Here is a 144,179-nt window from a genome sequence, read left to right as displayed (position 1 = left end):
TTAAAAGGCTCCCTCGAGCCGCCTGAGCTGACGAGCTTGGGAGCGCCTGCATGCCCTGAGTGGAATTGTGCCTGAAAAAATTAAGCGGCAGCATGTCCAGCAACCTACGATTCTTTTCCCTACTGATGACGGAGAAATCCAGAAACACGTGTCTAGGGATACGCTTTGAAAATTATGGAATTGAGCCAAGTAATTTTTCGAACTTTGTCCTGTGCTAAGAACAATGAACTACATCGACCAAGATGCCTAGAGGTAATGACGCTGTGATGTGAAGTCAGTGTGCTCCCACCCCCTTTCTCATAACTTAAAAGGCTCCCTCGAGCCGCCTGAGCTGACGAGCTTGGGAGCGCCTGCATGCCCTGAGTGGAATTGTGCCTGAAAAAAATAAGCAGCAGCATGTCCAGCAACCTACGATTCTTTTCCCTACTGATGACGGAGAAATCCAGAAACACGTGTCTAGGGATACGCTTTGTTGTTTTTGCATTTGTCACCCCGAGTGGGAAGGGTATGCTCAGACGTGAGTCCCTTGCTCTCCATGCCACTGGAATCAAGCAATCCTGGCTGACGAGGGCTGAAAGCCCGAAACCGGTCCTAGGATGCTTGTTTCCAGTCCAGGGAGGACCTGGCTTGGCAGTTCGGGCTGGACTGTTCCCATGGGGCACAGGGTCAAGACTGATTTGCATATGGCTGGGTTCAAACTGGAATGGCATGGTGAGCAAAAAAACGATGGATTTAGGCCCAGATCTCTGTACTGGGGTGAATGTATGACATTGTTCTGCATTCTGTCCATCAATTGTTGTTTTTGCATTTGTCACCCGAGTGGGAAGGGTATGCTCAGACGTGAGTCCCTTGCTCTCCATGCCACTGGAATCAAGCTATCCTGGCTGACGAGGCTAAAAGCCCGAAACCGGTCCTAGGATGCTTGTTTCCAGTCCAGGGAGGACCTGGCTTGGCAGTTCGGGCTGGACTGTTCCCATGGGGCACAGGGTCAAGACTGATTTGCATATGGCTGGGTTCAAACTGGAATGGCATGGTGAGCAAAAAAACGATGGATTTAGGCCCAGATCTCTGTACTGGGGTGAATGTATGACATTGTTCTGCATTCTGTCCATCAATTGTTGTTTTTGCATTTGTCACCCCGAGTGGGAAGGGTATGCTCAGACGTGAGTCCCTTGCTCTCCATGCCACTGGAATCAAGCTATCCTGGCTGACGAGGGCTGAAAGCCCGAAACCGGTCCTAGGATGCTTGTTTCCAGTCCAGGGAGGACCTGGCTTGGCAGTTCGGGCTGGACTGTTCCCATGGGGCACAGGGTCAAGACTGATTTGCATATGGCTGGGTTCAAACTGGAATGGCATGGTGAGCAAAAAAACGATGGATTTAGGCCCAGATCTCTGTACTGGGGTGAATGTATGACATTGTTCTGCATTCTGTCCATCAATTGTTGTTTTTGCATTTGTCACCCCGAGTGGGAAGGGTATGCTCAGACGTGAGTCCCTTGCTCTCCATGCCACTGGAATCAAGCTATCCTGGCTGACGAGGGCTGAAAGCCCGAAACCGGTCCTAGGATGCTTGTTTCCAGTCCAGGGAGGACCTGGCTTGGCAGTTCGGGCTGGACTGTTCCCATGGGGCACAGGGTCAAGACTGATTTGCATATGACTGGGTTCAAACTGGAATGGCATGGTGAGCAAAAAAACGATGGATTTAGGCCCAGATCTCTGTACTGGGGTGAATGTATGACATTGTTCTGCATTCTGTCCATCAATTGTTGTTTTTGCATTTGTCACCCCGAGTGGGAAGGGTATGCTCAGACGTGAGTCCCTTGCTCTCCATGCCACTGGAATCAAGCTATCCTGGCTGACGAGGGCTGAAAGCCCGAAACTGGTCCTAGGATGCTTGTTTCCAGTCCAGGGAGGACCTGGCTTGGCAGTTCGGGCTGGACTGTTCCCATGGGGCACAGGGTCAAGACTGATTTGCATATGGCTGGGTTCAAACTGGAATGGCATGGTGAGCAAAAAAACGATGGATTTAGGCCCAGATCTCTGTACTGGGGTGAATGTATGACATTGTTCTGCATTCTGTCCATCAATTGTTGTTTTTGCATTTGTCACCCCGAGTGGGAAGGGTATGCTCAGACGTGAGTCCCTTGCTCTCCATGCCACTGGAATCAAGCTATCCTGGCTGACGAGGGCTGAAAGCCCGAAACCGGTCCTAGGATGCTTGTTTCCAGTCCAGGGAGGACCTGGCTTGGCAGTTCGGGCTGGACTGTTCTCATGGGGCACAGGGTCAAGACTGATTTGCATATGGCTGGGTTCAAACTGGAATGGCATGGTGAGCAAAAAAACGATGGATTTAGGCCCAGATCTCTGTACTGGGGTGAATGTATGACATTGTTCTGCATTCTGTCCATCAATTGTTGTTTTTGCATTTGTCACCCCGAGTGGGAAGGGTATGCTCAGACGTGAGTCCCTTGCTCTCCATGCCACTGGAATCAAGCTATCCTGGCTGACGACGGCTGAAAGCCCGAAACCGGTCCTAGGATGCTTGTTTCCAGTCCAGGGAGGACCTGGCTTGGCAGTTCGGGCTGGACTGTTCCCATGGGGCACAGGGTCAAGACTGATTTGCATATGGCTGGGTTCAAACTGGAATGGCATGGTGAGCAAAAAAACGATGGATTTAGGCCCAGTTCTCTGTACTGGGGTGAATGTATGACATTGTTCTGCATTCTGTCCATCAATTGTTGTTTTTGCATTTGTCACCCCGAGTGGGAAGGGTATGCTCAGACGTGAGTCCCTTGCTCTCCATGCCACTGGAATCAAGCTATCCTGGCTGACGAGGGCTGAAAGCCCGAAACCGGTCCTAGGATGCTTGTTTCCAGTCCAGGGAGGACCTGGCTTGGCAGTTCGGGCTGGACTGTTCCCATGGGGCACAGGGTCAAGACTGATTTGCATATGGCTGGGTTCAAACTGGAATGGCATGGTGAGCAAAAAAACGATGGATTTAGGCCCAGATCTCTGTACTGGGGTGAATGTATGACATTGTTCTGCATTCTGTCCATCAATTGTTGTTTTTGCATTTGTCACCCCGAGTGGGAAGGGTATGCTCAGACGTGAGTCCCTTGCTCTCCATGCCACTGGAATCAAGCTATCCTGGCTGACGAGGGCTGAAAGCCCGAAACCGGTCCTAGGATGCTTGTTTCCAGTCCAGGGAGGACCTGGCTTGGCAGTTCGGGCTGGACTGTTCCCATGGGGCACAGGGTCAAGACTGATTTGCATATGGCTGGGTTCAAACTGGAATGGCATGGTGAGCAAAAAAACGATGGATTTAGGCCCAGATCTCTGTACTGGGGTGAATGTATGACATTGTTCTGCATTCTGTCCATCAATTGTTGTTTTTGCATTTGTCACCCCGAGTGGGAAGGGTATGCTCAGACGTGAGTCCCTTGCTCTCCATGCCACTGGAATCAAGCTATCCTGGCTGACGAGGGCTGAAAGCCCGAAACCGGTCCTAGGATGCTTGTTTCCAGTCCAGGGAGGACCTGGCTTGGCAGTTCGGGCTGGACTGTTCCCATGGGGCACAGGGTCAAGACTGATTTGCATATGGCTGGGTTCAAACTGGAATGGCATGGTGAGCAAAAAAACGATGGATTTAGGCCCAGATCTCTGTACTGGGGTGAATGTATGACATTGTTCTGCATTCTGTCCATCAATTGTTGTTTTTGCATTTGTCACCCCGAGTGGGAAGGGTATGCTCAGACGTGAGTCCCTTGCTCTCCATGCCACTGGAATCAAGCTATCCTGGCTGACGAGGGCTGAAAGCCCGAAACCGGTCCTAGGATGCTTGTTTCCAGTCCAGGGAGGACCTGGCTTGGCAGTTCGGGCTGGACTGTTCCCATGGGGCACAGGGTCAAGACTGATTTGCATATGGCTGGGTTCAAACTGGAATGGCATGGTGAGCAAAAAAACGATGGATTTAGGCCCAGATCTCTGTACTGGGGTGAATGTATGACATTGTTCTGCATTCTGTCCATCAATTGTTGTTTTTGCATTTGTCACCCCGAGTGGGAAGGGTATGCTCAGACGTGAGTCCCTTGCTCTCCATGCCACTGGAATCAAGCTATCCTGGCTGACGAGGGCTGAAAGCCCGAAACCGGTCCTAGGATGCTTGTTTCCAGTCCAGGGAGGACCTGGCTTGGCAGTTCGGGCTGGACTGTTCCCATGGGGCACAGGGTCAAGACTGATTTGCATATGGCTGGGTTCAAACTGGAATGGCATGGTGAGCAAAAAAACGATGGATTTAGGCCCAGATCTCTGTACTGGGGTGAATGTATGACATTGTTCTGCATTCTGTCCATCAATTGTTGTTTTTGGAAAAAATTAAGCGGCAGCATGTCCAGCAACCTACGATTCTTTTCCCTACTGATGACGGAGAAATCCAGAAACACGTGTCTAGGGATACGCTTTGAAAATTATGGAATTGAGCCAAGTAATTTTTCGAACTTTGATCTGTGCTAAGAACAATGAACTACATCGACCAAGATGCCTAGAGGTAATGACGCTGTGATGTGAAGTCAGTGTGCTCCCACCCCCTTTCTCATAACTTAAAAGGCTCCCTCGAGCCGCCTGAGCTGACGAGCTTGGGAGCGCCTGCATGCCCTGAGTGGAATTGTGCCTGAAAAAATTAAGCGGCAGCATGTCCAGCAACCTACGATTCTTTTCCCTACTGATGACGGAGAAATCCAGAAACACGTGTCTAGGGATACGCTTTGAAAATTATGGAATTGAGCCAAGTAATTTTTCGAACTTTGTCCTGTGCTAAGAACAATGAACTACATCGACCAAGATGCCTAGAGGTAATGACGCTGTGATGTGAAGTCAGTGTGCTCCCACCCCCTTTCTCATAACTTAAAAGGCTCCCTCGAGCCGCCTGAGCTGACGAGCTTGGGAGCGCCTGCATGCCCTGAGTGGAATTGTGCCTGAAAAAATTAAGCGGCAGCATGTCCAGCAACCTACGATTCTTTTCCCTACTGATGACGGAGAAATCCAGAAACACGTGTCTAGGGATACGCTTTAAAAATTATGGAATTGAGCCAAGTAATTTTTCGAACTTTGTCCTGTGCTAAGAACAATGAACTACATCGACCAAGATGCCCAGAGGTAATGACGCTGTGATGTGAAGTCAGTGTGCTCCCACCCCCTTTCTCATAACTTAAAAGGCTCCCTCGAGCCGCCTGAGCTGACGAGCTTGGGAGCGCCTGCATGCCCTGAGTGGAAATGTGCCTGAAAAAATTAAGCGGCAGCATGTCCAGTAACCTACGATTCTTTTCCCTACTGATGATGGAGAAATCCAGAAACACGTGTCTAGGGATACGCTTTGAAAATTATGGAATTGAGCCAAGTAATTTTTCGAACTTTGTCCTGTGCTAAAAACAATGAACTACATCGACCAAGATGCCTAGAGGTAATGACGCTGTGATGTGAAGTCAGTGTGCTCCCACCCCCTTTCTCATAACTTAAAAGGCTCCCTCGAGCCGCCTGAGCTGACGAGCTTCGGTGTGCCTGCATGCCCTGAGTGGAATTGTGCCTGAAAAAATTCAGCGGCAGCATGTCCAGCAACCTACGAACTCTTTCCCTACTGATGACGGAGAAATCCAGAAACACGTGTCTAGGGATACGCTTTGAAAATTATGGAATTGAGCCAAGTAATTTTTCGAACTTTGTCCTGTGCTAAGAACAATGAACTACATCGACCAAGATGCCTAGAGGTAATGACGCTGTGATGTGAAGTCAGTGTGCTCCCACCCCCTTTCTCATAACTTAAAAGGCTCCCTCGAGCCGCCTGAGCTGACGAGCTTGGGAGCGCCTGCATGCCCTGAGTGGAATTGTGCCTGAAAAAATTAAGCGGCAGCATGTCCAGCAACCTACGATTCTTTTCCCTACTGATGACGGAGAAATCCAGAAACACGTGTCTAGGGATACGCTTTGAAAATTATGGAATTGAGCCAAGTAATTTTTCGAACTTTGTCCTGTGCTAAGAACAATGAACTACATCGACCAAGATGCCTAGAGGTAATGACGCTGTGATGTGAAGTCAGTGTGCTCCCACCCCCTTTCTCATAACTTAAAAGGCTCCCTCGAGCCGCCTGAGCTGACGAGCTTGGGAGCGCCTGCATGCCCTGAGTGGAATTGTGCCTGAAACAATTAAGCGGCAGCATGTCCAGCAACCTACGATTCTTTTCCCTACTGATGACGGAGAAATCCAGAAACACGTGTCTAGGGATACGCTTTGAAAATTATGGAATTGAGCCAAGTAATTTTTCGAACTTTGTCCTGTGCTAAGAACAATGAACTACATCGACCAAGATGCCTAGAGGTAATGACGCTGTGATGTGAAGTCAGTGTGCTCCCACCCCCTTTCTCATAACTTAAAAGGCTCCCTCGAGCCGCCTGAGCTGACGAGCTTGGGAGCGCCTGCATGCCCTGAGTGGAATTGTGCCTGAAAAAATTAAGCGGCAGCATGTCCAGCAACCTACGATTCTTTTCCCTACTGATGACGGAGAAATCCAGAAACACGTGTCTAGGGATACGCTTTGAAAATTATGGAATTGAGCCAAGTAATTTTTCGAACTTTGTCCTGTGCTAAGAACAATGAACTACATCGACCAAGATGTCTAGAGGTAATGACGCTGTGATGTGAAGTCAGTGTGCTCCCACCCCCTTTCTCATAACTTAAAAGGCTCTCTCGAGCCGCCTGAGCTGACGAGCTTGGGAGCGCCTGCATGCCCTGAGTGGAATTGTGCCGGAAAAAATTAAGCGGCAGCATGTCCAGCAACCTACGATTCTTTTCCCTACTGATGACGGAGAAATCCAGAAACACGTGTCTAGGGATACGCTTTGAAAATTATGGAATTGAGCCAAGTAATTTTTCGAACTTTGATCTGTGCTAAGAACAATGAACTACATCGACCAAGATGCCTAGAGGTAATGACGCTGTGATGTGAATTCAGTGTGCTCCCACCCCCTTTCTCATAACTTAGAAGGCTCCCTCGAGCCGCCTGAGCTGACGAGCTTGGGAGCGCCTGCATGCCCTGAGTGGAATTGTGCCTGAAAAAATTAAGCGGCAGCATGTCCAGCAACCTACGATTCTTTTCCCTACTGATGACGGAGAAATCCAGAAACACGTTTCTAGGGATACGCTTTGAAAATTATGGGATTGAGCCAAGTAATTTTTCGAACTTTGTCCTGTGCTAAGAACAATGAACTACATCGACCAAGATGCCTAGAGGTAATGACGCTGTGATGTGAAGTCAGTGTGCTCCCACCCCCTTTCTCATAACTTAAAAGGCTCCCTCGAGCCGCCTGAGCTGACGAGCTTGGGAGCGCCTGCATGCCCTGAGTGGAATTGTGCCTGAAAAAATTAAGCGGCAGCATGTCCAGCAACCTACGATTCTTTTCCCTACTGATGACGGAGAAATCCAGAAACACGTGTCTAGGGATACGCTTTGAAAATTATGGAATTGAGCCAAGTAATTTTTTGAACTTTGTCCTGTGCTAAGAACAATGAACTACATCGACCAAGATGCCTAGAGGTAATGACGCTGTGATGTGAAGTCAGTGTGCTCCCACCCCCTTTCTCATAACTTAAAAGGCTCCCTCGAGCCGCCTGAGCTGACGAGCTTGGGAGCGCCTGCATGCCCTGAGTGGAAATGTGCCTGAAAAAATTAAGCGGCAGCATGTCCAGCAACCTACGATTCTTTTCCCTACTGATGATGGAGAAATCCAGAAACACGTGTCCAGGGATACGCTTTGAAAATTATGGAATTGAGCCAAGTAATTTTTCGAACTTTGTCCTGTGCTAAAAACAATGAACTACATCGACCAAGATGCCTAGAGGTAATGACGCTGTGATGTGAAGTCAGTGTGCTCCCACCCCCTTTCTCATAACTTAAAAGGCTCCCTCGAGCCGCCTGAGCTGACGAGCTTGGGAGCGCCTGCATGCCCTGAGTGGAATTGTGCCTGAAAAAATTAAGCGGCAGCATGTCCAGCAACCTACGATTCTTTTCCCTACTGATGACGGAGAAATCCAGAAACACGTGTCTAGGGATACGCTTTGAAAATTATGGAATTGAGCCAAGTAATTTTTCGAACTTTGTCCTGTGCTAAGAACAATGAACTACATCGACCAAGATGCCTAGAGGTAATGACGCTGTGATGTGAAGTCAGTGTGCTCCCACCCCCTTTCTCATAACTTAAAAGGCTCCCTCGAGCCGCCTGAGCTGACGAGCTTGGGAGCGCCTGCATGCCCTGAGTGGAATTGTGCCTGAAAAAATTAAGCGGCAGCATGTCCAGCAACCTATGATTCTTTTCCCTACTGATGACGGAGAAATCCAGAAACACGTGTCTAGGGATACGCTTTGAAAATTATGGAATTGAGCCAAGTAATTTTTCGAACTTTGTCCTGTGCTAAGAACAATGAACTACATCGACCAAGATGCCTAGAGGTAATGACGCTGTGATGTGAAGTCAGTGTGCTCCCACCCCCTTTCTCATAACTTAAAAGGCTCCCTCGAGCCGCCTGAGCTGACGAGCTTGGGAGCGCCTGCATGCCCTGAGTGGAATTGTGCCTGAAAAAATTAAGCGGCAGCATGTCCAGCAACCTACGATTCTTTTCCCTACTGATGACGGAGAAATCCAGAAACACGTGTCTAGGGATACGCTTTGAAAATTATGGAATTGAGCCAAGTAATTTTTCAAACTTTGTCCTGTGCTAAGAACAATGAACTACATCGACCAAGATGCCTAGAGGCAATGACGCTGTGATGTGAAGTCAGTGTGCTCCCACCCCCTTTCTCATGTCTGTACACAAGGGTTCCTCTGAGGGTGGTGTTGGGGTCGATGTGGATTTGGAAGTGCAGGCATTCGGCGGTGCTGACGGCATCTTCGGTGTTGGTTGAGATTCTGAGGGTGCTTCTGTGGACGATGGCGATTCCTCTTCCCGGTCTGTTTATGCGGTCCCTGCGGGTGATCTTGTAGCCATCCGTGATGGCTATGGCAAAGTTGGGCGCCGATGAGGTGTTCATCCAGGTCTCCGTCTAGAAAGCAACGTCCGGGGAGTATGAGTCGAGCAGGTCCCAGAGTTCGACAGGAGCTGTGGACGGAGCGGGTGTTGAGCAGTATACATCTGAGGTGGCTGCTGTCTGCCTTGGCGGGGGGGCAAGACGTGCTGGTGTACGCTGGTGTACGCTGGCTGGTGAAGCTGCAGTTTTGGCAGGTGAATGATCCGTGGGTGTGCTTCGGGGTGGCCTGGAAGCAGGCGGTAGTTTGGCCGGCGCTGAGTGCGTGGAGGGAGATGAAAGAGACTACGTGGCTCAGCCAAGTCAAAGCTGCTGTTAGAATCATGGTTATTCCCTTGATATTTTTACAGAATTTTAAAAAAAGACATACTGTTTTTACTTACTTGCTTATTTGCACTGTCTTGCACCCGCATCCTTGGTGGTAGCTCTGCCCCAGGCACCCCGGTTCATCACGGCAAGTGCCGGTTGAACGGAGGGTGCAGAGGGGGCTAGAGCGGAACACGCTTCCGGGCTGGGGGCATTTCGGGCGCTGAGCGGTCAAGTCGCTTGCCGTCCCATACTATTAAAGTCCTGGTCAGAGCGGACGCGAGTCAGATGAAAGAGACAACGCGGCTCGGCCAAGTCAAAGCTGCTGTTAGATTCACGGTGACTCCCTTGATATTTTTACTAAATAAAAAAAAAATAACATACTGTTTTTGCTTACTTGCTTATTTGTACAGTCTAGCACCCGCATCCTTGGTGGTAGCTCTGCCCCAGGCACCCCGGTCCGTCACGGCAAGTGCCGGTTGAACGGAGGGTGCAGAGGGGGCTAGAGCGGAACACACTTCCGGGTGGGGGCATTCCCGGCACTGAGGGGTCTAGTCGCTCACCGTCCCATACTTATTTAAATCCAATGCTAGGGTGGACGGTAATTGGAGGTAAGTAAACAATTAAATAAATAAAACGAATTTCGTAGCGCGCCCTGCATCGCAAATTGCGATACAGCGCGCGCTACGAAATTCGTTTTATTTATTTAATTGTTTACTTTCCTCCAATTATCCATATTCTGGTATTTTAACCCGTTCCCTGCTCATGACGGAACCACTCCGTCATGAGCCACGAGCGCCGTGTGCTCATGACGGAGTGGTTCCATCATGCTGCGGCCGCTCCGCCCACGCGGCGCTAATATCCCGCCTGTGTGGGCGAATAGCGCAGTGAGCGGAGTCGTGACGGAACCACTCCGTCATGAGCACAGCTCGCCCGTGACTCATGACGGAGTGGTTCCGTCACGAGCATGGCGGCGCCGCACTGCCCCCAAACCCCCCCAGCGGAATTCGTGCCGCGGCAAAGGGGTTAAGTATCCCCCACCCTGCCCCTCCCCCGCCCCACCTTTCCGCCCCACGGAACTCCCTCCACGGGCTGCGGCTGAAGAGTAGATTATCAAATTTGATCCCCAAGTACTTTGCCACTAAGGCTGGAGGTGGGGAAGCTGGCAGGGATAAAGGCCAGCCCACCTCCCACCAGTTGCCTTGATGAGAGTCAAATAAAAGGATTTCTCTCTTATCCAAATTGCATTTAAGCAGACTACTTTGCACCCAGTCAAAAACAGCATGGACACAACTTTTAAAAGACTTCTCCATAGATGTGGAGGAAATCTCGAAAGAGAGAAGCGTCGTCTTCATAAGAGATGATTTTGCACCCCCAAATTCAAACTGCGGTGCCATAAATACATTAAATAGAATAGGACTCAACAAAGAGCTCTGTGACTCCCCTGATCAAGAGATTTAGACAGCTGATGCAATGGGCATTAGACAGACATCAACACATAATCATCTAAGCACCCGCAAACAGCAATCTAGAGGCTCCACATCAATACAACATATTGTAGTCATGTGGTGTCACCAGATGCAAGGTCCAGTGATTTGAATTTAAGTAAATGTCATGCATTATGGTTAGCATGATGTGTTGCTGCTGACATACTTGTTAAGTAAAACCTTCTCTTGTGCATGTGCTTTTGTGTTTCTTTATCTGGGTAAGCTTACTGCCCATCACCTACTAATCTCTGCCCAGAACTGTATTCTTTGTATCCCTTTACCTCCTGTTCTATCTGTCCCACAGGGAGTGGTGCCAGATGTCAAGGTAGAGACAGGAAGGAATCCATCTCCAGGGCCGAGTGTCCTGTGCTGTCATATGAAATGATGGATGCTTCTGTTTTTTTCACCTTGAAGTCATTCGTTTTTCCACGTTAGAAATATGAATTGTGAGTTTTCACAATCACAGATTGTCAAACCAGGTTGAACATCTGAAAATGGTCTCAGTTATTGTGGCATACATTTTGTGCAATTTAAACAAACTTTCTGATAGCTATTATTGTAATTGTATCTTAGGAGGGACATATCATTTGAAAACTGCAGCTCGAATACAAATGGGATTGTTTGTATCAAAAACAGCAAATAGATGTTTTATTGTGTAATACCTCAACAAATAACCCATGGAACACATTTTTCGTCACATCCAAAAATATTGTTTGCGGAGTCTGTTAAATCACTTATTTGTCCTGATGTTCTTACTGCAGGACGTGAAAACACTGTTTTTTAATTTTTCCCTCTTATATTCAATAATCCTACTATGTACCTATGCACACATATAGCCACCATTACGCAATCCATTCATCCATTTATTTACACACATTCATGAATCCCTCAACAATCCATTCGCAGATGCATGCACCCGCCATACATGCCTTGTGTGTGCATGTATGTCTGAATGCATGCTGTCTGTCAATGTGACAGGTACACTCTCTGAAGGGTAGTTCTGGAACTTTTTGTCACTTATGGTTTGCTTTCATGTGAAGGTTTTTTTGCACACATAAAATGCAGCTGTGTGTATTAAGACATGTATAACTCCACCCCAAAAGTACAATTACACTCAAAATGTCATTTCTTTTTTCTCCGCATAAGAAACATTTTCAATTTCTCTCCCTACCCACCCAACAATATTTGTAAAATATTTTTCCCATCTCCTTTTCATGATAAATAATTACTCCAGTCTTTGCCATGTGTAAATGTCCAACCATATCCAGAATTGGTGTGTATTTTCGAAGGTTTATGAGCCGGGTCTGGAGGGTTATTGGAATAATGCGTTCAGGGTAGGGGCATGTGTTTGACCTCATGATCACAGGTTCAAATACAGGTGGGTCTACTGAGCCTTTCATCCTTCTGAGGTTGATAAAATGCGTACCATTTAGTTGGGTAACAATAAACATCTGTTGTCCAGCGCCAAGATGCCCACGTGTGAATGTGCGCTTTACAAATACACATGCTATGTTATGTTAACACATGCTTTCCATGGCATCCTCTCCCTGAAGCACCCAGTTTCCCACCCTGTTATTATATTCGCTAGCTGGTATTCATAGGCCTTACCGGTATAATAGTCCTTGCGAACAAGTCACTTTGCAAGTATAAATTCACATTTTGTTAAATGAGAATGTGAATTTACACTTGGAAATCAAGTCATTTGCACACCTATGTCAAACAGAGGGTCACTTTGAATTTGTAGCGTAGGCAATAATTGTCTCCACACATCAAACACCATGTATGCCACTAGTTCCGTCCTCCCACCCTTTGCACAGTGAGGCCTGATCCCTGTAAAACATCTAAAAATGTTAGCATATTGCAGTTAAATATATTTCCTTTTCTACATTACTGGTATAACATCTTAAATGTACCTCAGAGATATCACGTTCTTGTTATACCTGGACATGCATTTGTAGCCAGCTTTTGGCAATATGGACAGTGTCAGGGTATGGGAAAAACCATATAAAATATGAAGTACCAATAAAGTTCTTCCTGATTTTCAGAGTATCATGTAACAGCATAAAATAGGCCAAACTGTAGTTCCCAGGTTGAAAATTATATTAACAGGGAATTAGTAATAAAATTGAGTAAATGGGATGAGATATGAAAGAAGTGGCACAGTGCATTTTTCCTGTCTTTCATAATTAGGTCGAGAAAGGACTGGAAAATCTGCTGAAAACCCCTTTCACTAACCGTTTGATGCAACTTAAATTGATAATTACAGAGGAGCAGCTATTTTCTGTCTAAAAAACGATGTCATAGTTATCTGTGTGGAAAAACAAGCCTTGTTTATAGAATTTTCTTTTTTTTATTTCAAAAATGTTGATTGATTTTCAATACAAAACTTTAAAGTAATAAATACCGAGACAAAGGAAAAAATGACCATAGCATGTGGAGATGTCAAACCAAGGGGGAAAAATTAGGTTACAGGTGATAGAGCAGGAAAATGTAGCTTAAAATAAGTGCCATCATTCATACTAGATATTAACAAAAAATGCTTAAAAGAATGAAACATAGGAAAATATGCCTTTAAAAAAAAATGCACAACTAGTGTGTTGCATGATCTTTGTCATAATAAGCACTCATTTTTATTGTAATTACACTACTTGCCTAGTCTTAAATAAATGCTTTTATGAAATTCTGAACTGTGCAATATTATTTGGTAAATGATTCACACTTGACTTGCTTAAACGTGTCATCTCTGTGGAATGTGCTGACTTTCAAATGTATTTCTTCTTTACCTAAGTTACATGTTTTCATTGCATTTAGTTTGTTTCTAGCTGTCACATAGTCACAATGCTGATTGCTGAATAGTGTATTTAAACAGTAATGCTCACATGAAGACGTGAATCTCATGACTTAATATTGTAGGTTACCACTAGAATGTTTCTTCCTTTAGAATAGTTCATTGTTAGCAGTGGAATACTGAATAGCTAATAGTTTAGACTGTAGGGTTCTTGTGGGAACTCAGAGTGAAGCTAACGCGCATATATGTTTAGTAACTAAATTAACACTTGTAGATTGCACCATGCCAACTTCATACATTTTCCTGTGGAATGAAGGAAGAAGCAGCAGACCAACAGATGATTCTTCCTCATTGGCTTAACCAGCATGGATTGTAACATGTGTCATATGTTTATATTATATGTGTTGCAAGTTAATTAGAGTGTGCTGTCCAGACTGGTCCACGCTACACTTCTGCCACCATCCCATTTTCTCTTAGCACTTTTCCCCTTTTCACTGTGACCTACTGCTGATGGTGATTTCTGTTGCCTACTACATTGTGGGTGTCTGTTTTCTTTAATGGCTAGGCTACTGGTGTGACTGATTTATTTCCTTAACTTTAAACAGTTTTTACTGCAACTGTTTGGTTTGCTGATGGTGTTTGAGAGAAAAGACTCAGACGAGTTTCTAGAACTACTCTTCATGAGGAGTTCAACTTCAAATTGATTGCCCGTGTGGACTTCACTCCCCAGCATTCCCGGCGAACAGCGCTCGCTGATGACGACGCCACCCAGCGCCGGAACTCCTTAAATTCAATCAAGCGCTCACGCAGCGCGGGACGCTTTGCAGAACGCTGAGCCCAATTGCCACAGACACCTACCTGCCGTGAGGGGAACGATACGCAGAGGGGTCGCTGGGCTGCATTTGCCAGAACTTTCCATCGCCGTGAGGGGAACGGCCCGTGTGGACTTCACTCCCCAGCACTCCCAGCGAACAGCGCTCGCTGATGACGACGCCACCCAGCGCCGGAACTCCTTAAATTCAATCAAGCGCTCACGCAGCGCGGGACGCGCGCGGGCAGCGCCCGGGCGAAGCCCGGGACAAGGGCGGGACCGTCTGTGGCCGTCCGGGGCCGATCGAGGCCGGGCCGGGCCACATCTCTTGGTCAGTACTCTTTGTACCTAAGTGTCTCTTGTTGGACTATATGATTTACTGCATAGTGTGTGAGTTAGTCACATATTCTATTTAGCACATTGTATTGGCACTCACGATTAGCACTGAGTCTATCTATTTCCCTTGGTGAAATTATTTAGCTTACTCTGTGTTAGTGCTAGCTCTGCCATCAGTTTGTTCTGTATTAATAGCGCACGGTACTTAAGGAAATGATGAAACGGGGTTAGAAAGCTAACACTAAATCTCCTGTCACACGGTCACACACCAGATTACTGACCGTCGAACCCCAGCCTCTACCAACTTTGACTGCCATAGATAAAATGTTACAGCAGACCATTGGGGTTGTGGCTACCGCTATTGAGAACACAGAGAGAAGGCTCTCTATTACCCCATCCTTATGTATCCCAGTACAGGAAATATATACTTCTATCACTATGAATGAAGCGTTGGAAGCTAGTTCATGCATGACATCTTCATACATAGACTTGCCTTGTAGTCAGTTGCCTGCAGAAAATCTTAAAGAACTTCACAGTGGACCTACTTCTACAACCCTTTCCACTGTTGTAGAGAAAAAGTTAGATACACGCAAACCTTGTCCCAGAAACAAGAAAAAATACACCACAAGCAAGCCGAGTAAACTCAACCATGCAAACCACGATTTGGTGACCCCATTTAATAATTCCTCCAATTCTATGCCAGGGATACCTTGCTGGGTTGGTAACATGGTCACGGATTTACAAACATCCCTAGAGAGGATCATAATTACACAACTAAAGCCCCTGGTGTCAAAACTCGACAAACTCATTTCGGTGATGAATACCAGAGGGGGAGGTAAAGCAGAGGTAGCTAACCTCCAAAAAAGTACGGGACCACTCACCGTGGAAGTCGAATTATGTAAAACCTCCTGTAACTCTAATGCTGGAAGTAATAATTGCCCAAGAACAGACACTCAAAGACTAACTCTTGTCTCATCCCAAGCTTTACCAATTTTTGGTTCCCAGAGTAAGAGCACCCACCCCACAACAAATTTGTCAAATATAGCTGATAAAGCTGCGACTAAGATGAAGGAAGTTAGCCAGGGGCCCAAAACTATTGTACCCACGGAAAATGACACGATGCCAAGAACTAGCTCATACCAGTTGCCAACAATAAATTTACCCCCAGAAGCCCAGCCATTTGTTGTAGTACTTGTGGGAGTACCACCCTTAAGCGAGGGAAAAAGAGAAAGGGAGGACGAGCTGAAAAATAAGTGTATCCAATGGCTCACGGTTAACAGGCCCCTACCAGCTAATATCTCAGGCGAAATCCTTCTCGCCAGAAGAGTGGGCTGGATCGAGAGGAATCCAAAGACTATAGCTGGGGATGCGATAACCCTAAATTTCAGGGATGCTAGAGCTGTGCAACATATATGCAGCACTGATACTTACAGACAAAATACCCAAATATCTGCACTACACCTTTCACACTTTTATCCTACTCCTAGTCTGGAACCACACTGGCAAAGAGCTAGGCCTGCAAATAGGGGGTATTACCGTCTACCCTACACCCCGGAAAATGGAGGGTCACATAGGGAAAGTAGGCCCACCCGCCCTTTTCTTTTCCCGATACAACCACACTGGAATAGATTCAGTGTATTGGAGGAGGTGGATTGACTTAGCCCACATGTAAACCCAAACTCCCACACTAATACCGAGACGGGGGAGAAGCTCTAGTAGGGAAAATCTCGCCAGGAGACCCTATAGCCAATTTACCATCTGAACAGAGTTCCAAGGAGAGGGCAAATAATGCTACTATTGGGGCTACCAAGGGTTCTGATGGTTCGAAACAATGCTGCATAAAATTGGTCTCATGGAACATAGCCGGCATTAAAAACAAATTGCCCACCTCAGAGTGGGCTGCATTTATGGCTAAATTTGACATCTGCCTAATGCAGGAGACCTGGGCATTAGAAAATAGTGTTAGTACGACCTTTGTCACTTACGATATCTTGGCGTTATCCACAGGCAAAGGCCGGCCCTCTGGTGGATTATCAATTTGGATAGCCACGCATTTGGGAATTCAGGCCACTCAAATACCAACAAAATCCCTGGATCTCCAGTGCGTTTTACTAAAACCCCCAGGTAATCCCCCAGTAGCAATAATAAATGTATACTCGAGACCCACTAAAAGCGGAAAAGAATCAACTGTATTTGGTGACCTGGCCTCATTTACTTCAGGGCTTGACTCCTCTACTGCCATAGTCATTGGAGGGGATTTCAATTGCCAGTTTGAACCGCTGGGTGAAGCTGAGTTGGGTGACCAGGATGAAGTAGATGAGCTGTGGCATATCCCAACTCCTGACACAGTTCCTGTAAGAGCCTGGACACCTCTGGCACTACAAATAAAATCCTTCTCCCTTGCAATGTCTCTGCGGGCATGTAATGGAAGACTGGATTCCGATCGCCCAGCAACTGGAACATTTAATCGATCTAATAGGGTCTCTATCATTGACTACGTAATGATTGAGGCTAAAAATTGGGACAAGCTGCTGGACTTCAGAATAGAGAAAAGACAGGACAGTGATCACAATGCACTGATCCTAACCCTGAAGCCAGGGTCTTTTGGCCTGAAAAATAGTGAGACCAAACTAACTTTAGTAACTCCCCCCCTCGTCCTAACTAATAATAGAAGGCGGGTGAAATGGCCACACCTGGCAAAGTCACCCCTACAACTTGCAAAAATTTACCAAATAGCGACACCTTTTATAGCCCAGATGGCTGAAGGAAATGAGCACGCACAAATACTGGATATACATAAACAGTTAGTTATGGTACTGGCTGATGTTTTCCATCCCGTAATTCGTGCCAAGAGGCGTGCACCGAAAAGTCACCCCTGGTATAATACCGTCTGCAGGAAATTACGAAAGGAACTTCTAACAGCAATCAAGCTAAAAAACTAAGCCGAATATTAGAGTCCTTAGGAAGGAATATAAGGAGGAACTATATAGGAGTCGGATGGAATGGGAAGAGGACACATGGGAAAAACTGAGGGATGCCCTGATGCTAAAGGACGCCAAACTTTTTTGGGCTCTAGTTAACAGCACCACGAGAGATAGCGAGGAACCTTTTCTGCCAAACATTGCTCCCTCAGTGTGGGAAGCACATTTTGCGACCCTGTATAGTTCTCCCTTGGGGGTAACTTTGGTATACCCAGATGGTGAGAAGGTACCCCAAATGGATGGTTCTTTTTGTACGACACCGGATTTGGATTACCCACGTGAGTCCACAATACGAGGGCCCACGAGACTCGGCGATCACACAGACCACTCAGGTATCAGGGCTTGGCCGGCTTTTGAAAGCACTGTTAGGATATCAATTAAGGAAGTAGAGCACGCCATCGCCAGGCAGCCCCATAATAAAGCACCTGGTTTGGATAAAGTACCCGGTGATCTTTTCCACTTCCAACCTAGAATCTGGGCACCCTATTTAGCTGCACTGTTTAATGCAGTGTTACTGGGAACTAATATCCCAGACACATGGGCCGGGGCCGAAATTGTCCCTATTTTTAAAAAAGGTTCCCCCTTAGCTCCTTCAAACTACAGACCGATAAGCCTTCTGGATACCTCACAGAAATTTATGGGTCGGATTATCCTGGACAGAATACTAGGATGGGCAGAAGAAAACTAAATATTAACCACCTTTCAAGCTGGGTTCAGAGCTGGGATTTCGACCCTAGACCAGCTTTTTAGATTACAGGTTTTGTTCTGGAAGACGGTAACACTGGAGGGTGGTAGCTTATACCTGGTATTCGTAGATCTACGGGCCGCCTTTGATCTTGTGCCCAGGGAAAATCTATGGAGGGTATTGGAAGATCTAAAGCTCCCACCATACCTACTTGAAGTCTTAAAGCGTTTCCATAAAGGGAACTATGCCCAGGTACGCTACGGGAAGAACGGCGATTTATCGGACCCCTTCCCCGTTACCAGAGGAGTACGCCAGGGTTGCGCCCTTGCGCCCACGCTCTTCAGCCTTTATATAAATGGCTTGGTGGGTGACCTGGATGCGGTCAGAAATAACGATGTCCCTCGGCTGTCATCTGGGCGGGTGCCTGCTCTGATGTTTGCGGATGACACTTTGTTGTTATCGCGAACATCAACAGGCACCCAGAGGATCCTGGATGGTTTTGTAACATTCTGCGCTTTGAGGGGACTCGAGATCAACTTAGATAAGACAAAGTACATGATCTTCGGCCCACCAAAAAGCACCCGTCCCTGCCCATCTTTGAATGGCATCCCACTGGAAAGGGTTAGAACTTTTGTTTACCTTGGTGTTACCCTGACCGAAGACTTCGGCTGGGGCCCCCAGGTGGTCAAATCTGCCCTAAGGCTTACCCAGATAGCGGGTGGCATTAATAAGTAGGCCTGGGCGGTAAATTTCGTTCCGTTCGCGGAATTTGGGTAATTTCGCGTTCCGCGGAGAACGCGAAATTGCCCAAAAATCTGCGTTCCGCGACTTCGCGAAGTTTTTTGCTTGTTCGCGTTCTCAATATGCGTGTTCGCGAGATATTTCACCCCGAGCACGCAAACAGCGATCGCGAACAGGCAAAAAGTATCGCGAACAAGCAATTCCGCGTGTTCACGGAATTTCTGCGTGTTCGCGGAGATTTTTTACCGTTTCGCGGAGATTTGCGTAACGCGATTACGCAAATTCCGCCCACCCCTATTAATAAGTTCCACAGGAAAACACAATTTAAACCAGTCTCTCCAGCACTTGAAATGTATAGGGTTCAAGCTAGACCTGCCGCTACATACGGCGCAGAACTTTGGGGCCATACTCGTGTATTATCCCTTTCAAAGGCCGAACATACATTCACTAGAAACCTGCTAGGGCTTCCCCAGAGTACACCTCTCATACCTATGAGACTAGACCTAGACCTGGAACCTATCTCCGAACTTTTATCAAACCGACCCCTTCTGTATTGGAGAAGGCTGTGGACAGTGCCCGAGCTCAATGACTATAGAGCTGAATTTTCAGCAATTTGGGACCAATTGAAGGCTAAAAACATACCCTGGCTATCCCATATCAAAGCCCTAACATATCAGATAGGCCTGCCACAACTCTGGGAGACTCCAGGGGTAAGCTGTGTAGCGGTACAGAAAAAGGAGCTGCTAGCCTTATTTAGACAGCATAAACTAGCTTTGTTATACCGCTCACAGTCTGTGGGCAGGTTGACCACAGACTTTTTGGAAGGTAAGCTGGTACCCAGCAGGGAGGAGTTTTTAGACCTGATTCAGCCCCCTATTGCAAAAAAGTTATATATTCAGTTAAGGTATGGCTGCCTTCCAATTGGGGAACTGACCTGCAAATGGGCAGGGAGAGGTGAGGGAGTTTGCCCTGGTTTCAATGAATCTAAAGAAGATCTAGCCCACATTTTATTTTTTTGTCCCGCTTACAAGGAAATACGTAGATCTTGGCTTGTGCCACTATGCAGAAATTTGGGTTTAAAACATTGTGCGCAAGCATGCAGGATATTACGTTATGATACCTCACCTCCTATTGTGTTCACTGTTTCCCGCTTTTTACATAGTATGTGGCGAAGGAGGTCTGCCCTCATCAATTAATTAGATATAAAATTGCTAGTTTTTAACAATGATGTGTAAATTTCACCTTTGGTAACTGTTGTTTAATAACTTTTTACCTAGTATGTATAATTATTTATGTTTTATCTTGTATGTACATATTTTATCTGTGCTTTTATGGTCATCGACCGAAATAAAGCTATCGAAAGGATTTAATTTCAATGCTCTTTTCTAAAAAGACTCTTTATGGGTTCTGGTAGGTTAGGATCTACCTAGAACAGAATAGGGACTTAAATTCCTTCATTGAACATGTTGTAATTTTCTTGGTTGACTCTAATTATCTCGATATTTCTGTAAACTGATTTATTTGATTTACTAATTTGAATAAAGAGACCAAAACAATATATCAAACTTTTCTCGATAAATAAAGGTTTTCGAACTGATTCAAAACTCTCATCATTGACTAAACTTATTGACTAAATTGATGATGTTTATTAAGATGTTTTTGATTGATGCTCCATTCTAAAATAGTGGCAAAGATCCATTGCAAAGAAAGAAGAATTTGGTGCAGAGCTGGATACCCCTATCATACGTTACGGGTTTAACTGATTAAATTAAAGAAAAGCATTTCCACGCCACCAGTTTTTTGTAGCAGAGATATGGTTCACACCCTGACTAGAGCTATAGAATAATATCCCAAGTCAGAATAAAGTTCCTGAATCCAATGTTCAGAACTTGAAGATCTGGAAAGGCGATACTAGAAGGCGGTTGCGGTTTGAAGGCGTGATTATTAATAGGGCGATGTGTTATTTGTGATAGTTGTGTTTTGGTTTAGACAGTAGTGCTGTGAGTAGGAATGAGTGAGTGAAATGAAATATTAAGAAGCTGTTGAAGAAAATAGATTGAAGAATTCAGACTCACTGGAGACGAAAATCCCTGGATGAATACATAAAATGAATAGAAGACTTGTTTGCAGGATAAGGTATGGTGTGTGAGGCACCATCACCTATACCAGTGACATAGAGAAACTAAGCATTGTTGTGATTAATTAACGTTGATCTGCATTAATGGAACCTAAATGCGCAAACTGGTGCCGCTGCATTGATGTGGGTGATTCCACACTGGTCAAAATTTCACTTGCGGTAGTGGAAAATACTCTTGAGTGATTGAAATACTGTTATTTCTTTAGTACAAGCAAACAAGAAGGAGTTTTAAGATTATTATTGAAGTTGTATGAATGTATGAATAGGAGAGTGAACTACTACAAGGAGTGAGATCATACATCATATTGTTTTGCGCTGAGATTCGTCAGTTTGTGTGGTTTCGCAATTGGATTGGTTGGTGACATCAGGGTGTTGTGCTGGGACTGAATTACAAGAAAGTGAATACATTTTAAATCTGACAATAAACATTGGGAAACTAGTAGTTCTAATTGAATTGCTTTATTGAAATGCGATGTATAAGGAACCAAATAATAACATTTGATTGAAATCTGCCTTGTCTCTTATTGCATTGCAAAAATGAAATGCATTAAGGAATGTAAGAGTTTAGTAAGAGGAGATGTTACTATTCTGATATGGAGAGGCAAAGAGGCACCTCTCAAAGATACCCCTGCACAAAAATGAGCATGGGTCACAAACTTATTCTTGGCTTCGCAAATGGAGCAGAACCACTGTAAAAGAAGGTGCATTGAGCTTTTCTAGACACAGGACATTTAATACCAGTATTCTTGATAATTTGAGAGGATAATTGTAAGAAATGAAGCCACCACCTAGACCTACTCAACATGAATCTCTGAATGTATGGTAAAAGGTTGCAAGGGACAAAGGTAGGGAAAAATACCAGAGAAGGACAAAATGAGTGGTGCAGAACAATGTGGATGCTTCATGGGATGAAGAGCAGCGCAGGTGGAGAAAGGCTAACATAGAGGGAACAAGGTTATATACAGTTTTTACTATGGAAGTAGCTAAGAAAAGATGTGAACACAATCACCAAAAGAAAGATGGTGTGAAACAGATACTGATTCACGGGATGAAATTCTAGAGCAGATGACAGTTTCAAGACCTACGCCATACACAACCCCTTCTGATCACAGAGAATCAAGTGCTGATGTGAGTGTTACAGTGGCAACTGCTCCTGTAGATCCATATTAAGCACAGTTTGAAAAACCCGTACAGATACTCAAAATTATCCCATTAGTTGTGGCTCAACCACAGGTTGCAATTTTGACTGTGACTACTGTGACTGGAGTGCGTACCACAGCCCAATAACACCTGTAAATACCCCGATGTTGCCCAGAGTCATTGTGAATTCTCCTTCAAATGTGAAGTTAAGGCCAAAAGTTAATCAAGCTGCTGGAGGTGTACCTACCAAAGGGTTTGTTACGACCTCATAAAATTCTCAGATTGTTGTGTGGAAACTCCCACTGACAATACAAGCACTAAAAGATGAAGGGACATTATTATTCACAGACCCTATTACCTATGCAAGAGAGGCCAGACACGGAGAGGGAAAAGTCTTCAAATCTTGAATATGTCTCATTACATCGCATGCTTTTACAATGTTGTCGTTATAACGACCGCATTGTTAGTACGAGATGCATTTACATCGCAAGTCATTACAACGACTTACAATAGGGGGCGCGCTGGACTTAGGAATAGTATTAATTACTATTCCTGCTCCAGTTTACGCAACAGTAGGGAAAGTGCTGGAATTCATTTCCAATACCACAGCACCCCTTTGAGCAAGTCGTTGTAATGACTTGTGATGTAAATGCATCGCGTACTAACGACGCTGTCGGTGTAACAACTGCGTTGTAACTGTTGCGCGATGTAATAACAGCATTGTGAACGCTGTTTCCCTCAAATCTTGCTCAATTGAAGGTGGAATTAGCAGAAATAATAAGGGTATGTTTAGAATGTAAACATATTGAGCAATACTAAAAAAAGTAGTTAATTTATTTGTGTAAGGAGATTACATGAAGAGCAACTTACTTGCAGAGAAACTATGGGGTTCAATTAGATGATCCAGCTTTACAGAACATGAGAATTTCAGGAATGTGTATACACATTATGGAACCAATTAAACAGATTTGCATATGGAGTGAAACTGAGAAACTAGAAATTAAACGGGCGAAGAAGCATGAAAAGAAAAAGTGAGAAGTAGCTTTCTCAAGGAAGCAAGATGAGGGAGGCTAGGGAGAAATGACAGCATACCCACTCAGACAAATAGCAGGATGAATGTATGTACATTCTCCTTGGAGTAGAGGTGATTTGGCTGCATTTTGACATTGTGGTACCTGCTGATTTACGGGCTGAATGTATGACTGATGTACAATGGCTGAAAAAGGGCCCTATGATGGAGACTGGGTCATATGCACCATCTCCTCTAGTGATGGAGAAATCTGAGGCAGTGACTACTCTCCTGAAAGGCAGAGTGCCACAGAGAGATTTGTAATGAATTAAAATTACAAGAACTATCCAAGAGCTGAAAGAAACAGTGTATGAATACTATGTACAATTGTTACAGGTGTTTCAGCAGCATAGTGGACGAGAGTATCCTGAGGTAAAGGAAGGATATGAGGTTTTTTGTGTCACAGTTTGTTATAGGACCAAAGCCAGAGATCTGTACGCACATAACACAAAGCGTGTCCTGTTGGCAGCACAAGTCACTAGATGAATTCTTGAGATATGCCAAGTATTGTAGTGATGAGTTAGACATGTAGCAGAAGAACATTAAAGAGAAGTTTGAGTTGGCACAAAGGAAGGTTTTCAGAATCCCTGTTTGCAGGGATCAAATGAATATGCAGGGAGTTGCAGTTCCACAGGTTGATTTTCAGTGAAATGAAGGAGGATTTCACATGTCTTAAGATAGAGGTAGAGGCATTCTTGTGGGTAGAGGTTCTGGAGCAGATGTTGTGCTATGAAAAAGATGACACGCAGTCACACCTGTCATAAAATTGGACATGAAAAAGAGAATGTAGATATAATCCTAATAATTTTGCTGGAAATATACAGATGCTGAAAGGAATGAAAATTAAAATCTGCCTACACAGCAGATGCAACCACCTGTGCAAGGTCAGCGCCTAATGATGCCTGCCACAGAGGTCCAAATGAACTCACAAAATATGCGAAATCCTCGGTTAGATTTAAATCAAATGCCAAAAGTAAATACAAATTCTTTTAAAAATTCCATGCCACAATTTCAGAATCCAAACCCAAATGTTTTACAGCATTATCCCTTTTTCACAATTGATGGTTCAGGTTCTGATAATTCCCAATGAACGTGCCTGTGAGAGGAGGAAGATTGCCTACTTGGCGCAGTGTTAGCGGTAGACCAGAGTGGTCCATATGTGAATGCTGAAGTATACATTACCAACCGTATCATTTTTGATTGATATAGGTGCTACCAGATAGACAGTTAGAACAGAGGAAGTTCCAAATCTGCCTCTCCGAAAACTACACAAGTTGTAGGAGTTTCAAATAAGCACTTCATTAATCCAATTTCAGAAAAGGTCCCAGTAAAAACAGGTTCCTTTAAAGAAAAACATCAGCTTATTGTCTGTGAGTCTAACCCTGTAAATCTGCTAGGGAAAGCTTTGATGTGCAAGTTAAATTGCACCTTTTACTGCATGCCGGAGGGTGTTGCTTTTTAGACCCATGATGAGAATGTAGATTTTAAAATGTTTAAACAGCTAAACGAGATAGGAGTGTTCCCTTTGCTAATGAATGACCAATTCCCTGATGATTTGAAAGAGACAGTGAATGTTGAAGTTTGGAAATTCACAGGGCAAGATATCAGACTTTTAAAAGGTGTAGAACCAGTCTGAATCAGTGTAAAGTCATACACAGTGTTTCCCAGAACACCCCATATCATTTGACACCAGAGGCTATTGCAGGAATAACCCCACTCATAGAAGACATGTTGCAGAAAGGAATTTTGAGGAAATTGATTGGACGTATAAATAAATCTCCAAATATGAGCTTGCAGAAGCCCAATCGATAGTACAAAATAGTGCAGTACCTAAGAAAAAATAATGAGATTGTTGTTCCCTTTTGTCCCATGGTACAGAATCCACCACAATATTGTTTCAGATCCCATGTACTACAGAGTGGCTTACCATCATTGATTTATGTCATGCTTTCTTCTCTTTGCCATTGTATTAAGAAAGTCAATATATTTTTTCCTTCATGTTCCAACAGACTGTAGTAGCATAGGGATGTGTTCCACAAGGGTATGCAGAGAGTCCATCAATTTTCAACCAGATTCTGAACAGAAATTTGAAGACCTTACAAATGCCAAACAAATCGACCCTTGAACAATGTAATGATGACTTGCTTGTGGCATCAGAAACTAGAGAAGCTTGTACACAAGACAACATTACCTTATTGAATCACCTGGCTGAGAATGGACACAAAGTGTCTCCAGTTAAGCAGCAGTACTGTTAGAAAGAAGTTCAATCTCTTGGACAAATAATTGTGAATGGCGCTAGAAAGGTGTCATCAGAGAGAGTGGAAGCAATCTTACAGATGAATCCTCCATGAACTCAAAAGGAATTCAGGATGTTTTTTTGGAATTGTTGATACCTGTAGACAGTGGATACTAAACGTTTCCTTAAAGGCAAACTCTTTACTAACGGTGACATGCAGAGATGTGTCAGATCAGATTCAATGGGATAACAACTGTTCAAAAGCATACCTAGATTTGAAAGACAAATTGTGTCATTCCGTGGCACTAGGAATGCCTGATTATTCAAAAGAATTCACAGTGAGTGAGATTGGTGCACTCTCTCAGTATTGACTCAGATGCACGTAGCTGGCCGAAAACCAGTAGCATATTTCTCTACTATACTTAATCCCATAGTTACAGGTTTTCTTGGTTGCCTAAAAATGGTTGAAGTGGTGAGTACTGGTCTGGCAAAGAGTGAGAACATAGTGATGGGCTACCCCTTGACTGTTATAGTCCCACACTCTATGGAGCTTTTGCTGACAAGAACAAAAACACAGTACATAACCCATAACCGCTTGACTAAATACGAGCAGGCCATTGTATCCTGTGATAATGTAGTTCTCAAAAGGTGTCATGCGGTTAACCCTTCAACTTTGTTGCCTGTAAATAATGCTGATTGTGATTAAATTTAACATGATTGCCTAGATGTCATTGATTTATGCATCAAACCAAGACCAAATATTAAGGATGAACCCCTAATTGAGCCTGATGATGTACTTTTTGTAGACAGATAATGTTTTAGAGGTGACGATGCTTCACTGAGAGCAGCATATGCAGGTTGCACATTAAATGATGTAATGGAGGCTTCCTGGCATGAAAGAGATACCTAAGCACAAGTTCTGGATTGATTACCCTTATGAGAGTCATCATTTTTACAGATAGCCATTATGCGTTTTGTGTTTTCCATGACTTTGGGCAATGGTGGTCACAACAAGGGTTTTTAACTTGTTCAGTTACCCCGATCCGTGATGGAATCCACATCACAAATCTGTTTGTGGCTTTGCAGTTGCCCTAGGAACTTGCAATGGTTAGTTATGCAGCTCATCAAAGTGGTAATGGTTACGTTGCCATGGGTAACAGATGAATGGATTCAGTGGCATGGTTTGTAATTTGTTGGCCTGCACATTTAATGGAAATTTCACATGTGAGGCCAAGGAAGAGAGTTCATTCACAATGTTATTGAAAGTCACTGATACGTGGGATGACTTAAAAAGAGTGCAGGAAAATGCTTTAGAGGCAGAACAGAGCAGTTGGATGAAAGCAGGTTGTGAGAAAAGTGCAAATGACATTTGGATGTATGCTGATGGGAGACAAGTGTTGCCCGATAGCTTGCTGTTTCCAATGACTGGGAATTCATGGATACACATATTTGGGAAGAGATTTCATAGTGAGCAGGACTCGACTGGGAAACAAAACCGGCCCTGCAAAGTGCTCAGCCGCCCCCCCCCCCGGTATTGTGGGTGCAGTCAAGCTGTTTGCCAGGGCCTGTTTTGGTTGATTTTGTTAGAGGGACCGATATTGCAGCCATGCTGCAAATATGTCCCTGTAATACAAACGGCCCCCCAGGGGCCCAAAACCGGCCCCCACCCTGGCGGCTCACTGGAGAAATGCCAGGTGCCCTCTACGGCCAGTCTGGCCCTGATGGTGAGGCGCTTTAGACAAAGCTGGGTCAATCCCAGATTTTGTATGTTGGCTGAAAAGAATTGCCACCAATTTGTCATATGTCAACAAATGAGTGCAGAAGATAACTAGGCCTGGGCAGAGTTCGTAGAGTTCTGCAATGCTGAAAACACTCTACTGCGCTCTGCAGAGTTCCATCTGGTGGCAGAGTGTGATAAGTAGCACTGCTTTCACTGATTTGTAGCACCAGGAGTTTCTCCCACTCTGTAAAATCAGCATGAATGGCACCACATGCAGTGCAATAGGGCACTGCTTCTTTCAGCTACTTGAGTAGATGTTCTACTCAAGTGCCCCTTCCTCAATGTGAGCGACAGCTTTCTTAACATGAGCAGTAGCGACCTGAGTCAGATGGAGGAACTCATTTTAATGATGTGGTCCTGAAAATGATCTGCACAGCATTACAAATTGAGCAAAGATTACACTTCAGTTACAGACCTGAAATTTATGGAATAGTCGAACACAACTTTTAAGTCTTTATTAGCCAAAGTTTGTGCTTCAACTACTCTGAAATTGCCACATGCACCTGCCTTGGTGTTAATGAGCATTTAAAGATCTCCAGACAGGAAGAGGGGTTTGCTGCCACACAAAATTCTCATAGGGAGGGCCATGAGATCACCGGCAGTCCCCACAACTGCCCTCTTGAATATCACTGATGATAATATTTTGAATACTGCAAAGGATTGGCTGATGTAGTCCATTGTATTTCTCATAAGGTTTGGGCAACAACACAAGATCCATGTCAAGAACCGTGCCATGACTTAAGTCCTGGTTATTAGGTCATGAGCAAGCAGCACAAGCACATGATGAAAACTTGTCTAGAGCCTTCCAGGTCACTTTTATGACAAATACCCCGTTAAGTGTGCTGGAATTCCAAACTAGACTCATGCTTCACACACCAAGAAGGTGAGAAATCCAGACGAAGCTGTTGTGGTCTATGATCCTGAACGAAGAGCATTGGTGACTGCGCCAACACCTAAAAGACCATCCAGACCAATAGCACTGTTACCTGTACAACACCACGAGGAAGAGAGGGGTGAAGACCAAGAAGCTGGATGAGAAATTCATGTGCCTGAAGTTATACAGAGTGGAATTGAAGTCTCTCATGAAAAAGAAGCAGAACTAATCCTCAGAACTAATCGTGCTATGAAATTGTGCCTGTACAAACAGAAGATCCAGGTGAAGGAATGATTACTGAATCAAGAAGAGTGAATCAGCAAACTGAATGGCCACAAAGCTATGAACACATATACCTGAGGAGAAGCTTGTCAATAGCATTAATAGCAGAGACTATGCAGAAACAGTGTCTAGTAATGAAAGTTATAGAACCAAATCTACAAACTCTGTGAAGATTTAAAAGAGCTAGGGTGCCTTGCCACAGATACTCAGCACTTGCGTGGTCCTACTATGTATACACAGCATTGAATGTCACTTTGAATGACTTGTGCAAAGTGAACCCTGAACTGCTAGAACCACCTTGAGAGCAATATGGAAATTTGAGGGGTAAAGATTTGAAAGAAAAATAAGAAAAGCTAAAGAACTCATTGATAATCCGAATTGTGCTGTTAGACCTTTGTTACTTTAGTCTTTTATTTTACAGAAGATTAACCTAGGCCCGAGAGCAGTGCATGAGTTGGGATAATTTTTAAGAGGAACAGAGAGTAGGGTTAAGGATTGTCTAATTAGTAATGGAACTTCTAAAAGACTGTCAAAGTAACCAAAAGATAGAAAAGAACTGCTGAACTCAAGAAGCATGGAACTGACTCAAAGAGAAATGTGTTGCATCACAAATAAGTGTAAATATATCATGTGCTCAATTTTCGTAAGAACAGTAATAATAATTTCTATAGTACTAATAGGGTTTTTACTAAACACCAGAGATGGAAACAAAGCAAAGAATTCTCCTAAACCACACACACTTAGCGAAGATCAATTTAAATATTCTTTTGTGAGTTAAAATAAGGATGATTTTTCTACTAATGTTTACTCTAGGTTAGTATGAGAATACACTAATGCCATGGATGCAAAAGACTGTTAGGTCTGCACATACTTACCAACGTCTGCATCAGAAGAAGTATCATACAACCACATGCCTTTATCTTATGCAGTTTCATGCAGCATCCTACTGTCATTAGTTAATAAATGATGACATTTCAAATATTTTTTATCTATAAATGATCTAATACTTTCTAGGGTTCCTTTTGTGTAAAGCATGGATTTACACACACAATCAAAAGGAATGGATACAGCCTGGTATTATTTCTTTCCACACAGATCTATAAGTATTGTTCAAGCTTAAAAGAATAATTTAACATGTTTAATGTGAAAAACGGAGAAAATGTACATAATGACTTTAGAGGAAAGATACATTAACATAACACGAACTAGTGTTAAAAATTGTGATGTTTTGGAAAATGCTTGGAAAAGAAAGAAAATGAAATTAGAAAGAAGATGGTTTACCCTAAATGAGGATTAGCGAGCCGAAACAAAGGAAAAGTGTATGTTTATAGAAGAAGGACGCCCAAATAAAACAGACATGTAGAAATTAGTAGTTGTGAATACACATTCAAACCGACAGGAGGAACTTGGCAAATTTAGCAAGGAGAAGAGAGTAAGATTCCTGAGGTATACCATATCTGCAAACAAAATTCTTATTTCTTGCTACCAGCAGACTGGGAGGGTATTTGTTATTTAGACATACTAATTCCTAAGATGTATCATGTGTACAGCTTTGATGCATTACCAACGACACCATCACATAGACAGAAACATAATGCAGAAACTGAAACAGGCTTAGTAGGTGACATATTTGGAACAATCATTCCACTTGTAGGTACCATTTTAAATGACAAATAGATCAGAAAGTTGACTACTGTTTTTGACAAGATAGCAATGATCACATCTGGAGCTTTGCTTATAATTAACACCGAGTTAATTGATATATGGACTATGGCACTTCAACACCGACTTGCACTAAACAGTTTACTTGCCGAGAAAGGTGGAGTCTGCAAAATGCTTAAATTAACTCACTGCTCCACATATATACCTGACGGAAGTAAGGAAATAGAAGGCTATGCAAAGAACATGTAGAACCTGAATTACATGAATTGGAAACAACATGTGTTTTTGAAATTTTGGGAAAGGAGTTCAAGCACTTGAAAACTGGTTTTCAATCCAAGTAAAGGGTATTTTGAAAGCTAATCTAATGCCAGTAATAATTCTAGGACTAATATTTTGTTATGCGTTGTTTGTGAGCTGTAGATGTCGTTTATGCAAAAGACAGGAACGAATGCAAAGAAAGTTATCTGAAAAGGATTCATGTTTGAGAGGAATAATGAATGATGATTACATGAAGTCACGGAAATTTAGAGGCCAGAAAAGAAAGAGACAAGACTTAACTGAGGATGAATGTGCACTTTGAAATTGACTCACATGGAAATTAATTTGTGTAATGGTTAAAATAGCCATCAGATTGGGGAATTGATAGAGCAGGAAATTTCTGTTTAAAATAAGTTCATAATTTACACTAGACATTGACACAAAAATGCTTAAAAGAATGAAACATAGGCAAATGTGCCTTTTCTTAAATGTGCAAAATTAATGTGTAGCATGATTTATTTTTGCAGTAAGCACTCATGTTTATTGTAATTACACTACTAGGTTAGACTAGGACTCAGTCATCTTTCTATCTTTCAGTAAATGTTCTTTAATAAATACATGCTCTTAGGAAATGCTGAACTGTGCAATAATATTTGATAAATGATTCATATTTGACTTGCTTAAACATGTCATCTCTGTAGAATGCGCTGCCTTTTAAAAGTATTTTTTCTTTTCCTAAACTACATGTTTTCGTCATATTTAGTTACTAGCTGCCACACATTCCTAATGCTGAATGCAGAACAGTGTATAAAAACAATAATGCTTACGTGAAGATGTGAATCTCAGGACTTAATATCGTAGGTTACAGCTAGAATGTTTCTCCCTTTAGAATAGTTTATTGTTATGCAATGGAATACTGAAGAGCTAATAGTTCAGACTGTAGACTACTTGTGGGAACTCTGAGTGAAGCGAACACTCATTAATGTTTAGCAACTAAGCTGACACCTGCAGATAGCACCTTGCCGACTTCGTATGTTTACTGTGGGAATAAAGGAAGAATCAACAGACCATGGGACGATCCTTCCTCATTTGCGTAAGATGATCTAACACCAGCATGATTTGTTACATGTGTGTTTGTGTTTATAATATACATGTTCCTAGTTAAAATTATAGTGTGCTGTCCAGACTGGTCCAGGCTATTCTTCAGGGACCATCCCTATTTCCCTTAACACTTTTGCCCTATTGGCTGTTAGCTACTGCTGACAGTGATTTCTGTCACCTTCTACTTTTTGGGTGTCTGTTTTCTTTAATGGTTATTGCTACTGTTGTGACTGATTACTTAGCTTAACTTTAAACAGTTGTTACTGCAACTGTTTGTTGATGCTGTTCGAGAGAAGAGACTCAGTCGAGTTTCTAGAACTACTTCATGAGGAGTTTGACTTGAAACTGATTCTATTTCAATGCTCCTTTAAACCTTGCTCTTTTCCAAATGACAGTTTTTGGGTTCTGGTAGGTTATGAACCACTTAGAATAGGATAGGGACTTACATTTCTTTGTGGAACATGCTGTAATTTTCTTTATTGATTTGAACCATGATTTGTTTTATATTTCTGTATACTGAACTTTTATCAATAAATAAAGATTTTCAAACTGATTCAAAACTCTCATCATTGACTGAGGTAAATGACTAAATTGATTATGTTTATTGAGATGCTTTTGATTGATGCTCCATTCTAAATCAGTGGAAATGATCCACTTTGGAAAAGAAGATTTCAGTTAAGTGCTGGAGACCCCTATTGTAACTTATGGGCTGAGCTTATTAAATTAAGGACACATGTTTCACCGCCATCACAGGAAGAGTGTCCAATTTAGTCATTTGTGGGTCATTGTACGGGTGGAAGATCCTTATAACAGGCATGTAGATAGGTCAGTTCATACATAGGTGCTGATTCGGATCCTGGAGAAACCGGGTACGAACCGTCGGTCGGAGTGTTTTCTCCGTCCGACTCGTACCCGGGGAAAAACATTACAAACATGCAAGTACGATTCGCACGGAAACACCATTTCCGTACGAACCGTAAAAAACACCGACCGACGAAAATATCCATACAAATGTGATCCGGGAAAGCGCCGACGTGACGTCGGGACGCATTCCGGCTGCGTTTCACGAACCAGGAAGTACGATTCGAACCGACAGCAGTCCGGACGGCAATATTTTTACGGCACCCAAAAAGTGCTGGAAAAGCTAAGTATGCCGCGATGCCAGCGGAATAGGGGGCCCGGTATGCGCCGTACCCCCCCAGCCCTCGTATGTACGCCCCGAACACCACCCCAGCCCCCGCATGTACGTGCCGTACCCCCCCAGCCCCCGCATGTATGCCCCGAACTCCCCCCCAGTCTCCGCATGTATGCCCCGAACCCCCCCCAGCCCCCGCATGTATGCGCCGAACCCCCACCCGTGTATGTACACCAGTGTAGGTACGGACCGTACCCCCACCCGTGTATGTACACCAGTGTAGGTACGCACCGTACCCCCACCCGTGTATGTACACCAGTGTAGGTACGGACCGTACCCCCCCACCCGTGTATGTACGGCGCGAACCCCCAGCGCTACGCGCTGGGTGTTTGCGCAGTACATACACGGGTGGGGGTACGGTGCGTACCTACACTGGTGTACATACACGGGTGGGGGTACGGTGCGTACGTACATGGGTGGGGGTACGGTCCGTACGTACACGGGTGGGGGTACGGTCCATACCTACACTGGTGTACATACACGGGTGGGGGTACGGTGCGTACGTACACGGGTGGGGGTACGGTCCGTACCTACACGGGTGGGGGTACGGTCCGTACCTACACTGGTGTACATACACGGGTGGGGGTACGGTGCGTACGTACATGGGTGGGGGTACGGTCCGTACCTACACGGGTGGGGGTACGGTCCGTACCTACACTGGTGGGGGTACGGTCTGTACCTACACTGGTGTACATACACAGGTGGGGGTATGGTCCGTACCTACACGGGTGGGGGTTCGGCGCATACATACGGGGGCTGGGGGGGTTTGGGGCGTACATGCGGGGGCTGGGGGGGTGTTCGGGGTGTACATGCGGGGGCTGGGGGGGTGGTTGGGTGCATACATACGGGGGCTGGGGGGGTTTGGGGCGTACATGAGGGGGCTGGGGGGGTGTTCGGGGCGTACATGCGGGGGCTGGGGGGGTGGTTGGGCACGTACATACGGGGGCCGGGGGGGGTGTTCGGCGCGTATGCGGGCACATGTCTCCATGGTTGCTATGGGAGTTCGGTGCGGACGGTGTTTTTTCCATACGGTTGTAACATCGGACGCACGGGATGGATCGTACTTGCGCGGTCGGACTTCACTTTTCACATTTGTATGGTAAATCGTCCGGGGACGTGTCGGACACATTTTCCGACCCGAGGACGTGTGGGGAATTATTCCCAATGCGATTCGTATGGACTTTTTCCCATGCGAATCGTACTTGGCAGTTTGTACGGCACTTGTACGATTCGTACGGTAAAAAGACCGGATACGAGTCATACGGGGAAATTTTTTCCAGGATCCTAATCGGCACCATAGTGTCAGAATAAATTAACCATACTGAAAAGGTACTCAGAAAAGAAAGTGAGAAGAGGAGAGATAAATAGATGAGGAATGAAAATGGAAGGTCCAACATCATGCTCCTACTTTTGCGTCTTTACTACAGTCCAGAGAATAGAGATCTACACATACGAGACGCAAAGTAGTAGCCCAGATGTGTGCAAAATTCAGGAAAGTTTAGTGATATTGAGGCAAGCATCTAAAGACTTCTATATATGTCTGTGTTGGGGTTTCCATACCGAATGCTGGAAAGAAATGCAGTCTGCATCCCTGATACGTGACACCCAGGTTAGCCAGGTTGTAAATTATGCTTTATGTGTGCCTTTCCAATTTGAGGTGATTGTTTCAACTGCAGTCGTTAGCAACAGCTCAAGGAATAAACAATCAATGGGGATTCAGATGTCAGGGTCAAGGAAGCTATTTCTAAGATATGAAAATTCCTTCTTTTTTTGTATGTTAAAAAGTTTGGCAATGAGGAGAAGATATTGTCCGAAAACATTCCTACCGATTTATGGTGGAAGAGTTGGTGAGCAAGGTCTCTGGGTTCTTCCTTACAGTTTATAGAATGTGGGGTTATCAAAGATGTTCATTTTGTAAAGATGGGATGGGGTTCAGTTGGCTCTGTGGATTAGCCAGAATTTACTCTGAGAAAATACTGGTGACATTTTATGTGAAGTGAGTGACTTCCATAAGGTGTTCCATTCTGTCCCAGGTGAGGGCAATGATTGTCCCAGTCTACCATTATTTTCCTGTTCATACCCGATTTTTTAGGTTGTAACAATTGATAGAATTTGGAGACATGATGGCTTATTTTGTTGAGATTACTGATGAGTGATGGAAGGGATGGCTCCTTAGCTTTTGATTTGTTGTTGGACGTTTTAAGTTTGAGGAAATTATAACATAGGTAGCGGGAGATTTACTACTTTTTCACACAGCGCAGTGCAGCAGCCGTAAATGCTGTGCTGCGTAAAAAGGAGAGAGGAGGAGAACGCCAAATTTACAAAATTAAGGGACCCTCCTTCCCTCTCCCTAGCACCGGTGTTGAAGTCAGTTGCCTTGCACCACGGAGACACCTTTGTGCCAGTGTGCAAGGGTGTCTCTGTGAGTCTAACATGGGCTGTGTACTGGAAGGGCACCCTTCCAGTACAAAACACTGAACTGAGATTCACTTCAAACCTTTTCCCACTTTGTATGTGTGCTGTACAGTGCAGCACACATGCAAAGTCGGAAAAGGAGGAGAAATGAAAGCATTTCTTCATCCTTGCGCCTACTTTAAAAGGGCGCTGTTTTCTTTTTACAATAAACCCTGTCTTCTTTGTTTAGCAAACTGGTAATGCGCTAAAACTGATACACCTTCCCAGATGAGGCAGAACAAGGAGAAATATGTTTATTTCTCCTTATGTTTTCCTCTTTCTATGTGTGCTACATTCTGCAGCCTACATAGTAAGAAGAAAACGTCTCAGGAAATTGTTTTTGTGTAGGAAGATGCCCCTACCTGCACAAAAAAGTCCTTCTCACGATGTAAGCATCCATGCACCATGGTGCAAGAGTGCCTGCGTTGGAGCTAGGCAGCACATTGTGTCCCAGCGCTAGGAATAGGAAGGAATGCGCAACACAATGTTAGGTACGATGCATTCCTGCCCTTACCCTATCACGCAGCAGAGAGCAGCAAAGAGACTTGCTACGCTCCGTGACAGAATGATACATATGCCTCAAAATATCATATGTTTACAATTCCTTTCTTTGTCCCTTAATTGTGGCAAGCACATATTTTTTGACTGTGGAATCAGATGTAGTACCTGTTGCTCAGAGCTGGATTTTATTAATGTCTATAGTTCCCTAAAGTTAAAACATATTTTTTACAAAATTAGACATGTAAGAAAAATATATGAACACATTTTGCATCAGTTTAATGAACTTCATGGGTAAAGTTGATGCATAGATACTTCTCCCTTCTTTTCTTTTCTTTCTTTCTCCTTTTTTCTTTTTCATGTTGTCTAATGTTGTGGTATTTGTGTGCTTTAGAAATAATGATATTATATTGATTGCTATACCGAAAGCTGGATACATACAAGTTCCTCATTTATGTTTTATTGTTTTACGGTATTTGTATCCCATGATACAGTGGAGTTGCCTTTTTTCTGTACTTCTAATAACTATTGTTATGATAGCACATCCACAGCCCTATTCTAGTAGCCTTGTTGTTGACTGGACATACTTTGACAGGTCGCACTGCTTAAACGAGATAGCTATCTGTATTCAGCAACCTTCCGCCCTTAATGTTGCCTGCCTATGATCTATGAAAGGGGAATCTTACAATTAGGAGTGTCCAAGGGTCGGATTAACAGCCCAAAAAAAACTACCCCAAATGGTTTCTGTATCTTACAGTCTTGTCAAGACATCAGGTGACGTAACCTATATTGTTTTCATTTTATATTTACCTGTGATCTTATGGCATTATATATAATTGTTGACACCTTCAATCGTGCGTAAACCAAGTAGACATGTTATAATAATTTTGATTGATTTTATGATTGTATAAAAATGATTGCCTGTTCTAAAAACTTCTTTGTATGTTTTTACAATATATAATGTTCTGTGACTATATAGCAGACTGAGGTCGACAGCTGAGTTCCTTGGTAAGTTTTTTAAACACTGAGGTGACTTGCAATATAATTTTAAGGTAAGACAGGGTGAATTTTATTTCTCATACATTGTAAGAAATTGGTTTACTGGTTGGTGTGATGAAACCCTACTCAAGCATCCACCACCATCCTTGTCATGGTGAGGCACAATCAAACCCCAAATTATCCTGTGCTCAACCCTCTGGTAGCTTGGCACTCAGTCCCGGGTGATCCATTGAGATTGGGGTGCCACACGCCCTCACCTTTTGGCCCTCAAGAACAGTGTCTGTCAGGCTGACCTAAGGTCGGCCTAACAGACACTCTTCATTTTCAGGTCAGGCAGTCAGGAACTAGACATACGCTAAATATGCGTCACTCATTGCCTTGCACCTGGTTGCTTCACTTTTAAGCCCTGAAGTGCCCTGGTTTGAGTGTCAATCAGAGACACTTTGTCACAGAGTGGGGTGGGTCAGCATTCTCACTGACCCCATCCTACTATGTGACGAAGTTGGGACTGTTGCCTTCATTCACTGGCTGACCTTAGGTCAACCAATGAGATAAGGCAGCAGTCCTAACCCTCCTGGGACCTTCGAGGCTTGGGACTGGTGCCTTCCCTCATTGACTGACCTAAGCTTAACCGAATGAGGGAGGGCAGCAGTCCCAACCCTCCTGGGACTTCCGAGGCAGAGCTGTAGTTAAGTGTGATTTTGTTTTAAATTAGTTTGGTCTGTGTGTGTTCATGGATGTTTGAATATTTGGTAATGAGTGTTGTCAATGGATGTGTGTGTGTGTGTGCATGTGTGAATGCATGGTTGTGGGTGAGTGTGTATGTGTGTGTGTGTGTTTGTCCCATCTGCCCCTCCCCCCCTAAAATTAGCAGCTGCCACTGTTGGCACAGAGCGGTCAGGCTTAACTTAGAGGCAATTTGTAAAGTGCTTATGCAACACTTTAAAACAGTGACAAAGTCAAAACAGAACACAAGAAAAATACCACACCAATTTAGAAAAATAAAGCAAAATGTATTAAATGTGTGAAAAACAAAATGACGAAAAATCCAATCAGTTGAACTGAAGATAGGTGGATATAAAGTTTTAAGTGAAAATAGTGCCAAAAAGCCCAAAGCACCAGTCGCGGCTATCTGGTCTTGTGAGACTTTGGAGCGCAGGTCGGATACAGGGGAAACGTTAGCACAGCTAAAAAGGAGCCTTCTATATCCCTTCATCTCTGAACACGAGGCAAGCAGACTAACCCTTAAAGTCACTCGGGGAGTCCTGGATGCAGGTGCACGTCCAATCCCTCTGACTCAGGGAGGAGGGCAGCTGGGCACCAGGGCAGCAATCCAGCAAGGCAGTAATCCAGCAGGGCACCAGTCCAGCAGACCAGCAGTCATTTCAGCAGCACAGCAGTCCTTCTTCCTGACAGAGTTTCCACAGGTCCATAAGTGTATTGAAAAGCTGTTGTCCTATACCAACGTGTAAAACACATCAGATGCCTGTAATTTGTGAATGCCTTGCTGTAGTAAACTTTTTCAGTCAGAGGGGACACCCATAGAATTTGAGAATGTCGCAAGACTGACCTCTTCTAAAAATGACCTTGTGGAAATATATATTAAGGTTAAAATTGAGATGCATCTTTAAATAGCAGAATCCATGGATCCCTCAAGTGTTAGAGGCAGGGTCAAACAGTTACATAATCAGGGTGACACATCTTAGTGGTAGCATTAAACCCCAGAATCTTTGGTGAAAGAGAAAAAAACACTGCAGGCTTTGCATCAACTTCAATAGGGCAAACACACTGTGGAGCAGCCCACAGAAGTGTGGTGTATACAAAATGTGAGCCATGGTGTCCTAATGTAACAGAGTTTCTACAGAATCTCAAATAAATACAAGTAACTTGTTTTGAAGGGTGATTTGCTATTAATTTGAGATTAGATTCTATGAAAGCAATAACCAATTTATAGGTGTGGCCTCCAGAAAATTTGTATCTTTTGGTGGCAACTGCCAATAAAGCAGTTCTTCTGTGTTGATGGCAGGCCATGGACAGTAGTGCTGTGAAAAGGGCACGCACAATCAAGGGGAAAGTTAAAGAAAAGCAGGGGGCGAGAAAGTTGGGTGAACATAGCAACATGAAGTAGAGGAACAGAAAGCAACATGAGGGAGAGTAATTTGCCCCCCCACCCTGAACAGCAGTGTAAGGCTCTGACATCATCAGAGGAAATATATGCCTGCTCAGCCAGCCAAAACATGGTGAACATATAATGCTCCTCCATGCGAGACAAAGACAAGAATAGGGAGGCAAGCCATTCAATGACAAGTTGGAAGCTGAGAAAAACAAGAAAGCCATTGAATCACAAGCAAGGGACTTAGGCAAACCCCAGTCTCTAAATTGTTTTGCAGACAATAGGATTTCGAGAACAGACATCTAAAGCTGTCTTTTGGCGAGGTCTAAAAAGGTATTTTTTTAAGTAAGGGACTTGTGGGTTTCCAGTATCCTAGGTGAGGATTCAGCACAAGACAAGAGGTAGTTGGACTTTGAGTATTCTAGATTACAGTAAGCAAACAGCTCATTAATTGGGAGACATCATGCATACTGGGTTACTACTGTCCTCTGCATAGAGTGAGCTTCTCACAACGATTTAAGTAGCTTCCTCTCTGTTTTATTAAACATAATGCAAAAGGTATTTCTTACCTAGAATCAGTTTTGAGAGGATGCAACCAATAGGAAGGTTTCATTATTTATTAAATCCATTCCTGTTACTGCAAATACATGTAGAGATATTGCAAATAGAACAGCAACACGTGCAACACCTGTCAACCTCCCTTAACATGCAGGCATGACGACTCACATTTGAGTTCAGGGATCAAAATCTTCTGCATACTCCTATTTCGAAAAATGGAACTTCGGCTACCACAGCACCTCTCACGGGTGTAAATATCACACGATGAAATGTAGACTATTGTGCAGTATTAGCTGCAGACACAGCGGGAATAATGGCACGAAATTAACATTCCACCCCATTGTCAGTGTGCAGAGTTAGACTGTGGCCCACTACATCACAAGCAGCCATTGATTTGTGATTGATTAATAGGCCCCGTGTGAGCCTTGACATACATTGGCTGAATATTATTTTCAGACTGCCTGCGGGGAACTGGAGTTGTACCGTAGGGTGCATAGATTTGCGGCTGAAATCCACTTCCACAGAAAACGAATAAATCTTTTCACTTTAAAACAGTACTGCAAAACATTTAAAAGTTATTGTTCTACTGCTGAGTTGGCACATAAGGGCTGTTCAGGTATTTAGATCTTTCATTCATATGCTTCATGGCATTGTGAAAGGAGAAGAGTGATGGCATTTTGGCATTTTTAAGTTTACAGAATGAAATTTGTTATATAGGAATGGTAAGCTAACTGATATTACACATTCGTCTATTTTATTATGTGTCTGCAATTACTTAAGAAGGAGTTTGAGCATGTTCTATTTGTGAAAATGTGTCATTTTGAAAACAACGCTTAAATGCATTTAAATTTTATGACAATTGTTGCAGCTTTAAAGTAGAAATATTACAGAAGTAAACTTCTGAAATACTTCCTGCCAACGTGTTACAAATTAATAGTAAGCAACTTGTAAAATTAAAAATTATTGGAGTACACACAATTAAATGCAATCTAGCGATCTAGGCGAAAGTTTTAATTTACATCAGGAAATCGGATACATTAAGGTACATAAAGGGATCAATTGTGTCTTCTAGTTTATTTTGAAAGGCAGAAGCCTATGAATAATGAAAATAAAAACAAAGGGGCATATTTACAAGAAAAGTGAAGGAGTATGGAGTTATCCTTCTTGGCTTAACGCAGGGCTCTGCCACTTTTGAAATGCAGGGCTGCACCGTGCAGCTGCCTACTGCCACCGCAGGCACTCTTGCACCATAGTGCAAGGGTGCCAAGGTTGGGGGAAATGATTGTAATCTTAAATGGCGATTTCATAACCTCTATGTGTGCTGCTTTGTGCAGCACACATAGAAACTGCAACTCGTCATTTTGAATATGATTGTGTTTGTGCAGGAAGGGACACCAATAGCTGGAGGGAAGCATCCCAGACACAGAAGTGAGTAAAGAATGCAGGGCTTCTTTTAGAAATTGTATGAGACTTTAGGTTAGTAAGGAGTCACTGACTAGTCTTCCTGAGCGTTGCTGTTTGTTGAGTAGTAGGGCTGAGGGTGTAAGGTATGGGACTGCTAAGTCTGTTGTGAAGGTGAGGAAGTCTCTAGGTGAGGCCTACCCTTTTGTCTTCCCCTGAATAATCCTTCAGTTGAGCAGATGACAGCCAGGTGCAGAAGCGTCACATCATTTGTGCCGCTATTGGGAATGCTTCAGAATTGATACAGACTCAGTGCTACCTGTGGTGGCAAGCCTCACCATAAAAAAGTCTGCATTTGGAGCACAGCCTGGAAAAGACACTTGAAAGAAAATCACCCCAAACTGTTCTACAGTTTGAGACAGTAGATCCACATTCACTGTCTAGACGTTGTGAATTAGGTGGATTTCCTTCTGGAGGAGCTGCATACCTATCCTGAAGCACATAGAAGCCTGTCTGCCTGTTGAGAGAGGGAGGAGCCTGCCTTGCCCTTTGAAGAAGAGATTGCCTTAGTAAGAGCAAAGTCCTACATTCCCTCGTTGACTGTGGACACCCAGGAAGAAACAAACTGCACAACATTGATTTGGAGGCCCTGGTACATATGCACCTCCCTTCACTCACAATCCAGTTTCTATAAAGAATCTGACAATACAAAGGCCTTGGGGGGGCTGTTGTTTACACAGAAAACCCAATCTGGGCTTCATCTAAAATACACAGTATGCCCAGATGGGAGCTGCAACTAATGTTTCCTGTGGGCCTTGTTGAGGCAGTCCCAGATTGGAGCTGTCACTGCCATTTGCTGAATACCCAGTTGTGACTGCATCTGCCATCTACTGAGGGCCCGCTGAAGGTTGCAATTAGAATTGCTGAGGCTCCCCTGGAACACCACACGCCATTGGTCTAGTCTGGACCACAACTCTCCCAGACTGCAGATTGTCTGACCCACGTGCTGCACCTACAATGGCAGTGCAGTACGATTACATCTGCCATAGCCTGATCCTCAATCTCATCCCAACAGGAGCAAGCAACACAAATTTTGGGTGGATGTACTTTTGAAAGTGCCCATGTCTGATGAACACCAACAAGGCCTTTTTTAGTGTACAGGGGAGCTGCCCTGAGTGCATTGTGGAAGCAGAAAGGACTTGTGGGAACTTGCCTATCCCAAGAAATAGATATGGTATAGATGGAGCATAGTTTTGAGCTGGTAACCAAAACTTCACCTGACCCTGATTCCCGCTACTCCTGATTGCCCGTGGAGACAAGCTGAACCCAGAAATTGGGAATAACCCTGGGAGGGGGGGAGAGCAGAGTGGGTATTTCACCTCCCTGAGATAGTCCCTAGAGTTGCTGACGTGTATATGTTCATTGAAGTGTGTTGTATTTAGTACAACTGTGTGAGTAAATTACTTTCTTTCTTGCATAGATGAGCACTGGACTTAACATGAACTATATTGTGTCTGATAATTATTGAGCTCTGAGCTTCAGCACCCCCACTACCTCCCTGAGAAACCTGTGACTGCTCGCTCTTACTACCCTGATGAAAATGTGTAAAATGGGTTGTACTTGGTACAGTTTCAAGAGCCATGGAAGGAGGTGCCTCATGACAACACTGGAAAATGATCTCAATCTTCACAGTTCCACTAGCCATTGCTTGCCCTGTGGTCACCAAAGGTGATATGAATGAATGAATGAATGAAATAAATTTATAGTGCGCAACTAAAACCCGAAGGCATCAAGGCGCCTACCAAACAGATCAAAACCAGAAAACAAAACACCACTACAAGTATGACTTTACAAAAAGATGGGTTTTCAAGGCAGCTCTGAAAAGCTGTAAAGTGGGAAGAGACCTAAGTTCGAGTGGGAGACCATTCCACCACTTAGGTGCCAGAAAGGAAAAGGCTTTGCCTCCCCATCTCACTTTCCGGATACGGGGAACCAGTAGGAGAAGTTTGTTAGAGGAACGCAAGTTCCTGGAGGGGCTATAATGGGACAGAATAGCACCCACACCAGAAGAGCTACCCCTAGCTAGAGCCCTATAGGTCATACACATGGTCTTAAAGAGTATACGATCCTCTATAGGCAGCCAGTGTAACAATGTTCTGGCAGAGGTAGCCGGGGCATACCTAGGCAAATCAAGGACAAACCTAGCTGCTGCGTTCTGGGCTACTTGCAAGCGCTGCAGCAGACTTCTATTAAGTCCCGCATAAAGCGCATTGCAGTAGTCCAGCTGAGAACCGATAAGAGCAACAGCCACTTGTTTCCTTGCCTGTTGTGAGAGATAGTGTCTGATTTTTCTCAATCTGTATATAATGCCCCAGCAGGTAGAGACCTTCTATTAACTTGTTGACACATGATAAGGGTAGGGTCGATCAGAACGCCTAGATTTTTGGCCGACGAGGTGGGGTCAGGGCACATTCCCAATGAATCAGGCCACCAATCATGTGACCAGACCTCTTCCCTTCCGCCAAACACCATCACCTCCATCTTCTCCCCATTCAGCTTCAGTGAGTTGTGAATCATCCATTGTCCTACAGCCTCCATACAAGATCTAAAGTTGGAGGCAGTTGACATAACTGACTGGGAGAGAGAGACGAGGATCTGTGTGTCATCTGCATAGGAGACTACCTCCATCCCAAAAGATCTTATAAGTCTGGCAAGGGGGGTCACATATATGTTAAAAAGGGTCGGACTTAAAGCTGACCCCTGAGGGACCCCACATTGCACAGACAGGGATGGAGATAGAAACTCCCCCAGCTTCACTCTTTGCTCTCTTTGACCAAGAAAAGAGGTCAATAAGCACAAAGCTGCTCCATCAACCCCAATCTCCCTCAGACGAGATGATAGGACTGAGGGAGATAGGGTATCAAAGGCTGCCGTAAGGTCCAGTAGGATAAGGAGGGCGGTCTGACCCCCATCTACCCGAGTGCGGATATTATCCAGCACTATGGTGAGGGCCGACTCGGTGCTGTGTTCCCTCCTAAAACCATGCTGGGAATGATCAAGGCAGCCAGAGCTTTCTACAAAGGCTGCGAGATGTTTATTGAGATGAGTTTCTAACATCTTCGCAGGGGCAGGGAGCAGTGAGATGGGGCGGAAGTTTTTTAAGACCCCAGGATCAAGAGATGGTTTCTTGAGTAGGGGCTTCACTACAGCCCTTTTCCATTGAGGAGGGAAGATACCATCCCTTATGGCCCTATTCATGATGTCAACAAGGGGAGGCAAGAAGGTTTCCCTGCATTGCTTAAGAATCTTAAGGGGACAAATATCCAGAGGTGAACCAGACTTAGTATTAGTAAACATAAACAGTGGTACTAAAATAGACTCTAGATCATCTACAACATTTTCAAAGATGTCACTTTCTACTGCAGGTCTCATCATATTTTCAATTGACTATAAAGATGTAATCCCTGTAGACCTACAGAATGCAACAAAATGTATTAATTTTATTCAGATGAAATTGCCTCCTCATTTATAACACCAAAGTAATTTAAACAATATTCCTTTCTTTTTGCTTTTTTATGAGAGGTTCTCTCTGTGCTAGAAGGAATTACTAGGTAGGAGTCAAAGTAATGGTGCTCACTTGTTGGTAAGTCAAAAGAAACAAAATCCAAAATATGTACAGATGAAAAAAATGTGGCGATGAATTGTCACAATATGATTTCGTCCCAGGTCTACTGAAGATTTCTGTTAGTGAACATTATATGAAAGGATAGCCTTTTTAAGCAATGCAATTCAATAAGTAAAATTTCCAGAAATACCTTTCATAGTATTCTAACAACGATACAGATGAAAGTTATTCATTACAAAGAGCACCACAATAGCTGAAGGTTTCTGGTGCTTGAACACCCCTATCAAGATTGACGCCGGCTTATGGAGTACGTTCAATGCAACTTCTTGCTTGTGACATTATTGGTTGCCATCTACTAATGTGGATACACCTTGTGCTCAATCATGCAGGTACAACAGTGCTCCCAACCTCACTGACTGCACAGCTGTTGCCCTGCTCCTGAATGGCTCTCAGAGAGGGCGTTGGAGCAGTCAGAAGACAAATACTGTTGTTCTGCACTTCCTGGAAGAGTTACTGGACACTTTAAGCTAATCCCATTGGACAGATGGTGAATCATCAAAACCAGGAGCAGCAAATTTTGTGGAGGTGAGTTGCCCCCGGGTCCTTTCCTTAGGGCAAGTAGTCACCAAATGTCTACAGCAGAACAAGAGGCTTGCAGATTTCCTCCCCTGCTGGAGCTGCCATCCAGAAATATTTTATAAGTTTCATTGCAGTACCAAATTGAGATCCTGGCATGTCATCAATATTACACAGGTTTAGTAAATTTTTTATTAATGTATTGCTCAAACTTACAATAAGGTTTTATGTCATAAAAAGAGATTGTGTTTGAACGCCAAAGTAGGTACAATAAGTAATGTATCCCCATAGATCCAGGTGGCTGGACCTATGCATTAGATAAAATATCTATTTAGCATGCATACTTTAAAGCGCACAAATCTGCTCTAGTGTTCATTTTGCCTTCACCATCTGCAGTCCCAGGTTCAGGCCTTGTCAGTGGTACAGCACACTGTTTCCTGTTCAGTACTTTGAAACACATGCCTAAAAGAATTATGAAGATCAAGATCATTTTTTTTTTTAGTCCTCATTTGTCATATCAGTATATAAGTGGAGATAGAAAAAAGATTCAGACAGTCTCGATTCAAAAAAGGGAGAGTCCTGGTTACTCCTCTAAAGGAGGGGATGGATCACATCCCAGGTTCCCGATACTATACCGCCAAACTTTTTACTCCAATTATACTGGTAGTTACCGATTAGGCCCCAAAGAAGGATGCTCATAAAAATTTAGCAATCCCATTTAATCTCGAAAAACCTGTATTTCTGATTGATAATCATTGGACCAAGTATCAAACATAATAAACAAAAAAATGGAAAAGTTACGAAACAAGTTTTGAACCTATAAAGAAAGAAAGTAGAAAAAAAAAGTGAGAGAGTGAAGAAAGGTATTGTGTATTAGGGATAAACTACCTTAACCCAATCATCCCACAAACTCCCCCAAAAAATTATTTTCGTGTTCTGTGTTGCTCAGTCCAGTTTTACTATTCTTTGTACCGAGCTTACCTATTCTCCTTCAAGAGGAGGATTAGGTAGAATCCATTTAATACACAACTCTCTGCGCGCCATGAGAAATAAGATGAAAATAAGTGCTTTATATGCTTTAGAAAGGGTTCTATTACTCTCCTCAACCGGTATTACCCCCAAAATAACCAATGCCAGGCTCACCTTAATTGCTTTACCTGATATTCCTGAAAGCGTCGTGCCCACTTTCTGCCAGAAGATCTGGATGGATGGACCCTGCCAGAACATGTGTACTTCATCTGCGTTTAGTTCTCCACACTTTGGGCAGTTCCTCACAGCTTGGGTCCCCATTTTTGCCCATCTTCGGGGCGTCCAAAAAGCCTTATGGATGGTAAAAAGGTGATTTTTTCTTAGTGGGGCAGATTTCACAAACAACCATAGGAAAGATAAAGATACTTGCTATAATAATTCAAAGTCGTACGCTGGCAGCTCCTTCATCCATGTCTTCTATGGACTGTGTCAACATCCAATACCATTCTGATACCTCTTTCTGCACAGGCGGACACAAGAAGATTTTGGATTGCCAAAACAGATTACCCATTCCACCTTTTCTTGGCATTTTGGCCCAACTCAATAATTGATAATAATTGAATTTCGAGACAGATCCCTCTGAAAGCTCCTGCATTCTTTGCCAAGAGATTAATTCTGCACCTTCTAAGAGCTGACCCATCTGAGAATCCTGCTTTCTTTCATTGGTGCTGCAAGTAAATCTTGCAGGCAAACTGGTGTACCAGGTGATTTCCAGATTGGTGCATAATGGCTGTAATATGGTATATGTAGCAAAACTCTTATTTGATGCCAAATCTTGCATGACCCCGGAAGGATCTTAAGTCTCACTTTTTTAAAGTACTTGAGGTCACCAAATTTGAAAAGGAAAGAGCTAGAGAGATCCGGTGGGCCAAATGTAAGTGCATGAAAGAGTGGTGATAGGTCAGGAGTATCCTTCAACAGTTGCCTGAAATTCTTTACATGAAAAGCCCTTTGATATTGAAGGAGGTCTTGGCTTGCTATACCGCCATTTTCCTTTTTCTCCCTGAGTTTTTTCAGGCAATTCTGGGTCTTTTATTCCCCCAAATAAAGCTGGAAAAGAGCTGTTATCCACTCCTTCTTAAATTCTAAAGGGATAAGAAGGTATACTAAGGGAGGATGGACATTTTTAAAAGGTTTGATCTTCCCCAAAATGATTGGGGTGAGGATTCCCAGACCTGAAGTTGTTTCTTTACTTTAGATGTTACCATATCAAAATTCACTTTTGCTAGTTTCTCCAGATACTGGACAACTTGAATTCCCAAATATCTGATACTTTGTCTTATTAGATCGCACTGGTAGTTTGTATTCCATTGCATAATCTCAGTTTTCAGTTGATTAACAGCATAGCCAGATATTTTACCGAAGCTCTCTAAAGTTTCCCAGATAGCTGGTAGCAACAATTGTAGGTGACCCGTAAAAACTCATCAAATCATCAGCGTAGAGCCTAATCTTTTTTTCCCAACCATTACATGAAAAAGGGAGTATGTTCCTACATGCTCTTAATTTTAAGGCCAAAGGTTTAATGTAAAGATTGAAAAGCAGGGGAGAGAGAGGTCACCCATGTCTGTTACCCCTACTGATATTTAGTGGTTTAGACAGGTTCCCATTGACCAGCATCCTAGCCATCGGGTTTTTATAGAGAGCCTTGATTTCTGAAACAAAAGTTTGCCCCAGATTAAAACGCTGGGTCACCTCATGGAGAAAGAGCCACCTAACCCTATCAAAGGGGTTACCATATTCGGTGGCCAGATCTATAGTGCCAAGTAACTCATGTGTCATGTCTTGTAGTTGCCTCCCCTTCATGAAGCCCTTCTGGTCAGTGTGTATCAAAGAGCCTACAACCTGATCTAGCCGTTTAGTGGGAATCTGCGTATAAACCTTATAATCACTATTAAGAAGTGAAATGGGTCTATACGACTCGCAGACCCTCGGGTTCCTATTAGGTTTAAGAAGAATTATTATGGTGGCAAGATGCCAGGAAGAAGGGAGGTCTTGATTTAGGGTGAAAACTGAGTTAAAATGCTTGAGCAAGACTGGGGTTAATTCTTCTTTCAGTAGAATGTAAATTTCCTTTGGGAGGGCATCTGGCCCTGTGGCCTTCCCTTTCTTTAGGCTGTTTATTGTGTTGTAAACTTCCGCTATAGTTATAGAGGCATTTAAATAACTTTTAATTTCTTCATTAAGGGAAGGAAGCTCTAAATCCCAAAATAACACTTCTATCTGATCCTTACTAGGGCTTATATCGTCTGTGTATAAGTCCTGAAAAAACTGGGCAAATGTATGTTCAATCCCCCCATCCTCAGAGATAATATTCCCTGTAACTTGGCACTTTAACTCTTTGATGAAGTTTCTAGCTTGATTTACTTTAGTCTTCCAAGCCAAGAGTTTGCCGGACCCTTCCCCGTATTCATAGTTAGCAAGTCTGCTGGCTTCCCACTTTCGTTTTACCCTAGCCTCCAGATAATCAGCTAAATTAGCCGTTGCCTTTATCAGCTCACCTTCTATTCGTGTTTTAATTATTGTGTTAGAGGTATACGCTACAGTACCTTGTAATGTTTTGATAGAGACTTCTAAAGTTTTAATTTCCTCCCTAACCTTTTTCTTTTGTGCTGCGCTTAAACTAGATAGAATTCCTCTAAGATAGGCTTTGTATGTGTCCCACACCTTATTTAAGGGAGCTGAATTAAGGTTAAATGTAAAAAACTCATTTGTTATTTTTCTTAAGTTATCGACTAGAGAGGTATCTGAAAGTAGGGTGCGATTCAAAGTCCAACACCGCACTGGGACGTTATCTTTGAACAAAATCTCAAAAGAGACCGCAGAGTGGTTGGATAGATGTTCTGGAATATGAGCGACTTTCTTAGTATTATTACTAATGGCAAGGTCTACCAGAAAAAAGTCAATCCTGGATCGATGTCCATGTTTTTTATTATGAAAAGTTAATTTTCCCGCCTCCGCCCCCTTCTTAGCACCCAGAAATTTCCAAATGTCGATAAGGCATGTATCATGTATTAATTGTTTCAAGGCCTTTCTCATTTTGGGTACAGCGGCAGATGCCCTCTTAGAAGTTGTATCCTGTGCTAAATCTAGAAAGACATTAAAGTCACCCCCCAAAATAATAAGCTCATTTATGTCTACTAAGTGCAAAAATAAAGTGCGTAAAGGCAAGGGGTCGTCTAAGTTTGGGCCGTAGTATCCAACAAATGGAAGCCAAATGCCATAAATATTTGCCTTGGCAAATACCCATCTACCTAAGGGGTCCACCACGCACTCCCCTAATAATACTTGGGAGGATTTTTTTAATAAAATGGCCACACCTTTAACTGTACAGGTTTGAGTAGTACATATAAAATGATCAATCCATTGTTGGCTTTTTAAAATTTTGAGCCATTCTTCTTTAAGAAGATGGGATTCCTGAATAAAAATAACCTCAGAATCACTTAGCTTCAGATATTCTAAGATCTTCCTCCTTCTCGAAGGTACCCTGAGTCCATTGACATTCCAAGATAATGTCTTTAGAAACCCAGGCTTAACCGGGCCAACTATAAAAGGAAATAATGTACCAAGAAAGACCAGAGTAACTCAGCCAATCACAGGGAAAAAAAAGTAACTAATACTGACAAAACAGGACATTTTCCCCCACCTGCTCCCCCACCCCATTTATAAGATTGCATTTTTTACACGTGACCCCCCCACCCACCCTGGGGAACCCTCCCTACTGACTAGAGGTATACTATGAATACCTCATATGAGCTCTCCTTCAGCATGACGGTCGGCTTTAGGTAGATATTATACTGATTGTGCCTTAATCTGGTGTATAAAGTCCTTCACCTCGTTGTACATTTTATTATTTCTCATAACCCTCAAAGATGCCGGAAATCTTATATTTGCAGTGGCGCCCAGTTCTCTTAATTCCTGGATAAATCTGCCGAGTTCCCACTGCCTATCCAAGGTAGTACATGAGATATCGGACCTAATACGAAAAGACCAATCATTTTTTTTGTATGATCCAGCCTTTAAAGCCCCAGAGAGGATTCTTTCTTTCAAAGAATATGATTTAAAGTGCACTAGAATCCTTCTTGCAGTTTTTCTCAGCGGACGACTCACGAAAGGATCACAATGGACTCTCTGTATGTCTTCTTCTAGTGTAGTTTGATCAACATCCATATTAAATTCCTTTAGAAGGTTAATTACGAAGGCCTTTATATCCCCTCCTTCAAGGTCCTCTGGAACATTTAAGATTCTGATATTGTTCCTTCTTCCACTATTTTCAAGACATTCTAGTTTGTCTCTGAGGTCCTTTTCGCTGTTCTTTAGCTTCTGAATCTCTTCCTGGTTAGTGTCAACCTTCATAGAAATATCCTTATATGAAGCTTCCATAGCCCCCACTCTTTCTACCAAACATTTGATTTTCCCCTCCATAACTTCGCAATAACCCTGAATTTTTTGTTGGTTAACTTCTGAAGTTGCAAATTTCTCTCTAACTTCTGTTAATAGTGTGGACATTAGATTTTCTAAACCAGGGGAGTTGGTTTGATCCATGCGTAGAGAGGGGGTGTCTCTATTGTCCTGAGATTGCTTTTCTGCGAGAACAGAATTGGAACTAGGACTGGGAGTGAAGCTAGAATTGATGTTAGATGGTCTCGGATCTAGATTCTCTTCCGCTAAAGGGTCAAACCTATTTTCTGATAAAATATGGCCAGTCCTTGTTTTTTAAGAGCCAGCTGCTGCCATACCTTCTCTCCCTTGGTTATATGGTGTGCCCTTATGGGATTTAGAATAAGTTTGGAAATTAGTTTGAGGGTCCACTGAGACAGAGGCTCCTTGTGCCTGGACTTTAAAATGAGATCGTAGTGAGGGAGTGACTTTTATACTTTCTGGCTTTTTCTTTGCGTGCTTAGTGTTTGTTTTTTGTCCTGTTTTTACCATGGGTGGTTTTTTAGACTTAGAGGAGCGCAAGTTGCATACACTCTGTTCGCTCTGTGTGGGTTGTGAAACTACAGGAGCCCTTAGGGGGATATCCCTAGAAATGAATTAAGTTAGAGCCAAATCATCCTTTCCCCATACTCCTCTGCTTCTTAGGGTGTATCTATGCACGCTTCCCACACTTCCCACAGTGTGACGTAGTCTCCCTCTATCCTCACTTTTTACTGGAGGGACTAATTTCTGCCTAGAGACTTCAGTGCTAGTGCTGTCAAGACTGTCTTCCAGTAAAGCCAGCTCCCTCCTCCTTACCAGGGTCATCAGGGGTTCTCTGGCAACATCTGCTGTCTTCTGCTGATTTACAAAGGAAGTATTAATTTTGATCTTTCCCAAGCCAGTATTTCCTGAAAACAGGCACAACCTATCCCGCTCGCCGGGAAAACGATCCTCCGCCCACACTCCTTCCAGCGTTCTTGAACATCTTTCACCGCATTAGATCATAGTAGAACCTCCAAAATGGGTATAGCAACTTTGGATAAAAAATCACAGCCCCAGCCCCCACACAATCCTCGCCTTGCAAACCTCACACTCCGAAAGGCACTGGTAAGTTCATGAGTTTCGCCGATACCACCTGCCTGGGAGAGCTCGCGACCGAAGCTACCTAGCGGCCGCCATGTTCCCCGATCAAGATCATTTTTGTGGTAATGTTGTCAATCAATTGCATTCTTCTAAGAGGAGTGATTTTTCTGTTTGCTCAGAACAATGGTTTCTACAACACTTTTAACCATTGTGTATCTTTTAAGAAAGAAAGGGTGCCCCATTATAGCTTCTCACCTTGTTCCACAGAGTTATTGTAAGTAATTTTTCTAAGGGCGTGTTACCATGCTATCTGGGGTCGTGTGAATTTGTTGGACCAACATTTTACCACACACACAGGAATATTATCATTATTAGGTAGAGCATGCTTTTAAAATTAACCAATTTATTCTTGCTGTTATTTGCAAAGTTGCTGTCCTTCTAACAAGGTAAATATTCAGTACTCACTGCGCCTTCTTGAATGTTGTAGATTATTTGGGGCTATTTGTAAAATTGCTGATCAATCTCCGTATTGACCGAGATCTGGAGCAGAAACCTATTGATCAACATACAACTGACATGAGAGGTTTTCAGTAAATTATTGTCTTTCCTAATAGTATGCCATGAAAATATTCTGGACAGCTCCAGAAAACTATAATAGTGTTCTATTCACTCAGTCAATGCAAACCAGGCTGGGAAACCTATGCTTGTTTGAAAGCTTCTGAAATATTCACAATTCAACGGCACAAGCTCAGTTCTACAGTTCACTGGTGACCTGCCCTCATAGTACACCCTCACAGGTGTGATGCAGAGAAGGTGTTTGTGGCTAATTCTAAAGACACTTCCAGGTAATAGGATCTATACAATGATAATAATGGAGAAAACCTCTATTATAGTCCTGGTTGTGGTGTAAAATTGACAAAACACAAACAATGAGTGCCAGCCAAAACCAACATTGGAGTTGTGGGGCATCAAAATACCTAGTTGTCTCTTATGTAGCAATGTTTGAAGGTAAATATGGGAGTAAATGTCTCATGGCTTGCCTCAGTGGTGAGAGCCGGGAACAGTCCTTCCTCACCCTCAAGCAGAATGCAAAACCGGCAGTCAATATAGTATTCTTAACACAGAGATGCTTCTGTTAGAATTAGGAGACGAGTGGCCTGGGGTGATCAACAATGGAATTCGAGTAGATGCTTCAAAACAAGCATTTAATGCTATGGGAAGTCACACCAATGCTTTTAAATGGTTCCCTTTAAAATGCGATCACAGTCATTCACCTGAATGGGGGGAACTGGTGCAAATACAGCAGCTACATGTCTACAGTGGTGCAGCCTGTGCTCAAAATAAATGCTAACAATGCATGGGGTTGGGATTTCTTTCTCAGTCTTACTTTGTTGGCAGGTCCATTTGGAAAAAATACATGGGGGCAAACATGTTGTTATATATTTTGTTGATAATTTTGGAAAAAAGAAATAAACAATGCCTTGTAAAGAGAATAAGATTACATTTCATAACGTTTTTGGATGATACACCATTAGGAAATCTGGTTACTGGTCATGTGTCTCATTCTGCCATAATTTGGCAAGATTGCCAACCTTATCTTCACAGATATTCAGTTACCTGACAAAAATCCATACACACGACTTTTGCATGGTTGCTGTACGAAAACATGATTTGATGGATGAATGCCAGCAGACACTATCAGTGATCATAGAGATAAATCTTTAATCAAAACGAGGTCTACGTCTATTAATACAAAATCTGGGCCCTGTTTTTTGGGCTGGAAACAAATCTAATGACAAAAGAAAACCATACCGATTCAACAAGAAAATCAGTTCAAGCCAGATATTACACGTTCTGTGGTGCAAATGTGCAGTGTTTTTTGTGATCTACTACACTTGTAACTGTTGAAATAAGGAAAAAGGTAGCCAGTGATTCTGTCACAAATCACATGGACAGCACAACATAAATGAAATTCCTGCAATCTAATCATTCCATTCTCTTATGACTGTGCAGCAGATTCAGTCATTTTTTACATGTCAGTTACAATCCACTCAGAGATTGAAAAAAGGGTACATTTGACCTATTTTGCAATTTGTGAATTTATTTCAGCCATCCTACATAAGCGCACTCATAATTCCAGTACTTTAGGAGGCACAATCAGAGTTAGTAGTAAACAAATAGTAAGACTTAGGAAAAGCATTATTGTTTATGCAATTACACATGTTGGCTCACTGACTAAGGACGATCACACCCAAGATGCCCTTACCTTGTACTTTGGTTTTCATGATATTTTCAAAAATCTGTCATCTTCAGTCTCCCTTCATTCCCAAGATTCAAAACCTTCTCGTGTGCATCGACTATTTGCAAAAGAAAATATTCAGTAACAGCTTCCAACAGTTAGGATAGAAAGATCTTTCCCTCGTCCACCATTAAACAAGTTGGTACAACATGGTTTTCAAAGCAGAGTCAAGGGAAATCCATGAAGGGGGGCTGTAAGGGGTAAAGGACTTACCTCCCCTGGTCGATTACTTCTCTCTTCGTTGAGTCCTCCAGAGTAGCACAGGATCTGGGGGAGAAGAAAAGGCATAAGGCCAACCTAATTTTATGCCAGCGAGTTTGCTCCTTGGGCAAATTGACTTAGGTGGATGGTCTGGGTCCTCTAGTAGTCCAACATTTTTCTGCCATGACCACAGAGAGAGCACTTTGAGATCAGGATTCACTTCAGCAGAGACCTCCAGCAGGGTTGAGTCTTCTTCTAGTCACAATTGGTCACTCCAGAAAAAACATCTCTTGTAACCACACAAGAGGACAGTTAACTGACCCTTGGAGTCCACTTCTCTATCTTGAGTACAATGGGGGAACAGGTTCAGCCCTTCAGGTCTCCTCACAGATTTGAAACAGCAGGTGCATTCCTTCTACATGTCCAGATCGTGTTCTGTTGGGCTGTGGGTGAGGTGCCAGCTTTGTAGATTTCACTAGCCAATGGGTGTGGGTGACCCTTGGACAGCCCTTATCCATGAGAACAATATTCTCAGAGATAACCCTTCCCACTTTTGCAGCACTTCCTCTTTGTGTTACTGTAAATTATCCCACAGTGTAATTTTCTGAGGCAAATCTAACACATGCGAATCCTTCTCACCCAGAAAGGAGCTTGTGTGCTGGCCAGGAGTGTGTTTAGAGAAATGAATAGTCCTCTCCTCTTCAGCTACACCAAGCTGCTTTTTGGACCGGCATCCACTTCCACTGCCAAGCTGACTACAGAGGGCCTAAGGAACAAATGCTTTACTTCCCCTTGCCTCCCTTTACCCTTAACTATGAATGGGCAGGCCTCACCCTGTTCTCTTTCAAGTTAATGAACTTCTAGCATCCTTCCCAGCTATCCTTCCTGAACTGTCATCATTCATTTACCTCATACCCAGATCTTGTGTTTCTGCTCTAGGATCAGGTTTTAGTCCTCATTAAGGAGAAACACTGACAGGACCAGGTACTAGTATGCTAATGCTAAGTGTAACTTTCAGAAGTCACTTTTCCTAAACATTTATTAAAATCCGACTTACCCTTTGAATAGTATTTTTACCAAACAGTAAAAATAATATTTTAAATATCCCAGTAGCTTATCCCAAAATACAGGTAGCAAAGTTAGGAAATTGTTATGAACTTTAGTTTTTCTCATTGGACAGCTACAACCATTTACAGTGGAAATAACTTTTGGGGCTAGTCACTGTAGGTACATACCATACCAAAGTTCTTGCATGTCTCACTTTCAAATATTCAATAACCAAACTGGTCTACTTATGAGTTACATATCTAATATTTAAAAACAGAGATATTTTCTGTCAAAAAAGTTGATTTTGTTAGGTTCACCTGCAGCTGCAGCAGTTGGGCTACACAGATAGTCCTGAAGCTGTGTTTTCTTTGTCAACTTAATGGATGGCACTGTTGTGAACACTACAATTGTTCCCATCTAAAACCTTTTTTTTTCAAGTTTGCTTTGTTTTCAATCCCATTACTAACTATATTTGAAAGTATGATATTTATTTTCAATGCAATCTGCCAATAAACATGCACACCTCCAGTGTGGGCAGACATTTCTTGTTTCTATTTTTATCTTCTCAATGGATCTCTTCATTGTAGGCTGGCATCTTACTTGATTATGCACATGTTCATGCACATGTCATCATGAAAGCTCTCTATGAATTCTCAAGGCTAACATGGCTCTGTCCTTAAATGTAAATATATGGATTTAAGCTTACTTATATCAGACTGTGATAGCTTAGACTACAGAGATAACAACATATCAAACTATAATTTGTTTTGAAAACATTAGATCGATCCAGTGGGTGAATCCCTATATTAACTCTGTTTTTTTTTACCATTTATTAGGTGAGGTCTTCACAGTAGAGATTATAGTTAGAGCTCATTCTGATTTGTAGATTCCTGATCCAGACTACACTCTCAACCAGAGAAATACATCAGGGGAGCCAGCTGCAGGAGCTGGGAGTGGCCGTGCTGGGACTTCCATCATTGACTGAAGCACAAGCCTGTCCTTCCATGCAGAATAGTGATAACAAACAGCCAGATTTGCTGTTTCAAACACTGTACTGTACGACCCATTCCAAGTGCTCAGTAGGCAGGGATGCTATCTAATGTTTTAGCCTATTAAATATCTGTAGGTTTTTAGAAATAGCATTAGGGACTAGGATACTCTCTAACTTGCAAACATGATTGAAATGTTTTTGTTGTTCTTATTGATAGTAGCAATTTTAACTGTGATCTTATTCTCATTCTGTGACATTACTGTTCATATAATTGGCAAAAAATCTAGACTGTAAAAAAAAACTTTTAAAACTACAAGCCCCAACTTCCTAGAGCAATATTTGATTGTATGGTCTGCAAGATGAACACATTGTTTTGGTTAACACTGTGTCACTGAACTCATTTATTGGGATTGCTGATAAGTAACCTCAAAACAATGCCTGTGCAAAGAATAGCTTGGCTGGCTTGTATTAGGACTGCAATTAATTGGACATCTCTAAGTCAGAGTTTTTAGTGAAATAAGTTCCTGCACCATGGTTTGAGATCCCACCCTTGCGGTTCTTGAGGAAGTCTCCAGAATTTGTATCAGCACAACATGTGCTGCAGTCCACAGAAGACTTTTAACTTTCCATGTCATTAGTATATTTCTTTTACCATATACTATGGCCTAACTATGAGGTCAATTATACAAATTAAGAATTAGCCAATTTTACATTATTTTAGGGGTCAAAGCACATACACTAGGGACTGGAAAGCAGTATCAAGGTGTTTAGAGTTCAAAAACCAACAGCAACAGTCCAATTTGGGGGTGACCATGCAACTGAAGGCCCTTTTTATAGGCACTATATAAACGATGTGTGAATTTAAACTATCTTGTTTTAAAATATACAAACGTGCTTGTACAAAGCCCCTTACAAGAGCAAAAATACTTGTTCACCTTCTGTACCAAGAGACATTTCTTAAACCTTGAATGCCAGGGACAAAGTAACAGTAAGTGGACTGGGTCTTCTCTACCCACCTCACACCCACACTAGCAAGAATACTTTGGTTTGCCATTCATTATGTCTATAAGATCTGGGGGTCTCTAGTTGGCAGAGGTAGGTACGACTGTCCAAATAGGCACCCTTACTTGTAGTCAGGGTAAGGGAGAAACACTCTTTAGATAACCCCTGCTCACCCCCTTGGTAGCTTGGCACGAGCAGACAAGCTTATCAAAGTCAATGTGTAAAGTATTTGTACCAACACTCACAGTAACACAGTGAAAACACCACAAATGAACTCCACACCGGTGTAGATAAATAAAGTACTTTTATATAAACTACACAAGACCACAACGACAAAAATCCAACATACACAGTTCAAGAATATGGTTTCAAAAAGAGTTCTTAGTTTAGCGACAAAATCATTCACCTTAGCGTCAATTTTAGCCAACAGTACTTGGTGATGCGATAAAAGTTCTTAGCGGCGCTCAGGCGTCGGAAAACAAGCAACAGCGTCAGTCCTGAGACCCTGGGGAGGCGAGGCGACAACCCTGCTGCACGCAGCGGGCGTGGACGACGAATCCAGTCTGTATGGGGAGTGAGGCGATACTTGTATGGATTCCAAGGCGTTGCTTTTCCGGTAGAAATTTACTCGCTAAGGCAGGATGCGACAAAATTCGGCCCGCTAACGAGCGGGGCGACAATTTCACCAGCGATGATCTGGGTTGGCCCTGCGACGATATTCGCAGCGATAAAATTTGGCACGCTAACGAGCGGTGCGATGATCTCACCCAGCGGCGGCAGGCTCTGCGACGATGTTCGCAGCGATCAAATTCTGCCCGCTAACGAGCGGAGCGGGGATCTGGGCTGGCTCTGCGACGATGTTTGCAGCGACGAAATTCGGCCGCTAACGGGCGGGGCGACGATTTCTCCAGCGATAATCCGGCTCAGCGGTAGCAGGCTCTGCGACGATGTTCGCTGTGGTAAAATTTTGCCCGCTAACCAGCGGAGCGACGGAAATTTCCTCGCTAAGCCGGCTGTGCGTGAAAAAGTGTAGATCCTTTGCTTCTTTCTTCTTGGCCAGCTTCCCAACAGCAGGCACAACTTCCAGAGGCCCCACAATTGGATCAACTACTCTAGGAAGGGCAGAACTCACTCAGCAGAGTTCAGGGGGAAGCTGGGGGTGAAGTCCTTTTGTTCCTGGGACTTCTTAACAGGAGGCCAGATCTTCTCAGGCCCTTGGAGATCTCTTCAAGCAAGGGGACACAGCAACAGCAAAGTCCTTCCCCTCTCCTTGGCAGCAAAACAACTGCAGGTCAGCCCACAAACACACAGCAGGACAGTCCTTCCTCTTCAGTCTTCCAGCTTTCTCCTTGGCAGAGGTTCCTTCTTGATTCCAGGATGATCTAATTTTCTGTAGTCTGGGTCCCAATACTTATACCCCAAAATCCTTTGTCCTCTGTAGGCAGAGGGGCCTTGGCCTAGTCAGAACCAGTTGTGGCCAGTCCTGGAGCACTCTGTTTACTTGGTTTCTTCTTTCCTTTGAGAGAGAGGGGCAGGGTCGTCAACCGCCCAGCAGGGGGTGGAGCCAGCATTGTGGAAGGCAGGCACAGCCCTATTCAGGCCCAGGTGCTACTCCTCCCACCCATATACAGGGGAATTTCCCTATTCAGCCCTGGGCTGACTCATCCAGCCCCTGGGAGCCACCCCTGTCCCTGTCACTCACAAACCAGACAGTCAATTCACAAACAGGCCAAGGCACACAAAAAGGGCAGAAAAGGAAAACAGCCCCCTTCTAAAAAGTGCTGTTTTCACACACAGGATTTAAAAACCATCCTTCCTAAAATATGTGTTATTAAATTCTGAATTCAGGGATACCAGACTTTAGCTTTCTATCTTGATCCTATTAGAAGATATGCAGGTAAACATTATTCTCAGCATTCCCCTTATAACCTATGGGCAAGATAGCCTTTCAATAGTGAAAAACGAAAATGGCTGTAATTCACTACCAGAGCATGTCACCTACACCAATACATGCTCTACCTTTCACATACACTGCACCCTGCCCAGGGGGATACCTAGGGCCTTCCATAGGGGTGTTCAATGTGTACAGAAAGGGAAGGGTTAGGCCTGGCCAGTGTGGACACTGGTCAGGTCTGCATGGCAGTTAGCAACTGCACCCAGGCACTGCAGTGGCAGGCCTGTGACACCATTTTAGGGCTACTCATGTGGGTGGCACAATCAGTGCTACAGGCCCACTAGTAGCATTTGAATCACCAGCCCTGGCACACTCAGTGCACTTTACTGGGGGCTGACAGGTGAACCAAATATGTCAATCATGGATAACCAATTACTATACCAATTTATACAGAGAGCATATGCACTTTAGCACTGATCAGCAGTGGTATAGTGCCCAGAGTCCTATTGCCAACAACCACAGGTCAGAAAAAATAAAGGAGGAAGAAGCAACAAGTTTGGGGATAACCCTGCAAAAAGGGCCATTTCCAACAATGTCCCTTTGAAACACTAAACACTGACATCTTCTAGTGGAAATCGACTCAATCCCACCCGAAGTAGTTATTGCAATTTTATTGGTTTGGACATAAGCATTTGCCAGATGCATTTCCATACAATTCTGTTATCAGTGGTAAATACCGTATAATGGATCACCATTCCAAATTCAATTGTAATCTTACTCTTGAGAGTTCCTCTTTGAATGTTTTTGATGCCATTAGTATAGAACTATCATGGAATTATTTAAAATCTATTTTACTAAAAAATGGCTCTAGACATTTCTGCCATGGAAATTTATATGAAATACCTTGCCCTCACATTTTCTACATCCATTTTCACAACAATGGGGAAGACTATTTTTCCAATGATTTGAAAGCTTTGGTCTCATTTATAGATGAGATCACCGGTTCTGTATTTAGTACATACTTTGTTGCCCTAACCCGAAGGAACAATCATGTTTGAAGTTCTTTTATGTATTGCTTCCAGGGTTTTGTTTAGCAAATTTTCCCAGATTTGGACCCCTCATTTTAACCTTCATAAGTAATTTTGCTTTTCCTGTTAGCCATATGTTAAGGCTGTTTCTTTGACTCAAATGATATAACAAATCTATCTGGAAACCCACACTGGACAAGTTCCTGAATACTTTTTATACAGTATCTTACAAACTCCCTCTGCATCCAGAGGTAGGCCTGGGCGAAAATTTCGTTCCGTTCGCGGAAATTGCGATAATTTGACATTTTCACGTTCCGCGGAGAGCGCGAAAGTGTCAAAATTTCCGCTTTCCGCAGCTTGGCGATAATTTGTTTCTTGCTCGCGCTATAAAATAACACATTCTCGCGTGCACGCGATCGCCTTACCTGAATCCCTGCGTTTGCCGACAAGTTTTCTTGATCCGGTCGCGTTCTCCATGAGATGTTGGATTGTTTTTAGCCATTTGCGCTGTCTCGCGACAGTTCGCGCCCGCAGTGATGTCATGCGTCGCGCGATCACGTCTTTCTTCTCGCGATCATGCACCGTGAGACAACTCAAAACAAGATGACCGCGCCCGTGAGCAACCAAATGGGTAAGTTGGCGACCCGCAACCATGCAGAAAATCTCGCGAACATGCCGGAAAAATAATTCTGCATCTTCGCGATATTTCCGCTTGTTTACGATAATTTTAAACATTTTCGCGATAATTTGCGAAAGTGGATTTCGCAAATTCCGCCCACCCCTATCCAGAGGTCTATTGAATATTTTGATGTATCTTATGGGGCATTCACTTCTTCGAGGGCTCGAACCATTATACATTCAGTTGACGATTCAGGCAGGTATGCAGATAGAATTTTCCTACAGGCCATGTCTGAGTTTGACCACACGCAGGAGTTCAAAGGTCTTACCCACACAGCAGGGAATTTTGTCAACCACATTTTCTCTTCTCCTAGACTGATTTATATAAAAAACACCCTCCACAACTGCAACTCATTATTGTGAATTATTTACCAAGCATTGGTAGACCTTTAAATCTCTGTCTTGGTCCATATGAACTTTAACAACATTTCAAAGCCTATGTTTTAATTTCCAATTAAAAAGAAGAAGAAAGTGCTTAAAAAGTAAAAAAATATAAACATGGTCCACCTCTAATTTAAAAGAAGTAAGACTGAACATTCAACAATCCGTACAGCTCAGACACTGCTCATTACACGAAGACTCAATATTGTGGTAAACAATATCGTTGACGAAAATATTGTGTGAAAAATATATTTTACCACAATATGGTGATCCCATACTTCTAACGATAAGTACAAAAATATTGTATCGGGAAAAAAATATTCTTGACACTAATATCATCCCCCCCCCCAAAAAAAAAACAAAAAAACAAAATATATATATATATATATATATATATATATATTCACTGAAAAAAACATAGGTTTTAGGAACGTTATAGTTAGGAGTTAGCATTTAAAAAACCTTAAAAATTCACTGAAAAAACCATAGGTTTCAGGGGCGTTATAGTTCGCTGGACTTTTCACTCGTACAAAACCATTGAAAACCATTGAAATTCCCCCGTTATAGTTAGTTCAACTATAACTTGCGCGCCCGCAATGCACTGCTGATTACGTCACATATTGCATCACTCATGACATGGTCAGTGACATCACTCATGACATCACTGATGACATCTCAAATGACATCACTCATGACATCACTGATGACATCATCCAGTGAATGTGTGTTTTTCTGAAAATTACATATGTTTTATATATGTATATCTCAAGGTCGATGGAAGAATAAATGGGTATATAAGTGTCTAAATAGATGATTTGTTTTTGAAAAATTGATTGTATAACTGACTGATTAAGTGTATCTTAGTGAATACATGGCTTAGTGAGTAATGTTTAAATATGAATTTCGAAGGTTTTTTAAATACTAATTCCTAACTATAACGTGCCTAAAACCTATGGTTTTTTCAGTGAATTTCAAAGGTGTTTTAAAGGCTAATTTCTAACTATGCCTACAGAGATAGGACATGTGAAGAAAGAAGAAAAAACGCACAGAAAGAAAAAAAAGAAATGCAGAAAGAAGCAACAGAAGTCCTCAAAGACGAAGAAAAGTGCAGGAAGAAGGATAACGTGCAGAAAGAACAAAAAGAAGAGCAGAAAGAAGCCTTGTTGCAAACTCATCTTGTACCCTCAACTTTTTCAGATGGATACTGGTGGTAACTGAGTCTGACTAACCAGTCCTAGAGCCAGTGCTATATTAAAAGACACTCAGAATACAGTGAAACCACCTACATATACTAGGGAACACTATGCGTTGGGATCACCATGTGATCAGCATGACCTCCTCTGTAAGCCCCTAGTATATAATAGGGCAGGGGATTAAAACTACCTCTTAAAACGCGCCACAGGGCGTATTTGCACACGTCACCTCAGACCCGTCCCCTCACTTCCCCACTGTGTAAACACGCCCTGTGGCTGTTTTAAGTTGGGAGATTAAGTCCCCTTGAATCCTGAGGGTCCCTAGGGTCCAACTAGACCACTAGGTACCTCCAGTAAGCGCCACAGAGCTGCGTTGCAGAGAGATGTAAAAAGGGGCACGGCCTAGACCACCTCTCTGCAACGCAGCGCAGTGGCGCTTACTCGAAGCACCTGGTGGGCTAGTTGGCCCCCAGGGTCCCTCAGGATTGAAAGGGAATTATTTCCCCAACTTAAAATGCGCCACAGGGCGTGTTTACACACGTCACCTCAGGCCCCGTCCCCTCCCTTCGCCACTGTGTAAACGTGCCCTGTGGCCGTTCTAAGTTGAGAGATTAAGTCCCCTTGTATCCTAAGGGTCCCTAGGGTCAAACTAGCCCACTAGGTACCTCCAGTAAGTGCCACAGAGCTGCGTTGCATAGAGGTGTAAAAAGGGGCGTGTCCTCAGAACACCTGTCTGCAACGCAGCTCCCTGGCGCATGCTGGAGATACCTGTTGGGCTAGTTGGCCCTCAGGGACCCTCAGTATTAAAGGCAAATTAATTCTCCAACTTACAAATGGCCAGGGGGCGCGTTTGCAGAGTGCTGCAAGGAGGGGGCGTGGCCTCCGGCGCGATGCCGGTCTTTTATTTATTTTATTTTTTAAGAATGAGGGCTGTGTGGCCCCCCTTCTTTTTCTAATTTACTGGCCCTGGGGACCCCATCCCCCAGGGTCTGCACCCTAATTTTTTTTGTTGAAAAAAATTAATTTGGCCCTCCCAAGGTCTTAATCGGCCCCGGGGACCCCAACCCCCAGGTCATGGCCTTTTAAAAAAAAATTCTTTAGGAGGGGGCTTCGTGGCCCCCCTCCTCAGGCCACTTATGGCCCCGGGGACCCCATCCCCCGGGGCCGGCCTTTGTTTTTTATTATTTAAAAAATATATATATTTATAGAAACACCTAGGACATGCAAGACAAACCGTATGTACCTATCACCATGACGATTTGCGTGATATTCATTAAAAGGCGACTATGCATAGAATGAATCCACGTGGAATGTATTTACACCGCTAGTGAAGCTCTGACGTGTCTGATGACCCACCGTGCCTAATCCCGGCGTCCCCGCGAGTGGGTACTCTTCAAGTAGACACCCTTGTCGTTTATTTATACAAACATGGATAGCTATTGACGGGCACATTTAATATACACGCACACCAAGCCATTCAAAGGGGATTCAACAAAAATTCGACCAAACTATGCAAGAAACCCCCCTCACGGTTAATAAAATACACATCCACCACCGGATGTGTAATACTCTTTATTTTACTCTCTGGAAAGGAGATGAATCTCACTTGAGAGTCACAGCGTGCTCCGGGCTGAGCCCAATGCTGTGTTACACCCACCAGGACCCGCCGAGTGCCTCACACCTCGTATTCCACCAGCTAGTGCGTATGCTATGACACTCTCTAGCCCATGTGCACTGTAACACCACCCCGTGAATATGTCATGCCACACTTGCCTTCGCACGGGTTATATTGCCCCATCTAACGTGCCTTCCTCGATGCCTATGTTATAACGTACAGCGCTATGCCATACATATTACAATCTGGGATCCATATCTTTGTCACAGTGCATATGCAACGTTACACTCCCCAGCACATATTTTATATTACAACTTTAGAGACTAGTTAGGTTACACAACACTGCCCTGTGCATATTACACTCCAAGGCGCATATTGCATAGCACACGCTAGTGCATGTGCTATCTCGCGCTCAACAATGAATCTGTCATTGCGCACAATGTATTGCATATTATATTTCAAGCCCCGGTTCATCTTATATCACACTTTTTGGTGCATAGTTTATACCATATACTATATCTAGTTTTCATTTGCAATCGTGCTCTCAGGACTATGTTCTATATAACACTGCATCCACCTACCTTTTTCACGGGCATAACATTTTGCGATGGGGGGTGGAGGGTCAGGGGGTGTTTCTGCCAAGTGAGCCCGGAGTCACAGTCACAAACGTCTTCTTCTTCCTGAATAAAAGTGAGATTATGCTGCATACTTATCATATTTTAAGTAGTTCACACAGACGCACACATTTTAAAAACAATAAAGTTCCTAATACCCACCTTCTCTGAACAGTTAGCTTGCTGCCCCATCCACCTCCTCCCTATCCTCTGTTGTCTGAATCCATGGACTAGCCTCCTCCCTCCTGCCATGCATGGTCTGATGTGCTGCCACTGCCCTCCATTTAGCATGATGTACCAGTCCACTCCAACTACCCTCCATTGCCCAATTCTATGGCCCATCATTGACCTCCTGCTTAGCCTCTGTGCTTAGCTTGCCGCCCCTATTCTCCTTCCCCCTGCCCTCTGATGTCTTTGTGCATGCCCCTGCTCCATCCTTTTCGCCCACCATGTACCATGGACCTGCCACTCCTATTTACTCTGAGTGTTCTGTTGAGCTGCCACTCCCCTCCCACCTGCCTAGCATTGTCAGATGACTGTAACTTGTCCCTGCCGCCTCAACCATGCCTGTCCACATGCCATGCCTCTATCCCCTTCCTCCTGTCCTCCAAGGTCCATTTTACTGCCACACCCTTCTGCCCTCCCTGCTCTGTTGTGCTGCAACTGCTCCTCCTGCCTGCCCCGCGCGGTCTGTTGAGAAGCCCCTTCCCCTGAACTCTCTTGTCTGTGCCAGGTCCTGACCCTCCCTTCTATCCTCCATGGTCCTTTGTGCATGCCCCTACACCCTCCTTCCTGCCCATCATAGCCATTGTGCTGCCACTAACCCTCCCGCTTGCCATGCATGGTCTTCTGTGCTGCCATTGCCCCTCCTACCTTCCCGGTGTAGTCAGCTAGCTGTCCCTGACCCCCTCCCACCTTCCCTCCATGGTCTGTGTGTATGCCATCATAGTCTCATTGTTGCTCTCCATGGTGTGTCTTGTTTCTAGTGCCCATCCTGCCTGACCTCCATGGTCATCTTGCTGCTCCTGCCCTGCCCCCTTGCCCCCAGCCCTCTGTTTACATGTGCAGACCCCTATTGCTTTCTATGGATTGTTGTGCTGCACTCCTGTCCCGCATGCGCTGTGTGGTGTATTGTGCTGCTGCAAACCCTGATGCTTGCCCTGTAGGGGCAGTTTGGTGCACCTCTCCATGTCCCTCCTGTCCTCTGTTATCCGAGTCCATGTCCCTACCCCAACTCCTTCTGCCTACCATGATCCAATGTACCATACTTGCGAACATTTTGAACTTGGTAAGAGGGATATTTTGAAAAAAAACTGGGGTATTGATTTTCCCCTTTGAGTTACATTGAAAAAGAGGAGATTGTAGACAGGCGACAGATCAAACAAAGCCCATTAGAGCTTAAAAACATTGGACGTTTCCAGGCTGAAACGGGTCTGCTGGCATGTATGGTTGTACTACCACTGCCTCTTCCTTCTGCCAACAATGGTCTATTATATTGACACAGCCTCTCTTGCCAGTCCTGTATTGTTGGTTTGTTGTCCCTGCCCCCCTTTCCACTGCCCTCCATAGTCTGTTGTGCTGCCATTGCCCTTCCTGCCTGCCCAGTGTGGTAAAATTGTTGCCTCTGCACTCTCCTACCTGCCTTCAATTTTCAGAGTCCGTGCCCTTGGCCTCTGCCTCTCAACAGTATCCCAATGAACAACTAGATTGCTAACATTCTATATTTATTACAAAAGTGTGGAACGCCTGACGACATCTTGATGTAATCAAAACTGTAATACCTAGAGTATTTCCTTTAGAAATTACATATATGAGAGGGCCCTAAAAAACTAAAATGAGAACATATTTTCTGAGTTTTAAAATAGAGACAAAGAACTTTTAAATTATTTGTAATCTTTATGTTTTTTTATCCAGTTGACCACTTGATTAAATGTTGCACCTAGGGGAGAGGATGTGGTGTTACTTCCAGAGCTGCAGACTTTGCAACTGGGGAACCAGGTTGGAGTTTCTGCTTCATCTCAACATTCTGTGATTCTGGTCAAATCACTTGATCTCCCCATGTCTACAACCAAAATGAATTTGATCTTGTGTGATGTAACCAATGCTCATGTACAGCACTCCAATACCTGACAAGTCTGCACTAAATAAAACTGCAAATACACAAAAAATAAGTGTTTTGCACACTTCTGTCATTGGGCTACATCTGGGTGATATTTGTGCTGCATTTGGGCTCTTTTGTCTCTGGTGGCCATCTTGGGAGATTTATTTGTTATGAAGTTTTAAGTGTTACCAGTTTATTCCAATCAAGATGGCTTCAGGTGCGCCATACTTTTGTCATAAGTAAGACTGTTAGCACTCTAGTTGTTCGTTAGAACACTCTGGGACATTCTGTCATTGGGCTATACTTAGGCTACATCTGGGTGATATTTGGGCTACATTTGGGCTCTTTTGTCTCTGGTGGCCATCTTGGGAGATTTATTTGTTATGAAGTTTCCTAATTTCCTCATTTACTGCAGTCTCCTCAGTAGGAAATACGTTCAGTTTTTTACTTTGGTTCCATCAAGAAGGCATTCAGATGTGTCACACATTTGCCATAAATTCTGAATGTTAGCACTCTAGTTGCTCATTAGATCACTGCAGTAAAGCTACTGCTCACCAGGGAAGTCTGCTGCTGGTATTCAAAGTGCATGTTTCATTCTGCATGTCAGAATTTTTTTATGAAATAGAAGAGGATTTGAGAAGTCAAAATGTGCCCTAATTTTTCTTTCTGCAGCACTTATCATAATTTCTATAGCAAAATGAACCCCCTCATTTTGTTCCTTTGTAAATTAATTGTTTTAAGTGTTACCACTTTATTCCAATCAAGATGTCTTCAGGTGTTCCATACTTTTGTCATAAGTAAGACTGTTAGCGCTCTAGTTGTTCGTTAGAACACTCTGGGATATTTTGTCATTGGGCTATACTTGGGCTACATCTTGGTGATATTTGGGCTACATTTGGGCTCTTTTGTCTCTGGTGGCCATTTTGGGAGACCTATTTGTTATGATGTTTCCTAATTTCCTCATTTACTACAGTCTCCTCAGTAGGAAATACTTTCAGTTTTTTACTTTGATTCCATCAAGAAGGCATTCAGATGTGTCACACATTTGCCATAAATTCAGAATGTTAGCACACTAGTTGCTTATTAGATCACTGTAGTAAGGCTACTGCTCACCAGGGAAGTCTGCTGCTGGTATTCAAAGTGCATGTTTCAGTCTGCATGTTAGAATTGTTTTATGAAATAGAAGAGGATTTGAGAAGTCACTCAAAATGTGCCCTAATTTTTCTTTCTGCAGCACTAATCGTACTTTTTATGGCAAAATGAACCCCCTCATTTTGTTCCTTTTTAAATTAAATGTTTCAAGAGTTACCACTTTATTCCAACCAAGATGGCTTCAGTTGTGCCATACGTTTGTCATAAGTAGGACTGTTAGCGCTCTAGTTGTTCTTTAGAACACTCTGGGAAGCTGCAGTAGAACACAAAGGATTCAACTGACAGTCTCTGCCCTTGTTGGATGTACATGTTTTATTGAGAATGTCAGACTTCATTCTCACGTGACTGAGAAAGGTAATGTGAATTTACAGAAAATATGCTCTCAGTTTAGCTTATAGATCACCTTCCAAACCTCTGTGGGAAAAGCATGAGAAAATAGTTTTCTCTCAAACATGATTCATGATATCACAGCAGAAGGCTTTTTCACATGGTAAAATCACCTTAGAACACACCACAATACCTAAAATGAGTATGGTACCATCAACAAATGATTTATAATGTAACTAAAGTCTTAAAACCTTCTATTAACTGCAATGCTTTTTAATGAGGTGCTATCATGTATATTGGTCCTAAGATGGCTGCCAACACTTGTTGGATGAAGTGCTGACAGCCAATCAGATCTCACGATGAGATGTGTAGTTAGGCTCCGCCCAGATATATATGTGAATTTACTTTTGATTTTCTCAGGAACTACTGAACAGATTGACACCATATATGCAAAAGGCACATGCCTGACATGAGGACTACCTCTTTGCCAAATGTCAAGTAATTGTGTTCAGCCGTTCGGGCTGTACCTTCGACTAAAGGTCCTATGGAAAAATGCATGGGGAAAACCCGTTTTGAGACCCCCCTTTTTTCTCAGCCCCCGCTTGACGAATCACCCCGAGACTTTCAGGGTAGGAGCTGAGCGGAGCGCCCCATTAGTTTTGAAAAATTCACGAAGATAAGTCAACCGGCGCCAAAGTTATTCAAAATAGAATTTTCAGATTTCCTATGGGAACTCGGTCCTAACTATAACTATCTACTTGCGACGGCCAGTAGATAATATATATCTATATCTATATATATATATATATATATATATATATATATATATATATATATATATATATATCCAAACAATCCGTCTCCAATATCCAAAAACGATGTCCAGGCCACTTTAGTTATCAGCGCGTATTTATTTTCAAAAACGCCCAGTCACTCGACGCGTTTCAGAGGGAAAAATCCTTGTTCGCAAGTAAGAGTGTACGTGTTTACACAAAGTTTATACAATCATGTGACACCTTCAGTGAAAATAACTGAAAACAGACTCTGTGCTCTTGCATCCCATTGTGGGGCTAGAAAACAGACTACAAACTTCTGTGTCGTTTTACTTTTTTGAAGTTTGTCAGTATATATATTACATATATTACTCCTTTTTCTTAAGGCAATGGTTATTTGACATTTAATACCATATACAGAATAACATATTCGCTCCTTAACGCTGTTGCCGAATTTTATGACACATTGTATCAACAATGATTTATACCATACATTTTTATCAGCGAATTCACTTTAAATCTGCTTCATCAGGCCAATGTCAAATAGCACGCAATGTCAATTCAACCCCAGTGGATATTACGTGATCAACTCACTCAATCCTCCATTATATAAACTTCCAGTTTTCTAGTCCTGTCTTAAACTCTCCTTAAAGTATTCAGCACCAGTCTGTAAAAGTGAAGTTAAAAATAAAAGTCAAAACATATATATATCTGTGATTCTTTACATACACTAGTTCAATTAAAAATACAGAGGAGTTGTGAGTACATGTTAGACATAGTATTTAATTCCTAAGCACTGGGATACCTCATCTCACCGAACAAATCATGTACCTATGGTTATGCTGGACTTTGTTAACCCAAATGTACTGCAAGCGCCCCATCACAGTTGTGTCCCTCTGGTTGCATGGTGTGATACTTGATAATAAATCTAGACTCTAATCTTCTTAGTTCTAGAGTTCTATCACCCCCACGTGCTTTTACTGGAACATTGTCTAGAACACAAAATGAGATGAGGCTATTATTGCTCTTATGGTGGGTGGCAAAGTGTGTCGCCACCGGGTACTGTCTATCTAGGTTTTTTATAGCCCTCAAATGTTCTAGTACTCGTTTCTTAGCTGGATGTATTGTGCTTCCTATGTAGTACTTGTCACAGGGACATTTGAGCACATACACTGCATACTCAGTGTTGCAGGAAAAATGTGTAAGAATTTTAAAGGGTTTACAATGCGTCGAGAGTTTAACTTCCTTGACATTGGTACTGTACTTACATGCTTTACATCTTCCGCATGTATAAAATCCTTGTACAGTACTTCTTTTACTCTCTGGTGAAATCAATGTTGTACAGACCATGTCTTTTACAGATTTAGGTTTCCGATATGTTATCTGGGGATAGTCTAGAATTTCTTTTGTTAGGTCTTTATCAACCTTCAATACATCCCAGAATTTACTTAAGGCTTTTCTGACCTCCCATGCTTGTTGGTTAAAGTTGGTTATAAACCGTACATTCCCTGTCATTTTAGGTTCAGTTGTTTCTGGTCTCTTTTTCAACAGGTCACCTCTTTCTCTCTCTTTCGCTTTATCTAAAGCTTTCTCTATACATTTAGTGGAGTACCCTCTATCTTTGAATCTTTCACACATTATTTTGCATTCATTTTCAAAATCATCCACAGTACTACAATTCCGTTTGGCACGGAGAAGCTCACACAAGGGGATACTGTTTATGAGGTTACCGGGGTGACAACTGTGGGCATGCAACAAGCTGTTCCCACCTGTTTCTTTTCTAAATAATACAGTTGTTAATTGATTATCTCTGATATTGATGCGTAAATCCAAGAATTCTATTGTTTTATCATCAATGTGACTGGTGAATGAGAGATTCAATGTGTTCTTATTAAGTGTATTAACAAAATCAATGGCTTCACTTTTACTGCCTTCCCAAATGCAAAAAAAATCGTCAATATATCGTACCCATGTTTTGACCTTTGTTTTGAATTGGTCTAGGGGTCTGACTACTTGCTCCTCCCACCAGCCCAGGTACAGACCTGCAAAGCTGGGGGCGAAGCAAGTACCCATCGCGGTTCCCAGAATTTGACGATAGATTGCAGCATTAAAGAGGAAAAAGTTTTGCGTTAGACAGATTTTAATCATGTCTAAAATCATTTCTGTGTGCATAAAAAATGACACAGATCTCTTCCCTAGAAAATGTCTACACGCTTCAATTCCCATTTCGTGTGGGATGCTTGTATAAAGGCTGTTGACATCCAATGTCATCAATAAACAGCCTAGATGCCAGTCAGTTTTGTCTATCTTACATAAGAAGTCACCTGAGTCCTTAATGTAAGATGGGAGTTCCTGTACAAGTGGTTGGAGAAAAAAGTAAACGTACCTTGACGTATTCTCTAAACAGCTTCCCCTTGAAGATACAATCGGTCTCCCCGGGGGATTCATCAGATTTTTATGTAACTTGGGAAGCAAGTACAGAGCCGGTATTTTGGGATATTTACATTTCAAGAAATTGTATTCCTCTAATTCTAGAAGACCTCTGTCTTTCCAATCATCTAGTCTTTCTTGATAATCCTTATTGCTTACCTCATAAAGCTGTTTACTGCTTCTCTCATATTTGCTTACATCATTCAACTGGAGCAGACCTTCATTGATATACATTTCTCTTGAGAGCACAACAATATTGCCTCCTTTATCAGATTTTTTTATTACTATCTGTTTGTCATTTCTAAGGCTTTCTACTGCTTCAAATTGTTTAGCTGTAAGATTCTTACGTCTAATTTTAACATTTTTAGACAATTTATCAAACTCCTTGATCACTCCTTTCTCGAACACATCTATTGACTCATTCACAATTATGTGTGAATTGAAATAAATCAATCCGACTTTGTGTATATTCAAAATTTGCAGAGGGACAAAAGGTAAGGCCGTAAGAAAGTACCTCAATCTCAGCTTCATTCAGCTTTCTTTTGGAGAGGTTGATGACTGTTTTGTTGTCCTTCATTTTGTTTTTTTCTGGCCCCTTGTTCTTCTTCCCACAGGGCTTAGTATTTCTTCTCTTGCAGAGGTATTGGATCTGCCGTCGCCTCTGCCTCCTCTTCCACGTCCTCTTTGACTTCCTGTACTGGATTTGTTGGCTAATCTTCCTTGTGCCACCAGGGAGAATTCCTTTAAAATTAGATCTTTTGGTGCATTTATATCCGGATATTCCCCATCACCTTCTGACGTTTCTACTCTTTGTTGGTCATTTGGTGTGGTTTCTATCATCAAATTCTGGGAACCGCGATGGGTACTTGCTTCACCTCCAGCTTTGCAGGTCTGTACCTGGGCTGGTGGGAGGAGCAAGTAGTCAGACCCCTAGACCAATTCAAAACAAAGGTCAAAACATGGGTACGATATATTGATGATATTTTTTGCATTTGGGAAGGCAGTAAAAGTGAAGCCATTGATTTTGTCAATACACTTAATAAGAACACATTGAATCTCTCATTCACCAGTCACATTGATGATAAAACAATAGAATTCTTGGATTTACGCATCAATATCAGAGATAATCAATTAACAACTGTATTATTTAGAAAAGAAACAGCTGGGAACAGCTTGTTGCATGCCCACAGTTGTCACCCCGGTAACCTCATAAACAGTATCCCCTTGTGTGAGCTTCTCCGTGCCAAACGGAATTGTAGTACTGTGGATGATTTTGAAAATGAAAGCAAAATAATGTGTGAAAGATTCAAAGATAGAGGGTACTCCACTAAATGTATAGAGAAAGCTTTAGATAAAGCGAAAGAGAGAGAAAGAGGCGACCTGTTGAAAAAGAGACCAGAAACAACTGAACCTAAAATGACAGGGAATGTACGGTTTATAACCAACTTTAACTAACAAGCATGGGAGGTCAGAAAAGCCTTAAGTAAATTCTGGGATGTATTGAAGGTTGATAAAGACCTAACAAAAGAAATTCTAGACTATCCCCAGATAACATATCGGAAACCTAAATCTGTAAAAGACATGGTCTGTACAACATTGATTTCACCAGAGAGTAAAAGAAGTACAGTACAAGGATTTTATACATGCGGAAGATGTAAAGCATGTAAGTACAGTACCAATGTCAAGGAAGTTAAACTCTCAACGCATTGTAAACCCTTTAAAATTCTTAGACATTTTTCCTGCAACACTGAGTATGCAGTGTATGCGCTCAAATGTCCCTGTGACAAGTACTACATAGGAAGCACAATACATCCAGCTAAGAAACGAGTACTAGAACATTTGAGGGCTATAAAAAACCTAGATAGACAGTACCCGGTGGCGAGACACTTTGCCACCCACCATAAGAGCAATAATAGCCTCATCTCATTTTGTGTTCTAGACAATGTTCCAGTAAAAGCACGTGGGGGTGATAGAACTCTAGAACTAAGAAGATTAGAGTCTAGATTTATTATCAAGTATCACACCATGCAACCAGAGGGACACAACTGTGATGAGGCGCTTGCAGTACATTTGGGTTAACAAAGTCCAGCATAACCATAGGTACATGATTTGTTCGGTGAGATGAGGTATCCCAGTACTTAGGAATTAAATACTATGTCTAACATGTACTCACAACTCCTCTGTATTTTTAATTGAACTAGTGTATGTAAAGAATCACAGATATATATATGTTTTGACTTTTATTTTTAACTTCACTTTTACAGACTGGTGCTGAATACTTTAAGGAGAGTTTAAGACAGGACTAGAAAACTGGAAGTTTATATAATGGAGGATTGAGTGAGTTGATCACGTAATACCCACTGGGGTTGAATTGACATTGGCCTGATGAAGCAGATTTAAAGTGAATTCGCTGATAAAAATGTATGGTATAAAACATTGTTGATACAATGTGTCATAAAATTCAGCAACAGCGTTATGGAGCGAATATGTTGTTCTATATATGGTATTAAATGTCAAATAACCATTGCCTTAAGAAAAAGGGGTAATATATGTAATATATATACTGACAAACTCCAAAAAAGTAAAACGACACAGAAGTTTGTAGTCTGTTTTCTAGCCCCACAATGGTATGCAAGAGCACAGAGTCTGTTTTCAGTTATTTTCACTGAAGGTGTCACATGATTGTATAAACTTTGTGCAAACACATACACTCGTACTCGTGAACAAGGAGGTTTCCCTCCGAAACGCGTCGAGTGACTGGGCGTTTTTGAAAATAAATACGCGCTGATAACTAAAGTGGCCTGGACATCGTTTTCTTTATATTGGAGACGGATTGTTTGGATTTTTTGGGAGTCGCGACCCATCTGGGCCCGCCGCTGCGAGCGGCTGGGCTTTCTGCGCGAACTGGTGAATGGTGATATATATATATATATATATATATATATATATATATATATATATATATACATATATATACATATATGCCAAAGGGTGCTCCTTCCGGATTACTGGGACCCTCGAAGGTTGGCGCACACTCCGGCGGAGCGCGCCGGAAAGTCAATATCCAAATCTCAATAACGAAAAACCGTGCGCTCTCAGTAGAAAACGGTAAACACACAGATACTGGTTCGAAGTGTTTATTTCACACAACGCGTTTCGGCAGACAGCCTTGTTCACGTGTGAATGTGTACCCAATAGCAGTCTTTAAATATCATTTACACCATTACCGTGTTCATAGTCTAAATAGACAAAGGGCTTACACAAGCTACTCCAATTCTTTTTCATCTGGTGGCCATCTTGGAGAAGAGAATTACAACCAAAAATTAACACCCAAATACATGACAGTTGAAATAAGTCTTACTCTATACAGTGTCATACTGAAACATAGATATTTATATATGTCTCATCCTGTCTGGCAACAATGATGCGCTAAGACAATTGCCCGTTACATATGAAATATATATTGCATGCGAATGCGGCCGCCATCTTGGAATGGTACGATCACTATAGATGGTACATCTATATTTTTATATCCTCGTGCATGTATCATGTAAAATACGATATGAGCACATACCATGAAAATAATCCCAAGACCAACGATATTAACCCCAAAACAAATGAAAGCATCAATATGGTGCGGTCATTGTATACGGTGTGCTCATCTATATTTTTTGTATCTTCGTGCATGTACCATATAAAATACGATATGTGTACATACCGTGAAAAAGGATTTTAACATATGACCAATTGTATTAACCCAACACAACTGCAAGCATCAAATATGCATCCCATGGGTAAAATAATAAAACAATAAAATTTCCATTGTTTCATTACTATCTCACGGAGGTGATCAGAGCATATAATACTGCCTAAAATAGGCTCCTCGCATAAACAGAATCTGCATGCAGCATGTTAAAACATAATGCATCCTATGTCCATCATTCCACGTAAAATGCAGATACAGCTTTGGCAGACTAGTAGAGCTAGTGCTCCTATTTCAATCAAAATTAGACACGATACTTGAGAATACGCTGATCTAAGTCATAAACAATCTATCTCAAATCTCAAAACATGCAGTCATAGTACACTGTTTACGCCAGTTGTAGTACATCAAAGATATCAAACAAATATATAGCTGGTGTGATATAAAGCAAATTGCTGATAAAAAAGATACATGAAGTGAAGAGATGTGAAGAGGTGCGAAGCAAATCGGAGAAAAAGGGTAGGATGCCCGTGCCGGTGCAAACATGTGAAGTGGCCCCTTCCTTCTCTCCTGTAAAGAATGTGAGACTTAAAAATAACATTAAAACTGTGAAATATTGAATCAAATCTACAGCACATCTTCTGTGGCGGCAGAAAGAATTGCATGAGTTAAAAGCAATGCTTCTCTTTCTCTTAACAAATAATTCACATAATAGTACCTGTATAGAAAATCTAACTACAGCATACTAGGGAAAGATAGAGTAATAGAACAGTAACCTAGTTTTATTGTACAGCTATGATCCCAATCTAAGATATATTGACAGTTCCTCATCCATATTAAGACCTCCCGGGGTCTTGGTTTGGAAGTCTATAATATACTTAGATTCACGTTGTCTCAAAATCAATACCCTGTCACCACCTCTGGTTTTTTTTGGATATGTTGAAGGATCAAGTAACTCATATCAGCCACATTTGAGAAATGACGTTCATTAAAATGTCGAGCAACTGGATATTTGGGGTCATTGTTAGTTATCGCTCTTAGATGTTCTAAGACCCTCTTTTTGGCTGAACAAGTCGTGCTACCAATATACCAAAGTTTGCACGTACATTCAATAGCATAGATGACAAAACTGGTACTGCATGTCAAAAACTGAGTAATTGTTCTGGATATACCTCTATATTCAAGAGTTCCCTTGAATTTACTATATCTGCATGCTTTACAATGACCACAAGGAAAAAATCACTTGAGGCCATGATCAGCAACAGTGGGGTAGTCAGTAATGTCATTTCTCACAACCAAATCTCGTATATTCCTGTCCCTCCTATATGTTATAGAACGTCTCTCTGTGATCAGGGTACCCAGTATGTTATGTGATTTTAGAATATTCCAATATCTGGAAACAATATGTTTAATCTTTTCTGAGTCTGAGTTGTACGTGAGGATCATACGAGTCCCTGCCTTCGCCTCATCGTCTTCGCCTCCAGTTTTATCTCGTAAGGTGTCAACTCTAGCCACCCCTTCTGTACGATCCCTTGCTTTCTTAAGGACCCATGTGGGGTAGCCTCTGGTCAAAAACCTGTCAATGATGTTATCTCTCTCCTTAGAGTAAGTATCCGGACAGTTACAATTCCTTTTAGCCCTCAGTAGCTCCCCATAAGGTATACTCCACTTGGGTGCTTCTGGGTGGCTACTGAGGGCATGTAGGACACTGTTTCCAGCTGTGGCTTTACGAAAGAGAGTGGTACACACCTTTCCGTGTTGCACTTCAAGACCCACATCCAGAAAATAAACTTCCGTAGCACTGATGCTACCAGTCAGAACAATGTTACAGGTGTTAGCATTAAGTTTGTCTATAAAAACCTCTGCATCCACCCTGAGGCCATTCCAGACAATGAATAAGTCATCAATGTAGCGTCGCCACATGATGACTTTCTGAAGATCATCTTTAAGGGTGATACTAGTAAAGATTTTTTGCTCCCAGTAGCCCATAAACAGATTGGCAAAACTGGGAGCAAAGCAAGAACCCATGGCAGTACCGTTCACCTGCCTGTAGAGGGCGCCATTAAAGGAAAAGATGTTATTTTGTAAGCAGAAATTAATCATCTCCATTATCATCCGACTATGATCTCGGTATCTCAAAGGTCTCAGTTTCAGGAAATGCTCACACACTTCTAGTCCTTGAACATGATCAATTATGGTATACAATGACTGCACATCCAGGACAATGAATTGAAAATTGGGCTCCCAAACCAAAATCTTTGGTATCTCTCAAATAACTGGGTAGTTGTAACACAAACTAGTATTATATGCTCTGATCACCTCCGTGAGATAGTAATGATACAATGGAAATGTTATTGTTTTATTATTTTACCCATGGGATGCATATTTGATGCTTGCAGTTGTGTTGGGTTAATACCATTGGTCATATGTTAAAATCCTTTTTCACGGTATGTACACATATCGTATTTTATATGGTACATGCACGAAGATACAAAATATATAGATGGGCATACCGTATACAATGACCGCACCATATTAATGCTTTCATTTGTTTTGGGGTTAATATCGTTGGTCTTGGGATTATTTTCATGGTATGTGCTCATATCGTATTTTACATGATACATGCACGAGGATATAAAAATATAGATGTACCATCTATAGTGATCGTACCATTCCAAGATTGCGGCCGCATTCTTTCAGCAAGTAATATATATTCCATATGTAACAGGCAATTGTCTTAGCGCATAATCGTTGCCAGACAGGATGAGACATATATAAATATCTATGTTTCAGTATTACACTGTATAGAGTAAGGCTTATTTCAACTGTCAAATATTCGGGCGTTAATTTTTGGTTGTAATTCTCTTCTCCAAGATGGCCGCCAGAAGAAAACGAATTGGAGTAGCCTGTATAAGCCCTTTGTCTATTTAGACTATGTACACGGTAATGGTGTAAACGATATTTAAAGACTGCTATTGGGTACACATTCACACGTGAACAAGGCTGTCCGCCGAAACCCGTTGTGCGAAATAAACACTTCGAACCAGTATCTGTGTGTTTACCGATTTCTACTGAGAGCGCACGTTATTTCGTTATTGAGATTTGGATATATATATATATATATATATACATATATATAGAGAGAGATGTTTAATATTAATAGAGTCTAACATATTAAATGTAAATATTTTGATACATTATGTTAATATAATATACATAGAAGCCAGGGGGGCCATTAATGATATCCTATATGTGAAGGCCGCCAGATCCAGATGGGGTACCAACGGACCTATATAAAACCAATCCGGACCTATTGGCCCCTCTGATCTGTAATTGTTTTTCTGTTTTCTTTAAGACTGGCTTACCTCAATCGTGGTTCCCAGTCGTTATTGTCCGAATGCTATTGTCCAGTTTCCTTACTGGACTTGGCTGTCTAGATAATGGGTAGGGCATTTCTGGGCCACCTTCTGGACTTGGTGGAGGAAACTGGCTGCCTGTCGGGGCGCAGTACGGATTCCCCAAGAGATTGGGCCCACTGAAGCAATCTTTAAACCTGCACTTGCTGATAAGCAAGAATACCATTCCTAGGCAGGGCTCCATGTGCTTAGCCTTAATGGATCTGCCCTGCGCCTTCGATAGTGTGGCGATATTAAGGCTCGCGGAGATATTGACTGACTTGGGGGGTTGATGGAGACCTAGTATTGTTTCTGAGAGGCCTCCACTATGACCTCTCTGCGTCAGTTCAGTATGATCCTTCAGGAGAGAGAACAAGGGGACTCAAAATTAGATAGGGAGTGCACCAGGGGTGTGTTATGGCCCCACTTATTTTTTATTATATCTTAATGGCGTGGGCCCAGTTTTATCTGCTAGTTATTCAGATGACCCGAAAATAGCTGGAAAAAAGGTCCCTTTATTCATTATAAGCGGATGACGCTGTTCAGTTGGCCAGAACTCCCAATAGTCTTAAGACACTAGTGGAGGAATTTTTCTCATTTATGGGATCTCTGGGTCTTGCAACAAACCGCTCAAACACCTTTATGATGCTGTGTAACACAGGACGAACAAAGATGAGGGGCATTAAGATACAAGAACATCCACTAGACCTTACTCCTGAATTTTCTTACCTGGGAGTAATTTAAAATTCCAAGGGGAATTGAGGAACTAGCACTTCCACTATAAAGCGTAAATCTATGGACTCTCAACTTTGTTTTCAACTTGGCTCGAAATATTGGGAAAAAGCCTGTGATCCCCCTTTTGGAAATTTATAGGAGAAAGTGTCTCCCTATTTTAACATATGGTGTACAAAATAGTTTATTAAGGAGACTCCTGGTGGTTCTTCCGACCTGTTCCACATACATAGCCCATCTGGGTTCGAGATAGAATATGTAGAGGGTACCATTACCCTAGCCCCTTTGTTGCTATTGTGTTCCTTATGTTCAAACCTCCATGCCACCTTTAAGACAGAAATTGCAAAGTATTGTTTAAGGTATCACACAGCTATGGCCATCCCTTGGCTTCAATATTTTAAGTCCGGGTTGAGTGACCTGGGAGAGTCGCTACTTTTTCATCAGCCTGAACGGATGTTGAAGCAGAATATGGCCTGGGTAAAGTTGCTGTTCAAGCAAGACAGACACCATGTTAGAGAATTATGCAAGCCTTCAAAAATTAAGGTAGAGCGCACAGTGCTCTGCATGTGACCCTGGGAATGGAGAGAATGCTACTCAAATGATACCGCTTAGGTTTCACGAGATGCACTTGTGTTTTTTCTTTAGGGCAGTATGAAGGGGATAGTATTGTGGTATGCCAGTGATGAGGCCTCACCTCAAAGCCAGTTTCACTTTTTATTTTTTTTGTAAATTCTGTCAGGAGTATATGTAGGACGTATTTGCTTCCCATTGTTAGGAGGTAGGGCAGTCAGACTTCTCTGGTAGCTTTAGAATATTTGCAACCATTGGTCTGCCCCTGAAATTTTGTTAACATCTGCTCTTTCTTAAATAGTGCAATCAAAAGGCGGAATTTGATGCTATTTTAGCTGGTTTTAAGTCTGGTTAATTTTTTTAATGTGCCAATGGCAGCATTATGATGGTGGGTATTACTCATTGTGTTTTATTGATGCTTTTAATCAGGAATTTTGGTTACAGGGATTATTATGAAGCATGCAATTGAAAATTAGAAAGATTACTGGTTGCTTCTCACAACTCACAATGTGAGCAAAATAAAGATTTTATATGAGAATATACTGGCACTACCTGGATCTCTGCATTTCCAGCCTTCAGGAAGTGACAATCTATTCCTCAACTCCAGCTCTATCAGTGGAAACCCTTCCATTGTTCACTGCAGAAAAGGTTATAGTTAGGACCTAGTTTCCATAGGAAAAGAGTTTTTTCTTTTCCTAATAACTTTGGCGCCGGTTGACGAATCTTCGTGACATTTTTAAAACTAATGGGGCGTTCCGGTCAGCTCATATCCTGAAAGTTTCGGGGTGATTCGGTAAGCGGGGGCCGAGAAAAAAGGGGGGGTCCCAAAACATGTTTTCTCCATGTTATTTTTCATAGGAAACTTTAGACACGGCTACAGCCCGAACTGCTGAACGGAATTACACCAAATTTGGCAAAAAGGTAGCCCTTGGTTCAGAAAGAGCCCTTTTTGTTAAATGGTGTAAATCTGTTCAGTAGTTCCTGAGAAATAAAAAAAAAGAGGTCAGAAAATCAATTTCCCATAGGAAATTTTAGACACAGCTACAGCTGGAACTGCTGAACGGAATTACACCAAATTTGGCAAAAAGGTAGTGCTTGCGTCAGAAATGGTGTAAATCCGTTCAGTAGTTGCTGAGAAAATCAAAAAATAAATATATAGAGGCACGGTGGATTGCGCACCCTCCCGACCATGAGCTTTATTCTAATTGGCTGTCAACACTCCAAACCAGGAAGTTTTGGCAGCCATCCTGTGACTCGGTAGAACCGAGTCACAAGAAAAGAGAAAAAGAAACGCAAAAAACAAGAAAAGGGGGCAGGGTAGAAACACACTGACCCCCTAGGCCTGCTCAGTGGGTCCCACAAGGATCCTCAGGGCCCAAAAAAGCATAAAAAAAAAAAACAATCAGCCAAATTCGCGTGTGCGAATCCGGCAGAGAAAATTTTAAAAAACGAAGCGCGGGCTCCCGCGTTTTATTGTATTAAAACTACCGGGTGGGCCAGGTCCCTGGGGCAGTGAAGAGAATGTGTGGGGGACCTCAATCCCCCCCACACTGCCCTGGGGACCGCCACCTCCCCGGGGCTTGATTAAAGAGTTGTGGGGTGCACGCAGTCCCCCCGCTGCCCCGGGGACCCCCACCCACCTGGGCTTTAAAAAAAAAAAATACACCTGTGTGGGGGTTGAGCTCCCCCACACGCCCCAAGGACCGCCAACTCCCTGGGGCACTAATATTCAAATGCGGGGGTCCGTTACGGACCCCCAAGCCCCGGGGACCACCACCACCCCGGAGCTGTGCAAACATTGGGAGGGGGGCAGCGCTGTCATAGCAAACTGTGTTTTGGGTTTTGAAAGCGAGAGCAGGAAACCTACTCTCGCTTTCAAAAACAAACCACATTGCTTTTCCACACGGGGAGCTGCATGTCAGCAGCTCCCCATGTGGAAAAGCAATGATGGCTCAAGCAGGAGATGGGGAGCTGGCAGGGACTGTGGGGGCATTGGGGATCCCCGCAGGGTCCCCAACCAAGAGGCCAGGCCCGGAGGATGGGGTCCCCGGGGCCAGAAGTGGCCCAGGAGGGGGCCACCCTCCCCTGTGTATAAAAAATACAAAAATTAAAAGGAGAGGCCAGGCCCCGGGGGATGGGGTTCCCGGGCCATATTTGGCCTGAGGAGGGGACCCACACGGCCCCCTCACAAAAAATATAAAAAAGGTTGGCATTGGGATCCCAGGGCCAGAAGTGGCCCAGGAGGGGTCCATGCAGCCCCTCCTTCCTATAAAAAACAATATGAGTGGCCATGCCCTGGGGGTGGGGTCCCCGGGGCCGGAATTGGCCACGGGAGGGGGGCCTACGCAGCCCCGTCCCATTTACATTTTTAAAAAAAGGGTGCCAGGCCTAGGATGATGGGGTCCCCACGGCACAAAAAAAGGCATGAGAAGGGGGCCCCCCTTCTTACATTTTTTTTTTTAAATCCGGCATCACGGCTAGGCCCCTCACCTCCCTGCAACACTCAGCAAACGCGCCCCCTGGCGGGTTTAAAGTTGGGGAATTAATTCCCCTTGAATACTGAGGGTCCCCGGGGGCCAACTAGCCCACCAGGAACCTCCAGTATGCGCCAGGGAGCTGCATTGCAGAGAGGTGTTCAGAGGCCACCCCCCTTTTTACACCTCTCTGCAACGCAGTTCTGTGGCGCTTACTGGAGGAACTTAGTGGGTCAGTTGGACCCCAGGGACCATCAGGATTCAAGAGGACTTAATCCCCCAAGTTAAAACACGCCACAGGGGGCGTTTGCACAGTGGTGAAGGGAGGGAGGGGGGCCTGAGGTGACATGTGTGCAAACGTGCCCTGTGGCCCATTTAAAGTTGGGGAATTAATTCCTCTTCAATCCTGAGGGTCCCTGGGGACAACTAGCCCACCAGGTACCTCCAGTAAGCGCCACAGGGCTGCGTTGCAGAGAGGTGGTCCAGGCCACGCCCCTTTTTCCACCTCTCCGCAACGCAGCTTTGTGGCACTTACTGGAGGTACCTGGTGGGTTAGTTGGACCCCAGGGGCCCTCACGATTCAAGGGGACTTTATCTCCCAACTTAAAAAGCACCATGGGGTGTGTTTGCACAGTGGTGAAGGGAGGGGGCCGAGCCTTAGGTGGCATGTGTGCAAACACGCCCTGTGGCACTTTTTAAAGTGGGGAATGAATTCCTATTCAATCCTGAGGGTCCCTAGGGGCCAACTAGCCCACCAGGTACCTCCAGTAAGCGCCACTGTGCTGTGTTGCAGAGAGGTGGTCCAGACCATGCCCCTTTTTACACCTCTCTGCAACACAGCTATGTGGCGCTTACTGTAGGTACCTGGTGGGCTAGATGGACCCCAGGGATCCTAAGGATTCAAGGGGACTTAATCCCCCAACTTAAAACAAGCAACGGGCGCGTTTGCACAGTGGTGAAGGGAGGGGGCGGGGCCTGAGGTGACATGTGTGCAAACACGCCCTCTGGCACGTGTTAAGGTGGGGAATTAATTCCTCTTCAATCCTTAGGGTCCTTGAGGGCAAACTAGCAAACCAGGTACCTCCAGTAAGCGCCACTGCGCTGCTTTGCAGAGAGGTGGTCCATGTCACGCCGCTTTTTACACCTCTCTGCAATGCAGCTCTGTGGCACTTACTGGAGGTACCTGGTGGGCTAGTTGGACCCCAGGTACCTTCACGATTCAAGGGGATTTAATCCCCCAACTTACAACACACCAGGGGGCGTGTTTGCAGAGTGGTTGAGAAAGGGGGCTTTGGCTTTGTCTACCTCTCACCAATCCCACTGTGTGGGGCTTACTGGAGGTAAAAGGTAGGCTAGTTGGCCCCTAAAGGACCCCCAGCATTGATGGGGACTTCAATCTCCATCCAAGGGCATGCCAGGGAGCACGTTTGTAGAGTGGTGGGCAAAGTGGGCCTGGCCTGGTACGAGTACTTACCAATGCTGCTGTGTGGGACTGACTGGAGGTAATAGTTTGGGAAGTTGGCCCCCAAGGATGTCCTTGGGGGCCAACTACCCCTCTTGTTACCTCCAGTAAGTCCCACACAGTGGGATTGCTAAGACGTCTTCGGAGGCCATGGCCTCCTTTCTCTATCACTCTGCAAACGTGCCTCGTGGCAGACTACGGGATGGGGGATGAAGTCCAATTTAGTCCTGAGGGAGTTTGGGTGCCAAAAATCCCTCCTGGTACCTCCTGTAAGTCCTACGCAGCGGAATTCCTGTGCGTTGGTTGGACGCCCAGCACCCTTTCTCCACCACTCTGCAAACGCAACTACTAGTTAAAGTAGAATATTTCTGCACCTCTGACTTAGAGGTAAATTTAATCCCCCTGCCCTATTATGTACTAGGGCCTTACAGAGGAGGTCATGCTAATCACAGGGGTACCCCAACGCATAGTGTTCCCTAGTGTATGTAGGTGTTTTCACTGTATTCTAAGTGTCTTTTAGCATAGCACTGGCTCTAGGCCTGGTTAGTCAGAGTCAGTTACCACCGGTACATGTCTGAAAAAGTTGTGGGCACAGGATGATTTTGCAACAAGACCTCTTTCTGCTCCTCTGTTGGTTCTTTCTGCACATGTCTTGCTTCTTCCTGCACTTTTCTTTGTCTTTGTGGAATTCTGTTGCTTCTTTCTGCATTTCTTTTGCTTCTTTCTGTGCATTGTTTACTCTTTCTTCACATGTCCTACCTCTATAGGCATAGTTAGAAACTAGCATTTAAAAAACCTTTGAAATTCACTTAAAAAACCATAGGTTTCAGGCACGCTATAGTTAGAAATTAGCATTTAAAAAACCTTTGAAATTCACTTAAAAAACTAAAGGTTTCAGGCATGTTATAGTTCGAAATTAGCATTTAAAAAACCTTTGAAATTCAGCGAAAAAAACATAGGTTCCAGGGGCATTATAGTTAGTTGGACATTTCACTTGTACAAAACCAGAGAAATTCCCCTGTTATAGTTAGTTCAGCTAACAACTCGCGTCCCCGTAATGCACTGCTGATGACGTCACATATGACATCACTCATGACATGGTCACTGACATCACTGATTACATCACTGATGACATCTCAAATGACATCACTGATGACATCACTGATGACATCATCAATGTGATAATTTGATGCATCTTCTCATACCCTAATATAACCTTTGATACACCCACTCTAAATTACAGACTGCCATTCTCAAAACCATAGACACTCCCACACCAATAACTACATACCCACTCACTGATTCTTCGGTTTAGACACACACCCACTCTCATCCGTACAGTCACTCATACTTATGGTCACTCAGTACAGGACTATCATATGCACTCATACACCTATATAGACACTCACACACCGCCACTCATCCATAGAGGTACTCACACACCTAGTCAGTCATGCAAATAATTAATCACACTACCATTTACTCACCTATACAGTTATACACACACCAGCTCACTTACTCATACAAATACTAGAACATTCTTACGCTCTTATACAATCACTGATACAAGCACACACTCATCCATACAGCCACTCTCACAATCACACACTCTCCCTTATAGCCATTTATATACTCCAACACACATATATACTGCCTTTCACATATGTAGTTACTCACACATGTACCACTGAGATATACATTCACTCACTAACACACCCATTCACACACTCACCCACTCATACAGTCAATCGCAGACGCACTCTTGAAACCATGCACCCAGTGAATCACCCACTCACACATCTATGCACAGAGTCACACACACCCCATCCACACAAACACTCAGGCACCCATACAGATACTCCTACAACCAATCAATAACCCATATAGACACTCATGTAGCTATTCACAAACCTATGCAGCCGCTGACACACCAACAGACATTCACACAGTTTAGTCACTAACCCATGCATTCAGTAAGATATGTTTAATCACTCACTTATAGAGTCAGTCATGCACCTACTAAATCATCCATTCAGACACTTATCCACCCACTCAATACGCCTTTCCCTATATATATTAAACATATTTAAACTTTACAGAAACAGTCACTGGATGATGTCATCATTGATGTCACAGTGATGTCATCAGTGATGTCATTTGAGATGTCATCAGTGATGTCATCAGCGATGTCACTGACCATGTCATAAGTAATGTAATATGTGACATCATCAGCAGTGGATTGTGGGCGTGCAAGTTATAGTTAGCAGAACTAACTATAACAGAGGAATTTCAATGGTTTTGTACGAGTGAAATGTCCAGCTAACTATAACACCCCTAAAACCTATGGTTTTTTCTGTGAATTTCTAAGGTTCTTTAAATGCTAATTCCTAACTATAACATACCTGAAACCTATGTTTTTTTCAGTGAATTTCAAAGGTTTTTTAAATGCTAATTCCTAACTATAACGCCCCTGAAACCTATGGTTTTTTCAGTGAATTTCAACGGTTTATTAAATGCTAATTCCTTAACTATAACGCCCCTGAAACCTATGGTTTTTTCAGTGAATTTCAAAGGTTTTTTTAAATGCTAATTCCTAACTATGACATATCTGAAACCTATGTTTTTTTCAGTGAATTTCAAAGGTATATTAAATGATAGTTTTTAAATATATTAATTGTTATATTTAATTTTTTGATGCTGTTTTTCTACATTTTTTAAACTATTTATTTTTACATATTTAGTTTTTTAAATGACATTACATATTTTTAATATAAATGTAAAAAAGTTTTTAAAAATATTGAAACTCTAATATTGTTTTTTTTATTTTATATTATTTTTATTGTTTTTTTTTCAATTTTTTTTGTAGTCGCGCACCCAATGCGTACCGTTCTCGATCACTGCGCGGAACCTAGCCGCCATTTTACGACTGTTGTGTAGGATCCGCGTAGGGTGTGCGATGGGTGCGTATTTTCCTGCGCGATAGCTATGCGACCGCTACGCGACTTCAGGCGCATATGCGTATTACGTTACGCGACGCTTGCGTGCATCCGCGTGACATCATATACATGTATGACACGGTGGGTGCGAGAGTCCCACAAAAAAAAGTTATGCCAAAAAAGATAAATATATGTATTTAATATAAATATTAAGGCAAGACATTATCTGAGCTAATCATAAAAATAATATACTTTTACTTTTAAATAAAGCTATATTAGTTTTTAATGCGATTTCGCGAAGTTGCTTTGGGTGCGTGCTGTCTGTGCGCAGGGTGCGCGAACCCCATGTGACCTGAAAAAAAGAGATTTGATTGGTTCATTAGACTTCCTATTCTAACTATTGAAGGACCCCACCCATTTCAATCATTCTTCTTAGACCGTCTTTGAAGGAGCAACTCTGAACTGAGAATAACCTTTTTTTTGCTAAGTGCACACCTAGTGTTGCTTTCCATTGCAAAACAATGGCTTCAGGACAGCAGCCATCATCTGAGTCTGAACATTCATCAGATGATGGATTTGTGGCTCAACATCCATGCCCTGAGAGGTACACATCTATTGTGTGGAATTGTTTTACGTTTTCAGAAGGACAGAATAAAACTAATGCAACAAAAGTGACGTGCAAAATCTGCCAAAGGGTCCTGTCACATGGAGATCCAACCAAAAAGTACTCTTCCGGGACCGCAAGTATGCTGAAGCACCTAAAATCTCTGCACCCTGTAAACCTGGCGCGCAAGGAGTGCAGGAGACTGCGTGAAAATCCACCACCTGCAGTACCCAGTACTTCCGGGACGTCTCCAAGTACACAACATCTGGACATACGTCCACAATTCGCCAACCTGAAGGTGCACTGCATAAAGTGCAACAGATTGCTCTGTTGTTACGGAGAACAGTCCGTGGATTTGATTTGCAGAACACAAGAAAACCATCGGTGCTAGAGGTTTTTTTTTTTTCCTGAATTTCATTGTTTTGTTCCCCCAGTTCTTTTTTTTGCCTTTTGAAAAAAAACAAAAGAAATCAAAAAATTGTTCAGAAAAACAAAAAAATAGTTATTTTCAGAACTAACTTCTCTGGTTAAAAAAAGAGCTATATTTGCATGATAGTGTGTGAAAGTTTAGATGAATGTATGTGTAGTGCATAATTGACTGAAAGAATACATTAGTAGTGTATGGTGAATGTATAAGTGCAGAACTATAAGGAAGTGCTGCAGCATGACACTGTAAGCTCTTTAGCTGCAGTGTGCTGTGGTACTTCTGAAGCACAGGGATGCAACATATATACATAAATATGTTGCAAGTCTATGCTTCCCTCTGCACTGCTGCTTAAACTGTAGCCATGTGGTGACACAGGCACCCTGCACCATGGTGCAAAGATATCTGTGTTGTGTGAAGTTTGTTTTTGTGCAGGAAGACACACCTTCCTGCACAAAAACAATCATTAAAGGCATTTTTCACCTTCAATGTATGCTGTGCATTGTAGCATATATTGAAAGAGAAAAAATGTGGAGAAATGAAAACAATTCTCCTTGTTTTGCCATGCTACAACAATTAGAGGATGGTGCAGCATTCACACACATGTCCAGATTTATGATTTATGATAAATCTAGAGATGTGTCTTGTTCTATGAGTGTTCTGTGCAAACACGCACAGCAACACCTGTAGAACGCCCTTTCAACGCAAAGTGGTGTGTATGATGAGGTCGTATTTACATGGAGAAGAAAAGGTACACAGAGTGCTTTTTCCTCTCTTTGTAAATATGAAAGAGTGTCTTGCTCTATAACTATGTTACAAAAAGTGACAGATTTTTGGCACAGTATGCTTCTATATTTGCCCCATAAGTGCTTAGGTATTGGCAGACTGTTACAATAAGAACATTTTGCAAGTACATTATTTGAGAATGATAGGAGGTAAGCAGAGTTATGTCTCCAAAGATGCTCAAAGAAGAATGATTGAAATGATTGTTGTCCTTTAATAGGTACAATGGGAAATATTATGAATCAATCAAATCTTTTCTTTTCAGGTCGCATGATATCCTATGACAGCGAAATTCCAAAACTACATAGGTATAAACTGGGTGTTTTGAAGACTGTATTAATACTTTGTAGCTTCTTGCAGATCTGCTTGCATAGTATATAAAGAAATTAACTTGTACTAGGGTTAATGGCTAGGCCAATCATTAACTAAATGACTAATAAATAGAGTAATTTCAGTACTGCAAAGAGAGAACGAGATACATTTATAAGTACTTAGGTTTTGGCAAAGTGATAGGACATGTTTTTAGAGTGGTGACGGGAAGGGATGGGGCCTGATGTGACATGTGCAAACACACTCTGTGACGTGTTTTAAGTTGAGGAATTTAGTGTCTTTTAATCCTGAAAGTCCCTGGGCTCTACAAACCCACCATGTCTCTCTATTGAACACCATACAGCTGCATTGTACTGAGGTGCTCTGAAACCATGTCCCATTTTATACCTCTCTCCAATGCAAGTCTTTGGTACTTTCTGCACATATCTGGTGGGTTAGTTGGCCCCAGGGACACTCAGTATTCATGTTAACTTTATCCTGTAACTTAAAACTCCCAATGAGCATCTTTCCACACATATCCACTCCGCCCATCCCCCCTTTCTTCACTAGTATACAAACACAGCCCATTGTGCATATTAATACTTAGTTAAACTTACCTTCACAGTAACAGAAATAAGAAATGCTAAACATTTTTTTCAATTGTTTTTTGTTATTTAAATTTCTGAAAATGTCAAATTTTAGAATTAGTATCTGTGAAAGAGAAGACAAAATACAGTTATAATATATAACAATATATTTTTAACAACACAACATAATTTTAACATTTTATAAATTATTTTCTTTGCCTTTTTTGCTCTTCTTAGAATATATTGAATTTCACTACAAACAGTGATTTCAATTGTACTCATCACATAACAGCGGGCAAAAAAAACAATCAATTAGATTGTTTTAAAAAAAAAAACTACATCTAACATATTTATCATATACCCAACTATTTTTGAACATTCCACAAAAACTACATCCTCAATAACAAACCATATAATACAAATCACACATATATAAAATGGTTCCTTCTAAGCAAACGTTTTACTTGAATATGAAAGTACTCAAATAATGATTCAATAAAAAATTATTTTTATAATTTCTGTACACTGTAAATGATGTTCTTTAAAAATATATGCTGTAAGAATGTGCAACAAAAAGTCCATAATTCAAATGTATACCTTTCCTCTGGGCCAAATGGTATTGCTGAAATCCTTTAAACTGAAATTGGCCAATAGTAATCATATTAAGACATTTTAACATATTCCTAATATGCTGAATTATGGCTTTAAAAATATTAGGTAGGAATTTGGTAATTCGCTAGGCAAACATTGTTTAAAAACCAATTGAGCATCATTACAATATGTCCATCATTTATCACATTTTAAATAGGCAGTGTAATGTCCAAATGTTGTAGTAGGACCATCATGAAAAATTATTGCTACCGCTACAAAAGTTCTTCCTAATATTGATAGTTGACTTGCTACAAAATGTTTTATTAAAGTTTCCAATTTTCTTCCATCAGCTGTACAACGTTGCATCATTAAAATGATATATTGTCCATATCTTTGTATAAATAATGTTGATAACATTTCTGATTTGCATTGGCAACACTCCATGTTTTGATTTGCTGCTTTAACTAGTTTGTTGAAAGACACTGATTTACAGTCTGGTAATGTCAAATATATAAATCTTTAAGTGTCTATGTCAGTGGTATGAAGGCCAAAACGATTTTCAATTTCTATGCCTTCATTTTCCAATATGGCTGTCAGATGCCCCACAAGACTTACCTTGTGTGGCGGGGTAGCGGGGACAGATTCTACAGCCAAGCCAGTACGTTGTAACGAGGGTTTTATTTTTGATAACAATGTTCTGTGACGTGCTATTTGTCGTCTCGTAGTCGATGCCGGGGGGAGGGTTCTGCTCCTTCGGCTGGGCTCCAGATTGAGAATCGGCTTTAGGGTCCGCCTTTAGTAACTTCGTGACTCGTCTCAGTCTCGTGGAAGGGCTCCGGGGTGTTCGTCCCGATGAGGCAATGGAAAACAAGATGAGACCACGGGTTAGGACACCAGTCCTTCACTTTTAACAACAGGGGGGGCCGGGAGTGAGGGACACCGAGTGCTCCAGTGCTCGTTTGTACAGGTGCTAGGTGACTTAGTGCTGAGTGAGGGGAGGGGGAGGTGTAATCACTATTACGGTCGCTCTATCTTCAGTGATTACGTTCAAGGAGGAGGTTGCGTCTTTCTGCCCACCCAGCCCGCTACTTTCCCCGTACCTGCTTGAGCCACGCTCCTCCCGTGGGAACGTGGCGGGGCACCTCGCGGGATCGGTGGCCTCCTGGCTTGTCGCGGTCGTCTCTACTCCGCTCGAACCTCGGGTCTTCTCTCTCTTCTCCACGTCGCTCCTCTTCCCAACTCCTCGCCTTTCTCCACTGCAACACTCCGTCTGCCTCCAGGGAATCGCCGTCTGCCGTCTTCCGGGTTTCCTCCGTCTTTATCCCGCCCTCTACCATGACGTCATCAGGGGGCGTGGTTTCGTCCTGCTGGTAGGCCGCCTTAAAGGAGCCCGGTTCCGTCTCCGATGACCAGTCCTGTGATGGACAGGGATACCAAACGTCCTCTGCAGATCGGTCCCTTGGCTGCTGTAGGGGAAGAGAGGGCGGTGAATTCCACCAATACCAGTCAGTTGAGGCGGCGTTCTCGTCCCCGTCACACCTTGCTTGTGAAGCTATTCCGCAGAGACGACAAGAGCGCCCGCCCTAGTACCCACCTGACCCCCTTGGACCTGGAACCCAACAGGGATGAGATGGACGCAAGGATAGGAGCCAGAAAAGGACGTAGAGTTGTGGTGAGTGGAATGGAGCTTGCAGGATATCCCGAGGGCAACTGGAAAACAAAACAATAACCTGATTGGTAAGGAACCCCCACTGTCGTCTCTTAAACGATCCCAAAAACACACACAAACGTTCTTTTGCTGGGACTCACAAGTGTTTCTGCAGACCACGGTATTCAGCCATCCGTGTAGTTCCAAACCGAACAGGATAATCCAGGAGAAGCTCTCCTGGATGATGTCGTCAAGAACAAAATGTCTAATGTTAAGAACAGCGCTTCTGCATGAGCACCCAGAGAACCACAAGCATAGTGCTCCTGCGCGACCCCAAAGAACAAGAGTATAGCTCTTCGTGCGGACCCTAAAGAACCAAAGATGATAGCGCTCCTACGCTGACCCCAAAGAACAAAGATTGCTGCGCTCCTGCGCTGACCCCAAAGAACCAAAGACGATAGCGCTCCTGCGCTGACCCCAAAGAACAAATGATGAGAGCGCTCCTGCGCTGGCCCCAAAGAACCAAAAATGACAGCGCTCCTGCGCTGACCCCAAAGAACAAATGATGAGAGCGCTCCTGCGCTGAACCCAAAGAACAAATGATGAGAGCGCTCCTGCGCTGACCCCAAATAACCAAGGATGATAGCGCTCCTGCGCTGACCCCAAAGAACCAAATGACAGCGCTTCAGCGCGAATAGCAAGGAAACAAGAATTTAGCGCTCCAGCGCGAACAGCAAGGAAATAAGAGTTTAGCGCTCCAGCGCAGACACCAAAGCACCCCAATGATAACACTCCTGCGTGGTAGACAATAAACCAACAGTTACCTTCGTAACGGCGGATCTCCGGAAAACTCCTACGCAGCGTGAGCCTCTGAAAAATGTGAAGCACGGAGCCGACAGGAAACGCGATGTATAAGCGTTTCCCCCGGAAGTGCTTCTGTGACCCGCAGTCGGCTCAGAGGACTGGACCGGGGCTCAGCTTCCACCCGGAAGTGAGGATCCCGGCAGTATTGTGTGTGTTTAGCGGGATGTTGGGGAACGGCAAATGCCGTGAACCCGACAATGGCAAGCATATACATTAGAAATTCCTGGGCATCTTGTTGGATATTCTTCATAAATTGTGTAGAACCAGAACATATATCCAAAAGATTAAAATATCAGAAACACTTTGCATTTTAGTTTTATCAGTTCTCAATTTTTCAGAAACAGAACGCAACAAGGAACAAAATCTTTTTTCCCGATTCTCCATACTTGCTGTTGCAAACTTTCTAGAAAAAAAACAACATTGACCACTACATTAGCATAGCAGTTGATTCCTGAACTATTTTCAAACTGATAACCAACAATCTCTTCAACAGTGTCCTTTTTCTTTTTGCTTGCAATCTCAACATTATCTTGATTTTTTTCCTTCTCTATAACTTCACTACAGATATTCTCATATCTTCTTTTTTTACCTACCACACGCTTTTCAATCACAGGATATTGACCTAAATTGGGTCTTTTACACAGTTTGCATCTGCAGTAATCTCAAATCAATCAAAAACAAACCAGATAAAGTTCTGACTCGGGACAAAGCAACATATGCCATACCCTCTTTAAACATGGTACTTCCACTGTTCACCAAGGCACTGCCTACACTTAATCCTTGAGATTTATGAATAGTCACTGCATATGCCAAAGAAAGAGGAAACTGTTTTCTACGTACATACAAATCTTTAACAAGCAAAAAGCGAGCAGAACATCAAGCAATTTGTTTCACTTCTTCAATCTGATCAAATTTGATTTTTAAACATTCAATTCCATCTTTTTTTGGATAATTCACAGAATCAACAACTTTTTCCATTGCTCCATTCACTAAACCTTTTTCCACATCCAAATTACACCGCAAAATAACCCGACAGTTTACACATACATAAAAATTATTTTCTAAACCTGCAGTTTTAGAAATAGATTTTTCTAAAGAATCCAAGTTTGTTTTAAATTTTTCCGTCAAAATAATAGTGATTCCTTCATGCTCTATTTTATCAATGGCTTCCATGTTTATTATTTGTTCATTTTCTAGCTTCAAAAGTTCTTCATTGAAAATAGAACACTCGCGCACTGTTGCATTAAGCAGATTATAGATTTATTTTCTGCAATTTTGTTATATCTTTTTTCAGGAACTATATTTTCATTTGGAAACAAGTTTGTAAGTAGTCGACTTTGCAAAGCTTGTTTGCCATGTTCTGTCAGTACTCCAATTCTTATATCTTGAAGAATACTTCCATATTCAGCATCATTTGCCTGTCGCATATTTTTAGTGAGTTCTTTATACTCAAAATATGACCAAATGTTAACGTTTCCAACACTTCCCAAGGACTTTCTGGTGTCTTCATGCGCAAGTGTTTTAAATACTGGTTGTCGTTTTACGGGAGTAAGTTGCAGAAGATCTCCAAAAACTATGACATGTTTTCCTCCAAATGAGACATCGTACTCTGTTTTAGGAATTTGCTGCATTCTTAATTGCACAAAGGCAAGCATTAAGTTTGAGACCATGCTAACCTCATCAATAATCAGAAGTTTCATTTTCTTTAGCACTCTTCAAACTTCATAACGAGCTTCTCCAGATAGCTTGTGATATTCCAATTTGTTTTCATGTTCCAAAGGTAGCATAAGTAAACGATGCAATGTAATTTCTTTAATGTTGTGTGCTGCCAACCCAGTTGGAGCAGTTACAACACAAGACAACTGTGAGTCAGTTGTTTTCTGCAGATAACTGGTGATTACTTTAATTAAGAAACTTTTTCCTGTTCCAGCTTGTCCACTCACATACATTCGTATAGGTTGAAATGAGGTGCATGTGTATTCTTTCTTTTCATGAAGAAATCCATGGTCAATCTGTTGTCTCACTTGCTGATATATTTCTTTCTGTTCAACATTTAGTTGTTCTTCCAAGTTGGCTAAGTCCATAATATCTTCTTGAGCTTGATGCATTGCTGTTTCCATCTCATTCATGGTGATTGCTGCTTCATTTTCAACAATTGGTTGTCCTAGTGGATCTTGACTCAGTGGTGCAGAGCTTTGACAGTCTTGAGAACTGTCTCTCGCAATCTCATCTGCAATAGCAGCTTCTTGATCAATTTCATCGTTCAACATTTTCACATAATTTGCAAAAACAGTACATTCTATGGTATCTTTACAAGCATTGAAGGAATTTCATAGCTGTGAAAATCTCCAATTGATTCCAATTCTGAACTCCACGGTTTGAACAGTTGCAAAAGTGCTAAAAAGTAAAATTCCCTTTTATCAGGAGTGTCGCAACTCAGTTTCCTGTGATTAATTACATTTCCTTTCCTTTGTTTCACCGAACATCCTTCGGACCCAATCACTGCATATTTTCCATCATTTATGTTTTCTGTAGTATTCTGTTTAAAAGTGTAGTTTTGCAGCACTTCATAGAGACATATGTTCTCAAGATGATGACTTCTATTTGGATAATATGTGTCCAACATATTTCTTTTCACAATATCTGTACTTTCTGGTTCATTTAATGCTAAATATTAAATTTCTTGTACAGATTTGAGTACTCGATTTCGCGTTGCAGCAAGACCTAGACTCACCCAAATTATTCTTCTAGATTTGGAGTATAACCTTGCAGATGATAACCGATCTGAGCATTCATACGCTCCAATTTCTCGATGGGATAACATCTTCAAACTGAAACTGTATAATTTCTTACTTAGACATCTCTTCCCACATTTCTTTCAATTCTGTCTTTTCTGATTTTGTAATGTAGGATGTTACATACCGAGCAACAGCAATGGAATTATCCGCTACGTACTGAATATCCATGTTAGCATTCCACATAGAGAGAATAACCGGATTGTAATCATTTATGTATTTTGATTCTTCACATCTTCTCAAATTGTAGGAATTTTTGGGAGACTTTCTAGTGATGGTATGTCTCATAGCTGACATAAAACTGTTACTCTTCCTTTGGATATTACAGGACGTGGAAATCCAAAACGACATTTGGTATAAAACATTTCCTTCGATTTGTACTTTCGTCGACAGCATTTTCCACGTTGATGGCTTGGGAATCATAAAACTTGTTGTCTTAAGTTGTTTTCTTCTGTGCTTTTGGATATGGCACTTGTGGCATATTCTTCAATGAAAGACAAAACAGTATCATCGGAATCAGTTCCGAATTTGGGGGCATCCTTGATCCATATAAGCATATGTATATGAGGAGCACCTCGAGCTTGATACTCCTTTCTGCAAAAGAAATCCACAACTTCTCCAAGCGGAGGATTCTTTTTATTGCAGATAAAAGACATCATAGCTTCAAATCTATGATTGAAATACCTGCATACATTAACAGGATCCAAAGAGCACAATTCTCCAGGTGTCTTGTATTTAATATTTTTTATTTTCGAATTTGCCTCTCGAAGAAATTCAAGTAAATCATCCCAAGCGTATTCAGCACAGCTTAGGGTAAGGAACCACCCAGGAGTTCCTAAGTTCCTTAGCATACATTTAAGTTCTCCATGACGACGGTACCAATACTCATTAGTGCCACACTGACATGCCATCAGATTAATCAGCTGAGATTCTAAATGATCATCTCTTTGATGTACTTTATCCATAATTTATTTATTCCTTTGCAGAAACATTTTGAAGATGTACTCCTGTTTTCAATATGTGATTCACTGCATATGAAAGTCCAGACAAGTCACTCTCAAACAAATGATGAAATATATATGGGATACATTGTCGAAATCTTGGATCCTCTGCATACAATCTTGTTGTGCGATATTCAGATGCAGGAATCTGCACAGGCCGTTCATCATATCGTCTACCTTTTCCTGTTGGGAACAACTGCGGAAAACAACGAGCTTTCAAGCTTTTTTCCCATACACTCATAGGAGTTACATTTGCTTTTTTCATTTGGAATAACTCAATAGTATTCCCCATCACTTATTTGGAATGAAGTGGATGTACACTGTAATGTTCATAGATTTCTTCACTTCTGGACATGTCCACTTTTTCAATTTGTCCACTTGATGTTTCAGTATCTTCTGCTGAAAGTATTTCTTCTTCTCCCACATACACATTTTTATAGTACTCATTGTTTTTAATCAGATACAATGTTGCCTTTTGCACTTTCCTAACATCCACTAATTCTTGCCAGATTTTCTTACTCTTAGTAGGAACGCCATTAACTAGAATAACTAGTGCTTCATTTTCTACATTCTCTACACCAATAGTTTCAATATTTTTCTTTAAATCTGGAGGTAAATTTACAACTCGTCCTTTTAATCCTCTCTGTAAATCTGAAGGAGGCAATTTACCAGTTTTAGGCTTCATACGAACAAGAGCCTGAAATGGGTGCACACATTGAATGAGAATAGACTCACACGTATTTAAATCTATCCGTTCTGGAGGAATAGTTACCAACTCTAGATTATTATGCACAGGTCTGGCAGGCATTTTATTCTCATCTAATTTATTATAACAATATTTACAAATACGCTGATCAGAACCCAAATCAAAACAATTCTCTACCAACAAATAAGTTGCAAATTACTTCCACTTATCCTTATTTTCTCTTTCACTTTTTAAATACAGATCAACAGTCCTAGTATGATTTTTATAGTGAGTTCGCCGACAACAAATACAAGAATAATTTGACCTTTCATCTGAAATCACCTTAAACTTTGTAATTTGTTCTTCAAAATGTTTTGTAGTACTATGTTGCACATTCTCTTCAACATTTTCTTCTATTAATGTGTCAGTTTCTGCACTCTCTTGTTCAGGTCCAAAGTAACAAAACTCAATTTCATCACAAACCTTCTTCACATCTGATACTGATCCACGCAAAAGAGCACTGTTCAACTCATTTAACATTAGTGCTGGACTTTTTGCATAATACAATCTTCTGACTAACTTCCGTATCTGAGAATGATGTACTGCTAACATCCTGAAATGGTGAAAAACACTTTCACATACTTTCCTAGAAAGACAAAACAGAGAATGACCTTGCAAACCAGTATTTTTTCTCACTCTGCAAGGGTCTAGTCCTTGCAACATCTTAATCTTTTGTTTAACACTTTTTTTTACTATATTCTCGTAAGAAATTGTGTAAAATATCAATAGATTCTTCTCGTACACTACAAATACTACTGCAATCCCAAGTGTACACTGGGGCTTTAGGATGTCTCCCTAGAACTTCGTCAGCTAACACTTCTTCTTCATTTCTGGGAACCATCTTCTCTTTCTCAATTGGACAACCATTTCTAACCTCATAAGCTCGACCACTGGTATCAACTGCATGCAATAAATTATTGGTCTGAAAATAGCTCTCTTCAGTAAAGAAAGGCTCTGAACTTGAACTGTGTTTCAATTTACCCAAAAAAACATCACAAAGATTAGTTCTGTTAATTACACTTTTCCTCTGACTTTTGGCCTTCATTAAATGGATTGGTTTATCCAATGATCGAATTCTGAACTAAAATGAATAGTTGTTTACTTCTAAAGCCTTTTGAACAATGGATTCAATATGCTTCTTCTTTTTATAAAATAGTGCTCTTTTTCTATTTTTTCACATCTTTGAGCAAGTTAAAAAAATTTTTTTTACTGATTTCTTTATACTGATTTTGCCTTCTTTTACCATACATCGAATCTTTTGAATTTAAATTTTCTTTTTTTCCTTTCCTGTTATTCATAGTCTTTTTTGTGGTCGAACCATTCTCAGTAGTTTGCACATTCTGCACACTACTTCTAGGCTTTGAAATTTTTTTAATGAATGCTTTTGTTGTTTTACCAGAAGACTTTTTCTTTTTACCCACATGATGTTGGTCATCCAATACTTGTTTTTGAATTTTCTTCAAATAATTGTCCTTTAACTGTTCCTTTCTCTTTCTTGATTTTTCAGGTATGCTAACTTTATTTTAATGATGATAAACAATATCTGTAAAAAATAAACGTAAATTAATGTATTTTAATACATTTATAAATTATACTTTTCTATTATTATACAAACACATTCTACATAAAAACCATTTAACCACTTTTTTTTTCTCATCACTAATTGAAATTGTAATTCAAGGTGTATACATAACTGTATAGGTGATTACAGGTCTGCATGTGTAATGGACAAAGGTTTGTACCAGTGTTTGTGTTAAGCCCTGGGACATTATATGAGTACTTAGGCAATGCCTGAATGATTAAAGTCCTGCAAGGAGAATGCCTTGGTGAATTTATAAGTGGTTGGGCTTTGGCGCAGTGAATGGATTAGTATATGGTGCTGGATGAGTCATTATAGGACTGCAATGGGAATGACAGGGCGTTTGATGGAGTGTATGGACACTGAATGGGGAATTGAAGATATGAAAGACAAATTTCTAGGTGCTTAGAGGAATGTATGCATAGTGGATAGGAGTTTGAAGCAGTCCATGTGCTAAGTCCCTGGATCACTGCATGAGTACTTGGATACTGACTGAATGATTAGAATACTACAAGGAGAGACACTGGGTGAATTTATAATTGGTTGTATTTTACTGTAGTAAATGGATTAGTAAATGGTGTTGAATGGGTCACTACTGGAGTGCAAGATGAGTAATAGGGTGTTTGCAGGAGTGTATGGATAATAACTGTGGAAGTGTAGGCCTAAAACAAAAGTGTGTAGGTGGTTAGAGGACTACATGAATAGTGCTTAGGAGTTTGAAGCAGTCCATGTGCTAAGGCCCTGGATCACTGCATGAGTACTTGGGTACTGACTGAATGATTAGAATAGTACAAGGAGACATGAAGTTACCAAATGATTCTCTCACAATGGTTGCCCAAATGCACACACACTCACAGTGTGATTCTAGACAAGCAAGACTATTCCCTGGACTTTAGCAGAAGAGTCTCACTAGTCTGGAAGGGGTTAGGTGGCTGCATACATTCTACACAATTCACTACAGCACTGCTACTGTGTATGCCTGACTCATTCTGTGAATGCATAAGCAATGACTGACTTCTAATTCTACCAAAACTTGACATCAGGATAGGTTTTTAAGCAGTTATTTATCTGCAAATACATGAAGTACCCAAATGCTTCTCTCACAATGAATCCCAAATGCACAAAGACTCACAGTGTGATTCTAGACAAGCAACACTATCCCTTGGACTTTACCAAAACACAGTTACTAGTCTGCAAGGGGTAAGGTGACTGCACACATTCTGCATATTTCAGTACCGCACTTTAGTGTGGAAGCCTGACTCATTTTCTGAATGCATAAGCAATGACTGGCTTCTAATTCTACCTAAACTTGAGAACAGGAAGGTTTTTAAGCAGTTATGTGTATGCAAAGACATGAAGTACCGAAATGCTTCTCTAACAATGGCTCCCAAATGCACAAAGACTCACAGTGTGATTCTGGACAAGCAACACTATCCCTTGTACTTTACCAAGACACAATCACTAGTTTGTTAGGGGTAAGGGGACTGCACACAATCTACATATTTCAGTACTGCACTTTAGTGTCAAGGCCTGACTCATTTTGTGAATGCATAAGCAATGACTGGCTTCTAATGCTACTAAAACTTGACAACATGACAGGTTTTAAAGCAGTTATCTGTCTGCAAAGACATGAAGTACCCAAATGCTGCTCTTACAATGGTTGTCCAAATGTACACAGACTCACAGTGTGATTCTAGACCAGCAACACTATCCCTTGGACTTTACCAAAACACATTCACTAGTCTGGGAGGGGTAAGTTAACTGCACACATTCTACATATTTCAGTACTGCACACTACTGTGAAAGCCTGACTCATTTTACGATTGCATAATCAATGACTGGCTTCTAATGCTACTAAAACTTGACAACATGACAGGTTTTAAAGCAGTTATCTGTCTGCAAAGACATGAAGTACCCAAATGCTGCTCTTACAATGGTTGTCCAAATGCACACAAACTCACAGTGTGATTCTAGACAAGCAACACTATCCCTTGGACTTTACCAAAACACATTCACTAGTCTGGAAGGGGTAAGGTAACTGCACACATTCTACATATTTCAATACTGCACTTTAGTATCAAAGCCTGACTCATTTTCCGAATTCATAAGCAATGACTGGCTTCTAATTCTACCAAAACTTGAGAACAGGAAAGGTTTTTAAGCAGCTATGTGTATGCAAAGACATGAAGTACCGAAATGCTTCTCTCACAATGATTCCCAAATGCACACAGACTCACAGTGTGATTCTAGACAAACAACACTATCCCTTGGACTTTACTAAAACACATTCACTAGTCTGGAAGGGGTAAGGTAACTGCACACATTCTACATATTTCAATACTGCACTTTAGTGTCAAAGCCTGACTCATTTTCCGAATGCATAAGCAATGACTGGCTTCTAATTCTACCAAAACTTGAGAACAGGAAGGGTTTTAAGCAGTTATGTGTATGCAAAGACATGAAGAACCCAAATGCTTCTCTCACAATGGTTCCCAAATGCACACAGACTCACAGTGTGATTCTGAACAAGCTACACTATCCCTTGTACTTTACCAAGACACAATCACTAGTTTGGAAGGGGTAAGGTGACTGCACACATTGTACATATTTCAATACTGCACACTACTGTGAAAGCCTGACTCATTTTACGATTGCATAACCAATGACTGGCTTCTAATGCTACTAAAACTTGACAACATGACAGGTTTTAAAGCAGTTATCTGTCAGCAAATACATGATGTAACCAAATGCTTCTCTCACAATGGTTGCCCAAATGCACACAGACTCACAGTGTGATTCTAGACAAGCAACACTATCCCTAGGAGTTTACCAAAACTCATTCAGTACTCTGGAAGGAGTAAGGGGACTGCACACAATCTACATATTGCAGTACTGCACTTTAGTGTCAAAGCCTGACTCATTTTGTGAATGCATAAGCAATGACTGGCTTCTAATGCCACTAAAACTTTGACAACATGACAGGTTTTAAAGCAGTTATCTGTCGGCAAAGACATGAAGTACCCAAATGCTGCTCTCACAATGGTTGCCCAAATGGACACAGCCTCACAGTGTGATTCTAGACAAGCAAAACTATCCCTTGGACTTTACTAAAACACATTCACTACTCTGGAAGGGGTAAGGGGACTGCACACAATCTACATATTTCAGTACTGCACTTTAGTGTCAAAGCCTGACTCATTTTGTGAATGCATAAGCAATGACTGGCTTCTAATGCTACTAAAACTTGACAACATCAGTCAGTCAGTCAAAGCACTTTATTTCGATTAATTAAAATCATAAAAGCAATGGGCGATCACATAAAATTACAAACAGATACAATTAATTAAAAAATTGTGTATAAAAATTTTGTTAAAACGAGTGTAATAAAAACAATAATAAGAGGAATAATAAAAAGTAAGAAGACATTCTATGTGCAAAGAGCAAGTTCATACGGAGCCACAGAATACAATTGGGAGAAACTCTAGGACCCCAAATGTGCAAATTAGCAATCAAGCTCCCCAGAGAGAGGCAGTTTTTTGTTCTTGAGCCTCATAGCTGCCACCAAAAAGCTGGCCACGTAAAAGATGTCACGAGTACTACTCAGCATCTGTAAATGTATTAGGGCTGGTCTGACTTGAATCAAACCTTTCTCTTTTAAAAGTGGGAGCAAAAATGTTTTCCTCATTTCAGAGTAAAAACTACAAAACATGATAAAATGCAGGGTATCTTGGGTTGAGAAATGGTCGCACCTGCAGGGCGTACTACATTCAGGTTTGGCCCACACAGGGTAACTCCCCAGAGAGTAGTGGATTAGGTTAAATCTAAACCTGGTCAGTAAATATCTATGAAAAGGTTTGGTTACAAGCTGTAAGTATGGCTCCAGGGAGGGCGAGGTGACTAGAACATAGTTCTGTCTCACAACTGGTTTTTAAGCTCCAACTCCTCCCGGGTCAGCCTTGCCTCTTCTAAAAAAGTAGCCCTGATCCAAAGGACGTCCTTCTTAACAATATTCTCCGGGGAGGTAAAAAGCTCTGGACGTCCTAGGTCAGCAAAAGCCTTTCTCACGTACTCAACCCAGGGGATCCTTTTAGCATTTTCCATGGCAATAATATCTGTGAGAATGGCATTGTTCAACGTGATTTCCTTGTTTAACCATGTTTTTGCCCAACAAACCAGGGGGGCCACCCTCAACTTGTCCGTAACATATCCAATCCCCACCTCTGTGTGAGTACTAAATGTGGGGGTGGATTGAGGGACAGACAGGAGGGATCTCAGAAACCTATTTTCAACTCTTTGAATTTGGTCTTGGGCTACATGGCCCCACAACGGGGCACCATACAAGACAATGGACATACATTTAGCGTTGTATACTTTTATCAGTGCCTCCATGGGTCTCGCCCCCAACCTTTTTGAGAAACCCAAAAGAGCACTGGTGGACCTTGCCATTGAAATGCTTTTTAGCCTAATTTGTGGGCCCCAAGAACCCTTGTAATCGAAAAGGAGGCCTAGGTATGGGAAGGTACGTACCCTTGACACCTCCGCCCCCTTACAATAAAAAGTTTTTAGTTTACAGCTGCGGCTACTTCTGCCCACGACCATGGCATGAGATTTATTAATGTTCACCTTCAAATCAAGCTGGTCCATAAAAGAGGCAAAAGAATCCAGCATCCTTTGCAGGCCCACCCCCGTACGGGCCAGTAAGACAGCATCATCCACGTATAGGAGAACAGGGATTGATAAAGCTCCTACACGCGGGAGGTCTGCCCTAGTGGTGCCTAGAGAGCTGTCCAAGGCGTTTATATAAATAGTAAAAAGGAGGGGGGCCAAAATACAACCTTGTCTAACCCCCCTCTCTGAACTAAAGTGTCGAGTGCATCTTCCCTCTTGATTTACCCTAATGGTGGCAAAAAGCTTTTCATGTAGGGCCGCTAAAAAGTTAATCAGTGGAGGATCAATGCCAATATCGTATAGGATCCTCCAAAGCTTGGCCCTGTTCACCATGTCAAAGGCCGAAGATAGGTCCATGAATGCCATAAATAAGGACCCATCCTTTGCCACCGTATACTTGCTTATTAAAAGATGTAAGTTTAAGCATTGGTCCATGGTATCCCTTTTTTCTCGAAAGCCATATTGTAAATTAGAGAGCACCCCTAGCCTCTCCACATTTCACATTTTCCCTGAGTCTAAATAGAAGGACTCTGCCCAAGATTTTAACGGCGGAGTCTAGCAGGGAAATGGGCCTATAACAAGAGGGGTCCATGCGCTGTCCTTTTTTAAAAATCGGGACTATGACCGAGGTGGACCAAGAGGCTGGGAAAGGGTTGCAAACAGATGCATTAAAACATTAGTTAAGATATTTGCCCAAAAGGTCGGTGAATTCATGTATAGGTCAGCGGGGACGCCGTCTGGACCCGGGGCTTTATTCTTTAATGTTTCTTTAATTGCTCTTTCGACCTCCCCCCGATTAAAAATTATTGGGGGCGATGGATAAGATATTTCGGGGGGGCCCCGGTTATTCATTCCACCAACACCGTAAACCTCTTCAAAATGGTGGAGCCAAACATCGTCTTGAATGACACAGTCGGTGTTAGTATTCTCTTGGCCGGAGAGGAAAGGGTCATTAATGACAGCCCAAAACTTGCCACTATCCCGCAAAACATCTATTGACAGTAATTTATCCCAAGCCTCCTTTTTAATTAACTTCTTGCGCCCTTCGATTGCTAATTTATAAGCCTTTTGTAAGTTGACTACATTCCCCCACTATTGCTTTTCGTATTAGTGAGGTCCAACGCGATCCAGGAACAAATTTCCTCGAACGCGCTTATGATCTCTTTACCTACGTGCACACTATCCAAACAAATGGACATCTGACTTCCTACCTCAGTAGTTAAAATCTCTAAAAAGGTGTCGGGCACAACCCTCGTCCACTTTATTCTCCGACCTTGGTCCTTTGCAACTAGAGGGGCCCCCACCCTGTATATACGGCTCTCGGGGGTAGAAATGTCCCCCAGAATCAGCTCAAGAAACACAGGGTTATGATCACTAAAGGACGACGGGACTGCCCCGTATGTCCCCACCAGCTGCAAAAGGCCCGTGGAGATGAAAAAATAGTCTATCACGGTGCCCGAGGATGAACCCTTAAAAGTAGGAACCCTATCCACCCCTTCTATGAGATCGGGTTCAAAAACGTTGCAGTTAGCTAGGAGTTCTTCAAGGGCCTCCCCCTGCCTGGAGTGCTCAAAATGTGGTATTGCAGCTCCAGGCGGACCCTCAAAAGCCCCCTCATATCAACCATCCCCACAAGGGTGGATATTAAAATCGCCCATTAAAACAAGCTCGAAAGCAGTGCTTTGATTAAGACTATATTCAGAGATAAAAGATCCCAGGGCGGCTATGTGTGTATTTATATTTTCCCTCTCCCTGTGGTTATAAAAATTTATCAAAAGAATGTTTCTGAAATTAGGAAGAACCCATTCTACTATTAGGGAGTTACGAGAACCAGAATCCAACTGCCTAAAAGAACCAACGAGGTTCACAGAAATCGAAAGGATGAGCCCACCCTTAGGTCTACCCATAGTTCCCATCATAGCTGGAACCGTGAAACTAGTATACCCATCTAAGTAAAAACTTGGTGTAGTGTCCCAGGTTTCTTGTGCCGCAATGATATCATGTTTTTTTATGAAATCCACCCAAATAGCATCAAGACGCTTTTGCCTGATGCCAGCGACATTTCAGCTAATAATTTTACAACCTGCCGGGCCAACTCCTATGACAGGATTATCTGTGGGGGGCCAGCTATGGCAGACCATCAATCGTTGGAGTCTAGGTCTTAAAGAGCGTTGAAACGATTACCTAGCAGCAAAGGTGCCTGTGCCTGATGTATAGGTTGTTGGGGAAATATACTATCAGTTCCTTCTGAGATTCGGGCCCCCCGTGTCGCGTACCGGGGTCACTATATTGTACCAAGTTCGAACTACGAGGAAAAAGGACCTTATGACAGGCAGAGTTGTTATTAGAAGGTCTGGTAGTGTCCGCGCTTGACGGTACGGAGGGGTAAAAAAACTGTAGGGGGACTGGTCTTATCCCATCCTGTGCAACTTTTGAACCATCCCAGAACAATTTATATGCTGTGTTGGGGTTATTAAAATTGACTACAATGCAGTCCCCCCTAACTGCCTTTGGGCAGTGCCCTATCCATCCCACCCTTCTGGCCGTAAATATACTGGCGGCGATATCTTTCCCTCCGCTGCAGTAATTCGTGGACCAAGAACTAACCTTCCTCATTAAGGCACCTGTTGTTTCAGACTCACCGGCCTGAAGGTGGGGAACGCCTACAAGCACTGCTACCAGAGGAGCTGCCTCTGGGAGCAAGTCAAGTCTAGAGGGGTTATCACGAGCCGGGTCGGCCAAACTGGGGGATGATTGGTTGAGGGTGCTACTCAAAACATCTTGCCCTTTACCATAAGAACACCTCAGTGACTTACGTCCGGATGTGGCTTGGGGGACACTGACCTTACTTCTAACAGGATTTTGCAAGCTAGGACTGTGACTTGGTTGAGGTTTAGTCGTGTGTACTTCAGCATTGTTCCCTGGGGTACTAACAACAGTCGCAGCCAATGTGATCTGCCCCCTAAACTCCTTCATGAAATCATCAATTTTAACACATTTTGCCAAAAGTCCAGCAACACAAGTGTTCAAAGTGTCCACAATATCCTTAGCCAGGTCTGTAAGGATAGGCTCCAACCGTGATGTGACCAGTGACTCTATCAAATCCCCCAAATCGTCCGCAGATGTAACATTACCAGGCTTGGGTAGGTCTTGAACTTTGGTCTTTCTGAGTTTTTTCTTCTTAGGGCCCGTTACTAGGCCCTGTGTAATTGTTACTGGGGGCTCCTGGCTGTCGTTATTAGCTGTCAAAGGGGCAGCCAGGTCAGTAGTGACAAGAGGGTTCGCTATGGTGACTACAGGCTCCAAGGGGACACAGGGGGCGTTTGCAGACGGGGAATCAGGCTGGGTGCAGGGGGGAGTGGTCGATTGTAGGCCAAGTTCCAACTCCGCGTTTGCTATTTCTTTCTTTAGCGCTAGGGGTGGGCGGAATTTGCGGAATTAACCTTCGCAAATTATCGCGAGAATGTTTAAAATTATCGCAAACAAGCAGAAATATCGCGAAGATGCGGAAGTTTTTTTCCGGCATGTTCGCGCGATTTTCTGCATGGTTGCGGGTCGCCAACTTACCCATGTGGCTGCTTGCGGGCGCGGCCATCTTGTTTTGAGTTGTTCTCGCGGTGCATGATCGCGAGAAGAAAGACGTGATCGCGCGACGCATGACGTCACTGCGGGCGCGAACTGTCGCGAGACAGCGCAAATGGCTAAAAACAATACAACATCTCATGGAGAACGCGACCGGATCAAGAAAACTTGTCGGCGAACGCAGGGAATCAGGTAAGGCGATCGCGCGCGCGCGAGAATGTATCATTTTACAGCGCGAGCAAGAAACAAATTATCGCCAAGCTGCGGAAACCGGAATTTTTGACATCTTCGCGCTCTCCGCGGAACGCAAAAATGTCAAATTATCGCAATTTCCGCGAACGGAACGAAATTTTTGCCCAGGCCTAGTTAGCGCCCCCACGGCTGAAGATAAGTACGAAATTATAGACTCCGACTTCCTTGGGACTTTGGCGTTTTTCCCCCCTTCCCCACAATGGAGCTGCTTACGCTTACCCATTTAGGCGATGTTAGATGGGTGGCCCAGCCCGGCCTCCTTCGGCCCCTGACGGCCACAGACGGCCCGCCCTTTGCCCGGGCTTCGTCCGGTGCCGCCCGCGCGCTTTCCGCGTGGCGTGGAGGAGGTGCTCCTAATCAAGTCCTTGCCAAGTAGAGGGCGGGACCGGGAATGCTGGCGAGGCCCCTTTGGCTCCTGGGGCTTGTGGTCCTCTGGGCTTCTGCTGCTCTCTGCCCCCGCTGACCGGCGCTGCGTCTCCCGCGAAGCGGGAGGCGCGAGGTCTTCAAGTAGCCCCCAGCAAGTAGAGGGCGGGACCGGGAATGCTGGCGAGGCCCCTTTGGATCCTGGGGCTTGTGGTCCTCTGGGCTTCTGCTACTCTCTGCCCCCGCTGACCGGCGCTGCTTTTCCTTCTTGACAACATGACAGGTTTTAAAGCAGTAATCTGTCTGCAAAGACATGAAGTACCCAAATGCTGCTCTCACAATGGTTGCCCAAATGCACACAAACTCACAGTGTGATTCTAGACAAGCAACACTACCCCTTCGACTTTACCAAAACACATTCACTATTGTGGAACGGGTAAGGTAACTGAACACATTCTGCATATTTCAGTACTGCACTTTAGTGTCAAAGCCTGACTCATTTTCCGAATGCATAAGCTGGCTTCTAATTCTACCAAAATGTGAGAACAGGATAGGTTTTTAAGCAGTTATGTGTATACAAAGACATGAAGTACCCAAATGCTTCTCTCACAATGGTTGCCCAATTGCACACAGACTCACAATGTGATTCTAGACAAGCATCACTACTCCCTGGACTTTAGCAGGAGAAACACATTACTCTTATTAAAAACAAAGGCACCACATACAACCCCTCACAAATTAATAACTCACCTTTCAAATTGATTTGTAGATTAAGAAGTATGTCAGTCACACACCAGATTTTCTTATACAGAATATCTGTACTGCAATGCTCTTAGCAAAACCAAAAAATGGCAAACTTTCCCTCTCATTCTGCACACATATACATGTAAACATCAAATCACATTGCTTCCCACATTTATTCAAAAGATAACACACATTTCTATTGGTTACACATTTCAACCCTTTCCAATTGACATAAGTTTGAACCCTACCCACAATCTCCTTACTTTCTGTTACCACAGTAACAGTTCATGGAACAGTCAACTGAGCACACAGGTCACAAGTTCAGCACACAATGTTGCTAATCCAAACAGCAAGTGTGCTTGACTTTTCAAAATATCAGTTTATCCTATGTAATGTTCCTTTCAAATAGTTTTTGTTAACCAATAGGAAACATGCTTGTAAAAAATACAAACATGCACCCTACTTTTCAGTCTAGAATGTTCTCAAACAGCCAATCATTTCTTTTCTTTTTTCAAAACTGCACCTTATCCACCATTTTAGAAAAATCTTACTTTTCAAACTGCCATTTCACATACAGACACCTTCTGAGTGCATCCATACCTCCTTTCAAGATGCTTAGAGTGTGGATTGTGGGACACAGCTATATATTATCTGGAGCCAAAGGTATGCTGAAAGCAGAGATATTGACAAAGACCTAGCTTTGCCAAATGTAGACATTGAATGGATTGGTCAGAGAGGATTAAAGTGGCACCAATTGATGCCATTGGTTAAATCCTTTTTGCATCTCCAACACCCTGACCTCATAATTGTGCACTGTGGTGGCATTGACCTAGGCACTTTGACTGCGGTAGGTCTGGAAATGCTTATGAAGGACACCTTTGGAGAATTGATGTCACTTTTCCCCCAATCTGCCTTTGTCTATTCCAACATATGCCAAAGACAGAAATGGAACTGGTCCAATCAATTTTGTCCACAGATTGAGAAAGCTAGAAAACATGTCAATAATGCTGTTTCTGCTTTTCTCCGAGATAATAGGATGGGGTCCACTTAACACAACAATCTGCGTTTCAATATGGATGGCATCTATAGGAGAAATGGTGTACATTTTACAGATGAGGGTAACAGAGTCTTCCTCATCAACTTTAGACTCTGCATAGGTACTTACTTATAAGTACCAAAATATCTCAATAAACACAACGGCTCTTTTTAAAGCCACTCAAGATCTAAACACATAAGCTTGATGTATATCTGAAAAATATTACTTTTTTTTGCTTGGAGTCGTGCACCCGTCGCGAGAGGAGTCATACACCCAACGCGAGAGGAGCCGTGTACCCAATGCGTGCACACCAGGGGTCCGCGATCAGCTTCGCGGTGGGTGCGCGGCTCCCAATTTGCCCGTAAAAAAAAATTACCACCTATCGCTAATTTCTATTTTCCCTGAGGACCCCATCCCCGGGGCCTATATACAATGCTGGGGACCATGGGGGGAGCCCCAATGCCCCCACGGTCCCAGCCTGCTCCCCACGTCCTTCGGGAGCCGGCATTGCTTTTCCACACGGGGAGCTGCTAACATGCAGCTCCCCGTGTACAAAAGCATTATGGTTTGCATTTTGAAAGAGAGGGCAGGTTTCCTGCTCTCTCTTTCAAAATCCAAACCAAGTTTGCTATGACAGCCTCGGCTCCCGCCCTGCCATAGCAAACAGCAGTGTCCCGGGGGTGGGCACCCGGGACACTGAAGGAGCTGGCCCTGGAGGGTGGCGGTCCCCAGGGCCGTCAACAGCTTCAGGAGGGGGGCAACACGGCCTCCCTCCCACAATATAGAAAGCCCCGGGGGTGGTGGTCCCCGGGGCTTGGGGGGGCCTTTGAGCCCCCCACCCATTTTCATGAAAGCCCCAGGGGGTAGCAGTCCCCGGGGCTGGGGGGGGCGTTTGAGCCCCCCCACCCATTTTTTTGTAGCCCTAATATTTTTGCCCCCGGGATTTGGCCCACGTGGGGGCTAATTATCAAAGAAGCACGGGAGCCCTCGCTTCGTTTGTTTTTTTTTAACGGCAGGATCTGCTCACCCTGCGCACATTTTGCAGTTTTTAAAAAAGGCCCACCAGGTACCTCCAGTAAGCACCATGGAGCTGTGTTGCAGAATGTTGTAAAAAAAGGGGCGTGGCCTCTGAACACCTCTCTGCAACGCAGCTCTCTGGTGCATACTGGAGGTACCTGGTGGGCTAGTTGGCCCCAGGGACCCTCAGGATTGAGGAGCAATTAATTTTCCAACTTAAAACGCGCCACAGGGCATGTTTGCAGACTTGTCACCTCAGGAATTCTCTTTCAATACTGCGGGTCCCTGAGGGCCAACTAGCCCAACAGGTATCTCCAGTATGTGCCAGGGAGCTGCGTTGCAGACAGATGTTCAGAGGCCACGCCCCTTTTTACACCTCTCTGCAACGCAGCTCTGTGGCACTTACTGGAGGTACCTAGTGGGCTAGTTTGAGCCTAGGGACCCTCAGGATTCAAGGGGACTCAATCTCTCAACTTAGAATGGCCACAGGGTGCGTTTACACAGTGGTGAAGAGAGGGGACGGGGCCTGAGGTGACGTGTGCAAACACGCCCTATGGCGTGTTTTAAGTTGGGGAAATAAGTCCTCTTCAATCCTGAGGGCCCCTGGGGCTAACTAGCCCACCACTTGCTTCCAGTAAGCGCCACTGCGCTGCATAGCAGAGAGGTGGTCCAGGCTGTGCCACTTTTTACACCTCTCTGCAACGCAGCTCTGTGGCGCTTACTGGAGGTACCTAGTGGGCTAGTTGGACCCTAGGGACCTTCAGGATTCAAATGAACTTAATCTCCCAACTTAAAATGGCCACAGGACGTGTTTACACAGTGGTGAAGGGAGGGGACGGGGCCTGATGTGACGTGTGCAAACACGCCCTGTGACACATTTTAAGTTGGGGAAATAATTCCCCTTCAATTCTGAGGGCCCATGGGGGCCAACTAGTCCACCAGGTGCTTCCAGTAAGCGCCACTGCGCTGCATTGCAGAGAGGTGGTCCAGGCCGTGCCCATTTTTACACCTCTCTGCAACACAGCTCTGTAGCGCTACCTGGTGCGCTAGTTGTACCCAAGGGACACTCAGGATTCAAGGGGACTTTATCCACCAAATTAAAACGGCCACAGGGCGTGTTTGCACACGTCAGCGCAGCCCCACTCCCTTCTCCAGTGTGCAAACGTGCCCTGTGGCACATTTTAAGATGTAGTTTTAATCCCCCTGCCCTATTATATGCTAGGGGCTTACAGAGGAGGTCATGCTAATAACAGGGGTAACGCAATACATAGTGTTCCCTAGTGTATGTAGGTGTTTTAACTGTATTCTAAGTGTCGTTTAGCATAGCACTGGCTCCAGGACTGGTTAGTCAGAGTCAGTTACCACCAGTACCCATCTGAAAAAGTTGAGGGTACAGGATGAGTTTGCAACAAGGCCTCTTTCTGCTCCTCTGTTTGTTCTTTCTGCATGTCTTCCTTCTTCCTGCACTTTTCTTCGTCTTTGAGAACTTCTGTTGCTTCTTTCTGCATTTCTTTTTCTTCTTTCTGTGTGCTTTTTCTTCTTTCTTCACATGTCCTACCTCTATGAGCATAGATAGAAACTAGCATTTAAAACACCTTAGAATTAACTGAAAAAACCATAGGTTTCAGGCACGTTATAGTTAGAAATTAGCATTTAAAATACCTTAGAAATTTACTGAAAAAACCATAGGTTTCAGGGGCTTTATAGTTAGCTGGACATTTCACTCGTACAAAACCATTGAAATTCCCCCGTTATAGTTAGTTCAGCTAACTATAACTCGGGTGCCCGCAATGCACTGCTGATGACGTCACATATTACATCACTCTTGACATGGTCAGTGACATCACTCATGACATCACTCATGACATCTCAAATGACATCACTGATGACATCACTGATGACATCATCCAGTGAATGTGTGTTTTTCTGAAAATTAAATATGTTTTATATATGTATATCTCAAGGTCTGCCAGGTCCCGCGGCGCACCCTGATGGGGTCGGATAGATAGGGCCCTGCACGAACCCGAACTGATGGTTCGCGATATAGCAACCGCACCATACTAAGAAAATATGGCCCCACCCCAAATCATGCCAGAACGGCGAACAAGAAACTCCAGGCCAGCAAATCAAAAGTCTTTTCGAGGTCTAACATCATGCAACCTGATCGGGCCAGGCTGCCGGGGCATACTCCGCCACAATTCCTTGTTTTCTTGATGGACAAAGAGCTCAGTCTATCCACTCGATTTATTCAGTAATTTCCTTGTGTCACCTTCAAATATGCCCTTCATTCTTGAATATCTCACAGCGGCTGTGGTAAATGCCATTGTTAACTCTAGGTTGGATTATGCCAGGGTATTTGTTATCTTGGCTTCCCCAAGACTTTCATCCAAGCATTGCAGTGTGTGCAAAATTCATCTGTGTGGCTTTTTTCAATTTTAGAAAGTTTGACAGGGTTTCAGAAGCTCGTCAGAAACTCCAATGGCTCCCGATTCCCAAGAAAGTTAGTTTTAATGTGCTGTATTTTGTCACAGAATGTTTCGTGATGATGGGCAGTCTTTTTTCAGAACCTCCTACCCAGAAGCCTTGCTTAACATTTCATTTGTTCAAAGTCTCTGTCTGTTTTTGGTAGTACAAAAGACACACAGATTGGTAGTACCCCAATTATAAAGATCCAGATTGAGTGGGTGGTCTTTCTCTCTTCTTGGGCACTGTCTCTCGAATACTCTTGCATTACACATTCATGAAATGCATGAATATCAACCTTTTAAGAACACTCTGAAAACTGATTTATTCTCTTAATATGGGGTATCATGATTGGTATTATCAGTTCAACTGGCAAAATTTCTCTGAGTGGCGGTTCATATAATACAACTTTTTTATTCATTCATTTATTTAGGAGTAGTCCTTTCCTCCTAAGAATATTCTTTCAGTTCACAAAAAACATAATGTGAGGATATGAAAAAAGCAGCAACTAATCAATGTAACTGCAGCAGTTTCATCTTAGAATCTGGCGTGCTGTATGTGTTCTCCTTAGGTGTACAGTTGGTATGTGATAATCATAAGAATATGCTGTTTTAATGCTGTGTTGGCAACTGCAGTTTTACTGTTTTGAAGAGATGTAAGTAATACAATGTACTATGACCAAGATCTAATATATTCATTCTTTTTTTAAATCAGACAGATGAATGGATGAGTTAGCATTTTAAAGATTTAAACCTTTGAATGTGACATTTATAAACTCACTGAGCTATCTTAGCAGGTAAGTCATGTTCAAATGAAAAGTATGAATCTAGATTTTAACATGCTAGAAACCTGGATTTGTAGATTACACAGACTCAACTAACATATGCAGAAGTGTTTAAGTTGAGTGAAGTATGTAGTATGGAATGTGGGTCTACGCATATTCAATCAAATGACTTACATGCAATTCAGAGTGGCTCTATCAAAATGCTTCTGACTGTACTAATGTTCATGTCCAGTTGTGCAATTTCCAGTTTCCGTAGACATTAACATACTCAGAGTTGATTATACATGGGATTGAGTAGCTAAATTGGGTAAAATGACCCAATTTGTGAAGACATGTGCATAAAGTTTGACTCCATAATTTGAATCAAAATGTCAATTCATAAAGATGGGAAACAATCTGGATTAAGAAAGTTAGTGGCTGTTGCAGATACAACCTTTGAGAGTTGTGCCATAAGACGATATTGACCAAGCTAGATAAGCACAGTGATAGTATAGTTTTATACAAAAAAGTAGAAAGCTCTATCTGCATGATTGAGTAAAAATAATCTGAACGTTCATGCAATTAGGTTTGTTTGTAGAGCTGAGTAAACATAACTGATAAAAGCTAATGTATGACAGAGATTCCAGCTGTAAAATAAGTTCTGACAAACTGCACAGGCATATTGATTGCAAGGCATCTCCAATGGAGAATACAAATTCCATAATCAATGTGGATTCTGACTGGGCAATGTTGTTTCATATTCCAAGGTGACCTCTACTAAAAGACTTTGGGCCCGATTACGATGTCATTAGGAAAGGCTCCGGATGGGATTCGGTGTTGCAGAATCCTATCCGGAACACTTGTTTCCGACTGAATCATACAGATTTGCCAACGACTGATTACATTGCCCGGAAACCGCTCGAGCAGTCCGAATTCGTTTCGAAAGGCCTCCTGACAGCCCAAGTCTTTCAGAACCGGTTCGTACAGCTCTATGGACACGGTTTCTGGACGAGCGTTTACGATGACCGATTCTGACAGCCATTCCAATTCGGTTTGCTCGAGACAAAACGGCTGCCGGAATCCCTCTTTGGGGGCCGGTAGCAGGCCCCCCCTTGATCCAGAGACAGATGACTGTAGCCCATGGGGGTACCCAGGGGACCCCTCTTCCCAACTATGCAAAATATGGCACGCACCATGGGGTGCCCGCCACAGGGTGCAAGGTTTTCCCCAACCACCCCTTTTTCCAATGGGAGCCTGTGTTCTCATATGGAAAACAGGCCCCCATTGAAGTCAATGCGAGTCTGAGAGAACAATGTTGGAAAGCATCACAATCAGTCGTCCGTTATCGCAGGACCCAATTCGTTAGGAAACTAGTCCGGAACCGATTCGTTCGGGGCAGTTTTCTAACGACATCGTAATCAGAAAGTTTTTTGAGGAGAATACTGCAACAGATACATGCCTTGTGCATTCTGAAAGCTGAAACAAAATACTCTTTAAAGGAAACATTTGATCCACTGGGTCTTAGATATGAGAACCCACAGTTTCTTAGTCTAAAAAGAACATTGATTTGTGATGTTCTCTATGGATCAACACCACTACATTGTGCAGTGTGATGCTGCATTGTGGGATATGATAGAATTCCCATTTGGTGTGTGCATCAAGTATCCATACAGAGTATGGTGGCATGCTGAATTACTAGAAGGGCTGTGACTTCACAGAAAAGACAGGTTGCAACATATGTTACCCTCAAAATATTTCTTCCACAACACACACTACTCTTAGGGGTGAAGTGGTGATCAGGACTACATAAAAATGCCTTGTTGATATGGGGTGTAGGCTCACCACTAGAGAGAGACACTTTCTCAACATAAGATGGTGTTTTAAAAAAGATGCACAAACATCAACAAAATTGGTAGGGATGCATATTGCTTATAATATGGTTGGACTTATGAGGCATTTAATTTCCCAACTTTGACTTAGACCTTAGAGACAAGCATCAGACAGATGGGTCTGGACCCCACTGCTAAGATACATGTCTGGTCTTAAATCCTGTACCCTATCCACCCTTAAATACAACATTGTCTGGTGGCTAGAACACCCAGATTTCATGCCACATATCTTTGGAACCTACTTAATTGTCTCCTAAGCAAGCCTCAACACTTACATTCACATGGTTTTTTGCAAAAACTATAACTTCATTTCTGTCATTTGTCCAGTGTGCCTATAGTTTTTTTTCTCTCATTTTACAGAACTGTGATGTTGGTGAGTTTTACATCTTGAAATACCATACCATACCAAAATATGGAAAGGAGCACTACCAACAAGGACCAAATCAGCTACATGTACAGGTGTACATGTATGTACGCATGTAAACATGTATGCAAGATATGAATGTGTTATTGAAGTAGGGTAAACCTGAAAGTAAGTGGAGAACCGTAAAAGGTCAAAAGCAAACACACAGTGAAACAGCCACAGGAATAGGTAGCTGGTTTGGGTACTGTTGGTGCCTCATACTGATATGCTCTTAAAAGAGATGAGCCTTCAATTGCATTCTAAATCTGAGTATAGTTAGGACAGTACTGATGAATATGAGCTGTTTTACAAAACAAATGTAAAAAAATATTGCGTTCCCATAGTGTTATTGCATTTATATCATGATTATTGTCATTTTATATATCAATATTTAGAATATTGTTTTTCAGTGCTTTATTTAATGTTGTTATCAAAATTATCAATGCATAATATATGGCTTTATGTACTATCATTTTTTCCTATGTTTTCGTTCTTCTTTATATTATATATTATTTTATAGTTAAATGTTTTAGGAGTGGGATGTTGTTTTCATAGGGGGATGAGGTGGGACTTTTTTTAAAGTTGTCATTTTTGTATATTGATTAGTATTTTTTTGATTATTTAATTGAAAATGCATAATTGTTGAATTTTTAACAAAGTATTTATCTGTAATATTTATCTAATTATTAATATAATTTGTTGGTTATGTGTAAATGAAATATGTTTTATTTAATGATATATTTTCATATTTTTATTGAGGGAGATAGGGTTTATAGGAAGAAAACGATGGGGAGTGTTTTATATGTTTTGGTAATTATGGTTATGGCTTTTTAACATTGATATTTACTATATGTTTTACCAATGTGTTCATTGTATTTTTTGTGTGTACCTTGATACAATTATATATATTTTACCTGTATAACTATTAATATTTTTTAATTAAAAAAATATTATTTCAAGTCAATTTTGTGTATTTATATTTAAAAAGGTTTTCATACACGACACATTATTTTAGTTTTTTTATTTATCCAAATTTTTTTAAATAACCAAATCTTTGTTTGAGTGTTATTTTTATATATAAATATTGTTTTCTGAAGAATGTTGATTTCATTTTTATTTTCAGATAATTTACCTTTAATGTGTATTTTTTCCCAAATTATTTCTTCATTAAAAAATTATGATTTCATTTTACAGTTTACAAATTTCTTTTATAATTTTTTGTTACTATTTTTTCTCAAATATTTACCTTTTTGAATAACTGCTATTTTTTTGGAGTTGTGAACATTTTGCTTATCCTTTTCTACAGTTTTTATCATATAAAGTATATATAATGTTTTTAGTATGTTTTATAAATACCCCTCAACGTTCAGTGTTTTCCAAAATATTGCTCGATTTTGCATGGAAATAGTAAATGTACCCCCTCAAAGGCAAATTCTTTTCCCAATGTTGTTTAATTTGTAGTGATAATACAAAATTGCCACCCCTCAAAGCACAACTCTTTCCACAATGCACTTGGATTGTGGTTGGAGTAGTAAATCTGCCCCTTCAAAGTCCAATACTTTTCCCAGTGTGGCTTGGGTTTTTTCTCCAGTATTTCCTGGATTAAAGAGGGAATATTGAATCTACCCACTTTAAAGTTCAACACTTTCCCCAATATGGATTAGATTAGAGTGGGAACAGTAAATCTAGCCCCTTTAAAAACCAAAATTCTCTCCAGCGCCAACTTCATACAAAAGTATCAGAATGCTTTACATGAGCACCAGTTGCGTAACAGACGGACGCATTCATTTTGTGAGGCACGGGGAGATTATGTGATTTTCCCAGAATCACTGGATGTTGAGTGTCCATGACAAGACTCAAAACTGGTTCCCCAGCTTCGAGGACGACCACTCTAGCTGTTAGGCCACATTCTATATTCCCCCACCTATCTGCAATACTTTCCCTAACATGGCTTAGTTCGGAGTGAATAGCAAATCTGCACTCCTCAAAATGATACCATTTCTTTCTTCAGTGTGGCTTAGATTGTAGTGGAAATAGTAAATCTTCACCCCACAAAGTTCTGCACTTTCTGCAACATAACTTATGTTAGAGTAGGAATAGTAAATCTCTAATTGAATTCTATTTTAGAGTCAATAGTTTGATAATATAAGTTTTATTTTATAATTAAAGCAGGTATGTTTTAAATATGTAAGAAATGTTTTGTAAATTTTTCCATATTTTATTTTAGATGTGCTTTTCAACATTTTCTATCCTTTTTAAAAATTCTTTCATTGATCTGAACAAATACTTTTTCTCATTATTTTACACTTTTGATCCATCAAGTTTTCAGCACCTATGTTTTTCTTTATTACCACGTTTAAACATTTTGCTACAATATTTTTTCAAAAATAGAAGTTTTGTTTTAACAAACAAACTTTTTATATTTTAATGAATACAAAAAATGTATAACTTAATTTCTTTATAGCATTGTTTGTAATATATTTTAACTTTTTTATTAGGTACATTTTCATACATATAAAATACATCTTTATACGTTTCCACATTGTTTATTTAATTTATAAAAAAGTAACTATTGACAAAAAAGGTATTATCTTCAATTATTTTCAATAGAGTTTCAGTCTTTGTTTCTGGTTATTTAGCAGCCATTTTTTAAACTGTTTTACTATTTCGGGTTGCTAGAGCTTCTGTGTGGTTGCAGTTCCCCGCTCCTTCTCTCCAGGTCATGTAATAGTAATTCTAAGTTACTTTTTAGTGGTCTAATAATTGGGGACTGTGTTTAACAAGCATAAGTTAGTGCTTTGGTTGTTTATTAGCTAAATGTTACATTGTCATGCTAGTTGTGTAAGGCGAGTGCTGAAGGTCTCATTGTATTGTGTACTTTTTAGTATAATGTTTGTGTGAAAATTATACACACAAATCTAGCTATCCTTAAACGATATTCAGTTATGTTACCTTACAGTGTCCCTCTTAGCACTACATAATAGGAGTGCTGGGCATATAAAAAAAGTAACGTGTTGTCCTCACACACCACCCGGTGCCATGCTTCAACATAGGACAACACTCGCTCTCCAAAAACCTGGTTTGATGGAGAGCAGCCTACACCTAAAGACAGGAAGGCACTTCCAAGTTATAGTGGGCCCACGTGAATAGTGAGTTTAAAAACCAATGTGTCGTCCTAGATTTAATTTATTAATCGTACACATCACTTGATATTAAAAATTGAGAATATGGGGATAAGGGGAACACTGGTACATCAATCGCAACAACCAGCACAACATCGGGGAGTGACAATACAGTCAAAGTCACAACAACTTTTTTAGACGAGTATCGGCTTCTAAGGAGGGGCCAACAAGCAGCATGAACAACTCCGCCAAAGACCAGGACGAGTGGCAGATGGCAAATGGGAAGAGGATGCTGAAGAGGACAGGGAGAAGCAGGCAGAGGAGAAAGCGTTACAAGCAGAGAGAACAAAAGGGGAAGAGGCAAGGAGCATATGGGAACGAAAAGAGAAATCTCCAAAAAGAGACATATAATGGATGAAAAATTGGCAAACAAAACTATTGTTATTTTGACCAATCGACCTTTATCCAATGCGCAAAAGAGTACTTTCTGCTTGGGGTTATCATTCTGACCATTAGAGCCTTTTAATTATTCAGAGACCAGGATTGATATTTACAAATTTATTAGAAAATTGAAACTTAGTGTTGGAAATGGGGGTCTCTAGTTGGCAAGGGCTTGCACCTTTGTCCAAATAGGGACCCTTGTTCCTAGTCAGGATAAGGGAGTTACACTCCTAAAATAACCCCTGCTAAAGCCCTTTGTAGATTGGCACGTGCAGTTATGCTTATTTAAAGGCAGTGTGTAAAGCATTTGCACATAACCAACAGTAATACAGTGTAAGCACTACAAAAGGACCCCACACCAGTTTAGAAAAATATCCAATATTTTTATAAACAAGACTAAAAACGATAAAAATCCACAATACAGTACTTAAAGATCTACAGTTGTCAAAATAAACTTTAAAAACAGTTCCTTGATGTTGATAGCTCCGTTCAGGGCTATCACGGCATCGTGAGCAAACAAGTCCAAATAGTTCTGGCTGACCGCGGCGTCATGGGCCAGCTACGGTGTCGGGAAGACAAGCAAACAGTACCTTTTAGAAATGCAGGGCGCCGGCGACCTCTCGTTGAGTTTCCGAAAACACGGCATTCACAGGCATCGGTTCCAGAGGTCGGTGTAGGAGTCGTCGGGGCCCTCGACGTCACACGTGTTGCAGGTCGATCTCCTCTCTGTTGGAGTCAGGAGCGCTGGCACTGGCAGGCGTCAGGTGCTGCGGTGCAAAGTGCAGTGGTGCCGTGTGCGGTGCCATCAGGTCGCGGTGCAAGCAGCGGCTCGGTGGTGGCGTCAGATGGCATCGTCGGTGAGACCAGGGTCGTGGTCTGAGATGAAGGCGGTGCTCGTCACGGTGCTTGCAGGTCACGGTGCAAGCAGCAGCATTGTCGTTGCTGAAGCGCTGTTGACGGCTGATGAACTGGAGTCGATCGCACTAGCGTCGGTAGGCCAAGGCTGCGGTGCGGGATGAGGGCGGTGCGTCGTGTAACTTTACAAGTGGTGCCCTCGAACAACGGTGCAAGCAGCGGCATTGATTTCAACTTAGAGCGTCGTCGTCGGGGATAACAAGGCGTTGTCGTGAAGCGAGGCATTGCGGTGCCACAGGTTGCGGTGCGAGCAGCGGCTCGGTGGCAGTGTCAGCAGGCATCGTTGGTGAGACCAGGGTCAGGGTGCAGCATTGCGGTGGTGCTCTCTGTGATGCCAAGGCGTCGTCGTGAAGCAAGGCAGTACGGAGTGCGGTGCCCAGAGGTCGCGGTGCGAGCAGCGGCTTGGCCGCGGCATCAGCAGGCGTCGTCGGTGAGACTAAGGTCGCGGTGCGGCGTTGTGACGGTGCCCTCTGTGGTGCTGTCAGGACACGGAGTCGGCAGCGGCGTCGTAGACGTCATCAAGTTGCTTTTCCTCTGTTGCAGCACAAAACACACAGTCCCCAGCACCGTGGGCATTATAGCTTGAAGTCTTTGTTGTTCCTGAGACTTGTTTAACAGGGGGCAAACTCTACCTCAAGCCCTTGGAGAAACTCACAAAGCAGATTGCAGAAAGTTCAGTCCAGTCCTTTCACTGCCCAAGACAGAAGCTGCCACTGCAGGCCAACACAGCAAAGTACACAGCAAAGTGGTAGGTCCTCCTCACAGATTCTCCAGCTCTTCTACTTGGCAGTCTTCTTGATCCAAAAGAGTTCTAAAGTTCAGGGGTCTGGGCCCCAATATTTATACACCAAAATCCTTTGATCTCTTAAGCAGAGAGTGTCTGTGCCCAGCCAGAACCAGTTCTGCATTCTCTGGTGTGATTTCCTGGCAGGAGGTGGAGACGGCATTGTCAGAGGCAGACCAGGCCCTTTGAGGTGCAAGGAAACCTCCTCCCTCTTCCCCCATCGCAGCCCAGGTCTATTCAGCCCTTTCCTGACCTACCTAGACTATCTGGAGCCACTTCTGCTCCCCAGTCTTCTGTCATCCAAAACCCAGACAGGGAATCCACATTCCAGGGGAGGCACACGGGATGACTGAGCAAGAAAATACCTACTTTCTAAAAGTGGTATTTTCAAGCACAAGATGTAAAAATCACCTTCACTAAAAGATGCATCTTTAGATTCTGAGTTCAGGCATACTAAATGTTATTTTCCTACCTAGTTCCCAGGGCCAGTTATGTGTGTAAGATGTTATAAACAAACTTCCCATTCTATCCTATGGGGAATAGGTAGCCTTGCAATAGTGAAAAAATGAAATGGGTTGTAATTCACTATCAGGACATGCCACACAGACCAGGGCATGTCTTACCTTTCACATACACGGTACCCTGCCCACAAGGGTACCTTGGGCCTACCTTAGGGGTAACTAACATATAGAAAAGGGAAGGTTTAGGGCCTGGCAAGTGGGGGCACTTGCCAAGTTGACATGGCCATTACAAACTGCACGCAGACTCTGCAATGGCAGGTCTGAGTTACCTTTTTAGGGCTACTCACATGTGTGGCACAATCAGTGCTGCAGGACCACTAGTAGCATTTGATTTGCAGTCCCTGGCACACGCAGTGCATTTTACTAGGGACTAACAAGTAAATCGAATATCCAATCATGGAAACATCAATCCATAACACAATTTACCACAGGAGCACTTGCACTTTACCACTGATCAGCAGTGAGAAAAGTGCGCAGAAACACTACGCCAGCAAAACCGGGAGGGCAGAAAGCAAAAACTCAGGTGAAACATGCCACTAGATGCCAAGTCTAACACATGTCCCCTCCAGCTGAAAGTAGGGAGAACTACCCAACCTCCTGGGAGTTCTCTTCACTAAGGTGGAAGAACCTGGACAGACCATCTGCATTGGCGTGTTCAGTGCCAGGACGGTGTTCCACCGTAAAGTCCATTCCCTGTAGGGAGATGGACCACCTCAGCAGTTTTGGATTCTCCCCCCTCATTTGTATAAACCACCTGAGGGGCCTGTGGTCTGTCTGAACCCCGAAAGTGAGTCCCAAACAGGTAGGGCCTCAGCTTTTTCAGTGCCCAGACCACAGCAAAAGCTTCCCTTTCTATGGCACTCCACCTCTGTTCCCTGGGGAGTAGTCTCCTGCTAAGGAAGACTAAAGGCTGGTCTAGACCCTCTTCATTCAGCTGTGAGAGCACCGCTCGCACACCATGCTCTGAAGCGTCAGTCTGCACAACAAATTCCTTGGAGAAGTCGGCTGCCTTGAGCACGGGTGCCATGCACATTGCGGCGTTCAGGGCACCAAAAGCCTTCTGGCAGGACTCAGTCCAGATCACCTTCTTGGGCTGCTCCCTGGAAGTCAGCTCGGTTAAGGGGGCAACAATGGTGCCATAACCCTTAACGAATCTCCGGTAGTACCCGATGAGTCCTAAAATGGCCCTCACCTCTGTCTGGGTCTTGGGGGGCACCCAAGCCTGAATGGTGTCAATCTTCTGTTGTAGGGGCGTCACCTGGCCGCTTCCTACCTGGTGTCCCAAGTATACCACAGAACCCTGCCCGATCTGGCACTTACTGGCCTTGATCGTGAGGCCTGCCCTCTGCAGCGCCTTCAACACTTCACTGAGGTGCTGCAAGTGTTCTTCCCAGCTGGATTTGAACACTGCAATGTCATCTAGGTAGGCGGCACTGAAATCCTCCAGCCCAGCCAACACCTGGTTGACGAACCTCTGAAAGGTGGCAGGGGCATTCTTCAACCCAAAGGGCATCACCTGAAACTGGTAATGTCTTTCTGGGGTTGAAAATGCTGACCTCTCCTTGGCCCCATCGGTTAAGGGAATCTTCCAGTACCCAGACGTTAAATCAAACGTGCTGAGGAACTTGGCAGCTCCAAACCTATCAATGAGCTCATCAGCTCTGGGGATGGGGTGGTCGTCAGTCCTGGTGACGGCATTGAGCCTACGGTAGTTCACACAAAACCGCAGTTCTGGAGTGGCACCGGGGGCTGCAGCCTTTGGGACCAAGATCACTGGGCTGGTGCAAGGAATGCTGGAAGGCTCGACCACCCATAACGCCAACATCTTAGAGACCGCCTCTTTGATGCTGGCATTGACCCGGTCAGTCAACCTGTAAATCTTGTGCTTCGCACGCGGGCTGTCAGCGGTGTCCACGTCATGGGTACACCAGTGAGTAACACCGGAGGTCAGGGAGAACAGTGGGGCAAACTGTCCCAACAACAGGTGACAGTCGCTCTGCTGCTCTGCGGTCAGTGTAGGGGAGAGGATCACACCTTCCACTGACCCATCACCTTCCTTGGCAGACAGGAGGTCAGGGAGAGGCTCACTCTCCTATTCCACCCCGTCATCTGTCGCCAAGAGCATGCTCACTTCAGACCTCTCAAAGTGGGGTTTGAGGGGGTTCATGTGGAGGACCCTCAAAGGGTTCCTGGGAGCCTGCAAATACACCAGGGAGGTGACATCACTTTTGCACTCCACCACCTCAAAGGGCCCAGTCCACTTGTCCTGCAAGGCATAATGTTCCAATGGGGCCATGACCCATACTGTATGTCCAGGTTTAAATTTGACCAGAGTGGCATTCTGGTCATACCACTTCTTCATTTCTTCCTGGCTTGCTTCCAGGTTCACCTGAGCGATTTTCCTGAAGCGGGCAGTTTGGTTTCGGAAGGCAAGAATGTAACTAAAAACATCCTGGGGAGTTTTCCTGGGAGCTGCCTCTCAGCCTTCCTTCACCAAACTTAGAGGTCCTCTCACAGGGTGACCATACAGGAGCTCAAAGGGGCTGAACCCAAGAGACTTCTGTGGCATCTCCCTGTATGCAAAGAGAAGGCACAGCAAGAGGACGTCCCACTTACACCTCATGGGTTCTGTTAGACCCTTAATCATGCCTTTCAAGGTCTGGTTGAATCTCTCTATCAGACCGTTACCTTGTGGGTGGTAAGGAGTGGTGAAATTGTAAGTCACACCACACTCCTTCCACAGGGATGTAATATACTTAGATATGAAGTTGGTCCCCCTGTCACAAACCACCTCTCTGGGGAACTCCACTCGGAAAAAGATTCCCATTAATGCTGGGCCCACCACTGGCGCCATCGTTGTCCTGAGGGGGATTGCCTTTGAGTACCGGGTGGCATGGTCCACCAAGACCAGGAGGTACCTGTTGCCCATGGCGGTCTTGGGATCCAGTGGCCCCACAATGTCCATCCCTACCCTTCAAAGGGTGTTCCAACAACTGGAAATGGTTGGAGAGGAGCTTTGACCTTCCTCCCACTCTTACCACTTGCCTGGTAAGTTTTGCAAGACCGGAAATGTCCATCTGACTGCATTCGCATTTGGGGCCAGAAGAAGTGGGTGACAAGCCTGTCAAATGTCTTGTCCTGCCCCAAATGTCCTGCCAAAGGCACGTCATGAGTCAGACCCAGTAGGAAGGTCATGAAACGCTGGGGTACCACCAGCACACGAGCTGCCCCAGGCTCAGCGACCTTAGGCTCACTATACAGGAGATCATTCTCCCAGTAGATCCAATGTGATCCAGACTGATCACCAGCTGCCTGGTCTGCAGCCTGCCGCCGCAGACCCTCTAGAGAAGGGCACTCTTTCTGTTCCTTGCAGAATTCCTCCCTGGTGGGACCCCCTTCTTGCTGCCAATGGGTCAGCTCAGAGATGTACCCCAGTTCAGCTACCTGCTCCTCTGTAGGCACTGGGGCGGCCCCCTCAAGGTCTGCCTCCTTCCGGTCCGTGGTAACTTCAGGGGCCGGTTTCCCATGCCCCTTGCCCTTTCTCTTGGCAGGGACTTGGGCCACTGCTTCAGGCTCCAAGTCCTCTTGACGACCCTCTCTGGCCGCCATTGACCGAGTGGACACGCATGCCCACTCTGGCAACCCAAGAATCTACAAGTTAGAACTGAGCTCAACATCCTTCCACAAGGATTGCTCCAGGTCATTACCTAGCAGACAATCTACAGGCTTGGAAGGGCTCACAACCACCTTTAAGGGACCTGAGACCCCCCCACTGGAAGGGAACCTGCACTACCAGACACTGGTGCTCTGAATTGTCTACCGCAATTACTTGGTGGAATGCCCCTGGGACTACCTGCTTCTCAGAGACCGGGTGACACCGATCTGAGGTCACACTGGCTCCAGTATCTCTGAAAGCCTCTACCCTTTTCCCATTGATGGTCACCCAGGTGCTGTATTTCTTTGTGTTAGGGGGCACCTGGTTTCCTGGGACAATTTCACTGTCCCCTAGTGAGACGAGGGTCATTTCTGTGGAGTCCCCACCCTCCTGTGGGTACTTCTCCTCCTCCCCAAGAACTACACTAGCCAACACTTTGGACTGCCCACCGGAGGGTGGCTGCGCCCCCTTTGAGCACCTGGGGTCCCCCTTCATCTGCCCCACCTGGTCACTTGCAAAACACTTGCGGGGGCCGGTCTCAGCAGTCTTTCCTGATGAGACCCCTTGTTTCTTAACTACAGGGGGATGGGAACCTTTACCCTGGGTGTTAGTTTGGGCCTTTTAGAGAACACCTGTGCTTTACCCTTGTCTCCCCCACTTTTCTGCTGGGGACCCTGCCCACCTTTGGCTGAGTCTCCCCAAAACGCTTTCTTGTGGACCTTGGTACTCACCCAGCGGTCCGCCTCCATAGCAAGCTTCCTAGGGTCAGTCAGCTTACTATCAACTAGGTGCTGGCACAGATCTGCAAAACATAGACTGGACAAGTGCTCCCATGCAATCAAATTGTAGAGCCCCTGATAATCTGTCACATTGCTGCCCTTCAACCAGCCATCCAGTGACCGGCAAAACACATCCACACATTCCAACCAAGTGTTGGCATCAGACTTCTTACTGGACCTGAACTGATCCCTGTACTTTTCAGGAGTAAGACCATACTTAGTGAGGAGGGCATCCTTCATGTCTGGATAGGTGAGGTGATACCCCTTACCCAAAGCTATTAAAGTATCCCTTGCTTCTTCTGGGAAGAGAGGCCACAATCCTGCTCCCCAATTTTCCTCAGGGACCCCATTCATGTGGATTGCTGCCTTGTACCCCTGAAACCACCTTTGTATGTCATCCCCCTTCTTGAATTCCTTGCCTACATTCTTAGGGATGTGCACAATTCTGTCTGCCTGTGTTGACTGGTTGCTGCCACCATCGGACCTGGCTTTACTCCTCTGATCCAGCTCCTTTATCTTGAGTTCCTAATCTAACATCATTCTCTTTTCTTCCATGGCTAACCTAAGTTTCTCCAGTTCTGCTGCTATCATCCTTGCTTCCCATCTGTCCTCCAGCTCTTCTGGGGACAGGCTACTGCTGCCCAACCGAGGAGGTCCCCCCCTCCCAAAAGCACATCCACCCTAGGCCTAAGCTCCTCCACTTCTCCAGTAAGATCACGAGATTGCCAACTGGCATCTCTGGCTGCTACCCAGGCCCTCAGCTCCTTTTGTAGCTCGTCCTTTCTATTGAGGCCTCTGACTTGGACTTTTAGGTTCTTGCAAATTGATTTCAATTCCCTAACATTGTAGGCTTCCAAACTATCCGCCTCAAAGGCGATTTCCAGGGATGCAACGGATGATGCTCTTGATTCCGGCATGACGAAGTAGTGAGTTCAAAACTGGCAAGATGAAAAAAGGCCAAAAAGAAAAAAACTAGTATGTGGCAAGTAATGGTCTGCGATATGGTAGTAGTTCACACCAATCACTATAAGTCAAGTGCAAACGCAAGTCATATCCTCACCGCTGACAACCAATGTTAGAAATGGGGGTCTCTAGTTGGCAAGGGCTTGTACCTTTGTCCACATAGGGACCCTTCTTCCTGGTCAGAATAACGGAGTTACACTCCTAAAATAACTCCTGCTCACCCCCTTGGCAGCTTGGCATGAGCAGTCAGGCTTATCTGAGAGGCAGTGTGTAAAGCATTTGCACATAACCAACAGTAATACAGTGTAAGCACTACAAAATGACACCACACCAGTTCAGAAAAATATCCAATATCTTTCTATACAAGACCAAAAAATGATAAGAATCCACAATACAGTATTTAAATATCTACAGTTGTCAACATAAACTTTAAAAAACAGTTCCTTGATGTCGGTAGCTCCGTCCAGGGCTATCACAGCATCGTGAGCAATGAAGTCCAAGCAGTTCTGGCTGTCTGCGGCATCACGGGCCAGCTATGGTGTCGGGAAGACCAGCAAACAGTACCTTTTAGAAATGCAGGGCTCCGGCGACCTCTCATTGAGTTTCCAAAAACACGGCATCCACAGGCGTCGGTGTAGGAGGTTGGTGTAGGAGTCGTCGGGGCCCTCGAAGTCACATGCATTGCAGATCGATCTCCTCTCTGTTGGAGTCAGAAGCGCTGGCGTCGGCAGGTGTTGGGTGCTGCGGTGTGAAGTGCAGCGGTGCGGCCTGTGGGGCCCTCAGGTCGAGGTGCGAGCAGCGGCTCGGTGGTGGCATCAGATGGCATTGTCGGTGAGACCAGATTCGCGGTGCCAGATGAGGGCGGTGCTCGTCATGGTGCTAGCAGGTCACAGTGCAAGCAGCGTCGTCGTCATTGCTGAAGCGGTGTCGTCGGCTGACGAACTGGAGTCGATGGCACCGGCGTCTGTAGGCCAAGGCTTCGGTTTGGGATGAGGGCGGTGCGTCATGTAACTTTACAGGCGGTGCCCTCGAACCATGGTGCAAGCAGCGGAGTCGATTTCGGCGTGGAGCGTCGTCATCGGGGATACCAAGAATCCATCATGAAGCGAGGCGGTGCGGAGTGTGGTGCCCACTGGTCACGGTGCGAGCAGCGGCTCGGTGGCGGCATCAGCAGGTGTCGTCGGTGAGACCAGGGTCGCGGTGCGGCATTACAGCAGTGCCCTCTGCGATGCCAAGGCGTTGTCGTGAAGCAAGGCGGTGCGGAGTGCAGTGTCCACAGGTTGAGGTGTGAGCAGTGGCTCGGTGGCGGCATCAGCAGGCGTCATCAGTGAGACCAAGGTCGCAGTGCGGCATTGCGGCAGTGCCCTCTGCGGTGCCGTCAGGACACGGAGTCAGCAGCGGCGTCGTAGACGTCGTCGAGTTGCTTTTCCTCTGTTGTAGCAAGAAAAACACACAGTCCCCAGTGCTGCGGGTAGAAGAGCTTGAAGTCTTTGTTGTTTCTGAGACTTCTTGAACAGGGGGCAAGCTCTACCTCAAGCCCCTGGAGAAACTCACAAAGCAGATTGCAGAAAGTTCAGTCCAATCCTTTCACTGCCCAAGACAGAAGCAGCCACTGCAGGCCAACACAGCAAAGGACACAGCAAAGTGGTAGGTCCTCCTCACAGCTTCTCCAGCTCGTCTTCTTGATCCAAAAGAGTTCTAAAGTTCAGGGGTCTGGGCCCCAATATTTATACCCCAAAATCCTTTGATCTCTTAAGCAGAGAGTGTCTGTGCCCAGCAGAACCAGTTCTGCCTTCTCTGGTGTAATTTCCTGGCAGGAGGTGGGGACGACATTGTCAGAGGCAGACCAGGCCCTTTGAGGTGCAAGGAGATCTCCTCCCTCTTCCCCATCGCAGCCCAGGTCTATTCAGCCCTTTCCTGACCTACCTAGACTATCTGGAGCCACTCCTGCTCCCCAGATTTCTGTCATCCAAAACCCAGACAGGCAATCCACATTCCAGGGGAGGCACACGGGATGACTGAGCAAGAAAATACCTACTTTCTAAATGTGGTATTTTCAAACACCAGGTGTAAAAATCACCTTAACTAAAAGATGCATCTTTAGATTTGGAGTTCAGGCATACTAAATTTTATTTTCATACCTACTTCCCAGGACCAGTTATGTAACACACTTCCCATTCTGTCCTATGGGGAACAGGTAGCCTTGCAATGGTGATAAATGAAATGGGCTGTAATTCACTATCTGGACATGCCACACACACCTGGGCATGTCCTACCTTTCACATACACTGCACCCTGCCCACAGGGGTACCTCGGGCCTACCTTAGGTGTGGCTAACATGTAGAAAAGGAAAGGTTTAGGTCCTGGCAAGTGGGGTCACTTGCCAAGTCGACATGGCCATTACAAACTGAGCGCAGACTCTGTAATGGCAGGTATGAGTTACCTTTTTAGGGCTACTCACATGTGTGGCACAATCAGTGCTGCAGGTCCACTAGTAGCATTTGATTTACTGGCCCTGGCACAGGCAGTGCACTTTACTAGGGACTAACAAGTAAATCAAATATCCAATCATGGACACACCAATCCATAACACAATTTACCACAGGAGCACTTGCACTTTACCACTGATCAGCAGTGAGAAAAGTGCGCAGAAACACTACGCCAGCAAAAACAGAGTCAAAACCAGGAGGGCTGAAAGCAAAAACTCAGGGGAAACACGCCAAAAGATTCCAAGTCTAACACATAGCAAATGACATAGCCTAAAATTCCAGTCTGACAACAGAGATGATATTGTAGGAGGAGCCACTAATATACCCAATTCCAGGCTTTATCTCAATGTGGGGCATATTGACACCCTTTTCACCCTCATGGTCTCCACTAGGAGACAGCCATCGATTCTACTGATTTTACTGATACTCTCAATGAACGTAACATTATCACTGATGAAGCAACATCCATTTCTTTCAAACCATGCTCAACCTTCTTTCCCATGCTGTCACATGATAATATAGACACTTTTCATGACATGACCAAAGATCTTATCAGATTTAGACACCGCAATTGGTTTAAGAACAATCGCAACTATAACATCTCTCTAGCTCAAGCTAAGACAATCCAAGCACTAGCTGAAGAGAAGGACATCGTCATACACCCTTCTGACAAGGGTGACAATTTAGTCCTCTGGGTAGGAAACAATACATTGCAGAGGCCCTTAGGCAACTAGATGGCACCAGATTTTATGCCAAGATAACGAAGGAAGATTATATTAACAGCATTGTTGAAAACTAGGACAAACTCGTTGCTTGGAAAGACAGGGGGATGCTTGAGTGGGATGAGTTCTGCTATCTCAAAAACGATTACCCCACACTTTCCATCCTTTATCTACTCCCTAAAATACACAAAGACAAAGAGAACCTTCCAGGAAGACCTATTGTATCTTCTAAAGGTAGTGCTCTGGAAAATATACCTAAATACGAGGAACATTTCCTGAGAGATTTTATTTCATCACTTACCTCACATGTCAGGGACACTAAAGATTTCTTAGCAAAGTTAGAGAAGGTGACGTGGGAAGAGGGTCTCCTTCTTATTACCATGGACGTAAATTCCTTTAACACCATTATCGACAACGATCTGGGTATTAGGGCATGTTATCATTTCCTTTAAATTAGGAATATTGTTTTTTACAGCATACCAATATGCTGTTAGAAATGATAAAACACTGCCTGAATAATAACATCTTTATATTCAATGGTACTATCTACAGGTAGATACTGGGGACAGCGATGGCCACATTTTTTGCCCCCAGTTTTGCTAATCTGTTTCTGGGGGTGTGGGAGGAGGAACTCAATATGATACATCTAGAAATAGCAGAGGGCGGTGAGGTTACACTTTGGCTGTGATACATTGATGACCTCTTCATTATTTGGAGAGGTAATGAGGACAGTGCCAAAACCTTTGGAATCAAACTGAACTTTAATGATTACAATCTTAATCTCACATGCAATATGAGTAGAGAGAACATCCAATTCCTTGATGTAGGCATAAACATTGTTAACAACACCATACATACCAACCTGTTTCGTAAACCTACAGCAGGAAACAGTCTCCTTCATGCTATGAGCAGTCATCCAGACAATTTGAAAGGGAGTATTCCATATGGAGAACTGCTCAGAGCAAGGAGAAACTGTAACATAGATGAAGCCTTTGACCTAGAAAAGAACAACAGAGTATGTGAAACTTTGGGGCCGATTATGATGGCGGTCGGTCGAGCGTCTGACCGCCATCTTTGTGGTAACGGGACCGACCGACAGGTAGTCAGTGGTCCCGCCTACCAAATTAGGATCCGACCACCGTGGAGACGGTCGGAAACTTGCCTATTTGTGTTGAGGCTTGTGCTACGACCCGGAAAAGGGCTGCAGCACTAGCCCCAGTGATAAGAGGCATGTTTTTAAATATCCCTACACCCCAGGGCAGGCTCCATGCGGTGCCTGCCACACAATGCACTGATGTGCCCCCCATGGCCCATAGTAGCGGGCCAAGGGGGACAGGGGCCCTGCTAGGGGCCCCAAGAAGCCTTTTTCAAGCCTCTTCATGTCAGAAGAACCGATGTGAAATGGCTGGCAGAAAGGTGGATCGTAATGCCCACAGCGGTGCCTGAGAATGCACTGCCATCGTTGTGGGGAATGCTATCAGACCGACCACTCAACAGGCTCCTTGAGCCTGCCGGAAGCTGTCGGTCGGTCCTTGGCCAATGCGATCAGACTGACAGCATCCTAATGCGGCGGTCTGACTGTGGTTAGAGATGTTGGTGGGATGGACACCAACGGCATATCGATGTTGGTCCCACCGACATCATAATCGGCCCCTTTGTCTTTTCCTCACAAGACAAAAGAGTCCATATGCTGTGGGAGTAAAAAATGACTCCAGGGTACGGGTACCAATAGGTTTGCCCCAAAGGATCAAACAGCAAGATTTTAAGTTCCATGGGCTGGAGGCCGTGGTAAAGGTTTTTGATAAATTGGTGTCAAAGTTCAGCAAACCCAGAAAGTAGCTGAAGGTGTCCTATAAAATTTGAAGATGACCGCGGGGCATTGTATGTAATAGAACCGCATCGTCCAGATACGGTAGCACATGGACGGGTCTGTTCTTGACAACAGGAATATAACAATCTTTGGAAATTAAAGTGGCTTCAAGCCCATTAATATATAATAATATAAAAATAATTGGGGCACGAACATATCCCTGCCCAAATCCTAGCTCAAATGCCTCAGTACTTTCTCAGTTGGGAACATATCTGACTGAAGCAGCAAGATTATAATGAAGAATCGGCAGAAAATCCAAATGGCCCTTCTCAACACCCATTGACTCCAGCAGGGACCAGAGTTTAGACCTAATCAAACAGTAAAAGGCACTTGACAGTACCATAAAGCCTAGGTAGATGGAACTCTGTTTAGCAGCAGTGTATGTACCTACCAGAAGATTGAGATTAATACATTGTTCCATCATCCTCAATCTTGACCTGAACCCATACTGTACCTTTGAAAGAATGCCAATTTTAATAAACCAAAGAGTTAGGAGTTATAATATGGGCTGCTCATGATCTTCATGGTATTGTCCAGTAGAGAGATCGGGTGAAAACATCCAGAATAATTGTGACTCCCTGTTTAAATACCGGGACAATAACTGCAGTCCTCCAAGGCAAGAGAAAAACAGTTCTTAGGCGTTACAGATACAATTTGCCAGTAGTGGATCACCTTATACTTCATGGCATATTTTGCATCAATAATCCATTATGAGTGGGAATAGTGGTAGGCATAGGTGGGTGAGAATTATAGATTTGATTGCCCCCAAATCCCTCCATTGTGTCCTCAAGGCTATATAAGCCCAATGGAAAAACTTTGAATGTACTACGACATGTTAGTCCAGAGTATGAGTACTGAATCAGGTGACCGTAGACATGTGGATTCCTGAAGTTGTCAATTAGACAATCACCTCTATATTCTTTTTCCTTAGGTCCTACCCAGCCCACCTCTGAGCAAACAAAATCTCATTGAACACCTTCCCCGTATAGTTGATCTTCTCATGTAGGCAATGACTAACATTATTAATTAGCTTTTCAGTGATTTTTTTTCAGCCTTTTGGGCGTAGAGTGGGCACATTAAACAAGAGTAAGACATAAGGACAAGCTGCAGGTGGTATATTACACACAAAGGTCATACCAGAACATTTGGTCAAGATGCAAAATTATTCTTGGTTGGTTAATGGTCCAGGTATCTACCCCTCATTCTCCACAGGTACACTCACTACTATGTCAAGATGTACATTTTTGCTTGGCTGAGCCCCCATTAGAGTATCCTTCATCAGTGACCCATCATTGAACCTATCGGTCTGCGTGGAACTCAAAATACTTGGCACAAAATCAGAGGTGGCATTAGTGAAGAACCCTCTAGGGAACTTTGTGGATAAGTGATTTTCAGTTACACTTATATGCTCCTGTAGGAGTAAGACAAGCATCCAAAACACTTTTAAGGTTATCACTGAACAAGATTAAGTAATTTTAAAACCGCCCAACATAATGTTATCAGTAATCTGATGGTGGGTTGATTCTCCAAGATGTCCTGTGGCCTACCATAAGACTCTCGTTTTTTTCGTTCCAGCACAAGGACAATGTCTTGTTTGAGTGAAGTAGCAGGGATTAGTAATTCATTTAACGATGAAGGGCCAGTAACATCTAGAGTGCAAGCAATGGAAGACCTATCCTCTTTAGCATAAGCGGCAACAGGGGAGTTATGTTTACCTCCAGCTACGAAGGGATATTCTAGCATGTTCATGGTAAGAGAGAGACATCTCTGAACTAGCTGGATCTCCTTTTCAAAAGCCCCACATCTAGCTTGATAAAAGGATCCTGGGTGGAGTTTTTGAAGACAATGTTGGCCTTCCTGTGAGCTCATTTACATTTCTCATATTATTTCTGACACATAATAGTCACAAAACAGGACAAATACAATTGCAGGTGTGTATGCCCTAAGTTGTTAATAAGATTTACTGATGATGTTATGAAGGGCTTACAGACAACAGGCAGCAGTACCTTATAAGAAGCTGAAAAACTGGATAACAGAACCATGAGGTGGGCCTAGCCTCAGACAAGAGTGACAGGCAAAGATGGGCCGCCCTTGACTAAGGCTTTGTTCGGTGCGTTCTGTGGAATAGGAGCAATGAAGCACTTAAGCAGCAGAGACTGATGACACCCCCTCTCCCGATGGCTCCTGGGGGCTGAAGTTCTTCTCACAGTGCCTCACCTCCAGATCTTCAAAGAGCACGTCCCGCACAGTAGGAGCATTGAAGCCCTTATGTAGTGCAGACTGATGACACCCCCTAACTCGATGGCCAGTGGGAGGCAGAAGATCTTCTACCAGGACGTTACCTCCAGACCTCCAAACTGCTTGTTCCGCACAGCGGAAGAAATCAAGCACTTAATTAGCACAGACCAATTACATCCCCTTGCCAGATGGCTTCTGGGGGCTGAAGTTCTTCTCCCAACATGTCACCTCTGGACCTACAAACAGTGTGTGAGTTATTTTAAGCTCACTTCTCTTCTTTATTTTTGAAGGGATCAATGTGTTTTGGTACTCAGTGTGAATTGCCCTGTGCCCTTAGTCTGTTGCAGGTCCCACTGGCCCCACCTCTATCCCGGCCCGGCACCTGTACTAGGCTGCCTCAGCCACAAATGTAGATGTATTTTGTTGTTAACTATATTTGAGAGACATAAACAGAAAGACGCTTTCCTATGGGTGCTGCACCAGGATGTAGTTGCCTCTGCAAGATATGGGGAAAGAAGACAATACACAAACTCTTTTAAACTTGACCTACATGTTTTGCAAAGTTATATCCTATCATCTACTTTATTTTTACTACATGTTAGCAATTTAACCCCTTGCATGCCCGCCCCTTTCCCCGCCCAGTGCCGCGCCTTCCATTAGCGGGCGGAGTTCATGACGAGCTGGACTCGTCATGGGCACAGCGCCACCGCAGCCCATGACGAGTCCAGCTCGTCATGGGCACTGAAGGGGTTAAATTCTATTTTGGTAAAACGCTGTCAGGTCATGCCCCTGGTTAAGTCCAAACCAATTCCAACCCTTTTATATGCAGATAACGAAGTTCCCATGTCTCATACTCGAATGGCTTAAACAACTGATTGGCAACTTTGTGCACTTTATGGATAATTTAGATCAGACTAACTAGACTAAAACATTTTAAGTGGTATGCGTCCCCAAGGATTTGTAAACAAGAGCTAAACAGATTAAATGGTCGCCAATTTACCATTTTAGCTCCTGGTCTCCTCACCTTTCCCTTAGGTGACAGAGTCCATCAGTCTGTTCACATTTTGTTCCATTTCATTTTAATCATGGAAGCCAGTTCTAGCATTATTGATAATGCATGGAAGGAAGTGTTTGCCTACGCTAACATACGGGGTTAGCATTTGGAGTCACTGCTGTGCATCTAAATCATAAGTCGAGGAAGATCACTTTTGCAGGCGTGTCATTTGCAAACCTCTGAGTAGTCCACAGCTCTTTGTCCATGAAGAACTGGGACTCAGTTATGTTGAGGATTATGTACAAAAACAAGCAACACTGCTTTTATGACTATCTGTCTTGACCAATTATGTGGTAAGTTTAAACGGACAAGTTATTGAGGACTGACTCTGGTCATAAACTTCCAAGCCTCCACTATATTAAGGTGACTGCTGAAGACCTTGGTAGACAAGTGTTATTTGAGAAACCCTATTTGATCACACCCAGAGGCAAAATTTGGGCAAAAAACTCATCTGGGTAGTAGAGGAGCTCCTTAAGGCAATGTGTAATTTTGAATGAGCAGGACTGATTAACTTGACTTTCAGTGTTATTTAGCTAATTTACTTTATTTTACTTACTTTGGAAAAAACAGTTTTATTTCTTTGAAGGTGGCTTTTTTTATTTCTACTATGTCATCAATCTAGCAGAGTCTTGGTTTTTGCAATTTGAGGGGGAGGGATGCTGTTTTAATTTCTTGCATGTTTTGCAGCATTTTTTGCTCTATTGTAAATTAATAATATGTTTGCATTCATAAATTTCGAGTTTAATTTTGTTGGTTGATTTGTTTGGTGTTTCAATTTTTGTCACATATAATCCTCATTTGGTCAATGTTAATTAGTAATGTAGGGGATATTATCAAGCACGGAGTTAAAATTATCGCCGCTGTAGCGGCAGTTAAAGCGGCGATAATGGGCTTGATAATATGCCGCAGAGAATTCCAATAGAAGCTCATGTTGACACCAGAACATGGGCTTCTATGGGAATTCTCAAGGGCATATTTTAAGCCCATTACCGCCGCTTTAGCGGCAGTTTTCTGCCGCTAAAGCTGCGATACTTTTAACGCCGTTTCTTGATAATATGCCCCTTAGTTATTTATAATGTTTACATAACTAATTTGTTTTTTATCGTTGTTGTGTTATTGTAATTTTAGAACATTATTTTATTAATAGTTTAATGTTACTTATTGTGCACTTATTTTAATGATATGTTGGTACATTTTAGATTTGGAAATGTTTTTATATCGTGTTTGACTTTAAAAATAAATGCTATTATATAGTTTAAAGTTGTGTTTATATTTAATGTTTTCTTTAAAACTTCTAATGTAGTATGCTTAAATTAATATTGTACTTTTCTATTTAATACTAATGATATTTAGGTCGTTGATAACTTCGATTTTGATATTTGTGTAGTAGTGTTTATGTTAAGCATGGTAATTATATTTTGTGTATCTTTGTTTTCATTTTTGTTATGTAGGTATTTTCTATATTTTTTGCGTCAGTATTTTTGTAGTTGATATTTGTCTATTTCTCGTTTAAGCATAGGCTCATAGGGTCATGATATTTTGTAGTCAATATTTTTTGTACAAAATGTGTGTATTTCTATATTGTTTTCCCAGATATTTTGTAATGGATGTAAATACGTAGATGTTGTTCCAGATGATAGATGCACAGATGGTGAAGACCTGTTGCTTTGTTTTTTTTCTTTTTTGCACTTCTTCATCTCTAGTCTGATAGTGACCTGTCTGTGGGTGTGCTGAGATTAACAAGAGATGGAAGCTTGTCAGCCAGTATGGCAGGAGTGCCACTCATGACCATTTTGTAGACGAAGTAACTGGTTTTAAAGATTGTGCGGCCTGGCAAGGGGAACTGTGGAGATCCATCAGCGGGGAGGTGATGCAGTCACATTTCTTCAGGCCCTCAATGAGGCAAGCTGCAGCATTTAGGGTGCCCTTAAAGGAGGAGGACAGAGAGGACTCTGGGAGGGCAGGAATAGTAGGAGAACTTTAACAGCAGTTCTAAAGTCACTTTCTGGAAGGAATATGTTCACTTTGTGAAGTATGGAGAGCTGGAACCAAACCTTGGTTTTATTAGCGATGTGATCCTTTGTGGTGAGATTGGTATCTAGGGTTTATTTAAGTATTTTAGCATTGCATGAAAGTAGGGGTTTTAATCAGTCCAGTTTCACGCTGTTGAGCCAGGTATGGACTATTTGTAGCTTGTTGTGGCTGGTGATTAGCAGAAAGTCTGTTTTTAATTCTGCTATGTCAGGACAAAGCAGTTTAAGTGTTACTAAGGGTGTACTCTGCTAAGAAAGCTAGTCCAAATTATATGATTAAGCTAACGAGATTTAAAAAAAAAATACTGTCTCTTTCTGCTGCATGGCGGTTGGCACATTCTAGAAAGGTTTATCAATTAAGTTGAATTCATTTTTTGGCAGAAAACCACATTGCAGCTCCCTGTTCTTCCAGACTTGCTCAAGTGTAAAGAAACAAGATCTCTCCTGAAATATATCATCACTGAAAGGTGCATTATTGCACAGTATGCACAAAAGCAAAACAAAGAAAAATCATAAAAGTTATTTATATATCGTGTTAGTTTTCCGAATCCGTATAGGGCGGGTGGGTGGGGTCGTCAGCAGGCACTTGCATGGGGAATTTATGCGAGTGCATTTTAATGTCAGTGTTATCTTACAGACCCACCAGGAAAGCTTCCATATCCCCTTCGATAAGGAGAGGCAACATTTTCACATTGTGGATTCAGTCAGGCGGAGGACATGACTTGTGTAATCCTAATAAATCAGAGAATTCCCGCGCGGCGGAAGCAACAGGGGAATAGTGCGAGCGTGGAGCTGCGTGTTGACCTAAGCAGAAGCTTATCGAGGAATGATGTCCCCTTAAAGAGACTCCTGCAGAGATGCTCTGCATTTCCTCTGATAGATTGCAAGTGCCCCCGAGTGCAAGATTCCTAACAAAATAGGGCTGATTTAGCAATGCACAAACTGCCCATTATCCCGCTGCATAAAAATGCCATTTAAAGAAGAGCCGTAGGACACAGCCCCATAGGAGAAGCCATCTTTGAAATATGACCTCTTCTGGTGCCGCCAACATTGTCCTCTACCCTGGGGAAAATACCTCATGTAGGACAGAGACAACTTTTCAACGTAATCGATAAAAATTTATAATTTTGCTTATATGGCTTTGTGCAAGATTTTATGGTTCATCTCAGGCATTTCCACTTCTTTTTATGGCTAAAGCGTGATAAATGTGACACCGCAAGTGACTTTAGTTCGATGGTGTCACCATGCGTCCCTTTATCTTCGCCAAAAGGGTAATGTCACCATATACAATTAAAAAGCACTCCGATGTAATGTCTGAAATATGAAACAATCCATTTTAACAAACTGGCTGCTGTCTGGGAGAAAAAAAAACTTCGCAAAGCGCGATTACAACCTGTCATGTCCCTCCCAGGAGATACGGTCGCTTTTAAGGAAGATTCTCTAATTAGATCTACAAATCTCGACTCACGACAGCGTACTTTGTCGTGTTTGTAAAGATAAAAATATTTTAAATAGGTTATGTCTCCAGGGAGGGCGTTCTCCAAACACAATGAGGGCTGCGGTCATTTTGAGAAGTAAAAAAAAAAAAAACGGGATTACATATAAGGTATGAAAATATTCCGGGACGCAGGGATTTGAAAAGGAAACGGCTGCAAAAGTATATTTTCTGCTGTGGTAAACATGGAGTCTTTCTCATTCTTTCTGCTTCAGTGGGGTTGTTGGTGTGCTCTTCCGGTTGCATGACGTCTCCTCGGGGACGGCATTAGTGTTTTTTTTTGTACGACGTGTTCTCCTGAGCATCAACCATTATATCCCGAGCTTTGTCAGAAGTGCAGAACATGACACTGCCTTGGACATTATGCTAATGCTGTTCATTTTAATGGTGGCTGATTCTGCCATACACTGACACAAATAGCTAACACACATGTAACCTCCGCTGATGGGAGTGGAGCCTTTTTACAAACACCGGTAACGATGCTCTCTCTTCTAGAAGGCTTCATTTCTAAAACAGAAATATGCAGCAGGGGAAGCAGTGGGTGAAATTCTCTCGGAATAATGTGATGATTTCACACAGCTGTTTATGTGGGATTTCCTTGAGCGTGGGGCTTTCAGAGATATTTTTTTCCATTGATTTGCATTCCATGATTGCTTGTTAGAAAATCTAAGAAATAAGATGCACCGATGTGCATTATATTAAAAGATAAAGTTCAGGTGATTCTGTGCCAAAGTGGTACTATAGATATGCAAATGCAGAATACATTTTCAGGCACCTGGAGGATGGGTGGCTCTTAGACATAGGGGCAGATTTACAATAACTGGCGCATCCCTGCATATCAGCAGGGATGCGCCAGTTATTGTGCGTCACGGCTTCGCCACCATGGATGCGCCGCATTTACAATGCGGCGCACCATGGGGCAAAAAAGTGAAGATGCGTGACGCATCTGTGCCGTAAAGGCGGCGCATTGCTGGAGTTGCGTCGCAAGCGTGACGCAGCTCCAGCAAGGCTCTGGGGTGCCCTATTGTTACAATGCTGCGTCAGTCCTTACGCCTGCTTCAAGCATGGGCTCAAAAGTGACTGAGTGAAATCTTGTAGATTTCACTCAGCCACTTTTAGGAGGCGTTCCTGCGACGGAACGCCCCCCCCCCTGCGCAGGAACGCCTACCTCTGGCGCAGGGCTTTACAACGTGACGTATCTCCCAGATGCGTCACGTTGTAAATACCCCGCAGCCTGGCGCTGGTTTTGCGCCGCCGCTGCGTCACAAAAGTGACGCAACGGCGGCGTAAAAGAGGCGCAAGGCGCTTATAAATCTGCCCCATAGTATGTACAGGATTTTGAAATATTAGCCATAAATATTTATTGTACTTTTGATTATTACACAACAGAATTTGAGGCAAAGTGAATGAACATTTACCATTTAGCTGCCAGGTGTAAATAATTATACACGTGCAGTAAATCAATCCTTGGCCGAACAATTTCAATTAGTTTTGGGACTGCAAAGATACAGATGATGCAAATTAGAATGCATTATATTTCTTATCAACATGCCACGTGCCAATGACTGACTTGGAGGATTGCAGCTATCCATCCAGTGGCACGATAGCTCACTGACATGTGCCTCAGTGTGCCTCACACAGAGCTCTCGGGTTTCCCAGGTCAATGCGCGAGTAACTCATCCAGTTAAGGTATTTGCTATGATTTCTGGGACTTTTAATCCCGATTATAAAATGGGATTAACAGGACTCTTGAGAGTTTGATTCACAAATCAGACCAAACTCCCTGAACATCCTCCTTTACACCAAGTTGCTCAATTGTCATGCACCCCTTAAGGACCATGGTATACAAATCCCTGTAATTGTAATTTTGGATAGCAAACGCCCCAACTACAATACATTTTTTTTAACGCTTCGTCCAGCAGTATTTTCAGGCGAAATGTAGTATAAAAGGGAAGTAAATGGTACCCTCAAAATCTATCTAATGGAGATAAAAATATATACAATCAGCGTAGCATGGAGGAATGGTGGAAAATGAAATGTATGTGTCAAAATTTGCTGAATCCAAATCTAAAGAGAATTATTTATCTAGTTGCCAAGGGTAAGCTTGGAATTGATTAGTACATTGAGATGTCTTGCAACACCTGTAGGCTCAGGGTAAGTACTCATAGACACTAAACCAAGTCGTGAGATTTCAGGATAGAAAATGAGTTTGGGTCAACAGAATCCTTAGTTTTATGGGATTGAATTTGAAATAGTTTATGGGTATGCATCCTTGGCTCCACAGAAGTAAAGATGCTCCCGGGCAAAAAAAGAACTACACATACACCCAGTCTTCAGCTCATGCACTAACTTCACGAAATTTTAAGTTAAATGTATGCAATTTAAACAGTGCAATTGCATAAAAAAGTTCACATGTTTATGATTTACTTCCTCACTAGCCATACCTAGTAGCTTGAGGCGCTTTTCTCAGTTGGTGGAATGGGGCGGTGGGAGAGAGGGCATGAGTAGCAGTCAGCTCATCCCATCCACCCTACCACCACCTCTACTACTCCACCAAAATAAAAAAATAACAACCCATAGGTGGGTATTGGAAGGGGGATGGAGTAGGATTGCCCTCACTCCCATTACCACTCCGTGATTCCCATTTCATAATTCAGTTTCATATGGCTACTTTGTCTCCCAGTGATTCACTGTTCAAAAGAATCATTTATAGAAAAAATTGACAGAAAAAAACCAAGCAGAGTCTGACTCCTTTCTGCAGCACAGATGTGCGCCAGAAAGAAGCCAGATGCTGTTTGAATTGTCTCCTATGCTGTGAAAAAAATCCAATCAGTGTCTAGCTCATTTCTGGGGTGCAGACACACACACGTCTGCTCTTAAGTAAGAAGTCCGAACGCTGTTTGGAATTTTCTTACCCTTAGAAATATCCAAACAGCATCTGGCTTCACGCTGTGGCACATACACCCATACATGTTTGCACCCAGGCACGGAGACAGGACACTGTTTAGATGCTGTTTAGACTTTTTCTTCTCCTCATAAAAAAACAAACAGAGACTGGCTCCTTGCTTAAATGCAGAAATTACACACACACACACACATATTCCCCGGTGAGGAGCTAGAGACGGGCACTGACACATGAACATCTGCATCTTAACGAGAAGCCAGAATAATGTTTGATTTTTTTTTTATTCTCAGAAAAAATCCAAACAGCTCATATCTTGTCACTAGGGCAAAGATACACGCATTTGTCCATGCCCCAGCAAGCAACCCCAATGACATGTGGATTTTTAATTAGCCTCAGAAAAATCCTAACAGTACCCTTCTCCTTACTTGGGGTGCACAAATTCAAGTTTTGGCCTGAAGCTACCTGACACCAAAAAAAACCTCCCAATCCCAAACCCAATATTCCTGAACAAAAGGCACAACAGGAAGATCTCTGGGTGGTTTGTCTTGCATGGATACTGCTACTTTTTTCAACCCAGGTTGTTCTGCACGGGCCAAAGATTGGCTAAAAAGCTGAATTTCTTCATATTGCCTTAGTTTGTGGGGAACAGCAAATTCCCACCACTGTGTGTTCCCACAGTCCTATCAATAAAATAGTACCTCACATGTGTGGGTGGCCCATTTGCAATTGACAGGAATAGGTCAAATAAGTGACCATTTGAACTAAATATAATGTCAATGTGGTCCTCGAATAGTCAACATTTTGGCGTATTCCTGTCTTGTGCAATAGGCCCACCCATACATGTGGGATACTGTTTTCATCAGGAAACGTTAGGGTACATTGAATAATAGGACCTTCGCTAATTGACTCAAGATCTGGAGCTTTCTGTCACAGGAAAAATGAAGAATTGTGATCTTTTTACCCATACTATGATATTTACCTAGATTTGTAGGGAATGAAATGTATTGGGCCTTATGCAAGCCAAGGTCACTGTAGATTACTGTTTGTCTCTAGTTTGCAGAAATTGCTGGGCTTTATAGGTCCTCCATAGGTGCCCACCAATTCTACTCCCAAATGCTGTGGAAATCCCCTCTGGAATCTTCAAATAATAAAAAACATTCCATAATAACTAGTGTGTGGATTCCTCTCCAAAGCCATGGAAAACATGGCAACATCTGCAGCTGTTTTAACTATGTGTGCAAGGAATGTTTTTACCTGCTTACATTGTTGCCCCTTTATGAGCAGCCACAGTGGAAGGGTGGACTAAGAGAGCAACTGGAACCCAGTCAGAAAATATTTCTCCATGTTTGTTGATCTGTATTTCCTGTAGCAACACTAATACCACTTTCTGTTCAGCTAGCCATTCTAAATTGCTTTATTTTTTTCCGGTTAACTAGCCCATTGATATTTAAGAAAATTATTTTTAATTTTGCAACAGACATGGGGGCTTATGTACAAGCCACCGTATATCACTTTTCCCATGGTAAAAATGACGCAAAAGTGGCGCAAGGGGCTTGGAAATAAGCCCCATGGTTTCAAAATTGTGCTGAATGAGTGACAGGTTCTAAACCTTTTCTCCAGTGAACCAATGAATTTTCCACTTCTTCGTTTTAAACCGTAACCCCAACTTCCTGTGTGCAGACCACCAACTCCACCTCACCACTTGCCACCCCAAGTGTTCTAGCAACCTACTCACCTGCTTGACAGGGTACCATCTTAATCTCTTTCCATGGCGTGGTGTCGGTGCCTGAAGTGATGGTAAGAAGACTACCACACCCCTTCCCTCCCTCTACCAAGTAGGCATCTTGCTCAGAGTTCTTCACCCCATGCTCCCCTTCAGTTCTCCAAAAGTATCATTAATATCATATGTGAAAGTTCATAGTAAATTGATTACAAAATATACAAAAATCTAAATTTCCAATTTTACTCATCACATTAATCCCTCCCTGCCTTCACCTTGCAGTTCTTTTAGACATTTTCAGAAAGCCTGAATCTCATGGAAGAATCTGGATTCACCGTTTCCGAGCAGGTTGCATAGCTTGTCCACCCTTGGCTTTGAAGGAGGAAATTGACATCCGAAGTTCCATCCAACAGATAGATGTTTCAAAAGTTATGTCTGAGAAGATTTGACAATGATAGTTATCCTGTGTTTTGAAAGTTCTCTGCTTAATTGCAGCCAGACATTCGTTCCCAGATCCCAAAGTCACCAAAGGTGACCAAGATATTTCTTGGGTGAGTACTATTGAGATTCTCCGTGAAGGAAATTCGATGAGCTCCCATTTGGCACCTGGTAGTATTTGACTTCTGCTCAAATATTCAATAAAGTCTGCTGTTATTGAGGCAGATTTCTT

This window comes from Triturus cristatus, chromosome 12 (genome assembly GCF_964204655.1).
Source record: "Triturus cristatus chromosome 12, aTriCri1.1, whole genome shotgun sequence".
Lineage (NCBI taxonomy): Eukaryota > Metazoa > Chordata > Amphibia > Caudata > Salamandridae > Triturus > Triturus cristatus.
This window is presented reverse-complemented; position numbering follows the sequence as displayed.